The sequence below is a fragment of the Calliphora vicina genome, chromosome 4, assembly GCF_958450345.1.
Source record: "Calliphora vicina chromosome 4, idCalVici1.1, whole genome shotgun sequence".
NCBI classification, from domain to species: Eukaryota; Metazoa; Arthropoda; class Insecta; order Diptera; family Calliphoridae; genus Calliphora; species Calliphora vicina.
In genome coordinates this window covers 33,166,745-33,305,434 of record NC_088783.1, presented here as the reverse complement: position 1 = coordinate 33,305,434, position 138,690 = coordinate 33,166,745, and the positions used below count along the sequence as shown (strand labels likewise).

Here is a 138,690-nt window from a genome sequence, read left to right as displayed (position 1 = left end):
CAGTAACCATTTACATGATTGTGGTAACCATAATATGGTTAACTTACGATTCACATGATTGTCTCAACCATATATATGGTTACAGTAAACAAATATATGTTTGTGGCAACCATATTTATGATGAATAATTTTATCATAATATGTTGTTCTCAGATTATGATAAGCCTTAAGCCGAGAGCACCATAATATGATAAGTCCTTCATCATATAAATGGTTGTCACAAACATATATATGTTTACTGTAACCATATATATGGTTGAGACAATCATGTGAATCATAAAGTAACCATATTATGTTTACCACAATCATGTAAATGGTTACTGTGACTATAATATAGTTAAAAAACTTGTAACAATATTGAAATGGTTACAGTAACCATGCCCAACTATATTTTTCCTCTGCGTGTAGACAGCATTTAATTTCCTAAGTAATGATACTTCGTTACAATATATTACTAGAAAATATCAGTGGTAAATTTCAGAATACATATAGTGGGAAGATCATACAAAGTTGTTCACATATTTTGATCAAAAAGTTTTTACGGATTCAAACGTTATCATCAATACCTATAAGTGCAAAAATTAGGACTGTAAAAAAAAACAAATATGGGGATTTCATATCATGATTTTTGGTTTAATAGTGGGATGCGAGTGGGATATATATTAAAATAATGTGCTGTTTTTCTATAGCGAGTGAGCGCTTTGAGTGGACGTTTTACATGTATTTTATTTTTGTTACAATAACAAAACACATGTTAAATTTCCACTCAAAGTTCTCGTTCGCTATAGAAAAACAGCACAAAAATGTTATCTAAATCAAGACGTCATTTTTTTTACTTAAAACATTTAGTTTGATATATGTATGTCTATTCCACTCGCATCCCACAACGAGACCAAAAAGTTCTTAAATGAATAGAAAAATTTAAAAAAACTGCTAATTTTTTAAAAAAAATCAAAAGTACATATATCTTGAGTTACAAAACATTTATTTTGAGCAAAAAAAAAACTTTTAAAAAGGGCATATTTATTTTGATAGATATCCCACTCGCATCCCTCTAAGCGACCAAAAAGGTCTTCAAGTGAAAGACCTAAGCTTTTTGTTGAGGAAAGAATTAAAAAGGGTCCATTTTGGAAAAAAGTTAGATTTTGAAAAAAAAGTCAAAAATTTTATGTATTGAGTTAAAAATATTAATTTTGTTAGAAATCCCACTGGCATTTCACTAAGCGACCAAAAAGGTTTTCAAGGCAAAGACCTAAGATTTCTTTTGAGCCAAAATAAAAATTTAAATTTGAAAAAAGTTTTTGATTTTTCATAAAAAGTCAAAAATTTTTTGTTTTGAGTTACATAACATTTATTTTGATAGATATCCCTTTTAAGAAAAAAGAGCCCATTTTGAAAAAAAGTCAAAAATGTAAGATTTCGGAAAAAAAATTTCAAAAATTTATAATTTGTTTTTTATTTTTTTTTTTTTGAATAAATAGTTATCTAAAGTATTTGGGACACATTTTGCTAGTTACGTGGATGAGAAAAAACACATATTTGACCAACTCTCTATCTCAGAGAGTTTTTGACCGATCTTGTTGAAAAATTATGTCTGACTATCCAATAGGTCTAACCTTGGTGCAAATTTCTCCCGATCGGAATACTTCGATTTTAAAAGTTGGTTCACTTGACATGAAATTATATTTCAATTATATCAAAATTAAGGTAAACAAGAACTATGTATATGTTTATTAATTAATTACTCAAAAGGTATAAATTAATTTTTTTTGTCGTAATCAATAAAAAAAATCAGTTTCGAATTAATTGATGATACGTTGTTTTGCATTTTCGATGACGATATACTTCTATGGGTCTAAGACCAATATTTCGATGTGTTACATACAATTCAGGACTGTAGTGAATATCGCACGATTTAAAAATGATAGATTTTAAAAGGTGTGATGAATTTCGATAGATTTCTACAAAACTTGTTGAACCCATGACTTATTTGGTCAATTCACAAGATCTCTTATCATGTCATATTGTCATCATAATATTTCACAATGATTTTTATTGCTTTTCAAGTAAAAAATGTCCTAAAATAATACTACTCTGTATACTATGTTTATTGTGTTATCGTAACCAACCAACAGAGACCTGAGCCGAATGCCTAGGAGTCAGTTAAGCCGAGCCGCCGAGTCATAATATATTAGGACATTATGACAATATGACTGATAAGAGACCTTGTGAATTGACCAATTATGTTCTAGAATCATGCCCATATAACAAATATTAAATAATTTAATAGAATTTAGGCAAGTTCAAAAACATCAAAATAAAGTTTAAACAGCTTACAAAATGTAATTAATTAATACATCGTTTCGTTTCTGAAAATCGATTTCCATCAAATAACTTATTCAGGCCTGTCACAGATCAAAAGAGGAATTAATTCCGTATTTTGCTTCTTCAGAATAGGAAAAGGAAAATTTCTTTCGGAATAAAACCACTTTCAGTTTTCAAAGTGAAATTGACACTTATGTTTTTGTAATTATTTGTTTTTCTAAAATTTTTAATCAAATCGTGTTTTAATATAAAAAACGATATCAAATTTAAATCAGAAATATAGAATTATTAAATATTTTTGGAATTAATAAATTGCACGGAATCTGAATAACCTAAAACGAAATCGATCGGAATAAAACTACGGAATTGAAACCATTCCGAATAAAATGTGTGGCAGGCCTGATTATTACAATTTATTCAGTGCTTAAAATTTAATTTTTATAATCTTTTACATTTTTTGCTATTATTCAGCTTGGCTTAATTTTTCTGTTTATTAAAATTCATTCATCGATTTTATACCAGTATATTCTAGTACATGTCAAGCTAAATGGTTTCAATGTAGACCATTTTCAGTTAAAACAATTTAAAAGTCGACCAAATTTAACTCTCCTTTAAATTTTCAACAAAAATTTATTTTTTATTTTAAAACAAAAATCCATATAACAATTTATTTCATCAAACTTAAATTTGCATGCACTAAAATAATTTGCTCCAATTTTAATACACAAAATTAAGTGCACAATACAGCAATAAACTAAAATTTATTTAATACATTAAATAGAACACATTCATATACACGAGCGCGCACACAATCACATTTAACCATTTTAAATAAATCTAGTATTTTTTGCAGTTGATCCAGTATCAAGAACATGTCATCAATCCTTGTGCAATGCCAACCAATTTTTAGCATCAATTGTTGAGTTACCAAACGTGCGACCAAATGAAAAAAGTTCACCGGGTACATGACCCGCATATGACGGCACCATACCATTCGTTCGATGATAGATGACAAATTGTCCGGCATTAGGACTGGAGGAGGCGACACCACTCATCTCCATGGGACACCATTCGTCACTTTTGCGATGATGGTAATTGTTGGTAAATTCACACAGAGCACTGTTTGTCAGCTGTTTATTACTTTGACCGAAACGTGTCATGGTCATGGGTATGTGACCAGCGTAACCTTAATTGATAGGAGAGGACAAACAAATAAACCAAATACGAGTTCGTGGAAAGTTAATTAGAATAATTAGTTTTGAAACAATTAATTGATAAATTGGTGAAAAATTTTGTGTAAATATGGCAGCAGAAAAAAGTTTGTATTTATTTATTTGACAGACATTTATTATATTGAAATAAAATTGTAGACATTTAAAGCACGAGTTTAATTTCTGTGATATATGTACGTAAATGTGCTACTGTAAACTTTTAGTAATTCATGAAGTATGTACTTACTTACCATTTACAATATATTTCTCCTTATTTTCATTCTCCATAAAATGTGGCACTGTGAATTTAGTATAAGGCTCTTTTTCCTTTTCATCTTTATTCTTTTCCAATTCTATAGCTTGACCTCTGGATTTAACAGCAATCAAAGGTGAGCGGTAAACAGTGCTTGGAATCTTAAAAATAATTCTGATAGTATTCTACAATTCATGTAAAACTTCTTGCAAACCCACCATTCTTTCTTTTAATTTAGCATCAAAACGCCCTTTACCACTTTCCAATATATCACGATGTTCTAATAACTGTCTCTCACATCTTAACAATTCCACCAAAGCCTCATGCTCTGCTATTCCAGCTGTAGCGGCAGCCATAAAACGTTTGCCCGTTTTACTAACCACATTTGGTATAAAACCATCGTAGCCTGGTATAATAGGATGTTGATAGACTGGATCCACGAAATAAATACGTTCCCGTAAGGTATTGATTTCCTTTTCGGTGGGATAGTCCACAAGAGTCGGCTGGGTGGGTGGTGTAACAATGAGCTCGGGAGCATGTTTGGTGCAGGGATCAATGAGTAGTTTATGTGATAGTTTGCCATAAGTCTTGCCTTCACGAAAACGAAATTGAGGACAATGACCGGTGTAGCTAGAGAGAAAATGACGAACAGAAATAGTGGTTTTTTGATGTCAGTATATAATTACCCTGGTATTAAATGAGGTTCAGGTGTTATGACCAACTCCATGTGAATAATTATTTAATTAACAACAAATTTTGATACTAAACGAATTAATTTAATTAATTCTTTAAATTAAATAGTTTAAGAAATTGAATTATTTTTTTTAAATTGTCATATTAATATAAAAGGGTGCTTCAAATAAATTACTGTATTAAATTACAAACAAAAATATTTTTAAATTTCACATTATGGTTCATCTAAACGTATGATTAATTTTTATTTCTTAGATATAATTAAATATTAATCATACGTTTTACTATGCTATTTTTTTATCAGTTATGTACAGTGTTGCCAATTCATGGTGAACAAAAAGGGCTAAATACTTAGAAAAAAGGCTAAAAAGGGCTAAACAAATTCTAAAAAAGGGCTAAAATTTTTAATTAAAAAAATACATACATTTGACACAAAAAACAACTTAGAATGTTACATTTGGCTATGCCGAATAGACAAACAAAAATGTATGAATATAACACACGTTCAAATGCAAGAAAATAAGAATATTTATTCCTGTATGTTGATCCTTAACTTTAAAATAATTTAATATGTGGCCACACGTATATCATATGCCGATGTTTTTAAAGCCTCGTATTTATCACCTGGCCTGCAAAATGCTCCTATGCAAATTTATTAATATGACAAATTATGTATAAAGTAATCCTTTGTGATAACTTCGATGGAGAATATTTTTATAAGTGAATATATGGCAAATATGCCTCTCATGTAATGCAGAAAAAAATATTCTAAAAATTATACACGTCGCCGGACAGAATTGATTTTCATTGGCAAAAACATAAATTTTGCCATTAGTTAGTAAACATATCAAAACTAAGGTAGCCAAAATATGTAAACATAAATATTTAATTTAAATTTGGAAAAAGTTAATTTTCTATATTTGATCAGATAAAAATTATCATACCTAAATTATTATCGATAATGAACTGAATTTTTCTTTCTAAATTGGTTGGATTGTAGTCTTTGAAAACGGTATACTACATGTCATGTGTTATAAAATATTTGTTAAAGTACTATATTTACGTCAATACATCGCCCAGATAAAGATAAAAGTATTCTCTTTAACACTATATATGATTTTATAAACGCCCGGACTCGCGCGTAAAACATTAACATAATTATTAACAATTTTTATTTAAATAACGTACATTTTCTCTATATTAGTTATGGCATGTTTTTAATGTATGGAAGGTCCAACCATTTGTATGTGCTTAAATTGTTTACTGGTTCAACATTTTTAGTTAATTTTTGACATAATATCCCTGCCAATTTTTTTGAACTGATTTTACTAATTTTCAACAGCAAAAATTTCATATCATTAGAGTAAATATATAATTTTCATTAGAGTAAATATATATGGCTAAATGAAAATAAAAAAGGCTAGAAAAAAGGCTAAAGGCTAAATTAATTTTTTTGTGGCTAAACAAGATTGAAAAGGGCTAAATTTAGCCCCAAAAGGGCTAAATTGGCAACACTGGTTATGTATAAGAAAATGAAATTGATAGTAAATTTAATTTTCAAATTATACCAAACGGGTGTTTCAAATAAATTACTGTATTAAATTACAAACAAAAATACTTTGAAATTTCACATAAAGTTTCATCAAAACGTATGATTAATTTTTAATTCTTTGTTACAATTAAATATTACTCATACTTTCCACTATATTGCTATTTTTAACAGGTATAAGAAAATCAAACTGATAGTAAATGAAATTTTCAACTTTAATTTTCTTTGTTACAATTAAATATTACTCATACCTTCCACTATATTGCTGTTTTTAACAGTTATAAGAAAATCAAACTGAAAGTAAATGAAATTTTCAACTTATGGCTGTAATTTCAACAATCAGTTATCTACTGAGCACTATAGTTCAAAGTATCACTTTTTCCTTGCGATATTCAAATTTCGAAGTTGTCATTATTCTTAATTTTTTGTTGTCAACTTGTTACAAAAACTCCAATGCAATCAAATTCGCAATTGGTTTTTGTAAAATAAAAAATACGGCTTGACAGCGGCCTTCAAAGTCTAAGTTTCGATACTTTTTTAAAAATGTTTGAATAGTATCAATATTATATTGTAACTTTTAACCGTTAATTGTGGAAAGTGTGTGAATAATTCGAATAATGTTTAAAATGGAAAACAACGAGACTTGCAAGTACTCAATTTTTATTTCCTAAATATTTGGAAACTATTTCCTCCTATACTAAAAATTTAATTAAAACATAACCTTAAAGTAATTTCTTTTGATTACAAAACTTTAACTTTATAGAAGGTTTTAAAAAAATGTTAACGTTTGTTAAACTTGAAATAAAAAAAATATATATTTAAATGTTGTGAATTCATTTCACTTAATTTCATACTGCGCATTTTTGCACTTTCTGCGTAATTTTATTTTTTTTTAGGTTACTGTACTATAAAAAAAATTATCTTTTAGAAACTTGGCTAAAAGATTGTCCTGAAGACATAAAGTTTGATGCTATTATTAAATATATTGTGAAGAAAATTATTGCTCCTGTTGTAAGAAAAAAGGCGCCTGCCTTTTTGTCTACAATTTCTTAAAAGTAAAATGTCAAAAATGCGGAAGAAAGGCAGATAATTTTCGAAATGAAAACACTATATGGCTTAATGGTGATATATGCTTTCAGATTTGTATATTTGGCTATCAATGACATCCACAGTACACAAGGTATTAATACATTCGAAGTAGATGATAGAAAACACAGACGAAGAAATAGGATCGTTTTAAAAATTGAACATACCCGAGGTGTTCTATTATGGGGACCGTAAACGCACCCCTATTGAGCCAATGCGGTCAAAATCGAAATCAATCATTCAAATCGGACTAAGGATTTAGAAATTACAGATCGATTCCCCTCTTTTTTTGTGTATACCACTGTGCGAAGTTTTATCTGATACTTCAATTAAGATTTTGAATCAAATGTGTTAACAAAACGAATTACAGATTCAACTAATTTGACTGAAAACTAATATGAAATAAATTTTTTCTAATCAAAAGCAATGAATTTACTTTATTTTACTCCTGATGGGTTAATGGTCGACAAAGGGTTAATTTTTTCTTAAATTTATTGAAAATATAAGTAGTTCTACCTATGGTCCAATTTTGGTATCAAACAGTAGAATACTTTAATAGTTATTAATTTCGCACGGAAAATGTGATACTTTGAACTATAGTGCAGTGTTAAATTTATAATTAAATAATAAAAAACACTATAGAAATCTATACACTGATATTTATCTATTCGTTGAAATTACGGATATTAATCAGTTTCACATATGTAGCTATTAATTAGGGCGAAACTTATATTTGCATATTTTCGAAGACTGGAGATTGTATGCTCTACGGTTTAACAAATATTTTTAAAGAAATAAACGATAATGTTAGAAAAAAAGAAAAAGAAAATAGAAATAATGATCACTATTTATACATTAATATTTAGAAAATCTCATGAACCATTTATTATATTTAATATAAATTTAATTTTTATATAAAACGTCAACCAACATACGTATGAGTAATATTAAATTATTTGCCCGTTTAATTTATTACTCATACGTTGAGTGGCACATCATAACTTGTGTTTTGCTTACTAGCATAATATATTATCCTTCTATTGTTCTAAATATTTTCTTTCTTGCACTTTCTTGTTCAGTAAATATAAGTACTAAGCAATGCCGTACCCTTTTTACTTTAATGCATTTAGTATATTGTAGACTTTATTCTTTAATACGTTAGTGTATTAATATCAAGTTCACTCCATGAGCATTTTATAAAATTTAAGAGACATTATGTCAGTAATAATTAAATTTCATGTCGTGAACATAAATCGTATGAAAAACATCTAAGATAATTAGTTTGTACTCGTACTCATATGCATATACAAAATAGAAACAAAAGAACTACTATTTTTAAGTACAGTGAATGTCACTTAAAATCGTACACCATCGTAGTAAAATTTTATTCATTAGTGTTAGAAAGTTGATGTTTTGGAAATATTTTAAAATGCTAAGTTCATCATTCATCTAAAATTATGATTAATATTTGATTCTTAGCTACAATTAAATATTACTCATACGTTTAATTATACCCATTCTAGGTATGCGAAAATCAAACTGATAGAGAATTTAATTTTTAACTTAATCAATTTCACATAGTTTTATTATTATTATAATATTATAAACCATAGAGAATAGACATAGAGCGGAAACTCTGCTGTCAAAGACCTAACTCAGTTGTCAGAAACCTAAGTGGTGAGAATGTATTAGTAGAAAAAACTATGTGAAAACAAAAACAACACTCGTATGTATAACTTTTTTGAGTAATTTTTTTGTTTGAGTTTTTTTCGAGTTTCCGCTCTATGTTCTCTATGTTATAAGCCCTTAAACTTTAACAAAATAAAGAAACAATTGGTCTGTTCAATAACAAAAACTATTAGGAATTATTTTCACACAAAAATTTTAAATTTGTATTGAAAAACTCGAAAATTTATAAACAATTTGTAAAAACTCGTAATAGTTTTTTTTTATTGAACAGACCAAATAATAAATAAATAAACGAAAGAGTTCGAAATAAAGAAAATGGAAATTATTAATTATGTTAAAATTTATTTATACTTTTGTCATAATATAATTCTTGAATTTGATTTACTTGATTATAAATTAAGTTTTAATTCTCACATTTAGTCATCTATTAATTAGGCAAAAGTTGTATGTCAAACGCTGGGGAAGGAATTTGATGATCCTTATTTCACAAAGAAATTGTTCACGTCACTTGTGAGAACAATTCATAGCTTCAAGTTGTCCAAAATGAAAGTTCTTTTAAGCTCAAATATTTCCTTTCAAATTATGCAAACTTTGATCGGATGAGTAAAATTTGTGTTCAATTCAACAATTTGTATAATTAGGATTAAGAGGAATATTCTGCAGTTATTAAAGAATTTGCATTAACATAGTTGTCGTTTTTTTTTTAAATTTAAATTTAGAACTTATCTAGCCAGCCTGTAAGAAATTCTAATTTCATTGGTGAATTAGGATAAGATTTAACATACCCTAGGTGACCTAATTTGGTCAACTAAAAACTTAATCTCTACAACTCTTCCTCAATAACAATAACAAACAATAACAAAAACAACATTCATATGTGTAACTTTTTTAAGTAATTTTTTTGTTTCTAGTTCCTAAGTATATTTTTTCTATGGCATTCACTTCTTGTTATTTTGTATAGATTTCAGGGTATCAATCAAAATTATATTTAAATCCAAAGAATCCATAGCAATTTTAATTTTAAATGTTAAATATAATTTAAAAAAATTGTAAGATTTGTTTTTACTGGAATTATGGAGTTTTCCTTGCTGCCACAGACAAAAATATTAATAAAATTAATTTGAAATTAACATAAATATTAACTTCGACATTGAAAATTAAGACATTTTTAAATAATTCCAACAAAATGTGATCAATAGATAAAATGCCTTTCTACTATTTATATAAAATTATTGGAAAAAAGAACAAAATTTCAAAATGCCTTAAAGATTAATAAACCTTTAAATAAATTCCTCATTTAAAATTACGAAAATATTTGTGTTTTTTTTTTTGCCCAAGAAAAGTATTTAAAACAAAAATTAAGTTTAAATTGATATACTTCCTGTACATACATTCCTAAATATATACAAATATATACATACATACATATCTATGTATTAGGCATAACTATGTTATGTACAGGAATTTATTTGAATGTATGTAGATATGTGTATATAAACTCACTCACATATGTACATACATATATAGATAGAAATTTACAAATTTGAATATTTGAAGCATGCAGTCGTTTGCATTTCCTTTATGAATTAGTTAATCATAATTTATTGAGTTTATTATAATGTAATTCATAAAGAGTTTATGTTCTAAACTTCTACAACACATATGCAGACATGCTTGTGCATGTATTTTACATATACATACATATCTATGAATGCTTGTATTTGTAAATAATTTGGAATGTCTGAATGCATGTGTGTTTGTAGAAAATTGCATTTTGCATTTGTGTGTGTTAGTCGTACTAAACAATGTATGAATTAGACAGCATGTCATGCCCTTCTGTTCAAATTCCGTAGACGAGTGTGAATTTAATATAGTCTTATGAAATTAAGATAATTTTAATGATACTTAATGTTTATTAGCATTTGAAGACAGCTGCATTGGGCAGCAATAATTTGTCAAATTAATTTCTAGCATTTTGACTGTACAGCAACTAAACAACTAAATTAGATTTAGCAGTTAAATTTGTATATATGGGGGATTTCATGTCAAGTGTACCAACCAACTTTTGAAATCGATGTCTTCCGATGAAATTTACACTACAGTTAGTCCAACAAGATCGGTCAAGAACTCTGTAAGTTATAGGGGATGAGGAGAAACAAGTATTTCTCCTCATCCATGTATCTTATTACCTATTGATCTTAGCGAAATTTTTCCAAAATAGTTTCGTATACATAGCTCATTCTTCAATCTTTCCAAAAACAAATTTAAAAAATAAAATTTGTTTACTTTTTTTTTTGCAAAGTCAAAAACTTTTTTTTTTTTTTTTCAAAATGGTCCTATATCTTCCGAAGAACTTTCTTCAGATAAACGTGGCGCGTATTCGCTCTCGGAGGTACAAACATCTTCTTCATCATCATCGGATATATCCAATATTCTTTAAAATTCATAATCAGATATTCCAGTTGCAGTCATTTTGTAAAGAAAACAAAAATTGCAATAATACCAATGGGTCGTTACGACTACGCTGTTTTTACAAACATATTCATACCACTTAAATGAGTTACACAACAAGTTAGTATTGATCGACAGCAGTCTCACAACTAAATCAGATCTCTCAACGTAAAAAATGAGAACGATACAGAAAGAGAAAAAAAAATTAGGACAGGAAAAATCAATGATGTGAGTCGAAACGACTAACAGTGGGTATGCAGGGTTAAGGGAGTAGATTTAAGCTTTCTTTTGAGGAAAAAAAATTTAAAAAAGTGTCCATTTTGAAAAGAAAGTTTTAGATTTTATGTCTTGCGTTACAAAACATTTATTTTGGTAATTTCGAATTTTGAAAAAACTTAAAAAATAGTTGTTGATTTTACCAAAAAAAAGAAAAGTCAAACTTTATTTTAATTTTTTTCCGAAAGATTGAAGAAGTAGCTAAACTATGTGGGACACATTTTGGTAATAAGTTACATGTATGAGAAAAAACATATGTTTGGCCAAAATGTCCTCCTCAAACTTAGAGAGTTCTTAACCGATATTGTTGAATCAGGAAGACATCGATTTCAAAAGTTGGTTTACTTGACATGAAATCCCCCATATGTATCTAATAAATATTTCTCTATGTTATTTTTGTTTTTATGGACCATTTAGATATAGACAGCCATATTAAATACACTTAGGTTGAGAATATATTATGATTACTCTAAGCCTAAGAATATTTTTATAGTTATTTTTTTTTGGTTATTTATTTTCTTATGATATTGTACAGTATTAATGTACTAAAATGGAATATATTTTCATTTAATCGACTAAAAACTCTAAAGACAATGAATTGAATCTTTTAATCGATTAAATTAAAATATATTCCATTTTAGTACTTTAATATTTATTACCCCTGTTTTTTTTTCTTCCTTCATATCTTCTCAGACAAAACTGTAAATACAACAGTCCACTCTCTTTACTATTTCACATTTATTTTATTTGTTTTTTGCTTCGAGAACAACAGCAGTAAGCAGCAGCAAATTAATGATCCTGCGTTAAGTGTCTGTTACATCGATTATGCTTGTTAAAATCAGTGTACATTAAACTTAAGTGGTGCCTCTCCAGCAAGAAATCCCTACCAACTATCCTGCATCATTCTTTCCTTACACAATGTAAGTACAAGTATATTTATTTGTATGAGTAACTATGTGTATGTGTATGTATATGTATCTATGTGTAATAGATTTTGTTAAGTGCAGTGTTAATAAATGTTGCTGCTTCCGTTAGAGCGCCAAAGAGTAAGAAAAACAACTGCGGGTAGTACAAAAGAACCAGGGCGATGACATTTATTGTTTATCTTGTTAATAGTTTAAGAATTGTGTAAGCAAAATAAAACTTTTATGTACCAAGTCATTTTATTGATAATAATCTTCTTGCTCTTTTAGAATGCATAAGAAAGGGTTAAATAGCGAATAAATTCATTAATATTCATGTTATAAAGCCAAGAAATAATTCAATAATAAACTGTTAGGAAAGGAAAAGCTCTTGCTAAGATATATTTTTTGTAAAAATTTATAATTTTAGTATCTTCGAACATTAATGTAAATGTTATGTTTATTTTGGATCAATTTATAAAAAATTACTTTATTTTATATATAAACTTGTATGGGTGAATGAAATATAAAAAACAATATTTTTAATTTCAACTAAATCTTATCCGAATTTGTTTAACATAAGTGCCATAAGAAAGGTGCTCAATATATCCTTCATCATGAGCGGAACGTAAGATTAGAACAAGTTTGCAAAAAAATGGAAAACTTCAAACTCCCGATTCTCGGGTTAAGTGAATTAAGATACCTGTAAAGTGGTTCAATGTACCTACCATTTTATTTTTTCTGAAGGCAATAGTATCAGACGTCGTGATGTTGGTATCATTTTATCACCTCAATCATGTTGCTGTTTAATAGAATTTTTTGTTTCAAGATTTAATTGTCGGATTCAAAACATATCTGAAAACTGATGAGAATACAGTCAAGGGTGCATTTTACTTCCAGCTTGACACAACCATCTGCTCAGTTCCTGGAGAGGATATACAAATTGTCATAAGCGATTTCAACACAAAAGTCGGAAATGACAATATATTCAATGGGAAATGGGATGAAATGGTTTGAGAAATGTACTAATGGATAATGGAGAAAGACTAGAAGATTTTTGCGCGAGGCATAGCTTGTTTATAGGCGGAACATGTTGTATGCAAAAGGACATACACAAATACACTTGAAAACAAGTAAGAATGTATGGTCGGTCAAGCCCGACCATATAATACCCTACACTAAGTAAAAGAGCAAAAACATTTTTCTTTTAAAATTTCAATAATTTATATTTTTGAGTGATTTTCGGAAGTGGCCCTTATATGGGGGCTATTATGGACCGATCACCATGAAATTAGGTTGTGTGATTTATGTCTATATGAAAGTTTACTATGTTGAATTTTGTGAGTATACCAACATTTTTAAGCGTTTTATGCACGTTAAAGTGATTTTCGGAAGCGGGTCTATATGGGAGCTATGACTAATTATGGACTGATCGTAACAAAATTTGGTGACATGAATTTTGTATATATAAAACTTATTTGGAGATCAATTTGTGGAGATACATTTATAAATTAAACATTTATGACCGATAAAGTCCAGTTTCGGAAGGACATTTGTATGAGGGCTAGGTGAAATAATGGACCGATTTCAGCCAGTTTCAATAGGCTTGGTCCTTGGGAAGAAAAAATAATATGTACCAAATTTGATCGAAATATCTTCAAAATTGCGACCTGTACTCTGCGCACAAGGCCAGCCAGTCAGTCAGCCAGCCAACCCGACGGACGGACGGACAGACATCGCTTAATCGACTCAAAGAGTGATTCTAAGTCGATCGGTGGGTGTTAGACTAATATTTTTGGGCGTTACAAACATCTTCACAAACGCATAATACCCTCCCCACTCTGGTGGTGTAGGGTATAATTACCAGATGGTTATACTCGTAATCAAATATACCATGTTATCATCATCAAACTATTCGTCGGATCTCTTGAAGATGTTAAAGCTCGACACGGTGTAGATCTTGACAGTGAACTCCAGTTGTTAGTTGGCACTTTTCGCCTTTATCCTGCAGCAATAAAACAACACACGCATCCAGCCAAACTGAACAACTCAGGGCCTCAAAACTAAAAACGTTAGATAAAGAGAAATACTACAATAACTAGCTAAAGAAACGGAAAGGGCGGCAAATACTGGGAACATGCACCAATTATATGCACCTATTAAGAAACTTAGAGGCAACAACAACAATCAAGGACCGAAATGGCACGCTGCTCACAGCACCGGCCCAATATCTTAACCGGTGCACAGTGGCGCCATTTGAGTTTTTTCGTTGAAAAAATCATAACTTTTAAACCAAATGCCATAACTAAAAAATTTAAAAAGCCTATGACAGATAATTGACCAGCCTATGAAATGAGTGTTTGAAAGTGGAAAAATCAATTTTATGGGATGTAAAATAAAATATTTTTTAAAATTTTTGATTTTTTATGTTTCTTTTTAAAGGGTTTTATGAATTAAAATTATTACAGTTCTTCTTTTATTATGTCTTTTTTCAATTTTAGCTCTAGCAAAAAATAGGGCAAGAAATTTTTGCATTAGGTAATCAAAGAACTTATTTTAAAAATATGGCTAATTTAGAAATTAATAGTTTTTTTATTTTCCATCAAACTAGCGAAATATTGAAAAAATAGATAGTTGGTAAATAACGTTTGGAACCATGTGTTTTTTCAAAATTTTACCTCTAGCAAAAAAGGGGCAAGAATGGGCAGCTGGAAATTTTTGCATTAGGTAAAGCAATAATCAAAGAACACATTTTGAAAATATTGCAAACATAGAAATTGATATTTTTTTTATTTTCCATCAAAGTTGAGAAATATTGAAAAAATGTATAGTTGGTATATATCGATTTACCTGGACAAATACAAAACAAACAGTACAAATTTTCTTTATTCTTTTCTTAATAAATAGTTCTATCAATAAAATCAAAGAATGATGGTCCGAAATTTTATTTGAAAGCGGACGAAATTACCTAAAGATGGTCTGTTTTTTTTTGAAAACTGAAAATCAGTCAACTTTGAAGGGCTATATCTTCTGAACCAAAAATCTGATTATAATAAGAGTAACATATTTGAAATCGATGGACAGTTTTCTGTAAAATCGGCTTATTAAATATTTTTTAGCGGCACGTAAAATTTTTGATTTTTGCAACACCACTTGTTCTACGGGCGCCACTGAAAATTTTTCAGAAGCAAGCACAACGCAGGAATATGTCCACATCCTCGCCTACAGTCCATGAAATACAATTATGCCTGGAGCCGAACATTGAACAGTCCAAAGAATATAGCACACACCTTTACCTCCTTTTCGTTGACTTTGAAAGAGCCTTTGATATAGTATCTTCCTCTGCTGGCATTAAACAAGGCTGTGTTCTATCACCTACATTACTTCTTCTGCTTCTTGACAGTGTACTTGAGCAAACCAATATCGAAGCCCCAGTTGGCATACCGTGGAACGTATCCGAAAAACTAAATGACGTAGTTTATGCCGAAGACCTATTTACGCAACCTGTTTCTAAAAAAATCTCTGTTCACCACCTCCATCCATGAATTTTATTTTCAATTTCAATGGAAAATATTTTGTAGAAAATTTACGACAAATTTCTACTTAAATTAATTTCACTGTAAATAACAATCTGGCTTATTGTGTAAGTCGGTGGCATTTTAAGACATCGACAGTTTTCTATTAGATTAAAGCAACAGGATGCATGTTATCTTTAAACTTTTTTGATAAACCTTGAATTAAAATCTTAATCAAAATGTTGGCAGTTAACTCTCTGTAATACGTTATACAGAGCCTTTTAAACATTAGAGAGAGATAGATCCACATAAAAGATAGTAATAATTATTTTGTTCAGCTAGATTTGAATATGGAACTACAGAGCGATAATGTGCAGCATCCACTTTATGTTTTCCTAATGATATATTCAGTTATATTCGAAATAGTTGATTATTGAGTAGCGCTTCGGAAGTAGAATATATATTAACATTTATTAAAGTATTTTAATTTGTTTGTGTTAAAATAAATATGTATTTTTTTTTTGTTACGAACCACCCACAAAAACAAAATTATTGCCAACAATTCGTTTAATTTCATTTCCTTTAACAATAATGACACGAAAAACAACAGCAAAATTAATTTAAACAAAGAGAGTTTTTTTTCTAAAGCATTTAATCATGCTGAGCCTTAACGAGAGTATTCTTAAAAAAATAACTTTACTTTTGTATTATTTTCAACTTAGAAATTGTCTTTAATATTGTCAAACTTAATATTAAGACGACGACTAGGATGAAGACTATGACTGCAATGTGCTGCGTGGAGTATAAAGACTTGAGTAGAGAGTCATTATTCTCTTTCATGCCATTAGTTTTCAATGGTTTTTCAATTGAATGCATTATCAAAAGTATTATCGCACACACACACACACACATCCAAAACACTCCCACACACCCGAGGTGTACCAACACAGATACAAATAAAGATGAGAAATTCGTTGTTGATGTAGTTGTTACTGGTACTGGTAGTAGTAGTAGTGTGAAAAGCAAAAGAAATTATTGTCATTATTTAAGCTGTGTTTGTTGGAATTTTGTTCCTTTTTTCGTTTTGTTTTCAACCTCCTACGACATTCTTTATTATTGTCACTTATAATTCTGGCTACAAGTGTATACCGCCAGATATGTAGGATTCTTTATTTGTATGCTTGGCTGTGGTGTGTCGATGTACAACTCTACATTACAAAATCCAAATGTTTGCTTTATATATTTTCCACTTCAGAAATCTACTTCCTCTTTGTGTCTGCTTGGCAAGAGTATGAGCGCATTTGGATGAACATTTCTCTACGTTTTAGCAATGATCATCATTTTTCTTTAACAACGAACATACAACGCTCAGTTTTGCACCTAAAAAGCAGAAATAGAAAGTTTCACTTTATCTTGAAACAACTTATTTGTGTGCTACAGGATTGCCACACGATGTGGATTATATTAGGGGATTTAAGCAGAATTTTCTTTTAACTTTAGAAATCGAAATCTAGTATTTGATATTTAATATGATTACAGAGAACCGTATGATGTTGTGTGAAATGTGCGAAAATTGTCATAAAATTAATCAATGTTTAACTATTTCCTTGCAGGAAATATCTATGACTATTTAGTATTGAATAGACTTATTTAAAATTTTTTCCTATAAAGAGAAAACAAATTTACTTATGATTATTAACTTTTTTGACATTTACTTCGAATGAATTCTGCGACTATTTACTTAGTCAGAATAACACATGCATATCATAAGTATGAGTAATATGCATTATTTACAATAGGTATTTGCTGCAGCAATCTACCATTAATCCCATCAAATCACGTTGGCAACCTTTATAAGCCAAAGCATTCATGCAACTATATGTATTAAGGTGGTCCTTATTTTGTACTTATTGGAGTTTTTATCCTCCTAAGTTCTGTCCTGATCTGATCCTCCGTCCGTCTGTCAGTCAGTATGTTGGAATCAACTCTCCTTAGCCCCCAAATAACTTACATACGTTCATACATCAATATATCGGGAATTCTTCCGGCCCACAAATGGCTGAGATATAGGGAAAGTACCAGGACACTATAGATATTTTACCTATTTTTGATCTAATCTGGATCATTATTATAGGGAGGATCCATGTGAAAGCGGTCAGTAGTCGGATTTACCATCTCCGATTTTAATGAAATTTACCACATGCATAATATATCCAATATGTCCCTCATATCAGTGAATTTTTCAAAGGAAACTCATTCTGATGTAAAAATATCGCTATTTTAAAATTGAAAAATTTGTTAAAAATGTCAAAAATTATATACACATAACTGCCCATAACTTTGAGACTACTCAAAACCAGTATAATATTTGACTCCATTTTAAAGCCAAAGATATTGTCCTTAAAATGGTGTGAATAAAATTGGTTACTTCCAATTCTTAAAGGTCAATTTTCGGAGTACATATTTCAATGTAAAAAATATCAAAGTTCGCAGTGTTAAAAATTAATAAGGATTTCGGTATGAGGACACCCAAACTCTCTACTATATTTGTGTAAAAAAAAATTTCGATGGAGACTCGATTAGTTCAAGAGTTATAAAGAAAAACGTTATTAAAAGTACATTTGTACATATGAATTCATATTCAAATTTAAGCACTTGTGTTTTATAGTTCAAAGTATCATTTTTTAGAAATTACAGATTTATATCCCTCTTTTTTTCTATACCACTATGCGTAATTTTATCTAATTCTTCAATTAATATTTTCAATCAAATGTGTTTACAAAATGAATTACTGATTCAACTAATTTGACTGAAAAATAATATGAAATAAATTTTTTATAATCAAATATAAAATATAAGTATTTCTACCTATGGTCCAATTTTGGTATTAAATACTTTAATAGTTATTAATTTCGCATGGAAAAAGTGATACTTTGAACTATAGTGCAATGGCGTAAAGTAGTCGAACGTAGAATGGGTAAAAATCTGGATAAATATTTTTTACACCGAATTTTTTTTTCACCAAAAAATTTTTTGTTTAACTTTTTTTTACTAATAAATAAAAAAAATTTTAAAAAAATTAAAAAAAATTAAAAAAAAAATTTTGAAAAAAAATAGTTTGCATTAAAATTTCACATACAAATATCTAAAATTTTTATTTTAAAATATAATTTGGTGAAGGTTATATTTGGATTCGGCGCAGCCGAATATAGCTCTCTTTCTTGTTTTTATACCCTACACCACCATAGTGGGGAGGGTATTATGCGTTTGTGCAGATGTTTGTAACGCCCAAAAATATTAGTCTAACACCCACCTTAAAGTATACCGATCGACTTAGAATCACTTTCTGAGTCGATTAAACGATGTCCGTCCGTCCGTCCGTCCGTCCGTCTGGTTGGCTGGCTGGCTGGCTGGCTGTCCATGTAAACCTTGTGCGCAGAGTACAGGTCGCAATTTTGAAGATATTTCGATCAAATTTGGTACATATTACTTTTTCGGCCCAAGGACCAAGCCTATTGAAACTGGCTGAAATCGGTCCATTATTTCACCTAGCCCCCATACAAAGTCCCCTCGAAATTGGACTTTATCGGTCATAAATGTTTAATTTATCTATGTATCTACACAAATTTCGCTCCAAATAAGTTTTATATATACAAAACTCATGTCACCAAATTGTGTTACGATCGGTCCATAATTAGTCATAGCTCCCATATAGACCCGCTTCCGAAAATCACTTTAACGTGCATAAATCGCTTAAAAATGTTGGTATACACACAAAATTCAACATAGTTAAATTTAATATAGACATAAATCACACGACCTAATTTCAAGGTGATCGGTCCATAATTGGTCATAGCTCCCATATAAGGCCCACTTCCGAAAATCACTCATGAATATAAATTATTGATATTTTAAAAGAAAAATATTTTTACTCATTTACTTGGTGTAGGGTATTATATGGTCGGGCTTGACCGACCATACTTTCTTACTTGTTTTTTTTAAATATTGCTACTTTGACTTAAAACTCGAAACATGAAATAAAACGGAAGCAACGAAAATCGAAAAAGTGCAAATAAGTGCAACCCTAGTATGTATGTATGTATGTGTGTTAGTGTTCTGTTCAATGAGTAGTACTTTACTCTACTCCATATCGCTGAAATGCTCATTATTCATAATCCTTTGAAGAAAAAAACACAAATCTATGACTAGTATTCGATTTTATTGGAGGAGGATTCATTTTAAAATGGAATTATCGTCTCATTTTTATCACATTCATTTTTTTTTGTAGTTACACTGTTTGTGTTCGCTCTCCAGAAAACTTTACTTAGAAGTGCATTTGAAGTGCAAAATATTGCATGTTTTATGTACGAACATTTGTAATATGTGAACGAATGCCTTTTTGACTGCTCAAATGTGCAGTTGTTGTGATAGAAAGGAATTACTTTGAGTTGATGTCGTGGCATTGCATGCCTGTAGTAGCAAGTAGATTTTTTTATATTGTTTGGTCTTTGAAATATTTTGTGTAATTTGTGAAATTGTATTTTAGCAGAATTGGAGGGTATTAGTTAAATTTAAATTAAATAATTTATGAGGATATTATTTCTGTTGATTTTACATTTTTATATTGCAAGAAAGCGATTAGTGTTAACCTGAAAACTTTATTTATTGAGGTTTTAGAATAGTAGTATTTTGCGAGGGTTATTAATTATTTATTGGTAACACCAGTGTAGATATAAAGAATGTAATTTCATTATAACTAATTTACAATGCAAAGTAAGCCATGTTATATTCCCATTGTTGTAAGCATATCAGACTCTCTGATGGGAATCGAATATTTACGTTGGCTAAATCCATTAAGTTGACGGACCAACAATTGTCTACACAATTCATAAATGCATAATATCGGAAATTTCGATTATAAGTAAATAGCTTATTAACTTTGCTATCGACATGAAAGTGACCTCTAATAAATTTTAAGGAAACAGAAAGCTACTACGCATCGATAAGATTTGGATAGATTTTTGTATGTTTATTTATCTATTATTTGTACCGTTGTGTGAACAAAAAATTAAATCCAAATACACTGAAAAACACTCGCGATTGGATGGTTTAAATTCCATATACATATTTAGTATATTCATAAACGAAACCTCGTTTTCTTTGTAGTTTTCTTATATGTACATTTGGAAATAACAAAAAGTATTACCACAAACGAAAATAAAAAAGAAAATTTTTAAATCTACTTATATAAGTACATACAAATCACAAATCACTGACACATTCATGTTTATAACTCAGCTGTAATCCAAAAGCCATATAACTTTTTTTTTGTGAAAAGATGTGCAATGTCACTCACATTCAAGCTGATGAACAGAGAAGAACGTACAAAAAATGAACCATGTTAAATTCTAGTTTCATTTTGAGGCCAATTTAATCACATTCACATATGCGGACACACACAAACACACATTCAAAGGCAACAATATAATCATTCAGTCAAATATCAACCGCATCTACTTCTACACACATATACAAAAGGTAAAATGGAATACAATACACTGACACTCACACGCATATTCAAATAATAGAAACCTTATAAAAGGACCAACAATTCTGCAAAACAAATGAAACACGTGCCAACAAAAAAAATATTAAACTAGAAGGAAAAAAGAATTAAACATCTCCGAAAGATAAAAGACAATGACTATATGAGTTTAACTGCATCATGCACTACTAAAGAGATGGGTAGTGACGTTTTGGCAACGATTTTAAGAAATTAGATCCTAAATTGAATAGTACTTTTTTGATAAAAGAATTAAAGCAGTTCGGTAAGTTTTCAGCAGATGTTTAGAACATTATTGTACTGGAAAATGACATATGAATATAATCTCATGTTCCAATTCGTAAGGTTTTGGTTACGTTTCATCAGCTTTCTAAAGAACATTCTTCTACAAAAACCTCACATGCCTGAGGCTCAACTTGCATTATTTTTAAAAACACAAAACATATGTAAGCAGTATTTATTTGTCACATCTAAAAGTTTACAAGAAATATTGTAAAAATTTACTTTTGCTCTTTTTGGATTTTTGACGCTACCAAGGTTTAAAATTGTTTTCGTCATCAAAGTCAATTGCTGAAAATTTAAGCTAAATTGTATAACATATTATTTGAAATTAGAATCATAGATAAATACACATAGATCGGAAACTGTCCTGTCAAAGACCTAACTCAATTGTCAAAAACATAAATGGTGAGAATGTATTAGGAAAAAAAACTATGTGAAAACAAAAAAAAACATGTGATATTATTTTAACTAAATTTTTTGTTTGGTTTATAATACAATATTTGCTTCAAACATAGAAAAATCGAAAACTGTTCTTTCAAACACCTAGCTCAGTTGCCGAAAACCTATGTTGTAAGAATGTATTAGTACGATTTGAGTAATTTTTTTTCTAGTTTCCGCTCTATGTATATTTTCTATGGTTTCAAATATAGAGAAATAGATATAGAGCGGAAACTAAAAAAAACTCTATCAAAAAAATTACTTAAAATAATTACACAGACGATTGTTGTTTTTGTTTTCACGTAGTTTTGTTTACTAATACATTACCATTACTTAGATTTTTGACAACTGAGTTAGGTCTTTGCCAGGAAAAATTTTTCGAATTTGGGACTATACTTATCCACAAGAGATCCAGAGTGTCCAATGCATGTCGAACAAGTTACAGTTTGTGTGGATTTTGGGTTAGCGGCGTCATCGGTCATAACCAAATTCTTTTGGCCTGAATTGGATGATATGGACAACAACGAAATGTGGTTTCAACATGATTACACAACTCATGATCATGCGATTTGAGATCATCATCATCTCATGTGAACTGGCAACCGAGATTGTGCAATTTGAACCATTACCTTTACTTTTGCGTTTTCTTAAGTTGCTGCTCAATGCGAATTAGACACAAACCAAGGCGGCCATCAAAGCCAATATAACCCATGCCATCGGTCAAATTCAGCCTGATTTATATCTGAAGTCCCCTTTATTTTTAAAAAATAAAATTAAAAAAATTGTGACTAAAATCTAATTGCCTTAGTTTTTTAAAACGATGTTAGAAATACTTCACTCCATCTGATCTCCTTACTATTTACATCACTTATATCCGACCTAAAATGGACTACAACTCTAATGTGTGGGCGGCTGCTTCGAAGTCTATTTTGGAGTTACTCGACAGGAGAGGGCGAAGGTGCTTATCGGTGACAGTAGGGTATCCATCTCTATTGACTCACTAGAACATCGTCGCAATGTGGGTTGTATTTCACTGTTCTATCTACTACAATGGTATGTGCTCTGCTGAAATTAGGGAACTTTTTCCCGAAACCCGTAGTTTTTTATGCAACACACGTTCTTCGGCAATAGCTCATCAATCTTATTTGGAATAAGCTTCCTCCTGAAATCTTTTCTGTCACTTTCAATATAGGAAAATTCAAATCAAATGTCCACTAACACTACTCCCTCTATCCACCCTCAAAGAGCCTATTTTCCTAGTTCCTGAGTGCGGGTCCAAGAAAAACCAATTGGGTTTTAAATCCTTATTTAGTGTTTATTAGAATCAAAGGTAATTTATTTAATTATGTTAAAAACAAATATTAATATAAACAAAAAATGCATGAAGTCGACTTTAAAAACATTTAGAATCATCGATATAAATACATGTATGTATGTATTAATTTGCGTACCTTTTTCGTTTCGATTTGTTCGATTGTAACGACTATTTCATCCCTACTCTTACTTAAACTCTCATATCGTACCACCACAAGCCCAAAAATTTAAGAGCTGAACAAAACCTACACGATGTTTGATGAGATGACGACTGCTGTTGAGGCAGTAGTTGACATAAAATTGCTTGACACTTTTCAGGCGCAACAATTGTAGGTCTTTCTGTTGATATGTGGTACAACTTGCTCGTAGTGTTGTACTAATAGTAAATACATGAATGAATGAGGAATGTATGTATGAATTCGTATAAATGTCAGTCAGTTGTAAATTTTTGAATAAAGACTGAATTTATGTATGAATGCAATAGTACCATATACATATATATTAACAAACATACATATTTACTCATGTATCAGCAACAGTACATCGTCAACTAAAATGCAAAAAGCACTAACTAACATTTAAATAATTCTACAGAAACAACTGAAAAACTGTTTAAATAAAAACATGTATAGGTTATGTGGACAAATTTGGCAATGTTCCCATTAATTTGTGTATCCCAAAAACTGTACCAAAGTTTAATAACTGAATCATTGGTTAGAACTTTTTGGATTATAGCTGGCGCTATATACCTAAGAGTACATGTTTCACATGTATGTTTGTTTCATATGAATTCATTTCATTTTATGCATAGAAAAGAATATTCTCTCAGTCTGTCTGCCTTTTTCTATTTGTTCATTTTAAATTTACTAAACAATACCAGAAAGCAAAACTTCTCTTATTATTATTGTTCTTGTTGTTGACTTTTGTGCGTTTCTAGATTTGTTTTTTTGGAAATTAACTCCTGTGGCCCAAAGCATAACGTTGGTATTGTGGTGTTGAACAGAAAACACATTTGACTACAAAATAGAACGAAGAAAACTAAATACAGGATTTCTAGGTGGTTCTATGGTTGGTTGGCTGGCATTAGACCCAATGTTTATAAATTAAGAAAACGATTTGTGGTAGATGGATTAAAGCTACTGAAATGCCCTATGGATAAGTTGAATATTCCCGGCATTGTACAGAGACCCTTTATATACTTCAGGCCAGCCTGTATATCTATTTATATATAAACCTTAATGACGAAATATCAGCCTACAAAAAAGACTATATTGATCAGGAAGCCCTGAAATAATTACATTATTATTTGATAGCCAATATTTGGAGAATTAAAATTGGCCATGTTTTTTGTTAAAGTTAAATGAAAGATGGACATTATTTAGTGAATATTTAAAATGGGCTATAATTTTGTTAGTGTGCCTTCGGATTGAGTTGTATGAACTGAGTAATTTGACTTCATCTTGACATCTTAGTTAAATATACTACACCACTGTATTCTTTGTAGGGTATTCAAATGTACATGTTTTTTTTTTCTCTCTAAATATTTGCACATGTGGCATTTCAAGAAAGAATCATGAAATTTGTTCCCCATAATATGGACGATGTCTTGCATAAAAATTTCCATAAATATGGAAATAATTTACAATTGTTATAATAAGAATTCATACAGAGAAATACAAAAACACGTACATATCTACACATGTTAGTATAAAGAAAAAGGAAATGCACTAATTTTAAATACTTTTACATATTGTTTACATACATTCATATGTACATTTACAAAATGTATACAAATTTGTACAATTGAAATAATATAGGGAAAAGAGCCACGTACATTTAGGAATAATTCATGTTTCATACAAATGTAAGTGATTTTTGTGTGTGTATAAACTATAAATACCCAGTGAGAAAAAATAAGGGAAGAGTCCTTTCAAATGATGTCTTAGTATCCTTGAAAACTTATGTATTTTTACATAGCTCTGTTTTGTGAGTAGGCTGTTGGCCTTTCTCTTTTAGTAAGCTTCTAGAAGCCGTACATATCTTAGTTAAATATACTACTTAATTCTTAAAGATACTTCTTAAATATACTACTTAAACAAATCTTTTTGAAAGTGACAGCCTCAAAATTTAAGAACACTCTAATTTTTCCCAATGGGTATGCTTTGTTGTATATTTGTGTATGAGTGTTACTATGTATTTGGTAACATAATGAAATTTTAACAAAGCAATCTGCAGTGTGTATTGAAATAATGTGTTGTGGTCTTGCATTTAAACAAAACTCAGTTTAAATCAATTAAATTTCAACAAAACTTCATATTGTGATTTTTTTTTTGGTAGTGTGTATAATCTTTGTACATATGTACATATATTTTAGAACCAATAAAAAAGGCTACATTGCTTTTCATATGCTAGACTATAGATGTGCAAAACATCAAAATGTTAAAGATTTCATGTAGTATACGAATCTTTAGACTATTCATATTTTGATAAATCATTAAAATTGAAGTTTTGCTATTTTTGTTTTTACTTTATTGGTATGTTGCAGTTGTATGAGTAGAACAGACAAAAGTTGCAGTAGCATTATTTTTATGCTCAATGTATACATATGCGCAAAACACAATTTTGTTAAATTTGGAATAAATTTTTTCTTAGTACATATATACTATGCTCGTCCGCCTGTTAAAAATACGACAGGGCCTAAACTAAATGAGCTAGCTATCTGAAATTGTCCGCAATATCGGTCCACGATTTCACTTAGCTCCCAAACAAATGTCCCCTCGGAATACTGTTTGAGCAGTCATAAATATGTTGATTATGCGGAAATCCTGAAAAAATTTTGCACGAATTAGTACTCTGTAATTATACTGTAAAGTATGGCAAAAATCTGCCAATATTTGTCCCTTGTCCTTATACAAAGGCAACCTCAGAATATGATTGAACATTCATAATTTTCTTATAATAACACTGTCCAGAAGCTTTTTTTGAACAGAATAGCGACCCTATTATTCTGAAAGGGCATGATGAGTAGATAATTTTTCTAGATTAAACATAAAGTCCAGCTGGTCTGAATTATTTTTACAGTTGGTCAAAGTTTTCATTTTTTGATCTGAAAATAACAATTCTCTCAGACATTAACTTTCAAAATTTTTTTCAGTTTATATAATGCTCCCTTCAATCAAAAAATGAAAACTGTGACCCACTGTAAAAAAAAAATTCAGACCAGCTGGACTATAAGTTTATTCTACTCAATTCTACCCTTTCTGAATTATAGGGTTGCTATTCTGTTCCAATCAAAAAGTCTCAATTTGTTGGACAGTAATGAAATTGGACAAAAACAAGTTTTATATGAACTTTGTGAGGATCGGTCCATAACACACTGGTTGACAAAGCAATGGAAACTTTTCCAAATATTCCATATGTAGCTCAAAATTTAAAATATTTTTTTAAAGTAAAATTAATTTTTTTTAGTATTTTACTTGTATAGTTTTATTTATGTAAATTGAATGAAAAACAAACAACATACTTAATTATATTCTGAAAAAAGGGGAAAAAATTAAAAATATTCACTATTTCGCTACTGACAAAACAATGGATACTTTTAAACTTCTGCAAGAAAGAAGTGTAAAACGAAAATAATATTTAAAATAACGATGTAAAAAGCATCCTTTTTACAGTTATTTTATTTTATTTTTAAATTCTGGTAATTTTTCACAATTTCTTTTTCTAAGTTTTTCGCAAAATGGCTAAAGTTAATATTTTGTGAAGACTTAAAAAATAAAATAATTAAATTAAAACAAAAAAGTATCTGTGACAAATATTCAATAAATAAATCAGCAGTTTCAAAAATTATAAAGAATTTTCGTGAGACCGGTTTTGTAAAAACTCAACATTTAGGTGGAAGACCTCGTAAGACTACTCCTAGACAAGATAATTTAGTAGCGAGATAGTTCAAGAAATTCCCAAAAATAACTCCTCGAGAGGTTGTTAATAGCCTAAAATTAGAAATAAGTACCCGAACAGTTAGTCGCAGGGCAAATGAGGCTGGTCTTGGTTGCTATCGTCCTGTGCACAAACCACTCATTTCCAAAAAGAACTCGTCTACACTTTGCCAGGGATCATTTAAACTGGTCGATACAGAAATGGAATACTGTCCTCTTTTCCAACGAATCCAAATACAATTTAAGAGGCAGTGATGGGAGAACATTTGTAAGACGACCAAAGGGAAAAAGATTAGATCCAAAGTACTTAAATAAGACTGTAAAGTTTGGCGGTGGCAATATTATGGTATGGGGATGTTTTTCAGGGCAAGGTATGGGCCCAATTCATATTATAAAAGATACCATGACAGGTATAGGATACAGAACCATATTAAACGATGTTATGTATCCATACGCTGAGGAAAATATGCCCCTTGTTTGGAGATTCCAACACGACAACTACCCGAAACTCACATCTATTGTTGTAACCGAGTGGTTACAATCCAAAGAGGTACGTGTGTTGAAGTGTCCTGCAAAATCGCCAGATCTCAATCCCATAGAAAATCTATGGGAAATTATAGATCGTAAAATAAGGACCCAAAATTATACCAGGAAGAAAGATTTATAGGAGGCGGTTATAAGGGAATGGCAAAATACTTCAAAGGAGACCATTGACTCTTTAATTGGTGCAATGCATCGTCGATGTGTAGCTCTTATAAAAAAGTGCTACACATGAGTTATTGCAAAGTTTAGACCATATTTGTTAAAATAATACCTAAGTTTCCATGGTTTTGTCAATGCCGTAATAAAGAAATCTTTTAATTTTGTTTTCTCATTTTTAGAATTTAATTAATTATGTCCTTTGTTTTTTGTTAAATTAAGTTAATAAAAGTATACAAATAAAATACTACAAAAATGTTAAAATTTTTTAAAAAATTATTTCAGATTTTAATCCACTCATGAAATATTTGGAAAAGTTTCCATGGTTTTGTCAACTAATGTGTATTATTATAAGCATTCTAAATATTTTAGAAGAGGTAAAAGTATTTTTGAATTTAGCTCAATAACCATAAGCTAAAACCTATTGGTTAACTAATCCATTTAAGTTTTAAAAGAAATTATACTGAGATGTGATTAAATCTACATATTTAGAATTTTATGAAGAGCCTGCTTAGATTTTATGATAAAGTTTGTCAAAAACAAGCTGTTGTGTTTAGTTTTGAAAACTTTCATGAAGGATCTTGTATGTGCCGCAGCAAAATATTTTGGAATAAAAGTATCTAGTTTTCCGCTTACAAACGTTTATTCAAATAGTTTTTAAAATCTATCACTTCAGTAAATTGCAATAATTCCTCCACAAATGCTAATAAAAATTAGTAAACAAAAGTTGGAATTTTAGCATTTCAATTCTCACGCAATATTCTATATAGACCTGTGGATGTGCCTTGTAAAAAACTGTATTTTTAAAAAAAATCACGCTAATTCTATCATATTTGAAAGCAATCATACTTTGTTTTTAATGAGAGCACATAGTTATATATGTATTAAACGAAGCACAATTCTATTAGGTTTTTTAAGGAGCCCATTACCAAAATGTTGGCTTTAATATTTACCACATTATCTACTGGACTGAGCAATGAATCATATAACAAGATTGCTTCTCCATACTTGCTGACCAGTTCGTTTATACTACTCCAAAAGTTGAAATTTGTGGAAAAGAAAATTAAAAAGACGAAAACAATATTATTCGTTATATTAATTGTTGGGTCATTGACACGAAATTATTTATTACTTTTTCATGAAATATTGAAAAATTTAGGTCGGTTTCATAGATTCGAAAGCAAAGCAAAGCAAAAGTGATTTTGCCCATATGTATGTACTTATTGCCTCATATTTTGTTATATTGAAATCATACATACATTCACAAGTACTTTGCTGTAAATGCGAGGGTTGTGTTTTAGTGATGTATATCATCAACAAAACCCTAATAGCAGTAAAATCTGCAGACATGAATAAATAATTGGATTCTCACAACATCTTGATTTTAATTCATGAATTTCATATAATAATTATTTATTGATAGACTTTATCACACAACCCTTCCAAACGCACATACAATACAATGCAGAATATTTGCAACCTTTAGGCATTGTAAAAATATCAATTAAATATCAATAATTTCCAAAACCAGTACATCAACTCGAATGTTATACGATTGTAATCGAATAAAATAGAAAAAGAGTAGACAAAGTAGGAGAATCAAAACTGAATAAAAAAAAACTAATGAAAAAAAAACTTCATTCATTCAGTTTGTGGCAAACACTTTATAGCATGAACATGAAATTTCAATTAAGCTTTGCGACCAATTTTATTTGGTCAAATGTTACTTACTAAGAGGCTTCGGATATATGCACAACAACAACAATAACCATAATAAAATTGAAAAACATTTAATGTTTTTATGCACTATAGAAACTATTTAATTGATTGATGAACAACTTCATTTTTGGTTTTTATAATTCATTTTTGCTTTTGTTTTGCTATTTGGTAGTTTTGTAAGGGGTGATTTAATTTGAACAGAAAACCTAAACTTTTATTGTAGATTTCTTTCAGTATCTGTTTTAAATGCAATTATTTTTGGTAAATTGCAAAGTAATGTAAGATTTTGATGGATTATAATGTAAGGATCATGAAGCAAGATGAAAGTAAGCTGTATTGTAGAAAATTGTATTGTGTAAGATGAATTTTAAAGTTAATTGATTTTAATTGAGTGGCTGTATATAGTTATTTACAATATTTTCTATGCAAATATAGAGAATAAATGCAAATAAATATTACTGTCATAGAATAAAATATACATAGAGTTGTTACGGAGCAATAACTAACTAAGTTCAAGTAAATTAATGTATCTTGTTGGTGTTTCAACCATGAAATTTTGGGAGATATTAACAGCCTAACTCCAAAAGCCTTAATGTCGATTTTAAGTCGATAACGTTGACTATTATTTTAAATTTAGTACCTTAAATTAAATTTCAAATTTAATTTAAAATGTTTTATTATTTTAAAATAAGCTTTTTTTGAACTTTTATGTACATTTTGTTTCTTTTTTTAATTTGTTGAAATTTCTTATTTTTTATTTATATTTATTTTAACATAATGTTGAATTTAACAAAAAATAACTTAAAATTTTTTTTAATGGTTATGGTGTAAATATTATTAATATATTTCACTCTTTTTCTACCATATGATTACTGTTTTTATATCTACCATCAAGAAAGATGAGGGATAATTGATTTTGTCATTCCGTTTGTAACACAACGAAATATTGATTGCAGACCCACAAAAGGATATTTGATCTAGCTATATCTGTCCGTTTGTCTGTATGTTGAAAACACGAAACGAAAGTAGCTATCTAGCTAAAAGCTTCCACATAGGTCTCTGGTGATCGGTCCATGATTTCACCTAGCCCCCTTACAAATGTCCCATCGGAATACTGTTTGAGCATATATGTTGATTATGCGGTAATCCTGATGGCGAAAATCGTCCGTAGTCCAAATACAAGGTGCCCTTTAGTAAATGACTTTATCGTAATTGCCTTATAATAATTAATTCGTAATGGAATTGGACATAAACAAGTTCTATATGAACCAAAATCTTTCTACCAAAAATTTACACTCCAAGTACATAAGTAAAATTTTCTGAAAATGAGTGAATTCACTTAATTGTGAATAAACTCAAAAATAATCCATCGATTTTTATGGCCGATATCTCATTTTATTTCTATTACATGTGGCTTTGCGATAAAGCAATAATTCTGATCAATTTCTGCCATTTTTGATTTTTAATTATTTTTTTAAAACAAAAAATTTTTCTATTTTCACGTAAAAAATTTTTAGCTTCAATTTGTTATTATAACTCCGAAACTACTGAGCCGATTGAAATCCAATATATGTGTGAAAATTTTTACATACACGCAGAGAAAAAATATAATTGGGCATGGTTACTGTAACCATTTATATAGTGTTACAAGTTTTTTAACTATATTATAGTCACAGTAACCATTTACATGATTGTGGTAACCATAATATGGTTAACTTACGATTCACATGATTGTCTCAACCATATATATGGTTACAGTAAACATATATATGTTTGTGGCAACCATATATATGATGAATAATTTTATCATAATATGTTGTTCTCAGATTATGATAAGCCTTAAGCCGAGAGCACCATAATATGATAAGTCCTTCATCATATAAATGGTTGTCACAAACATATATATGTTTACTGTAACCATATATATGGTTGAGACAATCATGTGAATCGTAAGTTAACCATATTATGGTTACCACAATCATGTAAATGGTTACTGTAACTATAATATAGTTAAAAAACTTGTAACGATATTGACATGGTTACAGTAACCATGCCCAACTATATTTTTTCTCTGCGTGTAGAATGTGGAAAATGTTTTCAAAATTCAATCAATCAAAAGAAGAACATTAACAAACAAAAAAATTAAATTTTGTGAAAATGTGCGAATTTACTTAACCTTCGCTTTACCAAAAGTTTTTTTTTATGTATATGGTTTATCAATACCCACCAGCACTCGTACAGCACTTCTATAAATATATGCGATAAACGAAATTTTAAAAAATCGAATAAAAACCTTATAAAAAGTTTAAAATGTTTCTATTAAATTCTATAGAACTCTAAAATTTGTTCATTTTAATCGAACCAAAATTAAAAAAATATTAAACCAATAAAAACTAAGTGGTCACCCGGTTGGGTATTGTTAAAGCGAAGGTTAATTGTGTATAAATTCGAAAAAGATCGATAGATTTTTAGCTTTCATATCTTATTTTGTTGCTATTATATGCGGCTTTACGACAAAATAATAAAACTAAACAAGTTCTTCAGTTTTCGATTTTTCATGAGTTTTTTAAAACACAAAAATTAACTATTTTCACGTAAAAAATATCTTTTTTGCTTCAATTTGTTATTATAGCTCCGAAACAACTGAGCGGATTAAAACTCAATATCAAAAAAGATTAAAGGTTTTGTAAATTTGAACTTTTCTAAGTTTACTTCAATAATATCAAACTTAACCATTTTGAGTTATCATAAATTATGTGGAGAAACATATAAAAAATGCACAATTTTAGAAAAAAAATTTAAAAAAACTTCTCCATAGAATTATAAATTTGTACCATATTTGTACTACTGGAACCATAATACATCAAAATTGTGTAGTGGTTACATTTTTTTCGATTTTGTTGCCCTGTAATTATTTCATTTGGTTCAAAAGTTATGATTTTTGAAACGAAAAAACTCAAATGGCGACACTGTGCATCGCGACGTTACTGAGTCTGAATGGTAACTAGGAAGAAAATATCCCCTCACCACATTTATGGAATTTAGTTTCGAATTCAGTGTTGAACTTCAGTCCATCTGTACAAATTAAAAGGTAGTGGTAAATAACTTGATTATGATTACACCATTGGCTATAGACACCCACCAAAAATCACTCACGAAAATGTAGGGTATTATATGGTGAGGCTTGATCGAAAATACTTCCTTACTTGTTATATTTATAAATTTTGTTTATTATTGTGTATTTCACAAATCAAATGGAGAAAAATATGAAATTTTATGAAATAAACTTTAAATTTAAAACGGTAGAACCTGTTGATTTTCAACTTAAAGTTTGTGTTTATTTGGCTATATTTTTTAAGGCATTTAAAAAATGTTTTAACAACTCACATAAGCAATACCATACATACACGTTAAAGATAAAACTTATTAAAATAAAATTTGTTATTCCCAAAAATAAATTTTAATTATATTATGATTTCATTGGATCATAATATGTTTAATTCAGAACATATTATGATCATGTATGACAATGATATTACAACTATATTTCATCATAATATGATATTTTATGATACTAATAATGATCATAATATTTGTGGCCTACAATCATAAATCATGTCATAATATGTTGCTCTTAGAGTATGTTTACCACAACCATGTTCTTTCTCTGCCTGTACATGTGTGTCTTTATATACATAAGTATATGGGCAACTAAAAGAAAACACGTACAAAATCCACATCCGCATGATTTGCAAATAATAACTTCTATATGAACATTCACGTACACATACAAACCCACAAACATATACACAGTCACATGTATCCAAAACTTATTTTTAGTCTAGTGATCATCAGCATAAGACATCATAAAAAAATCATGTATTCATTGTATCTCAACCATACATAAACACAAACACGTACATACTTATGTATGCATTTGTGTACTTGTGTATGCATTTAAAAACTCATATATGTGTGTAGGTACATTTAATTTTAGTACGAATGTTCCATCTTCAGTTTTTTTTCGATTAGATTTTGTTGTCAATGCCATCAATATTGATGTGGTAGTGAATTGAACTTTTTCGTATTTTTACTATGTAAATCTAAAGAACTGCATTCATCAACAATGCCAGGCCATGATTTCAAGTAGCTGTACATGCACACCTACAAACTACACACACTCAAATTCAAATCCAAAAAAACTAATATTTTCTTTTTTTTATAATGTGAAAGAAGACCAACCTGTGCATGTGAAAAAAATGAAGCTGATGACTATGATGATTTGTGTAGAAGTAAAAGCAACAGTTCGTTTCAATTTTTTAATAAAAACATATTGGAAATCAGTTGGTAGATTGTGCGAGGGTCAGCTAATAATTTCGTGTGTATGATTAGAAAAACACATTTTTGGGACTAAATTAATGTTTCGATCGACAAAATCGATTCTATATATTAGGGTATTCAATTAATCGGGTTTCTGGTTTAATCGGTTAATCGAGCAAATAATTAATCGAGGTTTAGATTTATTCGGTTAATAATCGGTTAATTTAAAATTTGATAAGTAAAAATTTGGGTTAAATACAGATTAGAAAGGTATTAACATCTACTATTTATATTTCTGAAATCGCATGATATGTTGAAAATTTATTTAAGAAATAGTAAAATGTCATAAAATATTCAAAGACGTTTTTCTCGAAACGACTTTTTTTGAATTATGACGTTGTTGCAGCAAATTAGCGATGTGTGAGTTTTTTTAGGGTTTTAGTGAGATTTTCTGAAATAATCTTTTATAAAAAGAATATAATTTAAACGATTTTTTTCTTTAGATTTAATACAACTTTTCTTGGAAAAAAACTCTCAAAAGCATGATAAAGAATATTCCTTTTTGGATTGTTTTAGATTTTGATTAATTTAACAGCTTCATTTATTTATGATAAAAGACTCATTTCAAAAAAAGTTTCGTCTATACATGTAAATATAAACAAAGTTTCAAATACATGTAAATTAAATGTCAGTTGTTATACAACTCACTAATCATGTTTATAGGATGTTCAAAAAATATCTAATTTTAATTTGAAATTTGTATTTGAATTGAAACGGGTAAATAAATACAAAAGCATTTTTTTAAGTGCAAAAAAAGGATTTTCGGTTAATCGGTTAATCGCCACAAATTAATCGGTTTATTTGTTATTTGAAAATCGGCAATTTTAAATTATTCGAACAGTTAACCGTCTAAAATTAATCGGTTAACCGATTAACGGTTAATCGATTGAATACCCTACTATATATACAAAATAAGAAAAGTACTCATTCAATATATACAAGATGGCATGACTTATTAAATTTACCTTGTAAAAAAACACGTTTATATGCTTTTTAATAGATTTGCTTAAAATATAGATTTGGGTTGGCTGAATACGTGCGTGGAATCGATTTAAAGTTGTAAGATTGGGTAAACAATGATAATTTTTTTGATTTCTTAAACATTTTTGCTATTCTTTCTATCAAGGTATATAACGTGAATATCATGTGGAAAATAACATATATGCAGAAAAACCTCATATTCTGCATTGTTTACCATCACAGTTTATACTTTGTTAAACAGCAACATTTGTCCGTAGTCCCCATACAGGGTCCCCCTGAGAAAATTACTTGAAAATCATATTCTTTATATACAGTTGCGAGCAAAAAAGTGCAATGCACAGTGGTAACTTCTAAACGGTTAGTCCGATTTAAATTAAATTTGACATAGAATCTCATAGGCATTTTTAATAATTTTTTTTTAAAAAAATTTACAAATCTAATCAATTTTCTTAGAGTTGAATTTTTATGCTCGCACAAATTTACCACAAATTTACTTACATATAAAAATATTGGACAAAATGTCATACAATAATTGACTATGACCACAAAGAATTTATAAATAGCAGGTGGGGAGAATTGGATTCCGTTATAAGCAAAATTATACCAGTTGAAGATCACATACCTATGTCCGTTATAGACTCAGAAACCATCCAACCGTTAAGCTCCAAAACTGGTTTCATTAGAAACGAAATTTGGTGAATATGATTTTAGACATCTAACACACTACTACTACGTCCATTTTCGAATTTTCACATACAAATATTTTCACCAATTTTGAACTTATGAAAATTTGTGTGGCACCACTCCCGCTGTATTGATCCTCTAGGGATTTTTTGGAAATTCTAATTTTAAGGGGGGAAATGGGTAAAAACGGGTAAAATCAGCATCTCTACATCTCCGGAACTAATAAAGCTAGCACCAAAAATCATACTTAATCTGATCACCAAATTATACTTAAAAATAATTTTTTTTTAAATATTTTTAGGTAAACAAAATTTAAATTTTTTTTAAAAAAGTATTTTTTAAATTTTTTTTTCGAAATTGTTTTTTATGTTTTTTTAAAATTTTTTTTTCCAAATTTTTTTTTAATTTTTAAAAAAATATTTTTTTGAAAAAATAATTTATGACAAAAATAAAGTTTTTGATGAAAAAAAAAATTCGGGTTAATAAATATTTTTCCCGATTTTGACCCATTGTAAGTCCAACTTACTATAGGTTTATATACATCGTCGCTGTAGACTTTAAAATATTTATCATTAGATATCCATATTGTCTATATTGACTTAGTAATCCAGATATAATAGGCCCAAAATCTAGGTTTTCCCGGTTTTTTCCTTATATCTCAGCCATTTGTGGGCCGATTTTGTCGATTTTAAATAGCAACCGAGCCGGAAGAATTCCCGACATATTGAAGTATTAACCATGTAAGTAAATTATTTAGGGGCTACGGAAAGTTGATTTCAACATACAGACGGACAAACGGATATGGCTATATCGACTTCGCTATCTATAACGATCAAGAATATATATACTTTGTGGGGTCGCAAATGAAAAATGTAGAAATTACAAACGGAATGACAAACTCATATATACCCTTGCCGCTGCTCATGGCGAAGGGTATATATAATAATTGGACAGGTGTGTGGTACTTTTTGATGGTTATACTTTTAAGGGGATAGAACGACCGAAAATCCAGTTTTTGTACTTTTTTGTATTTCATATCTCAGAAATTAAATTTAAATTGAATTGTTGTCCTTCTAAAAAAAAATGTCGAATGGATTTTGGCACTTTATTGAAATTTGATCCTTGTTTACAAAAATATTTTTAATGAAAAAAAAAATAGTTTATTATAAAAATAAAGAATTAAAAAAGAAATATATTTTGGTTTTCTACAGAGGGACAAAAAATGTACCAAATCTGGTAAATACTAGGGTATTCGAATTATTCGATTTTTCTCTTGTTCGAATAAAACCTTTTATTTTCATTGGTTATTATAGAAGGAGCTATCGGAACACTCATCTACAGTGATCGGAAGTCCCTTTGTCTTTAGTTATTTGTCGAAAATCAGAAACAATACAATTTTTGTGAGTCATTATTACTTATTTAAATTTGAAGTTATGAAAATTTTTTTAACAATTTAATAAATTTATATATATATGAACATTTATTCGTTTTATTCGATTATTCTACATAAAATTTTTCGAATTATTCGTTATTCGAAAAAGGCCCTTTTTAAATTGTTCGAATAATTATTCGTAAGAAATTATTCGATTAATTGAACGATCGTTAGTCGAATGAATACCCTAGTAAATACCTTCGAATTCGAAGTCCAGACAAATTAATTACAGTTTTCGGTTTCATCTTAGACAAGCATATTTCTACTTTAGTAAAAACTGAGAGGTTAATAATAAAAATACGGCGAAAGTGTTAAATATATTTTTATTAGAAAATTATTCACCCCTATCGGCAATAACATGTGAAATTTTGTTCCCATGAAATATCCATTTCCCTCGAAGGGAAAGTTGCTATCGTGATATTCCCATGAACTTTTCATTCACAATAGTTGATGAACGAAAAAAGTAAAAGGGAACATATTTCATGTGAAATATTGATTCGCGATGGGGGTGATTATCAATACGCGATTATTGACATGGTACAACATTTCAAATTGCATGGGCATAGCCACCCGTGATCGCTGATTGGTAAAAAGCAGCTGAATTCTTTATGATCTTTTGCTTACGTATTTCCCAGCTGTTAATTAAATTGTCAAACAAAATTTCAATTTAAAGGAAAGTGATTTTCATGGAAGACGTTTAATAAAATGTTAAAAAAAAATCCTTTTTTTTTTCACATAAACAAAATGTGTCTATTTTTTAGCGTAGTAACACACGCCGGGGTTTCGCTTGTTCTCTTATAATAATTAATATCGTGATGAAATTGGACATAAACAAGTTTTATATGATCCTAAATATTTCTTCTAAATGATTTCAAACAATTTAAATAGGCTTCGGCTAGGGTGGGGCTAAAAAAATAAATGTTTATCCAAATATCTTCAAAATTGCGGCCTATACGGAACGACTGACATTGTTAAATCGACTCAGAGAGTGCTTCTTAGTCGGTCGGTATACTTTGATGGTGGTGATAGACTAATATTTTTCGGCATTACAAACATCACTAAAAACGCTTAATAAACACCCCACTATGGTGGTGGTAAGGTATACAGATTGAACTAAACTCTTTAGACAGAATTTTAAAAAATACTTATTTAAAATAGAAAATAGCCAGCTCTTAGATGACATTCCCTCGTACAAACACTTTTGTATGCATATGTATGTGAATGTGTTCAGATATGTATCTATGTGTATGTGGTTTATTGAAAGACGTGAGTAAATCTGAAAATTAAAATTGTACCTTCCTTTCATTACATTCAGTTTTCTATTTTCTTTTTTGTTGAATGTATTTTTCTGTTTATAAGAAGAAAAATATTTTATATTGCACAGGTTTATTACTGCTAGTACGACAACATACAGAAATACATGTGTGAATGTACAATAAGATTCACCTAGTGTATGGGTGAAACATACGAATGCCAGTTGATTATCCTTTGCTAAGGATATTATTTACATAGGCTTCTTATTGTAAGAAATACATTCACGTTTTCTTATTCACATATTTAATTTATAATGATCTATAATGGCAAAAAAATAATAGAAAATTTTCAAAAAAAAAAAAATCGAAAATGAAATTGCAATCTCCGAGCTGGGTAATGTAAACTGAAATGATAGTCAATGTTCAATTATAAAATACGTGTATGAGAGAGAGAATTGGAAAAGAAATTGCAGTCTATTTCAGCATAATAAGAAATTAAGATAAAAATGTATTAAGTTTTGTTGTTGGTAATGTGAGTAACATTTGCAAATAAGAGCATAAATTTAAAGCGTGTTTAAAAAACAGGATCACATATAAATTTCCTCTACATTTGCAAATTAGTAATTTTAATTTTTAGAAGAATCAAAGCTTTATAAAATAAAATTCCCTAGAAATTTTAGTATTTAATAATTCATTAAAATTTCAATTCAGAAATATTAAATTTTTTATAATAATAAGTGGAAAAATGTGTAATTATTGAATTAGATTTACTAAATTAATTTATACTATAAATTTTTATTGTTTAATCAGCTTTTGATTGTGCTGTAAATAGTTGTTATTTCTATTATATCCAACCAACCATAGACTAATTTCAAATTTAAAAATTTATTTAATTTATTACGATTTTGCATTTTTTTTCTTTTTTTTTGTGTTGAAACCACAAAAATTAAACCAAAAATAATTACCATGTACTCCCTGACAAACCAACAAAATCATATTATAAATTTAACCCCCAATAACCAATTGGATATAAAATTTAAAATTTAATATAAAATTTTGCCAACACACGCGGTAAAATGGTGTGTGTTAAAAAATTACAAAAAAACGGCATAGAAAATATTAAATACATGTGGGGGAAAATGAATTTGCCTGTAGTTGCAGTTTATACATATATCTACAGTAAGGTGGACCCCAAATAAATGTGGATGTTCTCTACTACTATAAAAGGTGAATTTATTCCAAGATACTATCTCTCAAAATGTTTTTCCGGGGCAGTGTTTGATGAGCTGGATGAATGGATAAAAAGTTTAAGGTTTTTACGAGTTTCTATGAATGTCACTTTCAATGTTGTATCTGAAATTATCAATTCTTACTAAATACTGCCGCCAGGACACACATTTTGACTAATGGTCTTCTCAATCTATCTAAACTTTAATTATAGTTGGGAACATCGATAGCTTAGTTTTACTCCATACAAACGGGGCCACCCTAATATAAAGACAGTAGTATATATGTATATATGTATTAATGTGTAAGGCACGAAATGCAATGATGCATAAGTGTGTATCCAACATGGCTTGGGTCATATTCCATAGACCACAGACAACAGTTACTGCATGCAACATGCAAACGGAAATACTAAAGTATACATCTATATACGCTTGCAAGTTTGTGTGAGTACTTTTATATTTATGTTAGTAAGGAGTGAGATCGAAAAATTCTTAACACACGTTTTTCATTACATTTTTTAACCCAAGTATTATTTGAATTTTTTTTTGATCAAGTTACCTTTGAAAAACATGTCAGTTATTATGTGTAATGTCAATTATATTAATTTTTTTGTTAATCTGATTAAAATGAGTGACCAGAAAAAAGTGCGTACTGAAATTATTAAATATTTTCAACAAAACCCAACTTGGTCTTACAAAAAGTTGGCCAAGCATACAAAGGTCTGCCGTCAAACTGTTTCCAATGTTATTAAACAGTACCGGGAGAACTTGTCAGTTGATAGAAAACCTGGTTCAGGTAGAAGGAATGGTCCACATGATGTTTCTAAAGCCAAAAAAATAGAACGCATTTTCAAAAGAGCTCCCAACACATCCGGTAGGAAAGCAGCCCGGTTAGCTCAGTGCTCGGACTATTTGGTACGAAAAGTTAAAGCTAATGCAGGTTTAAAAACATACAAGGCTCAAAAAGTTCCTGACAGGAACGCTACTAAAAATTTAGAGTCCAAAAACAGAGCACGGAAATTGAAGTCAAGTTTTATAAAAAAATATTCTTGCTGCATAATGGATGACGAAACGTATGTTCTGGCAGATTTTTCGCAACTTCCAGGTCAAAAATTTTATGTTGCTGATGCTCGAGGGAATGTTGAAGAAAAGTTTAGGACCCAAAAGCAGACAAAATTTCCCAGAAAGTTCTTGGTATGGCAAGCAATATGCAGTTGCGGCAAAAGAAGCCACTCATTTGTTACAACGGGCTCTATAAATACCGAAATTTACATCAAGGAATGTTTACAAAAAAGGCTGCTTCCATTCATAAGACTTCATAATGTGTCCACTTATTTTTGGCCTGACTTGGCATCCTGTCACTATGGCAAACAAGCCCTTGAGTGGTACAAGAACAATAATGTGGTATTTGTACCAAGAGAGGCAAATCCTCCAAACTGCCCGGAGCTAAGGCCAGTGGAGAGATATTGGGCTCTTGTTAAAAGAGAATTGAAGAGTACAAAAAAGGTGTCCAAAAGTGTGGTAGATTTTAAACGGAGATGGACTACATGTTCGAGCAAAGTGACAGAAAGCACTATAAAAACGTTAATGGAAGGGTTTCCGAAAAAGGTTCAAAATTTCATCACTAGTGATTAAAACTATAAAAATAATTTTTTTTGTAAATTGTAATAATAATTTCAATCAAATAAAAAAAAAATTAAAGCTGTAAGTTTAGTGGTTTCTTTTTTATAAACATATATGTATGTTAAGAATTTTTCGATCTCACTCCTTATATACTTGTAATAAATGGAAAACTAATTAAAATGTATTCCAAGAGGTGTTAATCGTTGTAATATGATATAAAAATGTACATACACATGCTTTTAGACAGAATTGTTTGGATTTTTTTCATCGCATTATTATTTATGTATGTTAATTTATTAATAAAATATTTGATAAGTGGGCGTTAATATTATTTTTTTTTGTTAAATTTAAATTAATATTATATATTTCAGTTATTGGGTGTATGACTGGAAAATACGGGAGTTACAATTTATGGCGTATCTCTAGAATGCGGGTTTTCTTTTGAAGGGTATATACCTGTCATTTATTATCACTTAGTTATTGAACATTATAGTGGAAACAATAGTTATTTTTGCTACGAAAATGTCGAATTTTGTGTCAAAAAAGCGTCATATGCGGGAAGTTTTGCTTTACTTATCTGCCGCTGAAGCAAACCTATTGCTCAGCAAAGCTTATGGTGAACGTGTTCCATTGGTTTCAATGAGCTAGAGATGGCTTGTTCAGTTCAGAAATGGTGAAAGTTTAAAGATCCAGAATTGGAGACATTACTCCATGAAGATTGTTGTCAGACTTAACAAGATCTTGAAAATGCCATACGAATTGAAACCGAGAGACCTCGAAAGACGATTTTGGATGTCTGAAATGTTGCTTGAAAAAAATGGATCCATTACAATAACCCGAAGTGTAAGAGATCTTATGTGAAGCCCAGCCAAGCAGCCGAATCGACACCAAAGCCAAATATCCATGCCAAACAATCTGTACCGAACACAACTGATTCATTTGAAGCGAGCATAGGCCAAAAATCAAACGGAATATGCGGCTAGATATGAAACCGTAATATTCCATGATGACAAAGCTCGGCCACATGTTGCCATACCTGTTAAAAACTATTTAGAAAGAAGAGATTGGAAAGTTTTGCATCACCGCTCGATCGCTTCAGAACGATCACCTTAAAACAGAGTATTCGAAATTAACTTGATTCGTTCCTGACCTCAAAAGGTGAGCAGTTCTTTTGGCTCGGAATCCATATGTTGCCAGAAAGATGGGAAAAGGTCATAGCTAACAATGGCCAATAATTTGAGCAAATTAATATTGTACAAATGTTTCAAAATAAAAGCTTAACATTTGAAAAAATTTCTCATTTTTAAGTCATATATCCAGTTTAAACAAGATGTTATATATGAGGAGCCGCAGAACAAATGGTACTTTTTCGCATTTTTTGACAAATTGGTTTTATGGTATTTTTATAATATTGGGTTGAAATCTTATAGAAACAATCAAGTTAGCAAATCTTTTTTTACTTTTGTTACTAAGTAAATGGGTTCTAAAAGAATTGGTTCTTAACAAAACGTACAACACTGGTTAAAATAGAGAAAAACAAGTAAGAGTGCTATATTCGGCTGTGCCGAATCTTATATACCCTTCACCAAATTATACTTCAAAATAAAAATTTTAAATATTTTTAGGTAAACAAAATTTATTTTTTTTCCAAAGTTGTTTTTTTTAATTTTTTGGAAGAAAAAAAAAATTTTTAATTGTTATTTTAATTTTTTTTTTTTTTTAAATTTAAAATTTTTTTTTAAATTTAAAATTTTTTTTTTGTTTTTTAAATTTTTTTTTGGTGAAAAAAAAATTCGGGTTCAAAATTTTTTTTCCGATTTTGACCCACTGTAGGTCCAACTGACTATGGTCTTATTTACGTCGTTGCAAATGTCTTCGAAATATCTATCATTAGATATCCATATTGTCTATATTAATGTCTTAGTAATCCAGATATAGGTAAAAAATAGGTCAAAAATCGAGGTTGTCCTGGTTTTTTCCTCATATCTCAGCCATTTGTGGACCGATTTTGCTGATTTTAAATAGCAAACTTCTCGAAAGCATGAATGACAGAATTATTGAAGATTTGGATCCCGAAGATATCAGGGGTCTTCAGAAAATTTCAACAGACAGGCAGACGGACATGGCTTAATCGACTCCGCTATCTATAAGGATCCTGAATATATATACTTTATAGGGTCGGAAATGAAAAATGTAGAAATTACAAACGGAATGACAAACTTATAAATACCCTCCTCACGAAGGTGAAGGGTATAATAAAATAAGGTTGTTCACGGTTGCCTGGTTATCGGGTTATATGCTTATTTAGTTATTTCAACAACAACAAAATTCATTGAAAAATATAAGCAACTTTGCTTATTTCTAGTGTTGGAAAATAATAAAAATTTATTTCAAGAAATTTTTTGAAATTTGATTTATTTGTTTGTATTTATTTATTTATGTATGTATGTATATTTTATGATTATTCCATTTTTAGTTTTGGAATTAAAATCTAAAACAAAAATAAGATTAGAATGCTACAATCCATTCTTCTCCACTAAATAAATACATTGGAATCGTGATAGATTCCTGGGCTACCCACAACATGAAACTTATTGGAATAAATTCTTTGGCGGAACTCTCCAAATATCTGAGCAAAATCGAAGACGCACTGCCAATTCCTTTTGTCCTGTGAATACATTTGAAATTTGCGTCTAAAGGAGAGCAAATCACAAAATCAACTAAATATCAATATTTAAAAATAACCAACTTAAATGGGTGTTCACGGTACACAGATGTTATTTTTAATATTATAACAAGATAACCTGATAACCAGACAACCGTATACAACCTTAATATGAAAAAACATTTAAAGTAATATCTCATACAAGTCCATAAATAATCGATTTTGAAAAACTTCTATTACTCTTTGCTTCCGACATAAAAAATTTCTTATGGAACTAATAAATCTTTAATATTTTTCTGAAAGGTATCTCAATTGGAAATATACCTTGACCCTTCCGAATTGAACCATTTTTTGTCGAAGTTTTGAATTAAGGCTAAGTGTTCTAAAATCCCTAAACTGAGACACCAAAATAGCGGATAGCTTTATATACTATGATGCATTCCAAATCATTTATATTATTTACACTGAATATTATAAGGTCATACACATTTCGTTCTTTTTATCCACAAAAATACAAATAGTATTGATTGGTAATATTGGGTAAAATGCTTGTTGTTCCAATGCTGTTCAAATAAAATCGAAATATTATTTTTGGAATTATAAGTTCTGAAATATATTTAACACCAAAATTACTTAAAAGCTTTTGTAAATACATATGTAAGATATTTTACTTCGTTATATTTCGTTTTCACCAAATTTAATTTTAATCTTTATTTAAAAATGATTGGATTTAGACAACAATTATTTTCTTCCACATAAATTTACATTTACTGCAGTTGTGTTTATTTAGAATATTTCAACTTTGTTTTCAACATGTTTTCTTTTTGTCTTTCAAGAAAAGTTAATGTTTTTTAATTATTGCCTTAACTCCCACAAAATATATTGCATTTTTGTTTGTTTGTCCTTTTTTTTTTGTCGTACTTTATGGCCATAACATCGACTTTTCTGCTACTTCAACTATGGCTGTAAAACTATTCACTCGTATTCGCATGCACGTTCACTTACTTACATTAAAGTTGTTGTATGAATTTTACTTTTACTCTGTTTTGTTTATTTCGTTAAAGAGAAAATTGTACTTGTAATGACTCTATTTAAATTACGTGACCGAAAAAATACACTTGACTTTTGCGAGAAGATCGCAAAAGAAAAAAAAATCGAATGAAATGAAATACTACGGCTACGAATACAAATACAATTACAAAACCAAATTAAACTACAACAAGTTTTTAGGCTTCATAAAGCAACAAACACGTTTTAAACATTTATACGAAGTCTGTGTATAAATGATTGTTTTTATGCATACTTACAGTGTCGGTCATAAATATAAAACAAAATCATATATGTTTTAGCTGCAGTGTTAAATTCTTTTTCTTGAAATACATTTTTTTAATGATATTTATCTTTAAAAAGATTTATATCTCTTTCTAATATTGAAAACACTTGTCATAATATTAGTAATTATTCTTACGTTTTTACTTTTTAAGAACAGTGGTGTAATAACCGACATCGAAAAACCGGTTAAACCGGTTAACCGTCATACATATTTATTTTGCATGTAAGCAGTGTTGCCATATATTTTTTGAAGAAAACTTTTTATTTAAAAAAAAAACTTTTTTGCAACAAAAAAACTTTTTTGAAGTACATACAAAAATTACAAAACCCAATTCGTACATATGTATGTGTAATCAGACTGAGATAATTTATGTGAATTTAGTGCTGGAGACATTTTAAATATTTTCAAATCAATCTCCCCATTTAGTAAATGAATTTGGGGACTATCATTTTGAAATTAACGGTTAAACTTATTGATATCATAAATTTACAATTTTCCAAAAAACTTTTTTTTCTCAAAAACCTTGCAAAAAAAGGGAAAACTTGACATATGGTAACACTGCATGTAAGTATGATTTATTTATTTTATTATGTATTCTTCATACGTTACCAGATTCAATTTCAAATTCCTCAAACTAAATAACCATTGCATACTTTTTGGGTTGCACCTATTTATGTTTAAAACGTATGATAAGTATTTAGTTCTGATAATAAGTATACGTCACCGGGTAAGCACATTCTTTTGAGTAGTAATTATGTAGCATAATTTTGGGATAAATTTAAAAAACACTAGGCGTATGATTGATAAATAACGTACATATGTACAGTGGTGAGCTCAAATGAGTACATGTATCTATTTTGTGCACTTCTTATGGAATAAAAATAAAACTAATAGAGCAAATCCAAAAATTTTTTCTGTCATTTATTTTATGTTTAATATGTAACAAAATGAATTACAATTCAAAACAAAAAACATCCAGTTCTAAATAAAAAAACAGACAAAACTAAAATAACTCGCATATACTCAATTTTGCACCCCACAATAACTTTAGGGAAGAATTGCATTTTTTTAAAAAAATTTCAAAATCCTTTATTACGTAAATAAAATTTGATTTTATTCAGGACATTGAGCTGATAACTGCATTAATAAGAAATTTTTCTAGGAACACCTTTCTTTACGATTTTTGACGTGTGTATTGGGTCACCATCCTATTGAAAAAGAGAATTTTTAGTTTTTACCAATTTGGACGAGCTTTAACAGCGGATTGAGCACGAGAGAGAGAGTATTCCAAAAAAAGTTAATGAAAAATTTATAGAAAATATGCCAATGCGTGTAAAATTTTATTTACGTAATAAAGGATTTTGAAAATTTTTTTAAAAAATGCAATTCTTCCCTAAAGTTATTGTGGGGTGCAAAATTGAGTATATGCGAGTTATTTTAGTTTTGTCTGTTTTTTTATTTAGAACTGGATGTTTTTGTTTTGAATTGTAATTCATTTTGTTACATATTAAACATAAAATAAATGACAGAAAAAATGTATGGATTTGCTCTATTAGTTTTATTTTTATTCCATAAGAAGTGCACAAAATAGAAACATGTACTCATTTGAGCTCCCCACTGTATATGTGTAGAAAATATAAAATGTCCTATAGTGCACTGCTACACGTTCAATAGAAAATCAAAGTTATGGATAACTTTTCTATAGAAAATCAAAGTTATCGATAACTTTTCTATAGAAAATCAAAGTTATCGATAACTTTTCTATAGAAAATCAAAGTTATCGATAACTTTTATATAGAAAATCAAAGTTATCGATAACTTTTTTAGAGAAAATCAAAGTTATCGATAACTTTTTTATAGAAAATCAAAGTTATCGATAACTTTTTTATAGAAAATCAAAGTTATCGATAACTTTTCTATAGAAAATCAAAGTTATCGATAACTTTTCTATAGAAAATCAAAGTTATCGATAACTTTTCTATAGAAAATCAAAGTTATCGATAACTTTTCTATAGAAAATCAAAGTTATCGATAACTTTTCTATAGAAAATCAAAGTTATCGATAACTTTTCTATAGAAAATCAAAGTTATCGATAACTTTTCTATAGAAAATCAAAGTTATCGATAACTTTTCTATAGAAAATCAAAGTTATCGATAACTTTTCTATAGAAAATCAAAGTTATCGATAACTTTTCTATAGAAAATCAAAGTTATCGATAACTTTTCTATAGAAAATCAAAGTTATCGATAACTTTTCTATAGAAAATCAAAGTTATCGATAACTTTTCTATAGAAAAGTTATCGATAACTTTTCTATAGAAAATCAAAGTTATCGATAACTTTTCTATAGAAAATCAAAGTTATCGATAACTTTTCTATAGAAAATCAAAGTTATCGATAACTTTTCTATAGAAAATCAAAGTTATCGATAACTTTTCTATAGAAAATCAAAGTTATCGATAACTTTTCTATAGAAAATCAAAGTTATCGATAACTTTTCTATAGAAAATCAAAGTTATCGATAACTTTTCTATAGAAAATCAAAGTTATCGATAACTTTTCTATAGAAAATCAAAGTTATCGATAACTTTTCTATAGAAAATCAAAGTTATCGATAACTTTTCTATAGAAAATCAAAGTTATCGATAACTTTTCTATAGAAAATCAAAGTTATCGATAACTTTTTTATAGAAAATCAAAGTTATCGATAACTTTTCTATAGAAGATCAAAGTTATCGATAACTTTTCTATAGAAAATCAAAGTTATCGATAACTTTTCTATAGAAAATCAAAGTTATCGATAACTTTTCTATAGAAAATCAAAGTTATCGATAACTTTTCTATAGAAAATCAAAGTTATCGATAACTTTTCTATAGAAAATCAAAGTTATCGATAACTTTTCTATAGAAAATCAAAGTTATCGATAACTTTTCTATAGAAAATCAAAGTTATCGATAACTTTTCTATAGAAAATCAAAGTTATCGATAACTTTTCTATAGAAAATCAAAGTTGTCGATAACTTTTCTATAGAAAATCAAAGTTATCGATAACTTTTCTATAGAAAATCAAAGTGATCGATAACTTTTCTATAGAAAATCAAAGTTATCGATAACTTTTCTATAGAAAATCAAAGTTATCGATAACTTTTTTATAGAAAATCAAAGTTATCGATAACTTTTCTATAGAAGATCAAAGTTATCGATAACTTACAGTATTGCGATATTTATTGAACGTGTAGCATGTATATTGATGGATCGCGATCTAAATCGCAGAATAACCTAATTTTGCATGATCCATTACAATGGATCGCGATCCAAATATCACAATATAGATTGAACGTGTAGCAGTACCCATAAAGTATACACAACTTTAAAATTTGTAGTTTTTATTAGTCAGTAATGATTAATATTAAATAACTATAAATATACAAAAGTGGTAAGTCTATTTTATATTGTAAAAATTTCAAAATTAATATCTCATTATATACTTGTTTTAATTATTGGTTTATTCATCAAATTTCAACCAAAATATGTAAATCAATTTTTTAATCAAATATTTGATAATTTTGAAATTTAGAACATATTGTTCAGATTACGAAGATTTTCGTCAATTTACACGTACACAACCTGAATATAAACAAAACACACAATAGAGCGTAAAAATACAAATATTTCATTATTTGCTTGATGTGATCGATTAACCGAAAATCGACATTTTAAAATAACCGGTTCGCAAAAAACCGAGATTTCGAAGAAAAACCGGTTTGTTGGTTAACCGGTTTACAAACGCTATCAACATGCATGCTATCAACATTGTTAAATTCGAATCTTCTACTGATGAATATGTTTATAAACATGATGAATGTTGTAGGCAGTCGTCACAGACAGTCGTTAAATTCGAATCGCTAATGCAAATTCGTAACAATATAAATTAGTATAAAATATAATTTCATTCCCATATTCGAATGCCCGACTATGTAATTATGTACTGTTTTCTCTTGAGTGTGTATACGTTCATATTTTGTTCAAATAATAAAATCCTGCTGCCCTTTTAACTGTATGTTTCATTTATGCCTTTTTCATTTTATATATTTTTTTATTTTTACTGTTTTTTTTGGGGGGTAAAATGTGGTTTAACTGTTGCCAAATTGTACAAAAATAAGCATAAATTGTACATTTAGTACAACATAAATAAACTATGACCAACTAAAATTGTTTCTTGTTGTTGCTGCATTTACAACAACAACAACACCAACAAATGCATTTACAACAAGTTGTATGTATGTTCGTTAAGGTGGCCCCAAATTTTTTTTGTCATACATTTGTTTTACTAATAAATTAAAAAAAACTTTTGAAAAAAATGAAAAAACCATTTCCAAAAAAAAAAATTGTTTGAAAACATGTCTAATTTATTTTTTTTAATTTTGTTAACCTAAAAATTTTTCAAATTTGTATTTTGAAGTGTAATTTGGTGAAGGGTATATAAGATTTGGCACAGCCGAATATAGCACTCTTTATTGTTTAGCCTGGTTTCATCCTTCTATTGGAGAGCTGGATAGAAGGATGAAAATCCCTTTTCAGGAGATTCAAAATACAGTTTTTTCGCGTATTACTTGAGTTATTAAAATTCGGTATTCTATAATGTTTTTTAAAGTAACGACTTAATCTCATATATTGGTTTTTAAAATTTTGCATTATTGGGGACATTGTGATAGATGGAGGATTTTGCTTCTCAAAAATATTCAATGTGTAAATATGATGATGATCAGATAGAGGGTTTCGCATTTACAAAAAAATATTTTCATTTCATTTATGCCATCTGTCAGTTTTTAGCGTGATTTATTTAAGACTACAACTAATAATACAACATAAGATGAACAAAATTAACAATAAACAATGTTAAACAAACATGGGTTCTATCGCACTCCATTTTCATATGACCTTTTTCTAAGAACTTCTGTTCAACAATTTTATTATTTCCCTCAGCAAAATTGGATAAAGCTATTTTAATAAACGATTAAAAAATATCAAATTTATGTATTGCAAGAAGAAAGTATTGAAAAAAAATTTTTAAAATCAAGTATTGTGTAAGATAGAGAAATAACAAAAATTAAAATAAAACAGCAAAAAATAATAGGGTTTTTATGAAATTCACACCATAGATAAGTGCTGTTTTACTGAACATTTTATATTCAAAATGTAATTTTCGTGAAAATCAAAGATTGAGGGTTTTGAATATAGGCCATCGTTTTGAAATATTACTATCATGAGAAATGTCTTTGGAAGGCGCTTTCAAAACCATTTCTGAATTACTGTTGCGAAAAATTTATTTATTTTTTTAATTTTAATTAGTTTAAACAAATATGTTATCATATAAATTCAACGAAATGTTTTTTTCCGTTTTTCAAAATTCAATCTATTTCCAATTTTATTTGAATTTTTACAAACCGAATATCTAACCTAATATCTCAATACAATTACATTATAAATATCCAAAAAGGGTAATTTCATATGCTTTCCATTGGTATATAACACTTTATAATAGCAATAGGTTATAAAACAAATATTTTATTGGATGTATGACTTAAAAATGCGGAATTTTTTAAAATATTTAGCTTTTATTTTTAAACATTTTTACATATAAAATTATGCAAAGACCCTTTCCCATCTTTTTGGCAACATATGGATTCGGCGCCAAAAGAACTGCTCATTTTTTGAGACCAAAAACTAATCAAGCCAATTTTGGATACTCTGTTCTGAAGTGAAGCGTATCGTAGAGAGAGCGGCATGCATCGATCGCAACAAATATTAGTCGGAAAGGGCATTTTTACAGCTCACCAAATAATAAACCGGGAATAATCATTTTGTGGAAAAATATCTTAGAATGCATTAAAATTTGAGTTTAGGTGGGAACTCTCCACTAATTTTTGGTACCACCCTAATGTACGTATGTACTTGTTTGTATTCATTTATTTTTGCAATATTCAGAGCATAGACAGAAAATATATACACATACATATATTTTTGGGTTTTTCACATTTTTAATTCATTTTTTTGGGGGTTACAACAATTTTAAGGCGTTTACAACATGAAAAGAGGATTTTCTGTATATTGGTTTGATTTTGCAGTTTTTTTGTAGCAGGCTTTTGGTTTTTTCTTTTACGGAGTAGAGGTCAGAAAGTAATAAACCGAAAAAAGAATTTTGTATGAGTTTATGTATGCAGCTGTATTTTGGTAGGTGTTAGTTGTTATAAATAAGTTAAATATAAATGTTTTTCAACAAGTTTTTATTTCTTTAGGTGTTTTTTTTAGGTTAACAAGTCATTGAATTTAAAAAAATTGGGCGTATGAAAATTAGGCGTATATGATTCTTTTTATTTAGTTTTCATCTAGTAAATGTAAAGTGTTAATTTATGTAAGACAAAATGAATAAGATAGCATAGTGTTAAGTATATGGAGTCTTATTTATTGCAAATAAAATAACAGAAATTCTTATAAAACATGTGATAATTCGAAATACATTTTTTTTTTTGTTTTGAGATGAATTCTCTCTATTCAAAAGCTCGTTAAATGACGATTATTGATAATTGTATTTAATTCTTAAAACTCGTTTTACGGTATTTTTATTATCTTTAAGAATGTGTTTAGTTTTTGGCAGACATTTAATCTTTTATATTGCCCATGTATGCGTATGATTAATATTTGACCATTATAATAAGTATACTCTTGTGTAGTAATATAGAGTAACTTCGGGTATTGTGGACTATGCGTCTAATGTGGACCAGTGTCTTTTTTCAGAAACTATTGAAGGTATGATAAAACTGATTTGTCGTACATTTTACAATTTGTTTGAAACGACAATTGCACATTTGCTTTCATGAGTTATTGATATGTTGACTTTTTATTCTTGTATTGAAATTAATGCGCCTGCTCAACATTTTTTTCGACTCAAGTAAGAAACAAAATTTGGTACAGTTACTTGGTAGAATTTAATGTTTGGTTGTTTTATATAGTTAAAGTGGACACATAGTTTTGCATATATTTGGTAAGAATTTAAGCACATTTAGATTATTAGGTAAAAATAACTTTTTACCACTGTAACCCAAGTTCGTGTAATGTGGACCACTTAAATTACTTGATTATGTACTACTGGTCCATATTACCCGACAATAACTATGTACTTTGTAAGCAATCTATCTAAGCCAAGAACGCGACTTTTTAGTTTGTATTAATAAAAATATATTGAAATTAAATTTTTTAATCATTCATGATTAGCTGGTTCATGAATTTTATGTATTAAATACTAGTCCACATTACCCTCATATAGTGGTCCATATTACCCTCAATTTTTTTTAATGCTGATTTTTGGGTTCCTTAAAATATTTTCACATAAATTTTTTATCCTTTAACGGAAAAAATTTTCAACTGCAAAAACCATTAGAGAATACATTAGCTAATTTATTGCTTCACAACTCTTTTAATATCCATATATATTGTGGCCAAAATTTAGAAAAAACAAAACGGTAGTCCACATTACCCGAAGTTACTCTACATATCTCATACTGAGAAATAGAAGTTTTTGTGTTAATGTTTCAAAATTAACAAAATCCAGAATTTCATTACAAAGAATGTGTTTGCCATATAATTAAAAAAAAACAATTCCGAGGAGGAAAGAAACTGATACAAAACTTGTCATGTGATTAGTTCAAAGTGATAAGGATCGTTATGATACTTTAACCTGGCGATATTCTAGATTAAAGTTAAAAGACGAATAAATAAAAGTGTGCACTAGATCGTACCTCAAAATAAAAAAATAATCCCCGTACATATAATTTTTTTTTTTGCCGAACTTAGAGGTCGTCTTTTTACAATTTTTCGTTAAATCTTTGGCAAAAATGAATTTTGTGTTTTTATTTTGTCTATGACTGCAAAAATTTATTGTGAATACAAGTTTGACATTGTAATCTCCACATTTTACATTTGCGACACCATGAGGTACATATCTATATTCGGGATCGTTATACTTAGATAGTTTAGTCGATATGATCACATTCGTTTGTCCGTCTATTAGTTGAAATCTACTTTCCGAATACCTAAATATCTTACACACATGAAATAGTCCTGGTTCGGTTGCTATTTAAAATCGCCCCACAAATGAGTGAGATATAAGTTACAACTATCTCGAATTTTTATCTGTTTTTACCAAATTTTGTTTTCAAATTTTTGCAACAATAATTTTTTCTTACCAAATTCATGTCAATTTGTCGGTTGAAATCGGCTTTCCGAAGTCCGAATATGACTCATAAACAAGATTAAATTATTAACATACCTGGTATAGTTCTGGTTCGGTTGCTATTTAAAATCGGCTCATATTTGGCTGAGGCATAAGTAAAAACCTCGATTTTTGACCTATTTTTCACCAAAATCTTTTTTCATTAAAAATTTTTTTCTCACCAATTATTTTTTTTAAAAAATAAACAGCGAAACGATGGATGAAAAATGTAGTAATTTCTTTTATTTACATTTGAATACAATGAGGACCTTAAAAATCCACATTAGTGAAAATCTAATTAAAATAAAACAAACAGTTTTAATTTCTTCTAATTATTTTCAAATATTTATCATGGTGAAGGCTATATAAGATTCGCAATCTTACTTGTTAAAGTTTGTGTTACTATTGGTTAGTCTGTTGGTGCGCATTAAATTTTTGTTTTCTATTTGTGAATAATTATGAACTATTCAATACTATACAGAGTTTATATGGTTATTTTTTCATCAAACAAAAAAATAAAAAAAAAATTTTTTTTTACATCTTTTATAATCTAAAAACTATGTATTACAGATTTTCTAATAATTTAAATTAAACTATAAAATGATTTTATACTAAAATATAATATTTATTTATACAAACCGTATCTCTATGTATTTATTATTACAGCCTATTTCATTTTACGTTTATTTAAATATTTTGTGTAAAAACAATAGCATTTCTGTATTTATTTATGCTTTTATTTTCTTTGAAATAAATATTCTAAGCTTAAATTCAAACTTTTTAAAAATTATAAATTTAAAATCTCACAAATATAAATACATCTACATCTATATACTAGTACAGATATACAATACAGTCTGTGCAATAATATATGTTGCAAAGAAAGCAAATCGTGTAATTTTGTCATAAATTTTAATGTTTAATTTATTTTCTCTTTTTTAATACTGTAATGTAATATTTCTAGATATAAAACTTCAACTAATTTGTAATTGTCTATATAGTTTATTAATTATAATTTTATATCTATATGTTTTAGGTTTTACATCTATATGTTTTAGGTTCATCCAAAAACCAGTACCATAAACTTATATTGAATGGTATATTGAGAAAAAAACATACGTATTTGCAGATTTCGAATAAACCAACAGATAAATAAACTTATTCATACATAATTTCATACACATACTTTTATTCATTTGTATGTATGGGCTAGTATTTATATATACAAACATACATGTATATGAGGGTGGCCCTTATATTGGAATTTTTCGATTTTTGGTGCTCCCAAGTTTTAAAACGATAAAATAGATTCTGTCATCTAAAAACAAAATGTTGAAAATGTTTGTAAAATTATATAAATATTGCACATTTTGTTGGAAATTTCATTTGGGACAAAGTAGTAATATTTAAAAAATCAAGTCCCGGGATTTGTGAAAACAAATTTTAAAAATTTTTCAGGATTAAAAAATTTCTGAAATTTTTGAAACACAGCGCTAACTTCTAGCTAATTCCAGTATTAACCAGTATATTTCTACAGTGATCAGTTAATGTCGTCATACCTGTAAACAATGCTAATAAAAATTTGTCAATATTTTTAATAAGTAGAAGTTTATACCGATGCATAACATAATGAAAGTTGCAAGCAGTTGTTACAGATCGATAAATTCAAATTAATAATGTAATTTCGTAATGTGAAGCCTGGCCAATCAGCCGAATCAAACCAAAGCCAAATATCAATGGCGCTAAGGTAATGCTCTGTATTTGCTGGGACCAAAAGTGTCCCATCTATTCCATCATGCCACATGTTGCAAGTTCTTTTGACACGGTAACCATATGTTGCCAGATAGGTGGGAAAAGACCAATAACATAGTTATACTCAATTCCATTTGACTGAGATGATAATTTTGCAGTACTGACAAAAAAAGGATAAAGGGACGTAGCCCTTTTGCACTCTACTTTAAAAAAACGAGATAAAAACTAAATAATAGTAAATTTTTTTTAAGCAAATAGCGTATTTTTACTTACTCTAAGATTTTATATTAAAATCTCAATCATCGTAAAAAGTCCACTTTTTACGAAGATTGAGCATGTTTGCAGTATTAACTTAAGCATTGTTTGCAATTTTTTATAATTCAATGAATTATTTTTAATTTTGTTACATTTTTTGAAATTTAGTAATACCAAACAAACCAGCTCGCTCCTTTCGTTTTGGTCCTATTGTATTTTCAACAGACACACATACGGACGGGCACTACTATGAGCCCAGAATATACTAAAGTGGGTAAAATATATTTTAAAAAGAGTTCAATTAATTTTAATCATTATGAAATATTTTTCTGGTTGAAAATGCTTTCAAGTTATGTCTGAATATTTGCACATTTAGTTATCAATTCCCTTGAAGCTTGGCATAAGTGTGGAGAAGGAAACTGTGTTTTCATTGGTAAAGTCTAAAACTAGACATTCTTCATCGGTACTGAAATATATAAACTTTTATCCAAAACTTAGAAATTTTACTAAGTGGGCGTGGCTGTGGGCGGGGAAAATATGGTCACAATGCAGCTGGAATTCTATTATAGCATATGCATTTAATTTTATTGCGACATATTGTCTAGTTTAGGAGTTAGACGGCTTAAAAGAAAAACGTTATTTGGCAATCACGTTCTTCTAAATTATGTTCACCTATTACCTGACAAGAAAGTTCAATTTTGATTTTTGTCGATTTTATGGTTTCTAAATTATTTTAGTTTTCATTGTATATTTCCACCAAATGGAAAGAAATTGCTAAGATATTTTGCAGGAATATATATAATAAATTGGAGAATTCATTGCCACACCTAATTTTTCCACTTTTAAACTTAATTAGCCAATGAAATCTAGTGGGCGTGGCAATGGTCTGTGAAAAATACATTCGCAAAATAGCAAAACTTGCAAATTTAACCAAGTAGGTGTGGTAGTGGGCGTAGACAAATATGTCTACAATTTATCTGGAATTCTATTCTATCTTATGCTTTAATTTTTTTTCGATATGTCTTCTAGTTTAGGAGTTATACGGTTTAAAATAAAAATGATAGTTGACAATCACCTTCTACTAAATTCTGTCCACCTATTACCTGACAAAAGGTTCAATTGTGATTTTATGGCTACAAAATTATTTTAGTTTTCATCGTATTTACCACCAAATGAAATGCAATTGCTACGTTATTTCACAGGAATATAAATAATAAAATGGACAATTTACATCTGGAATTTAAAAATAGCAATTTAATAATCAGCAACTAGTATATAGTGAGCGTGGCAATGGGCTGTACAAAATAAAAAATATTTTTAATTGCAATTTTTTTCAACATTTAATTTTTCTTTCATTCAAAATTCGAAATTTCAAATAAAATGTTCAGCCTATAAAAGTTATTAGATTTTTCTAAAATATTCAAAATTTGGTTTTTAGATGAAGGAGAGGCCAAAAACTGCTAAATAAGGTCCTCTCTAATATTCATACTTATGTACATATATGAATATTTACACGTTACATGTTTGTTTATGTAAATGCACGTGTGGTTGAGTGTATGTGAGTCTTGTATATTTAGTATTGTTGATGCTGATGGTCATAAAGTTTAGAGAATTTATTTAGCTGTTATTTTTACACATGATGGTGTTGAAAATTCATTAAAATGTTTTTAAATTTTGCAGACCAACGACTGACTGGCTACATCACTGCTTCATAAAGTAAATTGTATGGAGTCAGTGCGAAATTGAAAACAATTGAATGTTTTGTGTTTGTTTGTATTTCATAGCGAACAAAAAAAAAATTGAAGCCTTAGAAAGTACATACATACACTAATGTAAATAAATGATTTGTAGTTGTTGTTGCAGTTGTTATTCTATACACCGATTGCACGCAAGTGTTTTCTATTGATTTGTTATGGGACCAACTACTTAGTTTGGATTTTATATTAAATCTGTTCATTCTCTAGGGTCTAGACTAAAGGCCTGTCTAATTCATCTTTAGCCAAACTTTCCGTTAGCACCATCATTTCATTTATGGGAACTGTGTTTCCTATCTTGGTTCATTTTCATACTAAAAATCCGAAACTTTTAACATTAATTTTTGGAGAATTTTGTACATATAGTTGATACATGTACTATTATTAGCTGGTCATAGTTAGTCCATCCACATATGTATTTCATTTCAATATTTTTTCCAATTTTCATGTTGTAACAATAGAAATTTATTCAATGGGAAAATTGATTGGTTAACTGAAATTTTAAAGCTGTAGTGGAATATGTCTAACATGAGTATACGCTGCAGTTCTACGAGTGTATACTTTACTCTCACTTAGCACACAAACATATAATCACACCTAAGGTGCCCCTTAAAATTATAAGGTCACATTCTATTGGGTATACTTAATACTTGTTACTCAAATGTTGCCCTGATAAGAATCCATTCCAGAGTACAGGTCGCAATTTTGAAGATATTTCGATGAAATTTGCGACATATTATTTTTTCGACTCAAGGAGCAAGCCTATTGAAACTGGCTGAAATCGGTCCATTATTTCATCTAGCCCCCATACAAATGTCCTCCCGAAATTAGACTTTATCGGTCATAAATGTTTAATTTATATACGTATCTCCACAAATTCAGCTCCAAATAAGTTTTATGTATACAAAATTCATGTCACCAAATTTTGTTACGATCGGTCCATAATTAGTCATAGCTCCCATATATGCCCGCTTCCGAAAATCACTTTAACGTGCATAAATCGCTTAAAAATGTTGGTATCAATATAGTTAACTTTAATATAGACACAAATCACACGACCTAATTTCATGGTGATCGGTCCATAATTGGTCATAGCCGCCATATAAGGCCCACTTCCGAAAATCACTCAAAAATATAAATTATTGAAATTTTATGGCCGGGCTTGACCGATCATACTTTCTTACTTGTTTTTCAATAAAAGAACGTATCTAGGGTTTTTTAATCGATCATTAAGCATTTTTATTTACTGTTTTATAAGCATAAAATTTGTGATGCTCTTCAGAATAAACAGTTCCCAAAGCAACATGTTGGCAATTAGTAGACCTGGAAACATGGATTGTACGGTTGTATTACAGATAATCATACCATTTACCATGAGCGGCAAGGGTATATAAGTTTGTCATTCAGTTTGTAATTTTATTTGCATACATATTCTGGATCGTTGTAGATAACGGAGTCGATATAGCCATGTCCGTCTATATGTATGTTGAAATCATCAAATAACTTACATTCATGATTCATACATCAATATGTCCGCTATAGACCCGGTTCGGTAGCTATTTGAAATCCAGAAAATCGGAGGAAAATACTAGGACAACCTCGATTTCTGACTTATTTTTGATCCATATCTGGATTATACCCTTCACCTTCGTGAGAAGGGTATATATAAGTTTGTCATTCCGTTTGTAATTTCCACAATATAATTTTCCGATAAAGTGTATATATTTTGGATCCTTATAGATAGCGGAGTCGATTAAGCCATATCCGTGTCTGTCTGCCTGTCTGCCTGTCTGTCTGCCTGCCTGTCTGTCTGTCTGTCTGTCTGTCTGTCTGTCTGTCTGTCTGTCTGTCTGTCTGTCTGTCTGTCTGTCTGTCTGTCTGTCTGTCTGTCTGTCTGTCTGTCTGTCTGTCTGTCTGTCTGTCTGTCTGTCTGTCTGTCTGTCTGTCTGTCTGTCTGTCTGTCTGTCTGTCTGTCTGTCTGTCTGTCTGTCTGTCTGTCTGTCTGTCTGTCTGTCTGTCTGTCTGTCTGTCTGTCTGTCTGTCTGTCTGTCTGTCTGTCTGTCTGTCTGTCTGTCTGTCTGTCTGTCTGTCTGTCTGTCTGTCTGTCTGTCTGTCTGTCTGTCTGTCTGTCTGTCTGTCTGTCTGTCTGTCTGTCTGTCTGTCTGTCTGTCTGTCTGTCTGTCTGTCTGTCTGTCTGTCTGTCTGTCTGTCTGTCTGTCTGTCTGTCTGTCTGTCTGTCTGTCTGTCTGTCTGTCTGTCTGTCTGTCTGTCTGTCTGTCTGTCTGTCTGTCTGTCTGTCTGTCTGTCTGTCTGTCTGTCTGTCTGTCTGTCTGTCTGTCTGTCTGTCTGTCTGTCTGTCTGTCTGTCTGTCTGTCTGTCTGTCTGTCTGTCTGTCTGTCTGTCTGTCTGTCTGTCCGTCTGTGTGTGTGTTGAAATCAATTTTCTGAAGACCCCAGATAGCTTTGGGATCCAAATCTTCAATAATTCTGTCGGACATGCTTTCGAGAAGTTTCCTATTTAAAATCAGCAAAATCGGTCACAAATGGTTGAGATATGAGGAAAAAATAAGGACAACATCGATTTTTGACCTATATCTGGATTACTAAGTCATTAATATAGACAATATGGATATCTAATGATATATATTTCAAAGACCTTTACAACGACGTATATAAGACCATAGAAAGTTGGACCTACAATGGTTCAAAATCGAAAAAAATATTTTTTAACCCGATTTTTTTTTCTCCAAAAAAAGTTTATAAAACAAAAAAATTTTTTTTAATTTTAAAATTTAAAAAATTTTAAATACAAAATTGGAAAAAAAAATTTTCCAAAAAATGAAAAGAAAATAAATTTGGTTTTCCTAAAAATATTTAAAATTTGTATTTTGAAGTATAATTTGGTGAAGGGTATATAAGATTCGGCACAGCCGAATATAGCTCTTTTACTTGTTGTTTTTTAATAATATATAATTTTGATGCAGTCAAACATAATCCCATCTTAATCATATTTTTTTATTTTTACCGTAATTTTTGTGATGTTTTAAGCAATTTTTCTCCACACAAAACGAACGAGATTTGTCCCAGAAACTGCATGAAAATTAATTATTAATTAAAAATCTAGGACAAATCTTCCAGTTTAACCCCTTTCAACTTCAGACAAATATTTTCCCTGTCACATTGTGTCTCAAGTTGAAGAAAATATTCGTTTCCAATGAAAATTCTATAAACAGTAATCAAATGAGAGGAAAGGATTCTTATCTGAACAGCATTTGAGCAACAAGTATTTTACCAAATAGCACCCATAAATACTGTTTGTATTTGTGTGACTTTATAATTTTGACAGGTACCTTACATTCGAACACTCACATGCATTTAGTGCACACGTACATGCGAAAATACGAATTTATTTCGATAAATATTGTCTGATGTGGTTTTGAAACGTTTAGTAGTAATTAGTTATTTTAGCCACATTGGTCTTGTATAAAGGTTTAAAATTTAATTACTATGCATTTGAGGTTTAAATGAAAATCATTAACAAAAGATTATTCCTGCAAACAAATCCATTAAAAAATATATTTGAAGCGGAGAGAGACACGGAAAACATAACAACTAAAATTAGAGTTTGTAAATTTTTTTCCTCGAAAATTCACTCAAAACTCTAAATCTAAAAACGGTTGCAGTATTAGCTCTAACTGAGTGTTTGTGTATGAAATTTGGCAGTGTTTTGTTTGTTTCAAAAAGCTAAAAACAATAATGCCATTGTAATTTGTTTAAGGCTTAATTAAATTTAAATTAGTTTTATTTGGTATTTACCAAATATTAGCATAAATATAGTTTCAATTCATTCTCTCTCCATTTGTTTGCGGGAATTTAAGGTATTTATTTGTTTGAAATTTACATATAAAATTTGTTTTTAATCGTTTTATATTTATTTTCAAAAAACGGAAATTAAAATCGCATATTTAAATACTTACGCAGACACACAAACACAAATACATCATTATTTACTAGCAAATTATGAACTGTTTGTTTATCAGGGGTCTGGTTGGCTGGTTAAAGGAAAAAGTAATTTTTATTAATTAAAAATGCGTTTTTAACGGAAATGAAAATAATTAGTGTTTGAGTACTTTGTTATTTTGAAATATGTAGTTGAAATCATTTTACAAAAATGTGTTAAATAGAAAAATATAACATTTTCTTTTAATTACAGGTGCAATAGTTTGCAGAGAGATGATACTTAATCTGACACAAATAATAAAGGAATAAAAAAAGCTTTGGAAACCGAAATATTTTTCAAAAATAATTGGTAATGTGGAAATATAATAACAAATTATAGCTATTTGTGTATATCCAATATACATAAGCACTTAAGTATGTTAATAAAATAATTTTTGGAATCAAAATCCTATTTATGTCAAACTTTATTTCTATATAACCAAGGTTTAGAGGAGAGGAAAATTCGTAAGCATTAAAAAAGACTTTCAATCATGAATTATTTCATGAAATGTCTAATGACACATTATATAATGAAAAGGCTGCAATTTATTGTTATTATGTATTTGTTATTAATTTTTTATTATTCTTCACAATTTATTAGCACTTTTTTGGTTTTAAATATACTTTCAAGCAAGTGCACCACAGGGAAGGGTTCTGTGGCATACCCACCATTTGATTTACACTTCAGACTTACCACGAACGATATATTAAATATTTCTACATTTGATGATGACACCGCTATTACTAGCTAAGACGAGTAGATGAGTAAATGAGTTAAAAAGCAAGCATGTTACGTTCACATTAAGGAGGGGATGCTGTCCACCTGTCACACTCAACAATTAATATAACTCAGTTGGATTATTTTACATACCTTGGTATTTACATATGTAGAAGACCAATCAAAGGTAAGCCTCGACTACACGCAGAGAAAAAATATAATTGGGCATGGTTACTGTAATCATTTGAATAGTGTTACAAGATTTTTAACTATATTGTAGTTACAATGGTTACTGTAACCATATTTATGATGAATAATTTTATCATAATATGTTGTTCTCAGATTATGATAAGCCTTAAGCCAAGAGCACCATAATATGATAAGTCCTTCATCATATGAATGGTTGTCACAAACATATATTTGTTTACTGTAACCTTATATATGGTTGATACAATCATGTGAATCGTAAATTAACCATATTATGGTTACCACAATCATGTAAATGGTTACTGTAACTATAATATAGTTAAAAAACTTGTAACAATATTGAAATGGTTACAGTAAACATGCCCAACTAAATTTTTTCTCTGCGTTTATGAAGTCATCCAGTATAAAACCATTTTAAAACCAATTTTGACATATTTAATCCAATTGTGGGGAACTGCTAGTAATACCAGTACTGATCTTATGCAGAGGGCCCAATCAAAAATTCTTAGGACCATAACGGGCGTACCATGATACAAAAAAAAAATAAGAACATCCACGGAGATCTAGGAGTACCATTCGTAAATGATGAGTTCAGGAATGTCCGAGAGAAATACATTAAAAAGTTACAAAGCCACCCGAATTCGCTTGCTAGACTTCTATAGCACAGAGCCAGAGCAATATTTTTCACGAAATTAATAATCAGAATGTGGAAAAAAATATAATTAAAAATTGATTTATTATTTAATTTATGCATTTCATGCATATTCAAAACTCATAACATTTTCAAAATTATTCATTTATTACTAAATAAGAATTAAAATTCTAACAGATATCTTAGGGTAGCCCTTAACTAACAAAAGTTGGATATTGACCAGTCTCACCCCCAGTTTGGTGAACATTGGTAAAAAACTCATCCTGAAAAAATTTTAGGTAAATCGGTTGGGGTTAAGACGTGCTGCAGCCCTCTGAAATTTTGAGATGCATTTACAAGGGAAAAATGCTATTTTTCAGTTTTTTTTTTAATTTTTTTGCCATTCAAAAATTATTTTTGCAATATAATTTAAAAGAAGAGAAATTTGTACGTAATTATAGTTCCAATTATGCATAAAAAACATAAATTGGTTAAAAAATGTTAAATGTTAAAAGAAATGTATGAACAAAATTTACATATTTTGAGAAATATTAAAATAAAAGCACAGTTTTACTTAAAATACATCCATATTTACTTGTGTGTGAGATTTTCGTTTCGTAGGAAAGCGTTAACTTATTCGCAGGTATGACCAAAAAAATTTATTTTTTTAACGGCAGTTTCAAAACTTATTATGAAAATATCTCCTATAGTATTTCCATGCCTGCGATTTAAATTTTCGAGAAAAACTAATTATTTTTCCATATATCGGCGATTGAGCTCAATTTCCATACTGTTATGAATTTTAAGTAGAACCTATTCAGAATAATATAATTCACATAAGTTTTAATATACTCTGAAAGTTTTACTAAAATTGGTGAACGTTAAACATTAAATCGTGAAGGCCAAAAGTCAAATTTTTAAATATTTGGAATTTCTAATGGAAAAATAGCGAAATTTTATACGTTTTTCGGCCGATTTGGATGAAACTTAAGACAAATATAACAAGAAGTCTAGTATTTACAATAACAGCAAAAAAAAATGGAAATTAACCCTTAATGGCAGTTGGGGTTAAAATGATCCCAAACATTTAGAATCACGAACAAAGTTTAATTGTTCGAACTTCCAAAAAGTAAAAAGTATCTATACAGTATCTGTATTTTTTAATAAGTAAAGAATACAATTTGGAGTTTAGTTCTTTAGTTATTGGTTTAAAAAATACATGGGGTAGCAAAAAAAAAAAAAAGATTCGAATTTCTAAAAAGTACACCTACCGGGTTTTTAAGTAGATAAAGATGCGTTTTAAATTTTGTTTGTATCTATAGATTATATATGAGTTTTCAGAACTAATCCGTCCGGATAAAACTTTTGAATTTCCCAAATTGCGATTGGTAACATTACTATTTTATATGGTACCGTGAAATAGCTCCCAAATTAAATAACTCCCAATGAAATAACTCCCATTAAAAACTTAATAATTCCCAAACTTGAAAAATGAAATAACTACCAAATGGTAAAATGAAATTACTCCCAATAATCGACGGTTTCATAATTTTATAAATATTAGTCCCAAAAAAGCGAAATAACTCCCAATGAAATAAATCTCAATAGAAATGAAATAATTCCCATTCCGAAGCAATATATTTATGTATGTAATCTAACTCCCAATGAAATAAAGAACTACAAAAGTGAAATTACTCTTCGCTTACCAAACATTTTTAGGATTGCGGGCCTATGGCGTAGCGCAAAGTTTTCCTCCTCTGGGCCTGACAAAGGCCGACAACGTAAAAATAATATTTTCTGAGCGAAGCCGCTTTTTGATACACCCCAGAGGAGAAAACCTTTGCGCCCCAGAGGGGACTAACCTTGGTGCAAATTTCATCCTGATCCGAAGACGTCGATTTCAAAAGTTGGTTCACTTAACACGAAATTTCCTATATATAGACAACCAAGTTTAAGGAAAAATTATTACAACGTCTGGTTAATTCTAAACTTAAAGTTATACTCTCTGTTAAAATAATTTTTATATGAAAACAGTCAATATATAGCTTTATGTTAAATATTAACTAGACATTATGAAAATGAGGGTAAACAAATCCGCGGCGTATGTATTATATATTTAAGTAAAGCACTTAAAGATAGTTGACTTCCAAACATTTTCTAAGATGATCAATATCATGGACATGGGAATATCTTTTAAGCGCCCAGCAGTTTGAAAAGTGCCAATTGGATATTACTACTTCTACAACTAAATAGTTCGATGTGGCTGCTAAAGTGGTAATTAAATGGTTATCACTTGCACTACATTTCACCAGCATATTCAGTAATAAGCAATAGTCAGCTATTTGTCCTAAGTTTTTGAAAATAAATTCAAGAAAAATAAAATCTTCTAAAATATACTACTTCGGTGGCCACATGTAATGCTGAATGTGGCCGTTTGTGTTTTCATTCTCAGTGATGATGTAGAAAATGCAAAAATAGAGAGTAGACTCACATGTTATTCTTAATAATAATTAGAGAGCAGTACAAATAAGAGCTCTGTTGTTTAGTGGTTAGAGCATTTGACTAGAAAACGAGAGGTTATCTGTTCCACCCCGCTCTCAGAAACATTTATTTTTTCTTTTTTTCTCAAATGCTGGAGTATTTTCATTATTGAATTTAATAGTGAAGTGTTATGCAGAGTGTGCAAATCGGCCACTTGCAATGACATCCCCGTGTTAAATTCACCAGTCAATAACGTTGCGAGTGGGTTGAAAATTCACTAGTAGTAATTCTTAGTGGCCAACGAATTCGAAGTAGCGGAACTAGTGCAATGAATTGCAGGGCGTTTAGTGAAATTCTATAAACTCGTTTCTAATTATAACAAGAGAGCTATATTCGGCTGTGCCGAATTTTATATACCCTTCACCAAAATATACTTTAAAATAAAAATTTTAAATATTTTTAGGTAAACAAAATTTAATTTTTTTTCCAGTTGTTTTTTCGAAATTGTTTTTTTAATTTTTTTTTTAAATTTTATAATTTTTTTTTAAATTTAATAATTTTTTTTTAATTTTAAAAATTTTATTTTTTTAGTTTTAAAACTTTTTTTAATATTTAGTGAAACAAAATTTTGGTCAAAAAAAAAAATTCGGGTTAAAAAATATTTTTTCCGATTTTGACCCGATTTTGGTCCAACTTACTATGGTCTTATATACGTCGTTGCACAGGTCTTTGAAATATCTATCATTAGATATCCATATTGTCTATATTAATGATGTAGTAATCCAGATATGGGTCTAAAATAGGTCAAAAATCGAGGTTGTCCTGGTTTTTTCCTTATATCTCAGCCAGCAACCGAGCCGGAAGAATTTCAGAGATATTGATGTATCATTCGTGAATGTAAGTTATTTGGGGGCTTCAGAAAGTTGATTTCAACACACAGACGGACAGATGGACATGGCTATATCGACTCCGCTATCTATAACGATTCAGATAATATATACTTTGTATGGTCGCAAATGAAAAATGTAGAAATTACAAACGGAATGACAAACTTATATATACCCTTGCCACTCATGGTGAAGGGTATAAAAATATAAAATATATTCAGATCAGGCATAGCTTCGGAGATAGCTAACTTCCTTACTATTTCAATGAGCAAATCATGAACATCCGTTAAAATACTGTCGATCTGTTGTTTTATTGTAACTACTTACTCCCTACTTGCGATTACAATTTTAAATTCAGCATAGTAAGTTTTTGTAGCCGATTTGTATAAGAGTTACCCTGCTCAAATCTGACTGAATTATTATTGTTATTGTTGCTATATAGTATAAAACTTTAACGATTCTTACCAATTAAATTTATTTGGCTCTTCATCATTACATGGATCATAATAAAACACAATTTTGTATTTTTGTATATATTTTAAGTTTTTATTTTTATATATTTTTTTCTTTTTTTATGCATTTTTATTTATTTTCAGCGTCTGTTTTATTTGTTAGTAATTTTAACATTTTCTTGTCTCATATACAACATATAATTTATTTACCTTTAAATTGTTTATAATACTTTCAGTTATCAATTATTTTATATATAGTAATTTATTTATTCATTTATTTATAATTTTAGTAACTTAATATTAAATAACTATAACTCCTATTTAAATTGCGTTTATATACAGGTGTCTACATATTTCTAAAGTTGTTTTAATTTTTTTTCTGTCCTTAAGCAATTTTGACTTAAATTTAAACATAAATTTACTGCACCTAATTTATTTAATGATTTCATATAAAATTATAATTGCACAAATAACTAGTTTAACTAACATTTTTTTTCTTTTCTTTTCGTTTTGTATTTTAATTCACTTCTCATTAGTTTAGTGTGGCATTTTATTTTATTTTAATATATTTTTTTTTTTCAATTTATACTACGGAATACTTATGATTATTATATTTAATATTTAATAACTTAAAGTCAACTAAGTGGTAGGTGTACAAGAGTTTGGTTTGGTAAGTAAGATTTTGTTGCTTTTTCTACTATTTTCGTTTTTATTAATAGGAATATTGGAAAATAATTTGTTTATTACAATAGTTGATTGGTAGTTATGGAGAGGAATTATTTACTTAGATGTTTGTTTGTCTGCAATAGAATTGGTAATAAGTTATAATTCGTATGTCTTCTGTCAACAAGTAGTAATTTACAATAGAAATAGTTTTAGTTGGACATTTTAATGTCAAATAATTGTGGTGTGTTGTAATGAGTGTGTACAATTAAATGCAAATAGACAATTTTTGTAAAATGTTTATATTAAAGGAATATTTTTTGGTTATTTGGTTATAGAATATGAAGTAAAATTATTTTCAATGTCATGGAATGTATTTTATAACAATAAATAAATTAGCTTGACATGGTTTCGTGTGTCTTTAAACTGCTCTCGCTTACCCAACAAAACAGGATTAATAAATCAGTAAGGATTTAACACTGTTTTTTTAACTAAATTCGAACTTCATTCATACTATATGTATTAAATAATTTTGAATTTACGAATTTCAATATCTAATTGATTTATTAAACCGTAAAACAAAATCGTAAATTTCGTCGCCTTCTGTTACGTATGATTAATATTTATTTTCTTGTTTCAATTAATATTGCTACTTATGTCATTATGTGCTTTATGTTAATTTTTGCTGATAATTAAAGGTTTCACAAGCAACACGCTATTTAAACCGGACATTGTTAATATGTTATAGAATTTTATTTAGGAGTACCGCAGTATTCACTTCTACACAATGAAAACAGTTTCGTGGTAGCGACCGAAATTTGTCTGTTCTATCAACAGAAAGTCAGTTGATAAAGAAGAATTTGGGTTAAAGGAACCAAATTTGTGTTACCCCTTCCAAAACTGACATAATCATTCGATTGGATACAAATTCGGTTGCTACCACGAATCTGTTTTCTCTGTGTATATATTGCGAGAAACTAACTATATGCTCTAATAAGTATTTAATAAAGACACATTAATTTGTACAATAAAAACTTATATTATTGGGCAGGAGATGGATTACATCGATACATCACACCCGCTAAATTCTGTTAATTTTATTTCAGGTTATCCCGACAACAGCAGAGTATCAGCAGCGAGTACCAAACATAGAAAAGTCAATAACTGAGTTTCAACAGAGAGAAGTCTACAGGGCGATGTTAGCTGATCAATGAGTCAGTTGAGGAATCTGCAGGAAACAGCTGTATACATGCAGGTGCTTAAAGCGATCAAAAGGCTGCACATATCAAACATTGGATATTTTTAACTATAAAACCGCTATCGATTCAAACATTTTGTGAAAAGGAGGAAAGTGTAGTATAACACAGAGATAACAGATTCGTGATAGCAACCAAATGTGTTGCCAATCGAATGATTCTAGTTTAGTGACCGAATTTTACAATTTTGGCTACAACATTTTGGAAAGTTTAACAAAAGTTTGGTTGCTTCAACTGAAATTCTTCTCTATCAACTGACACTCTGTTGATAGAACTGAAAAATTCTATTTGTGCAGCCGAATCATTCGATTGGCAACAAATTCGGTTGCTACTACGAATCAGTTTTCTCTGTTTAGACATTGCATCCAAGCAATCAGCATCTGCTTCATGCGCTATGTAATTGAAGAAATATGTTAGCAAGGACAGGTCACTGCTTCGTATTCAGTATATAGGAGGATTTACATCCTATCTAACCTCATGCTGGAATCAATAGAGCACTTGATCAGGGCATGAGTGAGCATATTGTTTTCATTAAACATTGAGGGTCAAAGAGAAGATTCCAGGATTTGCATGCAGAAATATTAAAAAGGAAGGAACTAAAGTGCAGAATGATAGGGTAACTGCACTTGACACCAGAAAGCTTAAGAGAACAATACAAACTTTTCTCAATAAATAAGAACTGTGTCTCAAAAATTAGTATCTAAGGCGAGAACAAATAAAGTGTGAATTATAAACTGAACGAATAGAAGAGTTTTCTTATTTTATTCAAAAGTACACTGGGCCCCGCTCAAAAACGTGGAAAGGATTTTGTTTTTAAATTCACTGATTTCTGAAACAAATTGTAATGCAAAATGAAACATTTTTTAAAATTCTAATTTTGTTGAAATTTAGCAATTTTTCTCTTATTTTACAATTTTGATTTTCTATTTTAGCGACAAAAATTGAAACCAATAGTGGATTTTGAAAGTCCGTTTTTTTCTAAAGAGTCTGACAATTTCCCCACCAATTTAATGTACACATACAACTTTAGTGTCTTTGCTGAAATTTTCCGTAAAAAATGTTCGTATTATATTTTAATCCTTAATGTAGTTTTTGAAAAGACGTTTTTTGATTTTCTCGAAAAATTGAGCCATAAAGGGAGGAGCTAAATTCCACAATATAAGTCTGACAATAAGAATTCTCTCAGGCAGTAACTAACAACATTTATTTCATGTAGTATAATGCTCTCTGCGACTAATTAAATTTAAAAATTTGACCCACTATATAAAAAAAGTCACACCAGCTGGACTTTAAGTTTATTCTACAAAATTTATCTTCTTAACATGCCCTATAAGAATTATAGGGTCGCTATTCTGTTCCAATCAAAAGTTCATGATTTGTTGGACCGTGTAATTATTTTGAATAAAATGGTAAATTTACATAGTTAAAGATGACAAATACAAATTCGTTATGGTGGGTTTTTAGTTTATATATGTGGTTTGTTAGTGCAATAGAAATTCAAGTATTGGAACCTATCAATCTAGCAAAAAAAAAATATTTTTTCACAAAAAACTTTAATAAAATAGTCCAGAAAAACCACTGCGTATACTTAATATTTAATACCTAGCAAACAAAAAATATTAATCATACGCCAGGGGAGATTTAATAAATATTAATTTAAATTCATTCATATTTGCTATAAACACAAACATAATACCATAAAAATATTCCTTTCAATTGTCTATTTTGCCCATACACACACATACAAAAACATTTAATGATTGTTTTAAAGCTAAAAAACCAGTACAAAAGAGTTAATTGTTCAATATTTAATAAATTAACAATTATTCATATACACACATAAATTTTTCATAAATATAAAAAGTATATAGTTAAAAGATATACATATATATAAAAATTGTTTAATAAATACACAGATATGTATATAAAAAAATATAAATACAAATTTATCAAATGCATTTGATTAGTTAAATTAGGAATCAAATAAATCAATTAAAACATGCAGAAAAAAACTAAGTAATTAAATAAATAGTTTTGTTCCATAATCCTTTTTTAATCTTTTGATTAAGTACATGTGTTTTGTTTTATTTTTTTTCTTTTTTTGCTTTTGATAATTTTTATTATTATTAAATACTATCCCCAGTGTATAGACTATTAACACATACATTTATGTATATAAGTAGTATGTAGGTATTTATTAATTTATGTATATAGTTGTTTTTTTGTTTGTTTGTTTAATTTATATATAATAACACTATATTTTGTTTTTTTTTTTGCTTTATTTTACTTTACTTTATAAATTTATTTATAGCAATTTATATTCATTTATTTTATTATTTTTTTTGTTTGTTATATTTTTGTTTATTATTATATAAATCATGTGTATGCGTATTTTTTAAATAGTTATTTTTAAAGTTATTGTCCACCCATCCAGTTTTTTGTTTTGTTAATTTCTTTTTGTTTGTATGTTTTATTTTTATTAATTAATAAATATTGTATGTATGCTTATAAAATAAAAAAAGGAACGAACTTGTTTTATTATAAAAATTATAGAAATTAATTTTGAAATTGATAAGGGAGGTTTCATATGAAAATTAATCACATGAGATTGAAAACATAAGTACTATATTTGTATGTGATTTTTTAAAAAATTTACAGAAAATTTATTAAATTAGATACAAAACCTATTCATTGTGGCTACAAAAATAAGTTTCTGAATGAAATAATCATCATCAGCCATATTTGCATCCACTTTATTGTACTTGAAATAGTATTTTTATAGTAATTAGATCCAGTCATTGCTACCTTTTGTTTGTTAAATTTTTCATATCGTTAGGTTAGTGTGCAAACTTGCTAAGTTGCTTTTCGCAAAAGTTACAGGAGATATAATAGGCGCTCTAAACGTTTTTTTTCTACTTCGTGTACAATAATAAATAAATACAATTTAGATTTTTTAGACTTGGCTCATTATCTCTTACTTATTTTGTATTTTTTAGTGTACAGATTTGATTATAAATTTGTTTCATCATTTAAATTGTTTAAACTGTGTTATTTGATTGAATTTCTCTATTGTCAGTTAAGTTGCTTCCAAAATTCTATGGAGATAATCAACTCAAAAATAAGCCGATTTTGGCTTAAACAAATTTATGATTTCCCTTTTTTTTGGTTACAATTTAGTGAATAAACTAACAAATTGTATTTGACAGATATAATAAATTTTAAATTTTGCAATTAAAATGGACTTAGCACTTATTCCTTACAACTTTTGCATACTATATTAAACAACGAAAAATATCTAAATAATTGTAAATGTTTTTAGAAAGATAGTGTATATTTACTTATTCTAACGTTTTTTATTCAAATCTCAATTTTCATTAAAAGTACACTTGGCAAATTTGTTCGCTAAGCTAACGATATTTTTTTTTTAACAAACACAAACTGCGAAGCGTTTTGCTTGTCTGCAGATACACTCATAGTCTCTGACGGGAATCGAACGTCAGATTAATATTCCAGCACACTATCGACTGGTCTATCGGGGCACCCAATATGAATTTGTAGGAAAAACTCTTTCAGTGTCCACTAGGGTGGCACAAAGATAATACAAAGAAGTAAGTTTTAATCAAATAAATGCTTTTATTCGAAAGATCAATACATGGCATTAACATTCGAAAATTATTTTGGGAATATGGCCAACACTGCTGTTCTTGACGACGCGGATTCTGAACGTTTAATTTTCCAGAATCCGCTGACCTCTATGGCGTCAGTTATTACTGGTTTATCAGCATAAACCAATGACTTCAAGTGGATCACAGAAAATAATCGAGAGATATTAAATCGAATGACCTTGGAGGCCAATTACAGGTCCATTTCTCAAAATCAACTTATCGACAAATATTGATTTCAATAAATCGATGGTTGTGGTCGACGTATGGATCTATGTCATCAATATTTTATTTATTTTATATTTCAAAACACAAATTCATTGATCATGCTGCGGTAACGATCTCTATTGAGCATAACGAGTGCTCCAGCATCATATTTGAAGAAATAAGGTCTGCTGATGCCTCCAGCGTCTAAACCGCACCAAACGGTGCATTTTTCTGCTTGTAATGCAGACAGTAGGGTTACTTGTCGTTTGGTCTCACTCTATATGCGGCAATTTAGTTTATTAACAAACCTGTTAAGCCCAAAATAAGCCTCATCGCTGAACATGCTTTTGCGATAAAACAGTCATCTATAACATGCACAAATCGATGACTGAATTTCAAAGAAAATTTAGATAATTTGGTGGCGTTGCTCAAGCGTCCATCTATTCATGATGATTTGTCATACATGTCAAAAAGTGATCGCAGTATGACAGTTCGTTCTATCGGGCTTAAAAAGTACGCTTTATATTAATCTTATATTTGGAATTGGAAATTTGTGTCGGAAGAACTTTTTAACTCGGCTGTTTAGAATTCAAGTTCATCCAAATGATGTGTATGGCAATTAATATAAATAAAAAAGTCCAGCAAACATGACATTTATTTATTTGAATGCCAAATTTTAACAACCTGTTAACCAAGTGATGAGAACTGGTTAAGACGGTTAAACAAAAAATCAACAGGAAACCTGAATATGGGAAATATACGGGTTTTCAGTTAACCGGTTTATACATACTGAGAATATTATTAGAGAAGACTATTAAGGTCACTAACATCGTACATGATTTAACATTTAAAAGCTAATTTGAAACTTTCTAGTTTTTACTTTATTTTCTTAAATACCTCGGTTTCATTTGCCTAGCACATAACAATTATAATGACTTAATAAAGTTAATTTTAATTTTTAAACATATTAAACATGAATTATTAATGAGGCACAGTTTTGATTTATTTAGTTGCGTTTAAATGAAACCTCCCACAAGTAAATCAAAAAAAAATTTATATAAATTCAATTTAAAGAAATTATTAATAAATAAATAAAATAAAACTCAATATTTGTTCTGTTCTGCCTTTCAAAACTTATATAAAAGACCTGAGTCTATGGTAGTATAATGATTATAATTATTATTAAATTTAATACCATTATCAACATCATGGTCAACCTTTTCATACTTACTGTCATCAGCAACATGAACATGAACAACATCATCATCATCAGCCATGATTACATTATCATCAGCATCACCATCATCATCAACATCATCGTCACCATCCGCGTCCTCATCATAATGATTGTTGACATAATTATTTTTGTTGTTTTTAACCGGAAAATATAATGGTAAATTAAATTTAAATTTAACATCCGTTGTTGTCGTTGTTATTGTTGCTGCTGTTGTTTTAGTTGTTGTTAATGCTGCTGCAGCTACTATCATAAGACTACCGTTTCCCGATCCAATATCTTCATTATCATTGTACTGTTTTGTAATTGTAGCCAATTTTAATTTTGTATTTTTTATATTGTTTTTTGTTTCTGTTGTTGTCGTCACATCACCATCATCATCATTATCATAATTGTTTTTGCCATTTATATGTCGGCTTTTATCCATAATGGGTCAACGAATCAATAGTCCTGTATCAGGTGACCAACGATTCGCTCTATAATACATATCCTTGTACATGGAAGGACAAGCATTTTGATTCTGGAATTAAAAAAAAATAAAATAAACAAATATTGAAGCAAGTGACAAACAAAAGACAAACATTTAATGCATTATAATGAATATTAAATATCAAATGTTTGGTGGATGTTAATGCAAATATGTATTTAATGATCTTTTTGAGTTTTCATGTTAAAATTATAAAGATTAATAGCAGGAGATAACACTTTCCTTTGTATGACAAAAGAAAGAGAAATTTTTATTAAAAACTTTTAATTAACTTGCTATGTTAGTTAAGGTCAATATTTTTAACTGAATTTTGAACCAGTTCTCGTAGCCCTAGTGGGCTCAAATTTATCACTCACTGTATTCGAAAATTCAAAATAAAATTCGAATTTATGTAATTTAAATCTAAGTTCGAAAATTCGAATTTATGTTCTAAATTCTTTTAAAATTATTCGGTTATTGAAATAACTGTGAACATTTTGAGATCAATAAAATTGTAAGCTATAATTTATAAACTTTGAAACTCACCTTATTTTTCTTAAAATCTATATTAGTTCTAACAGTTCTATGATGTAAATTTTGCACAGGTCGTGCATTATTGCCTAAAGGAGCTTTCGGAGTATTTTCTGAGCCCTGCATCAGCCGTCTCAGTTGGTACAACTGTAAATAAATACAAAATTCCAAAAGAATTATTACCGATTATTGATTATTTAAGCCATAAATCATTAAAAAAACAAATAATAAAAATTAATAAAATATTTATGAAAAAAATCCACAGTTTATATGTAGGTATGTATTTAAGCGATCATAAATCATTATATGTAATTGGTTTTTTTTTATTATTATTTTTGCAACAATTAAAAATAACAAATTATCCATACTTAACACGTAATCATGTTAAATTACGTAAAAAAATCCATTTCACAATCAAATAATAATTATAGGAAATATCGGAATGAAAAAAACAATAACAACATTAATAAAAAAAATAATAAAAATAATAACAACCATTAACATTATTTCAGACAGATACAAATACTCATGCAGTCGTACAAGCACTTTGGTTAACAAGGATTTAATTTTAATTGTAACCACATTTTCACGCCACTCTATCGACATATATTTTATTTTTATTTGCAAATTAAAAAAATAAGATACTTTTATATCTTTATGAGGTATTGCAATGGAACTTTCATATTTTCTGCATAATTTTGAGTTTATTTTATAAACTCAACAAAATAAAAATTAACGGGGTCAAATCACATGACCATGCCCTCGAATCACTTGTGCAGACTGTCCAATGTGGCATGAATTTTGCGTCACGTAGCGCAGTCCTATTGAAACCACATGTCGTTTCTGTCCATATCATCCAATTCAGGCCAAAAAAAGTTGTCAAAGGAGAGCGCCATATGTCGGTGATGGTCTGATTTACATTGTTCTCAAAGAAAAATTAACCTAAAATCCACACGACACAGTGACTTTTTCGGGATGCATTAGTCGCTCATGGATCTCATGTGGGTATATAAATTCGAGAATTTTGTTTGTTGATGTCCATTTTTTGAACCCACACATAGTCTCATTCTGAATTTTATATATGTATGTATGTGTTTTTAACATATCGAAATATTGTTCGTAGAATCAAAAATTGTATATATTTTGGGTCCTCATACGATTCTAAGACGTACTAGCAATGTCCGTCCGTCTGTCGTTTGAAAACATAGCTGAAATTTTCCACAAATAATATCTGTTGATAAGCTTTGCGCAATATCGGTTCATGATTTCACCAAGCACCCACATAAATGTCCCCCCGGAATACTGTTTGATCAGTCATAATATGTTGATTATGCGGCAATCCTGATAAAATTTTGAACAAATTAGTTGTAAAAATCGGGCAACATTTGTTCCAAGTCCTTCCTCTATGGACTGAGATCGAAAAATGTTTAACACATATATGGACAATTCCACGAGAATCGCTACCACGACTGAAAACACAAATAACCCTTGAAACTTTTTTTCAAGATGATATGAATAGAAGAAAATAATAAAATGTTACTATGTGAAAGTATTTACATCATATTACAACATTTTAAAGACAAAAATAATAGTTTAAACTTATTATATTTAATTTTTGAATGTTTTAGATATGTTTTAGGCTAAATTTGCTGCGAAAACTAGGCTCCCAATTAGCTTGAAGTATGACATGAATTTGACTCTGATTATTTTTGCTATTGTCAAATTGTTTATTGCAACCGAATGTATATTTTCTATTCACTTTTTTAGTTTTTGTATACATATATTTACAGAATATATATTGTTTTATTATAAGAGAAAAATCCGTCACGTACGGTATGTCACGTACGATATTAAATTTTATTTATTATAAAATCATCCAAAGATTGTTTTTATTTAAATATGACGGATTGTTAAGGAAAAATATTTCGTTTAGTGTAAGAAATTAAAAGTAAACGTAACGCCTCTCACGATTCGAATATTTTCAAATATTTCTACATGTACCTCAAAATGAGTTCCGTTTTATGTCACGTACGATATACCGTTATTTCGCTCAATATTTTGGAAAATAAAAATGAAACCACTAAACTTACAGTTTTGAGCCTTGTATGGGTTTAAACCTGCATTGGCTTTAACTTTTCGTACCAAATAGTCCGTGTACTGATCTAACCGGGCTGCTTTCTTACCGGAGGTATTGGGAGCTCTTTTGAAAATGCTTTCTATTTTTTTGGCTTTAGAAACATCATGTGGACCATTCCTTCTACCTGAACCAGGTTCTCTATCAACGGACAAGTTCTCCCGGTACTATTTGATAACATTGGAAACAGTTTGATAGCAGAACTTTGATTGTTTGGCCAATTTTTGTATGACCAAGTTGGGTTTTGTTGCAAATATTTAATAATTTCAGTAGGCACTTTTTAATCAGATTAACAATAAATGAACATAATTGACATTAAACATAATAGCTGACATGCTTTACAAAGGTAACTTAATAAAAAAAAAAAATCAAATAATACTTTGGTTAAAAGATTTAATAAAAAACATGTGTTAAGAATTTTACGATATCAGTCCTTAGATCCAGAAAATAATGATTATCATGTTGAAATGGACATGAACAAGTTTAATAGAAACCTAAATCTTTATACCAACTGTTATACGGATCGGTTCACAATTGATCCATACATATAACAAATATTGTTAGAAAAATATTTTATTGTCAATAAATAATGTATATCGATGGCTTAATATAAAAAAGGCGTAACTAAATTTTTTTAAAAATGTCGTTTTTTGTTTATTCCGGTAAACAAATGTCAGATGCACCTTGCCTCAAAATTTCAGGAGGATATTATTGCAAATAACAGATTTATAACGATTTCAAAAAAAGCCCTAAGTCAAGTCAAAGAATTTTTGAAAGAAAAAGCCCTAACTCATTTTTTTTGTTTTGTTTGATTGGTTATCATTTTTTATAAGTATCAAATTCGATTCTGAATCGGATTTTTGGAAATTTAACAGCTTTAAGTCGCTGAATAAGATTCATGAAGAAAATGGAAACATAAAATTGTCCTATCCATTTTTTGCGCAATTATTAAAGGGATCAAACTATTCCATATTTAAACCTAGGAAAAAATTAATTCCTCAACTAAAGACGAGTGCTGCATTTTATAAAACGAATTGGAGAATTATGTTTGGGATGAAAGAAATGGATGTCTAGGATCTTCCGTTTTTTCGAAGTGTGTTATTAAACACTTGTGGAAGATCCAAAATCTACCAAAACCGCAATTTAATATTCTCTAATGCATTGTTGGATTTTAGTATGGAAACTCAAATAACGATTCAACAAAAATGTTTAATAAGTGGACATACTCAACTGGAATGTTACTCAAGCCATTCCCTTATAGAATGAAAAAATAAAAATAAGCAAATAAATTTGCCTAAACGATACTCTTCGATTCGTCCTGGTAAAAATATTCTTTACTATAAAAGTTCATGCAAATGTATTGGTGATCTTACTTTAAATATTCTACGAGCCTTGGCGTATGACTCATCAGGATCAATATATTTAAAACAGACTTAACTGAAAGTTACGAATCTCTCCCACATAGATCAAAGTCGGCGATTAAAGATATCCCCCTGATTCACTTTATATGCATTAAATAGCAATCCCAAAAAAAAACCAAATACAGGATTTGAAAAGTTTTTACTTGCATATTGCCTTTTTTATGATAACTGGTTTAATAAGAAATAATTTTTCACAGTTCACTTCTGATTTAATCCTCTTAATTTCATAAATTATTGCGTTTTATTATTTAAACCTGAATTATTATAATAATATTATTTTTTAAAATTATATTTTCAACTCTAATTTTCAGGTTTAAAAAAGCCCTAACTTAAAATAAATATCAATGAAAAAAGGGCCTATATCAGATAACTTAAATTAAAATAAAAAAAAAAAGTTTTAATTGAGAAATAAAATGTGTTGCCTCTGTTTATAAAAAATTGCATTAAAACTTTTTTTGTATCCAAAATTTTATGGATTTTATTAAGTTTTTTCCTTCTCCTGTAAAGTAACAAAAAATCGAGTTATGCATTTTTCATATTAAGCCATCGATATAATGATATTCCCAGCTGTTCTTTAAATAGAATTCGAGTAACGATTTTGTTTTTAAACTATTTAGCTGTTTTTGACTAAGTATTCGTTTTTGTGTGAGTTTAGAAAGAAGAAACTGAAACCTTTCTCATGGTGTATATCCTATTTACGTAACATTGAGAAAGGTGCATTCTAGTATTTATCCACCAGATGTATATTCCTAGCACCGGCATTTACCGTCGGATCTATAAATATGATGTGTCGAAATCGTGTCTTTTTGTCCACAAATTGATAATTTCAAAAACTTCGATGATGACTCATGCGGTGATATGATCAATTGAAACAAATTTGAATTGACTGAACCGCTTGCAGTTCTATACGCAAGACCAACTGGAAGCATTTCAGTGTTTAAACTTTTAACTCAAGATTGTGGAGGTATTTGGCAAATTTTAAAAACCCATTCTTGTTATACTCGATTAAATAAAATAGTATCAGAAAACTAGAATCACTTCCACAGTTACTTGTTTGTTGAAATGTGTGCCATATACTGTTTTGATGAGAAACGGATTTCTATAACAAAATTTTTAAATCTAAAATTCATTAATTTTAATATAAGATACAAAATTATAAAATCAAACTAATGTAATAATAGTTTTACTTTTCCCCCCATATTAATAAAAAAAAATTTTAATTTAAACAAGCCAATATGCTTGAAGCCCCAAAGCACTTGAACATTTTGTTGGAATTTGACTTGAATGCAAATGTAATTATGTTTTAAACTTTAAAAATATTTGAAAAAAACATATGGTTTGAATTTATGTTTCCCTTTTACTGGATAATGTTACTGAAATAAAGTGTACTACTATTGCTTGATTATACTTCAAGGCTTGAGTTACACTTGCTTTCAACATGCATTCCAAAACTTCCATACAAAATTTGATTTTAAAAAAGTTGTTTAAATTTAGAAGTTGTTTGTGAATAAGAACTTTGGTATTTTGCACGCATTTATAAAAAAAAATATGAAATTTGAACCAATATAAAAATCAAGCTAAAGCTATTATCGAAATTTTGGAGAATTTAAATTATGTATGGTCATGAAAGACATGTATAGAAAATATTACCAAATTCAGAAAATGATATGCTTGATTCAGAAACACTAAAAGAAACAAATTTTTTGTATGAAAATCCCTCAGTTTTTAAATAATTTTTTAGTATTTTTCATACAAAAATTTTAAAATTGTTTGCCTTTCGCGTTTCTGAATCCCCTAATGGTTCAAAAATGATTTTTTTTTATCGAAACTTTTCATTTCGTCTCTATTTAAATTTAATAATTTATTTGGGAAAACCATAAAAACAATTTGTTTTATTTTATCATATAAAATTATTTTACTTTGTTAACTGATTTTCACATGGGAATTGAAATTCTATACATTTAACATTTGTACACATTTATTTTTGTTTAATTTTCTATTATAATTATAACATTTAAATGCAATAAATATTAATTATAATGCATTTTTAAATTGTTCTATATTTGTATAATGAATTTGTTGTTATTTTTTCATTATATCCATATACAAGCGTACACACAGACAGATACTAAAATTGAAACAAAGATAAAATGTAAAAATATATGCAACCAGAATCCATCAGATTGGGTTTTAAAACCATAAAGGTTTTATAAAGTATTTATCATTTAACCATAAATACCGCATTTATTCATGGATACATACGTATTCGCACATATTCATAGCTAAAATATAATATATTATTTTTATTTTACACACTAATTGATTTTTATTTTTTTTTTACAATTTAATTAATTGGCCATCAAAAATATTTTTTGTTTGCTTTCCTTTTTGTTTAATAAATGTACTATTGAATTTGTTTATTTCGAGACAGAAAAAATATTGTTTATATTATAGAGAATATTTGTTTAAGTTTCATTGCATTTATTTAATATTGTTGATGAATGAATATTTGCTTACCTCTTGTTTTGTTATATAAATTGGTTTATTAACTATAATCCAGACAGTACTTTCCCAGCAGCCGGGATGTGTGGTGGATCCTTCGTAGGTAATATAATGATCTGTATTTGGCAGCAGAGCACGTACAGACAAATGTCTGATTGGTGTTGAAAAACCTGAAATTAAAAACAAAAGAAATACTTTAATTCGGAAACTAAAAAACAATTAAATATTAACTCCAATATTCGGTGAACTTTTCATATACATTCTTTACATCTGGCGAAATTTTTTTAAATTAAAGTGTTCTACAGCATTGCCTTATAAATTTGAATGCTCCGATTTTACGACATTTATGATTATTCCAAATAACATAATTATCTAATAGTCAACTTCCATGTATATTTTATCTTGATACATACATACATATATATTATTTAAATATTCATAAACTAATATTGAAATATTTCCTCTACCTTTATATTTATTTATTATGGCCTACTACTTCCTACAATTCTTCCGAAAACATTGAAAGCAATAAAACCATCTACAGCGAAAAAAAAAACTTTAAGTGTTGGTTTAAAATTTCGCGCTATTTCCGTTGCTGACTGAATGAAAGTTTTCTCAACAATTTTTTCCCACACTTTTTAATTTTGTTGTCTGCATTCACAAAATCTATAGAAATGGCAGCAACACACTTTATGAGGCAATTGTTAGACGTCTGATAGGCTGTTGCATGAAATAATTTTAAATTTTCAACTACCGTAAACAACAGCTACAAACTTTAAGGAAGAACTGAAACAGGACAGAACGTGCATAAACATGAAGTGCTGTGTGCAATGAAGAGAAAATATTGAAAATATTTCGTAAAGGAGAATGGTAAGAACGAATGTGATGGAGAACTACTTGTTTGTTTCCTGCAACAAAAGTTTTTTATTTACAATAAATTCTTCAGATCATTGAAAGGGTTATGATACTTAAATGAAATTTGCATTAAATTGGCCAATGTCATCAATATTGTTTTAATCATTCCTGATATAATTATTTAATATGTATTTTCATATATTTGTGTCTATTTTCTCTATATAGTTTTTTCATAATTTTAATAAAAATATATTGTAGGACTGAACTTTTTTTTACAAATTTGAGATTTTCAATCTCTATATTCAAAAAAACTTAAATAGATTAGCTGTATTAAAAATTTATTAACTGGAAAATACGAATTTAGCAAGGAATTGTATAATCCATCAAACAGCCTTAAATATTAAGCTAAAAAGTTAAGCTCAACTCTCGTAGATTTTAATGCCATAAACAGTTTTTAATTTTTACAATTAAATTCCAGATTCCTGGGAAAACATAAATGTGGAAACATCTCGAAAGCTGCAGGTACAATTTTAAAAGGTTTGCCATATTTAATAAAAACAAGTAAGAAAGTATGGTCGGTCAAGCCCGTCCATATAATACCCTACACTAAGTAAATAAGAAAAAACATTTTTAATTTTTCTTTTGAAATTTCAATAATTTGTATTCGTGAGTGATTTTTGGAAGTGGGCCTTATATGGGAGCTATGATCAATTATGGACCGATCATCATGATATTATGTCGAGTGATTTATGTTTATATGGAAGTTATTTATGTTGAATTTTATGTGTATACCAACATTTATAAGAGATTTATGCACGTTAAAGTGATTTTCGGAAACGGGTCTATATGGGAGCTGTGTCTAATTATGGACCGATCATAACAAAATTTGGTGACATGAATTTCGTATATATAAAACATATTTGGAGCGAAATTTATGAAGATACTTATATAAATTAAACATTTATGACCGATAAAGTCCAATTTCGGGAGGACATTTATATGGGGGCTAGGTGAAATAATGGACCCATTTCAACCAGTTTCAATGGTCTTGGTCTTTTATCAAAATATCTTCAAAATTGCGACCTGTACTTTGCACACAAAGTTTACATGTACAGACAACCAGCCAGCCAGATGGACATCGTTTAATCGACACAGAAAGTGATTATAAGTCGATCGGTATACTTTAAGGTGGGTTTCAGACTAATATTTTTGGGCATTACAAACATATGCACAAACGCATTATATCCTCCCCACTATGGTGGTGTAGGATATAATTTTTTTTCACGAAGGGCCTTGTTGGCAATTTACAAAAGTGGTTTTTAATATTTAAAATTTTGTGGACACTAATCTCAATTTCACACTGCTATAAAATAACTCTTTTTGTCAGAACTTGAAAAGCGACATGATGGGGTTTGTTGGCCTTGATGAGGACATATAAAACCCGTTTTCAAAGATTTCGAAACACCCTCAAAATTTTTGTTAATTTTAAAAAACTCTTTTAGGGTAGGTCGTAGAACTTTACTACCTCTAACTCACACATTTTTGGACAAAAATTTCAAACAATTATGGAAAGACAAAGAATTAGGATTTCATAAATTTTTTTTTCATTTTTTTTCTCGTAGTTTTTTAAATTCTATGAAAACTTACTTTTTTGCACAATGACAGTTAGAAAAAAAACATTAGTTGTTAAAATTGGTCTATATTTGCAAAAGTTATTAAACTTTTTTGAAAAAAAGTTGTAAAAAATATATTGTTTGGTGTTTTTTTGGCTGGGGTGAAAATATTAAAAAAAATTAGAAAAAATTTTTAATATACTCAGCAAGACCTGTAACCATCGCTAGGTGTTTTCCAATTATTTTTTTTTTCACTATAATTAGATAACTCCATTTCTTGAGAAAACGTTGTTTTCGAAAACTAAGAGAGAAATATCGAAATAGAACAAATTCGGGTCACAAGCTCTTTGGGGCCAAATTCTGAACCTAAAAAAATAAAAAACTCGGCTTATTTTTGATATGTATGCTGAATAAAAGGAACAAATATTTTTGGAAAAATCTGGGTAACTCCATTTTTTTCGGAAAAAAGGGGTAAATAAATGTGCTGAGTCAAATAACTAGTTAATGGTTTTCCACAAATGATTACTAAAGTTACCTTAATTCCGTAAAATATAAAAATTAATAATTTGGAAAAAGTAGGTAACTCCATTTTTCGAAAAAGCAATGTACTGACATCGATTTAGGGTTTTAATGCCCAAAGGTAGGTCAAATGGAATCAGAAATCTTTAACATTATTTAAAATTATGTTTTATTTAATGCGCATGCATAATAATATAAATTCATATTAAATAATTAGTGAAAAAAAGTCCATTATATGTTTTCAAAAAGCTAGATCAACCTTTATGTGAATAGCTATTTCTATGCCGACTTACTCATGTCTGTCCGTCTATAGAAAATAGGCTCATATCCAGAATATGAGGGTGGGTCAATATGTCCGTCACTTTTATAATTTCCCGCCTCTTAACTGAAATTGCAGCACTGTTCCTTTGTGTTTGATAGCCATTGATAGCAGACTACCTTGTGACTTGAGGAGAAAATCGAAAAAGTGAGTTTCGTGTGCATATTAAGCATTATTATTTGCGTAAAAAGCCATCACTCAAACCAAGGCTAAACTTTATAAATGGGAACTCTGCTCTATAATGGTAAAACAGTGGTTCACTGAAAGATAGGTGCCACGATTGCTCACAATCTACCACAAACACAATCATGTGACAACTTCGAAGGTGGACGAGTTTTTGCGTCGTTTCGTAACCATTGACGAAACTTGAATCCAACACAACACTCCAGAGACCAAGCAGCATTCAAAAAAGAGTGGTTTTATCGGGGCTCCAAAGAAGACCAAGGTGGGTTTGTCAGTCAATATAGTCATGACAACTGGTTTTTGGGATGCAGTATAATTCAGATTAGCTACTTTCGTAAGGGTAAAGCAATCAATGGCGAATATTATGCTAACTTGTTGGGAAGATTTAATGAGGATTTAAAAACAACGACCACATTTGGCCAAGAAAAAAGTTTTTTTTCACCAGGACAATGCAAGAATAATCCATGAATTTGTGACTATTTGTTGTTTCCAAACGTGAAGAAATGGCTCGGCGGTAAGAAATTTGACTCAAACGTTGAAATCATCTCATAAGCTAATTCCTATTTTGATGACATCGACAAATCTTATTTATTAGAAGGGTTTAAAAAATTTGAGAAATTTTGGACAAAGTATGTGGTGCTCAAAGGAGACTAAATTGAAAAATACAAAGAGTTTTTATCCAAAAACCTGTGTTTAATTCGAAAAGTCACGGACTTATTGACCCGCCCTCATACGATACGAAAAAGTTTCACCCGGAATATTTATTATTGTCGTTCAAAACACTTGGGCTTTTGAAATATTACAGTAGAAACGAATTCTAACTTTTCTAACCACATTCAACTACTAAGGCTTGTCTTATAAAAAAATCGATTGGGAAAAAATAAATTTCTAAGTTTTTGTATAACCTGACAAAATTTCATAAAAGAATGTATTTTTGAAAGGTACGTAAGTTGTCTAGGAGAATTTAATGCAGATTTTTATAAAAAAATAATGTTGGTAACACATGGCTCTTGATTACTTAACTTCATGGTATCTAAGAAAAATATATCCAGGTGTTATTTATAAATATTTCAGTCCCAGTTCTATTGCAACAAGTTTTTCGGTGCATGTAGTATGTAAATAAAATTCAAAATTTATTAAATTATTTAAATGCTGTTTAATGTACTCTCATACATTAACAAATCTAATGTTCCACTAAATATGCCAGCCTGGCACAAGTGGAAGTAAAGTTAAGGCAAGAAATGAATGAAAATAATAGTTAGAAGGAAAAAACCAGAAAAAAAACTAAAAAAATAAACTTGTTTAATAATATAATGGGGGAAACCCGACATTACGTGTTAGTTATGTTGTATATTATAAAATATTTTTATTGGCTTTAATGGGTGGAAAAAAGAAAGTATGCATAATTTTATGCCATTTACTAGTTTCGCTTCGTAGTTTTTTCCGCTGATATTTTTCAGTCGGTGGGTTTGAAAGTTGGGTGCAATTTTTATTTAAATGTAATGTAAACGTGCACGAGTGCATGTTTGTGTTGTTGTTTGTGCAACTACAACGGTATGAAAGGAAAAGGAAATTCACGTAACTGTAAATGTTTTGTAGGCAAAGACGTCAACAACAGAAGCATTTTTATGATGATGATGTTGCCGTCGTCATTTTTGTTTTTGTTGTTGTTGTCGTTCTTCATCTACTTTCAATTCATATTGTGGTAGAGCGCCATTTAGAAAAATATATATTTAAAAAAAAAAACAGAACAGAACTTGTAACATTATAAACTTTACCTAATTTAGAAGAAGCAGAAAAAAATTGTGAATGTTAAAATGAGTTCATTTTTATTTTTCTTGTTTAGTGGCCTAAAAAAATAAGGTCATGATATTTTAAACTATATATAGTTACGAGTATATGCAATTACGTATGGAAGTGTACGAGTATATATGATTTGAAATGACCGGAAATATAAAGACTTGTTAATGCCACAATATTTGACACCTGCTTGTACATGCCAGTCATCAACATGCAGCTAATCACTGTTGTCGGTCGCCCTCCCGCAGTCAACAGAACCACATCATGTTGACCTAAATAATCAATACATGTTTGCAAAATAAAATGTGTAAAGTCATCGTAAACGCACTCACCTCTATATAGCACCTTGTTAAATGTACTTGTTATGATGCGCAATTCAGGATTTGGTGTTTCACCAATTTGTACCATTAGCGAAAGACCAACAATGCCCTGGGATTTATGTTGAGCTTCGGACATATTGTGATACAATTCTTTATTGAAGCCATAGATTTGTATCTAAAAATATGAATAAGTTACATGAAAATAAAAATTTAATGTTATTCTAACTACTTACCTCTCCTGGAAAACTATAACCCTGTATGTAGTGTTCTGATCCACGTGTATTTTCTGTGCCATAGTGTATGTATATCTCCTCAAATTGATACTTGTATGCCAAAGGGCCACCGGATATGTTTACATGTTGCTTTGTATCTTTGTCAACGCGAAAGACAAGCGATTGACCTGTATTGTGTAGTGTACCGGAAACCTAATGATAACAGAGCACAGACACACATTCAAACAGCCATACAGTTATACACAGAGTGACAGAGACATTGTGGTGGCAGGAATAGAGAGAAACCAAAAAAAAAAAACAGAAAATAGAATTTCAAACTTTTGTATTACTTGTTAATTTGTTTAGCAGTTTGTTTCTGTTTAGTTTGTCTGTTTTTCTGCATTTGTGTGCAAAAATTATTTGTTTTCATTCTTGTTATCTTTTTCTTTTGAGCGCTTACCTTGTGCTTATCTATGTGCAGTGGCCGTAGAAAAGGATCAAACAGTAATTTATCTGGCACTACATCGATGGGCGACTGTCGTCTACCTTTGTTGCACATGTTCCATTGTGGATTTATAAGGCCCCAAAAACTTGGTCCTAAAAAAGTAACAAAAACATTAAATTGAAATTCATTAATGCTAAAATTTACTAAGAGCAATTAAGGTTGTGGTACTTTTATAAAAATTAAAATTATATAATATACTGCATTTTAGGTAGTTTTAATAAAGCAGTATGAGTTCCTCATAGTGTTGTCATTCTAGGAAAAAATATTTTTCATTTTCGAATTAATAACATTTTTCATTTAAGAATAAAAAAATTATCCTAACAATAACAGTGCCCAACAGCATTTTTGGATCAGAATAGCGACTCTATAATTCTGAAGTTTAAATTTTTTGATCGAAGGGAGCACTATACTAAAAGAAAAAAAAGTTTTAAGTAAATGTCTGAGAGAATTCTTATTGTCAGAGTTATATTGTAGCATTTAATGGACATACTTTTTGTGGAATATCTTAACCTCTAGATTCTCTCTTTAGGGGTCATATAAAGGGGTCAATAAAAGTCATTTAAAAAACGACATTTAAGGATTAAAATATTCTACGAACATTTTTGCCGAACAGTTGTAAATAAAGCTCTTTACGCTTACATAGAAAAATTACACGCCAAATTGGGTCTCACATTTTTGCATTATGTTCTCCTTCCGGTTCATATAAAAAATGCATATAAATGAAATTTTGGATGAGTGTAGCTTTTTATAGGGACGAAGTAACTGTTAGCAAGTTGTTTCTATTTCATTCGTAATTTTAATCACAAACAAAAATTTTAATCCTCCGTAGAAGATTTTGTAGATCTTCTCAAGGACTATTTATGTTTTAAATATCTGCACTTTCGGTATCTGACTGAAAGTTTTCGGCCTTAAATGTCCGTTTTGAAAGGACTTTTTTGATTTTTCTCAATTCTTGAAATTGACCCCTAAAGAGGTTTAAGATCTTCCACAAAAATTATCCCCATAAAATTCCACAATATAACTCTTACAATAAGAATTCTCACATACATTAACTTACAACATTGTGTTCATTTAGTATAATGATCATTTCGATCAATAAATTAAAACTTTGACCCACTATAAAATAAAAACTCAGATCAGCTGGACTATAAGTTTGTTCTACAAAAGCGGCCTTTACAAGGTCGCTATTCTCTTCCAATGAAAAAGTCTCAATTTGTTGGACAGTGTAATTAAGCCAAGTTATTTATTTTCAATTAAAAATTTAAATAATGGTTTATGAAAACAAAAATGTTGACTGACCTATCTCAACGAAACCAGACCTAAAGTTTATAATTTTTTTTTTCTTGGACCAGCACTCAGCGGATGACCCCTACTCATGCAAAGCATTGTGTTGGAACTAGGAAAATAGGTTATGGGAGGGAGGATAGAGGGAGTAGTGTTTGTGGACATTAGAATTGAATTTTCCTATATTGAAAGTGACAGGAAAGACTTCAGGAGGAAGATTATTCCACATACGGACAGTACTGCTAAAAAACGAATTTTCTCTGTAATGTGTTGTGCGATCCACTGTCCAGTCGACAACGAATTGGTGAGCCCTTGCCGAAGAACGTGTGTTGCGTAAAAAACTACAGGTTTCGGGAACAAGTTCCCTAATTTCTGCAGAGCACATACCATTGTAGTATCGGTAGAACAGTGAAACACAACCCACATTGCGACGATGTTTCAGTGAGTCAATAGAGCTGGATACCCTACTGTCACCGATAACCACCTTCGCCCTCTCCTGTACGCGGTCGAGTAACTCCAAAATAGACTTCGAAGCACCGGCCCACACATGAGAGTTGTATTCCATTTTAGGTCGGATATAAGTGGTGTAAATAGTAAGGAAATCAGATGGAGTGAAGTAATTCTTGCACCGTTTAAGAAACCAAGGCACTTGAATGCTTGAAAAATGTGTTTTGTCCAGCGGACATCGCACTGAATACTCATGCCTAGAACATCAAGAGCTTCTGATTCCTTAATATTTACACCATCCATGAAAACAGATGGAGCAACATGATCTGTTCTGCGTTTGTGTGTTAACATACAACATTTAGTCTTACGTGCGTTGAAATCGACTCTATTCGCACAACCCCATTCAGAGATTGTCACAAGATCTTGGTTAAGCGTATCATTCATGTTTTGCCTCATTGCCCCAATCTCCGACAAGCTTAGTCTATAATTGAATGCATATGAATGGCAAATGTTGCTGTCATCTGCAAAAGAGTAGATAGGATTGGAAGTTTGACGTAGAAGGTCGTTTATAAAGATAAGAAATAGAGTAGGAGAAAGAACGGAGCCTTGAATTGATCTTTAACTCGTTTGATGAGATTCCATCTATAACAACTCGTATAGTGCGATCTCTGAGAAAACTCGATATAAATCGAGAGAAGCTATTACCGACACCAAAAGCAATAAGTTTAAGTCTGTCAGATCGAAATTTTGATATAGTTTCTCATTTAGAAGCTATTTTTATGTAAAAACTTGCTAACTCCATGCTTTTTTTTTAAAAAAACAAGGTAACTCCATAGTTTCTTAAAAAATTACAGGTTTAAAATGATGTTATTTCGAAAACTAAGAGAGAAATAGAGAAATAGAACAAATTCGAATCACGAGTTCTTTGGGTCAAAAAAATTAAAAAAATTACGAATAAAATGAGTCAAATAGTCTATGTTTTACCACAAATGATTACTAAAGTTACCTTAATTCCGTAAAATATAAAAATAAATTTAAAAAATGTTTTTTTTTGGAAAAACTTGGTAACATCAGTTACAAGGTAACTGACATCGATTTACGAGTTTAACGTCAAAAAATGAGTTCAATGGAACCAGAAATCTTATTTAAAACAAGTAAGAAAGAAAACAAGTCTAGAAACCTTGATAATTATCTCAGGCACGTGGAGACGTAATTAAAAAAAATTGGAGAATACAAGTGAACGAAATTAAAAGCAAGCACGTAACGTTTTCACTTAGGAGAGGAAATTGTCCACCAGTGACACTAAACAGCGTGAACATCCCACAGTCTGACCACGTTACATACCTTGGCATTCACTTAGATAGACGTCTTACTTGGCGTCGGCACATAGAAGCCAAGCGGCTCCACATGAAACCAAAAGCTTCTAATTTACACTGGCTAATCCACAACCAATCGAAATTAAGCCTTAACTGCAAAGTCATCCTGTATAAGACAGTCTTAAAACCAATTTGGACATACGGAATCCAATTATGGGGAACAGCAAGCAATACCAGTATAGATCTTATACAGAGGGCACAATCCAAAATTCTTAGAACCATGACGGGAGCTCCGTGGTACATAAGAAACGAGAACATCCACAGAGACTTAGATGTACCCTTGGTCAAGGATGAATTCAGAAAAACTCGTGAAGCTTATTTATCAAAATTATATCATCATCCGAACCCGCTCTCAATGCTACTTACAGTAACTCAAGACAGCTCAAGGCTGCGTAGAGCTGATTTACCACTCATCTAATTTTCCAAATATGATTCTCAATTGACAGAACAATAATTGTCTAGTTTTAAGATTTAATTACATATTATAAGGCCTAGAAATTGAAGGCAGGAATAATATTATAATAAACGTATAAAAAACAAGTAAGAAAGTATGGTCGGTCAAGCCCGACCATATAATACCCTACACTAAGTAAAAGAGAAAAAACATTTTTCTTTTAAAATTTCAATAATTTATATTTTTGAGTGACTTTCGGAAGTGAGCCTTATATGGGGTCTATGACCAATTATGGACCGATCACCATGAAATTAGGTCGTGTGATTTATGTCTATATTAAAGTTAACTATGTTGAATTTTGTGTGTATACCAACATTTTTAAGCGATTTATGCACGTTAAAGTGATTTTCGGAAGCGGGTCTATATGGGAGCTATGACTAATTATGGACCGATCGTAACAAAATTTGGTGACATGAATTTTGTTTACATAGAACTTATTTGGAGCGGAATTTGTGGAGATACATGTATAAATTAAACATTTATGACCGATAAAGTCCAATTTCGGGAGGACATTTGTATGGGTGCTAGGTTAAATAATGGACCGATTTCAGCCAGTTTCAATAGGCTTAATATGTACCAAATTTCATCGAAATATCTTCAAAATTGCGACCTGTACTCTGCGCACAAGGTTTATATGGACAGCCAGCCAGCCGACCAGACGGACGGACATCGTTTAATCGACTCAGAAAGCGATTCTAAGTCGATCGGTATGCTTTAAGGTGGGTGTTAGACTAATATTTTTGGGCGTTACAAACATCTGCACAAACGCATTATACTCTCCCCACTATGGTGGTGTAGGGTATAATTATGTTTTAAGCGCATGCATAATAACATAAATTCATATTAAATAATTAGTGAAATATATTTAAAACTTTAAATGTTTTCCAAATGACCGCAGAATATTATCTGTAAATTATTCTCACTTAGTTCTTGAACAGTTTGTTTTTGATGCGAAATTGTCAACTTTTTAGCCTTTTGGTGTGACCAAATTAGATAATGAAATCTGGACAGATATATTTTAGGATTTGAAAATTATTGCACACCACTGTATATTTTTTCCAGGAATATGTAAATACATAATAAATATATAGTTCATATAACAACATGCATTGAATTCTACATGCAATATGATGCCCAGGGATATTACTAAAAAATTAAAAAGATCTGTTAACTTTTCCTTTTCATCTTTAACGATTTTCAATTCATATGCGGGTGCGAATGTAACTCAATATCCATGATACAAAATCATTCAAATTAAATTTACTGCTTTTTAATTGATATTGTGTGAAAATTTGTATGTAGTTGTTCCGTTTTTTTGCTATTTTTTTTTTCTTACGAAAAAGTGTTCAGGAAATTGATTTTTACCTCTTTTTGTTAAAAAGTTAAAACAGGAAAAAATATAAATAAAAAAAAACATCAGCAAAAAACACAACAATTGTAGATGTATGGATTTATACAAGTTTATGTTTATGTAAGTGTACTACGAGTAGAGTAAAGATGTATGTACGTGGATATGTACGTCCATAACCAAAGGATATTAATACATGTTACCAATTTACAATGTGGTTTCATGTTTTTCATATAGTTTTTTGTCTGTGTTTTATTTTCAATGTTATTGTTACTTTTCAATTCATTCATTCCCATTTAAAATACATATTTTTTTTTATTTTTGAATTTTATGTATTCATAACAACAACAACTTTATTTTTATTTCAACAACAAAGTTTTGTTGTTGATTATTATTGGTCGAATTGTAGTACATTGCAGCGATGCTAAATAAAAAATACAAATTGTACCAACAGGATTGAAAATTTGTACAGTTTTTAGTCCTTAGTCTTTTAGTTAAATGTTCTAAAAAACAATTTTTGTTAAAAATTTTAGCAATTATATATATGATTGTAGTAATTATGTATATGTTTGTAGCAATCATTTTTATGATGTAATACTTTACTTATTGTGTTGTTTTCGAATTATGATTATCATACTCTGAGAACAACATATTATTCATCATGAAGATGATTTCAATAAACATATATTTTTTAATGAAATCATATATGATTGCTACAATTAAGTGAATGGTTACTTAAACATATTATGATTACCGCAATCATATAAATAAATACAGTGACTATAATACTGTTAAAAAATTGTATGGTAAACATGTAGAGTAGCGTGTCCCAAAAAAAATGTTTGTTGGGGCTCAAGCATAATTTGAAAGCTTTAGTGTAAAGTATTTTTGAAATTTTTTTTAGATTTTTCGGAAGAGGTTTAGAGTTCGCTCAAGTCGAGTTTTTGCCAAACATCGGGTTTGTCGGCCTTTTTTTGAATTTTATTTCAAACTGCATTTTTAGTTTTTTTCATTTTCATAAAAATTTTAAAAGTTATAAAGCCTTATTTACAAAATTTATGGAAAAATTTCGAAAAATTGTAATGTGGGCACCTTAATGAGCCAATTCATTACAAAAACTAAACATTTTTGCACACAAAAATAAAGCTCGGACATTTTGCTTTTAAACTGTGTCCTCAAAAGTAATAAAAATCGTGGATCTTGACAAATTAATGAATAAAACTCAAAAAAGGCCGACAAAAACTCGATTTGAGCGACCTCTAAACCACTTCCGAAAAATCTGAAAAAAATATCAAAAATACTTTACCCTATAAGCTTTCAAATTATGCTTGAGCACCCATAAAAATAAGAAAAAAAATGTTGGGACACACTAATGTACAGCTTCACTCAAGAGGGGATGAGATTGTAATTTTCCTCCCCAAAATCGAAAAGTTTTCATATAACGAACAAGAAAAATGTAGAACAACTTTAGATCTGCCCCGCCAAATGGTTGACTTGGATCATCGCTTGGGCAAGAGTATATATAATAGAGTGGGTTAATTTGCATGCATTAAAAAAAATGGATAAAGCGGTAGTCAAAATCGTAATCTACGACGAATTCTAAACAGGTTTTCCGAAGAAACCATGGGTATAAAATCAAAATCGAGCTTCCTGTTTTTAACTCCAAACTTCTCAATTCGTATTTTATATGTTTACTGAAATATGCTGACATTTTATTGAGCATTTTAAAAAACTCGACAATAAATTGCTAATCTTGAATTGTTATTGAAAAATCCAACAATTCCCAAAAAACTTTTCAAAAATCCCAAAATTAAGTAAAATATAGTTTTAGAAATATTTTTTGTAGCTCTCTTTAAATTCTACATATATAAAATTCTTTCAAATCGGATCGAGAAAAAAAATTTCGTATAATTTTTAATATACCTGAGATACCCCTATTTGGGGCCTTGAACTCCGCCCCACCTTAGTTTTGAATGTTCAAATTCAAAACTTAAGGTAAAGTACACCTCCTCTATAGTCGTATTGTATTATCGGTTTTGAAGTTGCAGATTTGTTTGCACTTTTTTTTTCATTTCTCCCATTGCTCGGTTTTATGTTCTCGCACAACCACGATATGAAATTTATTAACCAACCTCGGGTGAAGTTTATTATTAATCTTCTCCTTTTGCAAAGATTCATCTTTTCTGCCTTTCGAACAAGCCCAACCATACTCAGGTTTCTTAAAAGGCTCAATAAAATATATAAGTAATAACAATATAAAATACGAATCACGTTGAAAACGGGAAGCTCGATTTTGATTTTAGACCGAAAAAATTTACCCACTCCAATATACATATATATAAGTTTGTAATTCCGTTTGAAATTTCAACAATTTTCATTCGCGATTCCACAAAGTATATATTCAGGATCGTTATAGATAGTGGAGTCGATATGGCAATACTCGTCTGTCCATCTGACCGTCAGTATTTTGAAATCAACTTTCCGTACCCTTCAAATTACTTAACATACATGATTAATACATCAATATGTGCGCTACCGGTTCGGTTGCTATTTAAAATCGAGAAAATCTGCGAACAAGTGGCTGAGTTCTAAGGAAAGAACCAGGACAACATTGATTTTTTTATCTCTTATTGATCTATATCTGGAATATAAAGTCATATAGACAATATGGATATCTAATGATCGAAACTTCAAAGACATTTGCAATGGTGAGTATAAGGCCATAGTAGATCGGACCTACAATGGGTCAAAATCGGAAGAAATATTTTTTTCATCAAAAATATTTTTTTGTCATAAAAAATTAAAAAAAAAAATCGGAAATTTCGGAAAAAGTTAAAACAATTTTTTTGCCATAAAATTTTTTTCACCAATAAATTAAAAAAAAACAATTTTTTAAAACTAATTTTTAAAAAATATTTAAAATTTTTATTTTCGAGTAGGTATAATTTAGTGAAGGGCATATAAGATTCAGACGAATAACATACGAATATAGCTCTCTTACTTATTTCTATTGGTTTAATTTTAATATGAGATCAAAATTTGTAATTATCTCATTGATAGTTATTAACATTTTTAAATTAGGTATTTTGCACGCATCTTTTAAGAAATATGTTTTTTGAAACTGTAAACTAAAGCTAATTTCTAACTAAAGAAATTTATACATTTTGAAAACATGTATACCAAAAATTAACTAATTCGGAAGAGTAAAGATTAAAAAGATTATTTTTTGGTTTGAAATTTTTCGTTTTAATTGTACTGAAAAAAGTATAATGGTGTCAATTGCTTTTATCCCCGATTCTCACCAGATAGATAAACAAACATACTGACTAAGTAACAGTTTGTATGCTCACATATTTTGCAATTTACAAATGTATATGTATCTACTATGTTATTATTATTTCGTCTTTCTCCGTCTCTGTTGCCTCACTGTATCACTGCATTTGTAAATGAATTTTCATTAAATATTTAACATTTTGTTGTTAAGTTACCTTAACTTAACACTCAGTTTTTCATTTATTATTTTTTTTTATAATTTTTTGCTTTATTTTCTTTGTGTGTCTACGTCTGTGTGCACAGTGTTGTTATTGTATATATGAATAATATAGATTTTTTATTATTTATTTACTGTTTTTTGCTGTTATAAATTTGTATCTGTTAAGTTGCAATGTTCGTGTCAAACTAAATGATGGCTCTGTGACATTATGGATGACAGTGGCCGAGTTATAATTTAACTTTTTTTTATTTTTTATTTTTGCATTTTATTTTGTTGGTTGTTTATTGCACTTTCGTATAACGACAATAAATGTTTTGTTGATAAAACCATTACGGGTTTTTATTGCCGAGTTCTTTGTTTGTTGTCGAATTGTTTTGCTTCCGGTGGTAGTTTTAAATTGAAAATATAAATGAAAGTTATTTGTTGTGATTTTTTTATTTTTCTGTATTACATATACATAGATTTGCATACATGTATCTACACTGTTTCCAACTGAATGGAGAAAAACTAATTCATAAGATAAGGTCTCACATACAACAAATATTTTTTTAAAAAAGCAACTATTTTAAGCACAATACAAATGTGCTTACAAATGTAAATCACTAAGTTAAATAAAACTAAAAACTTAATGTAATTTATTCGAAGTAAAATATAAACCTCAAAAATTCAAGCATTTTGTTGGAATTTGACTTGATTGCAAATATAATTATGTTTTAAACTTGAATAATATTTAAAAATTTAATGTTCTTGGTTCACATTGGGAAATTGTGCAAATAAGTTCATATACATACAATAATAGTAGCACTTGCAGTAAATGTATAACAAAATTTGAATGCATGTCTATAGACTATATTTCTACATACTGCATATTAATATATAAATGTATGTATATATTTAATTGGTTTAATTCTATAAATGTTTTTCATGTTATTTATTTTCATGTTTGCTTCTTTTTAATAGTGATGGCTAGAGAATGATTTTTTATTTTTTATATTTTGACAACAAAAATTAAAATTTTAATTGACTATTTATTATACAAGTATATACGTGTATAATAGTCTTTTAAAACATTTAAAAACACATCTTTATTGACATTTTCATTAAAAACTTACCGGATATACCGTCATATGTCCACCATTCTTCCCAACTGGCTTTTATACCTGCAAAGAAACAAAAGAATACAAACAAAATGTTAAAAATTGTAATATGGAAAAATTGTTATTGCATTATTCGTTATATAGCACATATTTTGGCAGACATTGCACAAATTGCGCACATATTTTTACACATTAGGGTGGCCATTATTTTTCTGTTATTAAATTTTCGATGCTCCCAAGATCTAAAATTTTTCTTAGCCAACTTAAAACCAAATGATGTAAATTTGAGGTTGGACATTTTAATTCAAGTTTCAAGTTTTGGGTCAAATGTAAAAAAATTTAATTAAAAATAGTTTTTATATTTCGTTTACCCATTAAAAACTATTTTGTAGAAAAAAATTTTGATAAAAAAAATTTTGATGCAAAAAAAAATTCCATAATTTATATTACTAAAAAATGTGTTTTAAATAAATTTGGCCATAATCACATAGTTACAGTCTAATTTATATATATTGTTACGAAATTGCACATCAAATTTGAATTTAACGGTTTTAACGTTTGGTTTCAACATCCAACATCTTTTGTATATATAAGTGGATACTTCTACTTATCAGCACTGCCAACATTAACTGTTAAAGCTGCTAAGATTAACATTATGGCTGCTGAATGCTCTAGAAATAGAACAGTCTAGTTTTGTCCCTTAGAAAATTCATGAAACTACTAGAAGATGGCACTGTATATATGACTAGTAACAGCGAGTTGCAGAGTTAGTTATAATAGTATATAATAGACGTGGTCTACTATATACTATAACTTGCCGGTTTATTCGTGTAAATTATAATGTATGTGTATTAAATGAAAGTGATTATTTAAAATGTTGTTAAATAAATAAAGAATTGTTACAATTGATCACTTTTATTAGAAACTAGTTGACCGCGCCGCCTTCGCCCGGTAGCTTTTACTAATGTTAGTTCTTCAAGTCTCTCCAACCCATATACACCTGCCTACAAATTTATTTACAAATAAAATATCTAAATTTATTCTGCATACTTTAGGGAGCTTTTTTATTACGGTTGACTGGAATCAAAAAAAAAAAAATTCCGAAATTTACCCCGAAATTTCTGAATTTTTTTCTTTACAAACCATCTCTTGAAAATTTCGAATGGTTTTTATATTTTATGAAACAGTTACATATGTCGGCAATAATTCCTCATGTTTATTATTTTAATTTTATTTCTTTTACTATTTTTAAAAATTAGTTTAATTTTAGACACTTTTTTTAACTTAAGGTAATTGTAGAAATTTGCCCCTAGCAACGAGGGGGTTGATCACGTCGGGATATAGTTTTTTATTAGCTAAAAGATGAGACTTAACATTCGTACCAACATTTTTCAGAAATTCCACCTTTTTCACATATAAAAATTTTTTTGAAGAATTTAATTTTTACTGTTCGAAAAATCAGCGGAGCGAAATGGGTTAAGAAATAAATTTAACAAATTTGCTACCAAAAACTTAATTTCGTCAAAATGCTTTAATTTCCAGTCAGTCCCCACACTAACCTATTATATACACAGAGAACATTTGTACAAGTTTTTTAACAATATTATAGTCGCTTCAACTATTTATTTGATCACGGTAATATTGTAAGGTTAAGATTCACATGATTATCGCAATAATATATATGATTGTAGTAAATAAATATATGTTTTTTGGCAATCCTGTTCATAATTAATCATTATATCATAATATATCGAGCCCTTAGCGCCAAATTATAGTAAGCGACATTTTTAAAATTTTTGTTTTATTGCAGAAATTAAAATTTTATGGGCCGACTGATGTTTTAGCTTTCTCAGAATATCAAAATTGTTAATAACATCAAAAATATAAGGGGGTAAGATTTTATCGTAAGTCAATTTTACAGTAAACAAATTTAACATAAGCGAAACACAGTGGGCGAAAAAGAGGGAAATAAATCTGTAACTTCTAAATAGTTATATTACTTTGAATGAAATTTCACGTGCGTAAAGAAGAAGTGTTGTCGAGTTTATGTTTTGAACGTGGACCTCATGGGCCCACCAGGGGCGCGACCAAGGTCCCTCAAAGTAGGACACATCGGGTATGTTACATTTTTAAAACGATATTATTTCTTGGTTTGAGTTCCGATTTCAAAAATATTACACATGTAGAATCTTCTCATCGAGCACTACAAAAAATCTCGTCGTAGCTATCAATTATCTATTATAGCTTAGGAGATATTCGCATTTGAAAATTACTTTTCAACATTTTTACCCACCCTACTCCAGTTTTTTGATAACAGCGTATCCAAATATTTCCCGATTCTCTCCAGTTTTCCTTTATTGGACTAACAATGTATGTGTCAAATGGAGAAAGAATTGTTTAAAAATAATGACTAAGTCCAAAGTTATATGCCTTGAATTTAAAAAATTTTTAAAAAGCAATTTTTCGGTATTTTTTTGGGTAAAAAGAACTTTTTTTCTTTTTAAGTTATCGCAAAAATTTGTAAGACGATGTATAAGGAATTTTTACTTTCTGAAAGCTTAGTCTTCATAAAATATTTCAAAAGTTTTATGTAAAATAAAACTTTAGGCCAAAAATTCTCAAATCACGTATCGGATATCAAAATATAGTAAACGATTATAGGTGGCTCAATATGTTTCTAATTATTTTGTAAAGGGTCCCGATAACCCCGACCCTGGTATAGATATTATAGCCAAAAAACTAAAAATTACCATTTTTGGAATTTTTCAACACTTTTTTGGGAATAATAAATTTCAAAATTCGTTTTTAGTTTTCCATTTTAAATAGAACAAGTAAGAGTACTATATTCGGCCGTGCCGAATCTTAAATACCCTCCACCTAAATATGATGGTATAAAAGCTGAAATAATATAACAATTGTTAGAAAGACTAGTTTACGCAGAACATATTTTATTTCAAATGTACAACAAATTGTATATAATTCAGCAATTTATAACTGAAATTCCTATTAGAACGTTTGACACAGTTAATTATTGTCTTTTAATTGAGAAATTGTCGTCTAAATTTAATTTTTCTAAATCTTCGTGTAAATTCCATTGTTGGAACTGGGTTAAACGATCTACAATATCTGAGTGTCAAAGTGGCGCACAGTGGTATGAGAAAAAAAAAGAGGGAAACAAATCTGTAACTTCTAAACCCTTAGTCCGATTTTAATGAAATTTCACATGCGCAAAGGGGAAGTGTTGTCGAGTTTAAGTCTGGACCTCAACATTTTTCCCTTTTAACCTCAAGTGAAGAAACAGAGTATAAAAAAGGGTATACAAATATATTTAGACAAATTTCAAAATATTTGGTTGTGGGACTTATGTGTTAGCTATGACCTATTATCGTTCGATTATTATAAAATATTTTAACGTGATTTTTATGTATTTATATGAGAGCTGGTGCCAATTATGGGCCAATATTCACAAAATTCAGTATTATGATTTTTGAATACAAATTACTGATCTGTATACTATTTTTATTTAATATATGGATGCTATGACCTATTATGGTCCTAAGTATTTAAGGGCTATTTTTGTAGAATTTCATATAAACAACGCTATTAACAAGAATGGATCTTATGTGGAAGCTATGCCGAATTATGCACCAATATTTAAAAAATCTTGTAGTACGATTATTGGATACAAATTACTCATCGGTGTAAAATTTTGGTTGAGTGTAGATTTTTATGGATGTTTGTGCAGGGTAATGTGTTTTCCTGAAGTAGTTCTTATATGGAGGTTATGACCAATTATGGGCCTATCATCATAAAATTTTATACATCGATTTTTGTATATATTGAATAAATTTGTTTTGAATTTCAACCTGATAACTATATTTGTAAGAAATTTATGAGGATATTAGTGATTTTCGGGAGTAGACCTTATATGGGAGCTATGGTTAAATATGGACCGATATTCACAAAATCCAGAAGTATGATTACTGGATTCAAATTACTGGATCTGTGCGTAATTTCATTTTGATATCGATATGTTTTTAATACTTTTTAAGGTTAATATCTTTTTTCGGAAATGGGCCTTATAGGGGAGCTATGACCAATTATCGGCCAATCTGCATAAAATTTGGTACAGTGATATCTATATATATGAGTATAAATTTTGTCGAATTTTAGCATGATAAATTTATAAGAGATTTATGAGTACTTAACTGATTTTTGGAAGTGGACCTTATATGGGAGCTATGGTCAAATATGGACCGATATTCACAAAATCCAGTAGTATGATTTCTACATATAAACTATGGATGTGTGTGAAATTTTGTTTTGATATTGATATTTTTTAGATATTTATGTAGGTTATTGTGTTTTTCGGAAGTGGTCCTTATATGGGAGCTATAACCAATTATCGGCCGATTTTCATAGAATTATGTACAGCGATTTTGGTATATATGGGGATTATTCGTGTCGAATTTCAACTTGATAGCGATATTTATAAGACATTTATGCTTATTTAAGAGATTTTCGGAAGTGTACTTTATATGGGGGCTATGGTCAAATATGGGCCGATCCACGAAAAATTTTGTAATATAATTTCTTTTACCACGAAACTTATTTTCGCTGAATTTCATGTGGATATTCATATTCTGTAGGCATTTATAGACCATATAACCATATTTCGGGAAGAAATTTGTATGGGAGCTAGGAGAAATCTTGGACCGATTCTTATAATTTTAACCAGAGTTACTCCTTTTATCATAAAAGTAACGAGTGCAAAATTTTATGATATTAGCTGCAATATATTTACAAAAAATGTCCAAAAATATATGAAAATTATCAATTTTTTTTTTAGGTTGTCCCACATTTTCATTCATAACTTTGGTTCCACTGTACCGATTTCGCTGATTTTCAATACCAAACTGCTTAGGAGAACAATAAACATTCTTTTTGCAAGTTTAACCATTTTGTTTGTCTATTTTGGACGTGAGCGTGTTTTACACAGACAGACAGACAGACAGACGGACAGACAGACGGACATGGCTCAATCGACTTAAAATTTCATAAGGATCAATAATATATATACTTTGTTGGGTCTCAGATGAATATTTCTCAATGTTACACACGGAATGACAAACTTATATATACCCTCATTCACCACTTATGGTGGTGGAGGGTATAAAAATTTACATAACTGTGAAATTTCATTAAAAACTATTCATAAATAAAAATTTAATTTCAATTCGAAAAATTTTTATTTATGCAAAAATTCAATAAAAAAGGTTTTTTTTGTCATATTTTTCTATAAAGTATTCCATGAATTTTTAGTTGTCAAAAGTTATAAATATTTTTGAAAAATAGACAAATAGCTTAAACGAAATTATATTATCTATAGCATCATAACATTTTTAATTCTATGTATAAATTTCAAAATAATCAAAAAAAACCTTCTCCTGTAAAATTTGTGTTTTGTCGCTTACGATAATTTGGCGCTAAGGGCTCGATATGGTTGTCAGAATATGATATCCATATGCAAAGAACTACATAATCCTTCATCATAAAAATGGTTGTCACAAACATATAGTTATTTACTGCCATCATATATATGATTGATATAATCATGTGAATCGTAACTTTACCAAAAAATTTTTAAATGGTTAGAGTAAACAAGTAAAACTATAGTTTTTTTTCTTTGTGTGGATGCTAATCAGTAAAAATTGTATTTAAAGATGTTTGGGTTTTTAGATGACAGACCTATCGAAATGGCCACCCTAATGTACATATATACGTAAATAGATGCGAAGATAGTTGTATCTGTGCTTGTATAAGTGTTTTCTATTTATAGAGCTTTTTGCTAAGAAATCAATACCATGGCACCATAAAGTCTGTTTAACTTTGGTAAATAATGTCTGGCATTGTGACGCCAAAGTAAACCAGAAAATATGGTTTATTTAAGGGATTTAAGCAAGTATATACTTAATAACATAACTGAAGATAGGGATGCTTTATTTGTGTACTTAATATTTATAAGTAGTATAGTTCATAAACATCCAAAAACTACAGAAGTATGTCAATAAATATAACGATTTAATATTTAAGAATTATTTATTGATAGTGCTTTTCTTCAGAGAAATTCTGTAAAGAGCTATAAAATTCTAAAATATTTTAATCTTAGTTTAGTAAGATGCAATAAACAAAAATTCAATACGTTTGTCAAAATTTACTTGATATCTTTTGATAAATTTATACATACAGCATATTTTTGTCATACTTATATCAAAATATTTTAAACTTTGAATGGTACATAAATAACACCGTGCTACGATGGAAAACAAATTTGGAAAACGACCTAGCGTAGGTTATTGTGTCAAAACATTTCCAAAACACCCTCAAATTCAGAAGTTATTCTGAAAAAACCGTTTTCATTTATGTCCGTGAACTTATCGATTTTCAACTCAGTCAGTCTCTGTCCGACTTTAAATTTTTTAACGGGCTTAAAAAGAAAACTGATTTTTTTATACATTTGTTAGTTATAAGTATTGTTTTTGTTAGGAATATCTAAAACAAAAACAAAATTTATCAACATTTTTGATTTTAATCGCTTTTCATTGCTTATTTTGATATGGAAGCTTATACAAATTTATACCAATGTATTAAGTAAATTTAGTTCTTATTACCTTTTTTGACTGATAATGAAAAAACAAAAAACTATAAAAAAAAATGTTTTCAAATTTTAATTTACAAGGTAAATTTTGTGGAACTTTTTTTCGAAAAAGTTTAATAACTTTTGCAAGTATAAACCGATTTTAACAACTAATATCTCGTTTTTGTCTACATAAAATTGGCTATAAATTACTGTGCAAAAAATAGGGTTTCATAGACAAAATTTAAAATAACTATTGTTGAATTTGAAAAATTAGGAAAAAATAAAAAAGAAAGCCAAACTATTTATAAAAACTTAAACAATTTCTAGGAATATAGATCTTATACATACATTTTATGAAAGATTAATTCTTTATCTAACTATAATTGTTTAAAGTTTTGAAATCGGTCTAAAAATGTGTGAGTTAGAGGTTCTAAAGTACTACGACCTACCCTAAAACAGTTTTTTCAAAAATAACTAAATATTTTGAGGGTGTTTCAAAATCTTTGAAAATGGTTTTAGTATGTCCTCACCTAGGCCTACAAACTCCACTAGGTGGCTTTTCAAGTTCTGATAAAAAGTGTCATTTTGAAGCAGAGTGTAATATTCAATAAGATTGATAATGATATCTACTTGATAATTTTTCTATAAATTTTAATGAAAAACATGTTTATGTCACATTGTTGTCTATATCAAAATATCGAGCCCTTAGCGCCAAATTATCGTAAGCGACATTTTTAAAATTTTTTTTTTATTGCAAAAATTAAAATTTTATGGACCGACTGATGTTTTAGCGTTCTCAGAATATCAAAATTGTTAATAACTTCAAAATTATAGGGGGTAAGATTTTATCGTAAGTCAATGTTTACATTTTACAGTAAACGAATTTTATCGTAAGCGACACATAGTGGTGTAGAAAAAAAAGAAGGAAATAAATCTGTAACTTCTAAATGGTTAGATTGGTTTGAATGAAATTTCACATGCGCAAAGAAGAAGTGTTCTCGAGTTTAAGTTCTGAACGCTCACCTTATGGGCCCACCAAGGCCGCGAACAAGGGTCCTCAAAGTAGGACACCTCGGGTATATTACATTTTTAAAATGATCATATTTCTTCGTTTGTGTACCGATTTCAAAAAAATTACACACATAAAATCTTTTCATCGAGTGCTACAAAAGACCTAGTAGTAGGTATCAATTGTCTCTTATAGCTTAGGAGATATTCGCATTTCAAAAATTAAATTTTCAAATTTTTTACCCATCCCACTCCAGTTTTTTGATAACAGCGTATCCAAATATTTTCCGATATTCTCCAGTTTTCCTTCATTGGAATAACAATATACGTATGTGCCAAATAAGAAAATAACTGTTTAAAAATAATGACTAAGTCCAAAGTTATATGCATTTGAATTTAAAAAATTTTTAAAAGCCGATTTTTCGCAAATTTTTTGGGAAAAAAGAACTTTTTTTCTTTTTAAGTTATCGCAAAAAATTTCTAAGAGGATGTATAAGGATTTTATACTTTCTGAAAAATAGATTTTCATAAAATATTTTAAATGAAAAACAAATTAAAAATTTTTGTTACCAAGGGGACCAGGTCCATTCAAAAAACACCTATTTTTTATGTCAAATTAAACTTTAGGGCAACAATTCTCAAATCGCGTATTCGATATCAAAATATAATAACCGATTTTAGATGGCCCAATATGCTTTTAGTTATCTTGTAAAGGATTCCGATAACTCCGACCCAGGTATGGATATTATAGCCAAAAAACTAAAAATTTACATTTTTGGGATTTTTCAAGACTTTTTTGGGAATTGCGGGATTGCTGATAATAAATTTCAAAATTCGTTTTTATTTTTCCATTTTAAATAGAAAATTTTACATAATTGTGAAATTTCATTAAAAACAATTCATAAATAAATATTTTATTTCAATTCGAAAAATTTGTATCTATGCAAAAATTCAATAAAAAATATTTTTTGTCATATTTTTCAATAAAGTATTCAATGAATTTTTAACTGTCAAAAGTTATAAATATTTTTGACAAATAGACAAATAGCTTGAACGAAATTATAATATATCGCATCATAACATTTTTAATTCTATGTATAAATTTCAAAATAATCGAAAAAACCTTCTCCTGTAAAATTTGTGTTTTGTCGCCTACGATAATTTGGCGCTAAGGGCTCGATATGTATATTAAACTTTGAATTGAATTAGATGATATTTTATTTTGATTATTTTTGAATTGATTATCACATACACATATAATTAGCATTGTAATACAGTAATTATGAATGGCGAATCAAATATAATGTAATTCTGGAGAAGATATTATTGATATAAAGTGATGAATTGGAGAATCTTAGATCAGCAACATTGTCGTAAAATTATATCTAAAGATAACTTTTTTGGTCTGCTTTCTCAATGTTTAACAATACCCTTAATAAAATCGCAATACAATTTCATCTGACATATCAAATGTTATAAATAGTTTAAAACCTTTGATCTATTTAAAGATTATAATTTAATTTTCAATCTAAATAAAAAATTGCTTGCAGCATTATTTCATAAATTTAATTTGATGAATATAATATTAAGTAATTTGATTTATGTTTTTCATTTATCAAAATTAATTTTAATTTATTATGAAATTGAAATTGAGCAGGTGTCATGGAGATTATAATCAATGCATGCTTAAAATGTATATTTATTAAAAGAACAAAAATACCAGTAGGCATGTAATCAAAAACTAAAATATACATTGTTATATGTAGCTCTACTGAATAATCTCGTATCTCGTAAAATCAAATATTTCAAATTAATAAATTCGTATGTAGACAACTTTACAAAATGTATAACAAGTTTACTAAAAAAATGGCAAGAGGACAAGCTCTTGGAAGAGGAAGAAAAAGTGTTATAAAAATAGAAAGTGAACAGATTTGCCTCCTCACAATTATATCTATGTGCGAAAACTAATATTTTCAGATACAGCAATTATTTGGGTATAAACTGTTTACATATTTGTTGATAAAAGCTTTATAATTAAATACTGTAGTTATAATCAAATAGTTCGAAAATAAGCTTTTTTAGGAAGGAATAACAAAAGTTTGGTTGCTTTGACCGAAATTCTTCTGTCCGGAAAGATTCTATGTGTGCAACCGAATCATTCGATTGGCAAGAAATTCGGTTATTACTACGAATGTGTTTTCTCTGTGTAATTTTCACACAATTTTTTTCTAGGTAAATAATAAAATAAATAAATAATTTGGCATCAAAATCTTAATAAATCGAGATACTCTGTTGTTTATGAAAACCACAGATATATGTACGTTTATAAATCGATATTATAGTTTATTAAGCAAATTCGAAATAAGCATATAATTAGAAACACCAGCTAAAAACTGCATAAACATATCGTCGATGCGCATACAAAAAGAGTTATTTGTTTTATAAGAACTTTTCAGGAAAGCAATAATTTAATTTTTATAAAATATGCATATATCTCGCGGCAAAATTTTATTTTCGCAGAAATATATTTGTACTACCCATTATTGGTGGACGTAGACTAACCAATTATAACACCATCTTTCTAAAATATCATTCTGGTACATGTTAGAACTATTTAATCGCTATTCATTTTTTAATCTTATTTAAAAATTTACAAAGACAAAAATAAAGATTTGACTATTACATGAAAAAACATTATTATTTGACATTAATAGTACAAACGTTTTAATTGTTCTTTGATAAATTGTTTTTACTTGAAAATTAATTTTCCAAATATGAGTAGCTCTTTTTGCTAACTCCTATACCAATAGATATATTCGAGAAATGATTGGTGTGTAAATGCTCGATAAGATGGCCTTCTGGAACATTTGAAAAAATTTGATGGCCTTCTGGAACATTTAAAATTTTTAATGTCCAGCGACGATATGTATGTGCAGAGAAATAAGTAAGGCCAATTTAAAAAAAAAAAAAAATAGTAAAAAAACTAAAAATGCAAATCAGCGATCCTCGGAAATGCCGCCTACTAAGCTGAACAACTGTGAATCAAATCGAAAGTACCTCAGTTCCAACCTTGTTACGATTTATCCCATATTTCCCGAGATACCGAATTATTTCCATAAAAAAACATTTCTGAACCACTGTGCGCTCCCGGGTTCCCATGTTCAAAATATTACAATAACAACTTTGTCCCAATACAAGTCAGTTTTTTATTTTTTTTTTTAAATTTGTTATATCATGTAAAGCATAATATATAATTGTTAGTAGAATCTAAATATAAATGTTCCCATGTTCCTGTTTAACATTTAATTAATTCGGTCTCAATTAAATATTTGTAAAATTTTTCATTTTCCGAAGTTTGGTAAAAACGTGCGTTTAACCCTTTAACATGAGTGTTAATTATTTACGTAACTCTATGAAGTTTCCACAATATGGATTTGCATATATAGTTCCGAGAAGACGATAGAGGTATGTATGTCAGTATGTCTGTTAAAATTAACATTCCAAAAACAACACCTACCTAACCATTTTCACATGTTTTTGTGAATAAATTAATATTAAAACTTGTGTTCTGTGTATTTTCAATTTCAGGATTCTCTTCAAAAAATTCCGGGTAGTGAAAAATTGGTAAAATTCTCGGGAAATTTGTTTTGAATAAAATCCTTTCTCACATGATTAAACGCCCAAAACTCTAAAATTAATTAAATTGTATAGATAATTTATTTCGTTTGGGATTTTTGATATAATTTACACTTTTGTACATTGTTAATAATGAAAAATTATTTAATTATTTATAAGTGTGCTTGCTATCTGGTTTGATTGGCTTCAGTCCTCACATATACCACAAATTCAATAAATAAAAGATTTGTGAAAAACAATAACTATTTATTTATTAATGTAAATATGTGTGAATTGAAGTAAGGGAATAACTTGACATACAAAAAATAAACAACAATAATATTCGCACCTTTATTAAACGCTAATACGGGCTCACGTACACACAAATGTATATGTAAACTTTCGAAAAATAATAACACACCTTATATCAACTAATAACCGTGCTAAAACAAGACCCTACAAAACTAATAAGTAGGTATTTATATACATTTGTAGGTCTACATATTTATTTAGGATTACATACTCATATGAAGATATACACACATGTAAATTTATATTTACACAAATATTAAGAAACTATTGACTTTATCTGTAGCTGTCTGTCTGCCTAAATTTCTGTCTATAGATATTTATAGATATCTACAATACAACACAATACATATAATCATTTCATCAAAAATAAAACCACACATATCAACATTCCCTAAGAATTCAATATCATCATCACACAAATATATTTACATCCATCTATCATTATATGATTTGTATTATTGTCATTTCCCATTCACAATCGTCTACTATAAGCACACATTTATACGTTTGAGAAATTAATAGGCTTCTCATTTCAACGCCTAAAACAAATTTATTGTCATCATTAGTATTATGTCATCGATTTTAATTAAAAATCTATACTCAATTTGATATATTTATAGGCACGAAAACAACCACACATACATAGATACAAATATGTATGTATATACAATATGAATGTTTTTGTAAATGTGTGTTAGAGCAACTCCTTGTGTTTTATGCATGTGTGTCTTGTTAAATTTTATCCTCAATTCAAACGAACATACATATGTACGTATGAGTAGAATCAAAGATATCAAAACTATTTAATGTCTTTTGTGCTTTTTAGTCTTTAATCGCTGATAAACATCTGCCATGCCAAGATTATGATTGGGGGAATGGTTGTTTGTCTTAACGCTTTAATGGCAAATCTTAATTTTGATTTTTCGCCAACCCTTAAGGACTAAGAAATTGTTAAAAATAGAGATAATATTACAATATTACGTCATTTAACATTTGCCGGCAATGAAAGGAAAGGGAAAACAATTAAGAGATTTTCCGTTTATTGTTTACAAGGGAAAAACTATTGCTATTTTATCTTAGATTGAAATGGGGATTTAAAATATAGAGCGTGACAATACTTTTTGAAAATGAATGAAATGAAGATCGATATGTAAGGAAAAATCAAAAAGTTATTGATTGCATATTCTAGAAACTATTGATATTATATTGATGTCTTATATTTAAAACAAACCTAGTTAAATAACGTTCACAATTATTTCGATTTTTCTCGATGTTATAAGTTCACTTTTTTTTTAAATTACAAAATTATTATTGCAGTCAAATGGACATCAGTATAACTATATTATTAAATGTCTTGATATCTATAACGTTGCTCAATTGCTCTTTGCCAGCAACTTTAGTGACATTAAAGACTCTATGTTAAAGAAGAGAGTTAAAACGATAAAATTGAAGAAATAATTGTATAAAAAAAATCGTTCTAATTCGCCTCAAAACACAAATTAAGTAATAAACAATAAAATAATACATAATAATAAACTAAACAAAAAAAAAAATAAGTAATAAACTAATAAAATGAGCAAAAGCATTTATCTTTTAAAATTTCAATAATTTATATTCATAGGTGATTTTGGGTAGTGGGCTTATAAGGGAGCTATGACCAATAATGGATCGATCGATATATGAAAATTATTTTTGTTGAATTGTTTGCATAGGTATACTAATAGCTTTAGGAGAATTATGCACGTTAAAGTGATTTTATGGGAGCTATGACTAGTTATGGATCGATCATTGCAAAATATGACGACGTGTATATTAAACTTATTTGGAGCGAAATTTGTTTAGATATTTATGGGTGCTAGGTGAAATAATGGACCGATTTCAGGCAGCACCAAAATGTCTTCAAAATTGCGACCTGTACTTTTCGCAAAAGGTTTATCCAACACACTTTTTCTAAACTGTGATTATTTACCACCTTTAATTATACCACAGTGGGTTAGAAACTTTTTTTTTGGAAATAATCCGGTATCTCGCGAACTATTAGATACATTGTTAGGAATTTTTACATGGTTGCAGCTGAGGGATTTTCGACTTGATTTACGTTTTTTCAGCTTCCTAGCGATAATGGGGGCCAGTGCATAGCCCCCCAAAGTTGGTTACCACGGGTCTCAAATTTTAAAAAAAAAATCGCCAAAATTCCGTTTATGATCCCAATGAGCTGAAATTTTAAATATAAATAGTCCGAGAAGGTCTACAAAAAATACGCTCACAAGTGTAGGTTATCTCTATTAATTGAAGAAATATTCAGGTTTATTGATTTATTTTTTTGAATTTTGCTCGATGTTTTTATGGTTTTTTATGTTTTTAACAGATTAAATGAAAATTTTGAATTCAAACACATACTGACTTTACAGACATTTTAGTGTAACAGATTTTTGCACGAATATATGAAAAAACGTACAAATTTGTCAAAGCGGGCAAGGTTTGTGGAACTTCTGAGGAGTAAATAAAGGCTTTTTATATAAGTATTTGACTTGAGGATTGACATTTTAGTAAAATTAAATAATTTTAAAAAAATTTGGGACGTCATTTACCTTAAAAACTAAAAAAATTATAATATGGTGATTTTCCACGTATAAAAATACAAAATTTGAATGAATGTAAAATTTTAATAGTTAAAGATATTATAACAAAATTTGGAACCGAAATAGACTCAAATGTCCTTAAATCAATGGCATTAGACTTTTTGACATTTTTTATTTTCAAATACCAAAATTCCTAAAACGGGGAAAATGTGTTCCAAAAACTGATTTTTTTTAGAAAAGTGCCTACTGTGACGTTATTTACCGTGTGATAGTAAACACACTCAGTAAATATTTAAGAAACATAAGGGGTTATACAAATATGGAGCTTTTTCGTGGATGCGTGCTTTGCCTTTTTGGAATTTTTTACTCAAACCGATTTTTTTTTTTTTTAAATTGTCCAAGTTTGGATATGTCCGATTAAGTGAGTCAAATTGTTCTTTATACGTTTTGCATTAAGTTGTCCTTCCGGATCATGTAAAAATTCTATATAGTCCCGAAGAAAATTTTTTTCTACAAAAGAAAAAATATATGGGCTTTTTTGGGAAAAAACGTAAAAAATACGGCCCTTTTTACAAGTTCCAAATTTGGATGCGTTTTTTTTATTTTATTTAGAATTTTATCGCCAATTTATCTGATATTTTAAAGTTAAATTGCGACCCCTTGTAGGCCCACCATATCTAAAAAACCATAAAAAGAAAGAGCAAAATTAAACAAAATATATAAATAAACCTGAATATCTCTTCAACTTATAGAGATAACCTACACGTAGTTTTTCTACACTTTTTTAAGGACTATTTATATTTAAAATTTCAGCTCATTCGGATCATAAATGGATTTTTGGCGATTTTTTTTTTTAAAAAATGGAGACCCGAGGTGACCAACTTTGGGGGGCCCCCATTAACGCTGGGAAGCTGAACAAACGTAAATCGACTCGAAAATACCTCAGCTCAAATCGTGTGAAATTTCGTAACAATGTATCCAATAATTCCCAAGATACCGAATTATTTCCAAAAAAAAAGTTTCTAAACCACTGTGCGATAGAACTTTGAAATAAATAATATTAAATATTTCTGGTTCCATTGAACTCATTTTTGAACATTTAAATCGAAAATCGATTCAGTTACCCTTTTTTTCGAAAAATGGAGTTACCTAGTTTTTCCAAAAAAAACTCCTTTTTTCAATTTATTTTTATATCTTACGAAATTAAAACATCATTAGTAATCATCTGTGGAAAATATTAACTATTTGACACAGCACGTTAATTTATCAAAAAAATGAAATTACACAGTTTTTCCAAAAACAAACCGAAATCAAGTCGGAAAAGCTTTTATTCAGGAATTCTACAAAAGGCTAAATATGTCTCCGGTTGATGAACATTTGGAATTGAATATCGTATTCCGTTAAACATCGAATATGTTTAATTTCTAAGTTATATTTAAAAATAAATTTTGTTTGCTTGTGACCGAATTGGTTCAATTTTTTCTCTTTCTCTCTTAATGTCTGTTTCACGATGAAGAAAAATGATTCAAACAAATTTGTATGAAAACTATTCGATAGAATTTTAAAAACTGTGTGATTTTCAAACAAATTTTCACGGCATCGTGAAACAGGCCATTAGAGAGAAAGAGGCGGTTTGTTTTCTAATTATTTTTTAAGAACCTTGTTTTTTCAAAAAATATCTTGTTTTTTCAAATGATATATATTTTTGGTATTATCTTAATTTTTTAAAAAAGTGCAGTTACCCTTTCTTAACAAGACACTGTTCTATACTAATACTGTCTTAACCAAACGCTGTTCTGTAGGACCGCGGTCTTAAGAAGACCAGATGACCTATGTCTTTAAAGAAGCTGACCTTTTGAACTTTGAAAGCATCAATATAATTCGATGATAGTTGATGTATGGTATTTAGAACATAAAGGCGAAGAATATAATTTTCTTCAAAATTTTCATTTGCTTGCTAAAAATCTAAGAATTCCTGCCAAATAAAGAATATGGTTTGCAAATATTTACCAAACCACATTTCATAAGTTAAATACCCATGCAAACATTAATTATATGGTAAGTGTACAATACAACCTTGTGTTAAATTATTTTAAGCCAAAAATGTAAAAATATATCAATTGCAAGCTAAAGGAAATTCAACACAAACAAAACAACTGTCTAGAGGATGTTGGTGCCAGTTTGTCTGGCGCCATTTAAAAAACTTTACAGTCTTTCAAAATAAACTGAGACGACAATTCTGCAAAAAAAAAACGAAGGAAAAGAAAAAAAAGACTAGAATCCGTTTATAGAACAAGAAGAAGAAAAAACAAATTTAAAGGAAACCCCAAAATTTATGCGTTGTAAGACCAACAAATGGAAGAGTAGAAAATTATTTTGAAAGGAAAACGGAAGTAGAAAAAACCAACAACGACAGGGTAAAACAGTGTTGATGCCAGCATTACAAAACAAAATGAGTTCAATTCATACATTTATTGTAGCCAAAGGAGGACATATACTCACACAGATATGTAACACAACTATATACAGAAGCTGTTTTCTTGATTTTTATATTTTTATACAAGCAAATATTTCTTATTGTCTACTTAAAGTCATCACAATAACTATTCAAGATACTCCACTATGAGAGCATTAACTTGGCGACTAACTGACTGTAAAGACAGACAGACAAGCAAAGAAACAAACAAACAAACGGAAATAAATAGTATGAGTATCTATCAGCATATAATATTGTATCTTTAAAACTCCAACCAGTCTGTTGTTGTCTTTTTATCGGGGAGCAAGGGATTGAATTTGTTTACAATAAAAACAAAAATATTTGGTGCGTACAAACTGCAATCAAAATATCAGCAAAATAAAGATGAAAAACAAAACAAATTGATTGTCGAAAAAAAATCTTAAAAGCTGATTTCTCTAGTTTTTTTGCTGCTGTTATTTCTTTAGTGCATTTATAATGTCAAGTATATGGAAAATTATGTTGTTGGTAGATACAACTGTTTTAATTTTTTTTTTTATGCCAACAAGGGTGAATTGCTTTTCTTTTTCATCTGTTTATACTCTCATGCTGTTAATGTCAATATAAAAAAGTGACAAAGAACATTTTCTTGGTGTTTTTTTTCTGGTAAAGATTATATTATGATTTTTTGAATTTTTAAATAGAAAACTGACTTTAATCTGTAGTGAATAGCCAATGATTCAGAAGCTTTTATTTGGAGTTGGAATGGAAATATTTAGATTGTATATTTTATTTGATTTTCTTATGTATTTTGACTGCTTTTAGTTAAAATTAACAATAATATAGTTTCAAAATTTATCAGTTTTTCATTTACAAAAATTATCACATTAAATGTATTTAAAATTGTGTTTAAAATTTACACATGATTTGAATTTGCCGCCATTTGTTCATTAAAGTGTTACAACCATAACAAATAAGCATTTTGAAAGCTGACAGTTTAAGTTAAAATGCTGCATTACACGAAATTGCAACGCATTTTCATTAGCATATGTTTAAAAAATAATGAAAAATAATGACAATTAATGTTGGCGGTAACAGTTCTTAAATCTCGTACAAAATATGGTCAGAGTGTTGATTTATCTTTGTCAAATATGAATAACGGTAATTTTGTGTTTTAACACCATTTCTATTTATAGAATTAGCTGAAGTCATAGGTCAATGGCAACAAACCCACAACCAGTTCATTGAAATAGAAAATTCAATTATGTGAACTGTTCTTTATTTCTTTATTTTACAGGTCACTTTTACGATTTTAAATGGTGCCAAGGTCATCTAAAAATTATATGCTGAATAATAATTTGAGCAAATTCGGAATTAAATGTGCAACCTCTAAATTTTTAGATGACTTTTGAATTGAAAATCTGAAAAGTGCAAAATAAGGACCACCCTTCTGGTCATGGATGTTCCAGCAAAGCACACACGCTGAGGAAAGCATTTGTTCGATAATATATAAAGTTAGCTATGACCTTTTTTCATCTTCCTGGCAACATATGGATTTCGAGCTAAAAGAACAGCTCATCTTATTAGGCCAAGAATGAATAAAGCCAATATCACATACTATATTCCAAAGTGAAGCGTATCCCAGAGAGAGCACTCGAAGCTAATATTAGTCGGACTGCGCACTGCCTGGACTATAAAGCGGATGAGGCAACCACTTCATTGTAAATACTTTTTAACAGGTTTTGCAACATGTGTCCGAACGATGTCATGATGTAAAATTACTGTTTCATATTCTGGTTCCTTGTGATAGTCTGGTCAGAGTTCAGCACCTCATAATACTAAGATAGGACCCTAATGCTCCCACCAAATACAGATGATTAACAAATATTTTGCTATTGTGCTGGTTGGCCGGCGTTCACATACGAACTCTTACTCTTCGGGTTATTATAATGGATCTATTCGTATGGTACCGAATTTCCCTGCTTTTGGATGTATCCTGCAGCTTGAACTCGTTTGAGTAACTCTCAATAATTTTGCCAGCTATTGTTGAGTTTCTTGCTCTTCACAGACCTGGGCGATCAGTGTCTTCCGTGTGAAAATCACCACTTCTGAACCGAACAAACCATCTCCAGCAGGTGTGCTTCAAAAAACATCCCGCACAAACTTGTTTACACTATAGTCCATATTTCCATATCTAAGTGAGAATAAATGACATATGTATAAAAATTTAAAAACAAAAACACCGTTCAAAATATACACCTACTATTGTAAATCCGTCATATGTAAGTTATACACCCAACAGCTCAATTGGCTTCTGAATTATAATAAAATTGATTTACTAAGTAAACAATTTGATGTAAATTATTATTTTTATTTGAAAAAAAACTCGAAGTAACTTAATGTTTATGGGCCGGATGCAGACACATAATTTTAAAATTTTTGTATGACAAACACTACGTAACTGTAAAAATTTAGTGATTTCTATACAAAAATTTTAAAATAGTTTTTCGATCGTGATTCTGAATCAGGCTCAAAATTTTAGATTTCTATTTGTAGCTTTGGAATTAATAATATTTGTGTCAAAATCTTTAAAGAGCAAATAATATCCGTCCGTATATCTGTCATAAAAATTCAACGTTTGATCTTAATGACGGTCACTTTAACATTGTTCAAATTGGATAAAATAAAGAAGTCTTGAAATGACTGCCACCCTAATCTATACAATAACTATTTACGAACAGACAAATATGATTTTTTTAATACAGTTTAAAAATAATTTCAACTTCTCCATCTATTAAGCACTTAAATCTCCAATTTTCGACAAGATAGTCTTACCTAAAAAATATGATTTCCCGTAAACAACTAAATATTTTAAATTATTTTATTATTCTTTAAATAACTTTAAAAAATGTCATGTGTGGATTTTAAACTTTTTTGTTAAATTATCTAAAAGATATAATTCAAATGAATATTTTGCTGCACTCAATTTAAAAATCTCTAATTTTAAGTTATGACCCTCTTATCGCACAGCAGACACATTTATATTTAAATCATTTAGAAACTGCCCAACACTAAAAACTTGTTTGTTCCAGCTAAAAATACCGTATTTATTTGAAAATTTATTTTTAAAACTATGAAAACTACAAAATTTACAAAATCAACATTTAAAATACATATTTGTTTTTCATTATAACTTATGGTGGAAAAAAATTCTATAAATTGAATATAAAAACTAGTTAATCTCTTCACAATAGACCAAATGAACATGTAAATAGAACAAAATGAAAAACGCAGTAGTAGCTAAATTTTTAATACAAATATTTGAAAAAAGTTAGAGCAACAGAAAAAATAAACATACACACACACATTGATTATGGTTTTCATATTCAATTTATTTGTTAAACATTCAATATAAAAGCGCAACTTTTCAATTGCTTTTATATGAAAATAAATGAATCTGATTTTGATAATAAATAAAAAAGTTTAAATGAAATATTTGTTTAAATTTAAGTTTTATATGGAAATGCATAAGAAAAAAAGGTCATAAATAATATTTGTAGTGAAAATATTGATATTTTTTGGGGGAAAAAAAAAATATTAAAGTTTTTTAAATAAGTTATTACAAACTTAATATAAAAACGCTAAATATAAGGTTTATAGTGCAATATTATTTTTGAAATCAGTTATAAAATTTTAACTTATTAAAAAATTGCTACTTAGATTATTTTCAAAATTATCACAATTGTTTCGGCATATAGAGCAGTTAGTAAAACAAATTTAAAGATTATTGACAAATTTTGAACATTATTTAACATTGTTCTATAGGCTTTTATTCACGTTATATTGTCATTTTGTATTAAAGTGGATTTTAAAAACAATTATAGACCATAGACTACTTTTCTACATAAGTGCAATTTAATTTAATGTTTAAAGCCGTTTTTTTTATAAACTCTATTACATGATAGCATGTACGTATGTAATTGATGGATTTTTTGTTTGACTTTCACTAATTTAACCCTTTTTAGGTTTTTGCTTTATACATTTGTTTCAAGGATATTTGGTAAGGAATTGAATATTGAGTTGAAAGTTTGAATGAAATGATAGAAACGAAATTAAGTGTAATATCTAGTATACTTTTGTAGTATCAAGTCTTTCTTTTATATACTACTCGTATCGAGAAAAAACTTTGGTAGAATATATTGTTAAATGCAATAAGTAAGTAGGCTAAAAGTGAACAAATTTATTCATTTTTACATCATTTACTTTCCATTCATATAAATTGTTGTTTGTTTTTATATCCTTCGCCCAGAGTAATAAAATTATATTTAAGTTTGTATTTTCCACATTTTCCATATTCTGGTTTGCTATATATAGCCGATTCAATATAGCCATATTTGTCTGTCTATTGAAATCAACTTTCTGAAGCCCCCAAATAACTTACGAATATGAATGATACATCAATGATACATCGGGTACAGTCCTAGTTCGGTTGCTATTTTAATCGTAAATATTGGCTTACAAAAGGCTGAGATATAACTATATCCTTTTCACTATAATTTCATTTATTATATATAATAGTCATATATATCGAACCCTTAGCGCCAAATTATCGTAAGCGACATTTTAAATTTAAATTTTATAGACCGTTCTCAGAATATCAAAATTGTTAATAACATCAAAAATATAGGGGGTAAGATTTTATCGTAAGTCAATGTTTACATTTGACAGTAAACAAATTTTATCGTAAGCGACACATAGTGGTATAGAAAAAAAAAGAGGGAAATAAACTGTAACTTCTATATGGTTAGATTGGTTTGAATGAAATTTCACATGCGCAAAGAAGAAGTGTTTTCGAGTTTAAGTTTTGACCGTGGACCTCATGGACCCACCAGGGGCGCGAACAAGGGTCCTCGAAGTAGGACACTTCGGGTATGTTACATTTTTAAAACGATATTATTTCTTGGTTTGAGTTCCGATTTCAAAAAAATTACACATATAAAAATGAATATCAATTATCTCTTATAGCTTACGAGATATAGCTACCTCGTCGTAGCTATCAATTATATCTTATAGCTTACGAGATATTCGCATTTAAAAATTAAATTTTCAACATTTTTACCCACCCTACTCCTGTTTTTTGATAACAGCGTATCGAAATATTTCCCGATTGTCTCTAGTTTTATTAGACTAAAAACACATGCATGTGTTAAATAGAAAAAGAATTGTTTAAAAATAATTACTAAGTTCAAAGTTATATACATTTGAATTTAAAAAATTTTAAAAAGGCGATTTTTCGCTAATTTTTTGGGAAATAAGAACTTTTGTTCTTTTTAAGTTATCGCAAAAAATTTCTATGAGGATGTATAAGAATTTCTACTTTCTGAAAGCTAAGTTTTCATAAAATATTTTAAAGGAAAACAAATTTCAAAATTGTTGTTACCGAGGGGACCAAGTCCTTTCAAAAACACCTATTTTTTATGTAAAATAAAACTTTAGGACAAAAATTCTCAAATCGCATATTCGATAGCAAAATATAGTAACCGATTTTAGGTGGCTGAATATGTTTCTAATTAGTTTGTAAGAGGTCCCGATAACCCCGACTCCGGTATGGATATTATAGCCAAAAAACTAAAAATTCCCATTTTTGGAATTTTGCAACATTTTTTTGGGAATTGCGAGATTGCTGATAATAAATTTTAAAATTCGTTTTTATTTTTCCATTTTAAATAGCAAAATCTACATAACTGTAAAATTTCATTAAAAACCATTCATAAATAAAAATTTAATTTCAATTCGAAAAAGTTGTTAGTCGTCAACTTAAAGAGGTAGTTTCTGTGATCCAATTTAATACACAAACAACGAAAAGCAGATACAAATGAGACAAAGTTTGTGTTCCACCTGAAGCAATATTTATAAGCTTTATATAAAAGTATTTCACATCAGTTAAAGCATTAAACCTTGATCATTAAAGAGTATGGTAACGAATGTTCCAATTTATTCAAGATTTCAAATAAATAGAAAACACAGTTTTTTTATTAGATTGTTATTTTCTTGTTGAATATTCCATGGTAATTTTACATTAATATCGATGATATATCTTAGAAATTCCACCATCAATGATTTGATGATTGGGGGCGTATTGGCATAGACCTTTGGCTTTAAATAACTCCATTAAATGGTGATAAATAACACGATATAAAGCGACAATTCAGATCAAAACGAGAGAGTACATGAACAGGAAATGTCTTATGCTGTATTTGACTTGTATCACGGGATTTACTGAATGCGGCTCAAATCTGGCATTTCTAAACGGCTGGTCTGATCGGGATTTGACGTGGGAGTAGCTAAGGAGTATTGGTGATAAATAAGGAACACAATAAGGTTTCCAAAGCAGCTTTCCGTTTTCTGCTCCCAGCTTTAAGATTTTAGAACATGTGGCACAAAGTTGAAATTTTGATAAAAAAAAATAGGTGAAATTCTGAAGGGCATAGGGGTGACATATTCGAAAAATAGGACATGTTAATTTTACCAAAAACTTCTCCTTAAAGATGACTTATAGAAAAACATAAGCAATTTTTTTTGTTAATAAAAAAGAGTTAAGTCACCTTTCCGCCCAAAAACAGCAAAAATCTACTTTTTTGTAATTTTTATATTGAAAATCGTTTATTTTTGGATATATAATTGACATTGCTCTGAAATCTATGTTTAATGTTTATTTAACAAAATTTTCAAATGCCTATAACTCGGAAATTATAAAGAGATAAATAGGACATTTTTTATTCCAATGGTTTGTTTATAACGTACTAGAATGCAGTTGATGTTAACTCTAACAGCGCCTGCGATAAACTCATTCACTACTGCAACTGCAGCCACTATTTATACACAGTGCCATCTTCATTCGAGAGCCTCTATTGTTCTTAACGGACAAATCTAGAATATTTCAATTCTAGAGCTTTCAATGTTAATGCTAGCAGCTTAAATATTTAGTGTTGCCACACTTACAAACAATGCTAATAACTGCATGCTATCAACATGGTGGATAAGTAGAACAGTAATGCGCAGCCCATACCACAATTGTGGAAAATAAAATCACACGTATTCTTATGCTCTTACATTTTAGTAGTCGTTGTCCACTCAACGAGACAACTAGGAATACGCATGAGCAGTGGTGTATGACTTTTTCTTTATTTTTTCAGTTTTTGTATTTGTGTGTTTGTAGGTGCACTGAATAAAATAAAGAATTGAATGTGTTGGTGAGAGTAAGTGTATTGGTGAGAGGATTTATTTTTGCGAACCTCTGAAGTAGAAGCTTCTACTGATGGACATGTTTATAAACATACCGTTACATACCATTAAATTCAAATTGCTAATGCAAATTCGTAACAATATTAATAAATATTATCGTAAGTCACATGTTGACAGCTACTAACTAACAATTTTTATCCATGATAAGAAAATGATGCTAAATAACATACTTATATTGCAGTAATAATTTGGCGTGATCTGATTTTTAGCTCAAGCTGTCAACAAGTGACTATGAAGCTGTTTATAAATAATAATATTTTCAAAATAACTAAAGCATTGTTATGACGCAGCTTAACAATTTAGGGTTAAATAAAACATTATAAAAAACGCTTAACTGTAATTTAGCCATTAGCTACAAAATAATATAAATATTATAACATTTTTTAGTTTAATTTTTTTTGTTTCACATTTTTTTATTTCTGTTTATTTTTACTGTGTGTTTTTAGTTAAACACAAATAAAACTGGGGTTAACAAAATAAAAAAAAAATACTCATATACACTTCCCTAAGAGTGCAAACAAAAAAAAAAATTATAAATGTAATGTTGCTTTTTTGTGTAAATAAACTTTATCTTTTACTATATTCAGAATTTTTATTTTTTTTTTTGTAAATTTTATTTGTTTTTACAAGAATGTTTTTCAACACTACGAGTTGGCGTATGAGTACGAGTATATGTGAATACTTGTTACATTATTTTGTTATAACTTTTATATGGAGTGTAGTTGGTTTTATAATTTTTTTTTAAGTTAAATAGTTCCTGCTGCTGGCTGGTATGCAAGTATTTATGTATGTGTGTAAGGATATGTATGTAAAATATAAAATAACTATGCAATAGTATTAGTATTACTATGTGTGTATGTGTTGGCAGTAGTTGTGCGGTATGTTCATGTCTTGTCTGCATTTAAGCAATGGTCACTTAGCGGTCATTGGTTTTTGCTGTCCATGTAACAATTTGATTCTCAAGTGTGTTGTAGCATAAAGTATATTCAGTTCAGTTTGTTCTTGATAAAAAATATTATTATTCTTTTTTTATATTTCTGCTTTTTTTGTTTTCTTTTGTTTGTATAATTGCACTCTAAATGAAATATATTTTTATAACTTAAATAAAGAGTTGCCTTTTTATTTGGTTTTGTGAAGAGTTTTTAAAAAATAATTATATAAAATTATACATGTGTTTTTTTTTAACATCAGTATATGTGTAAATGTTATTTAAAAAAATGTATTTAATATTTATATGATAAGTTGATTTTTTTGCATTGATAAAGCAAAAAAAATATTTTATTTCAATTAAGTTAAGTTTATTTTAGCAATGTTTATTAGTTTTTATTTAGCGACCATTTATGTAAATGTTTTAAAACGATTTGAATATTTCCCAAAGTTGGCTACTGTTAGCGCAAAGCTACCTTTACCCCTAAACTAGCCGTCACTAATAGAAAGCCGCTATCGATATAATTGAAAATACTGTTACCGTATTTATTCAATAAATAATAGGGTATTTATCGTTCTACTAATCGAAAAATTTCTTACGAATAATTATTCGAATAATTTTAAAATTACCATTTTCGAATAACGAGTAATTCGAACAAAACGAATAAATGTACAGTAGAGTTCTTTTGTAACCAGGTCACTTCATTTGTTTTCCATATGTCATCATTTTTCTTAATGTATTTGCGTAAATAAAAATAATTGCGTTCTTTTATGGTAAAATTTCAGCCGCGGATTTTCAGCACATTTTTCTGTAGGGCAAAAACGGTTGAATATATATCAAATCTGATTTCACAAGTTTTTAAAAATCATATTATATCATTCCAGTGGAAAAGCCTTGAAAAGCTCCGAAATAATATAGAACTAAATATAAAACTAACTCTTGAATTTTCTCCAACTTTTAATTATATAATTTTCCTAGTTATTTGGATAGCTCCAGGAACATAAAATGCTTATGATTACTATTTATTTAAAAGTATTATATAATAATCATACGTAGCCAAGTCATCATCACTATTCACGTATGATTATTATATAATACATTCAAATAAATAGTACTCATACGCATTTTATGTTAAATAAATCATACAACAGATGTTTTTTGAATCCTTAAAAATGGTTCCAAAAACCCACAACAGAGGCGCAAATCTCATAAAAAAAAGGACTTTAGTTTTTTTAAACATGAAAGATGGAAAGACATTTTAAGCTTATCAAAACGTTACCAATATTTGCTTTCTATTATAAAACGTTAAAAAGTTACAAACAAGAATTGTATGTCTTGAGTTAGAAAACATTTATTTTTATATATATCCCACTCGCATCTCACTACCAGAGCAAAAAGTTCTTAATGTAATTGACCTAAGCTCTCTTTTGAGAAAAAAAAAAAATTAAAAAAAGGAAAAAAGTCAAAAATTGTATGTCTTGAGTTACAAAACATTTATTTTGATATATGTATGCCCCACTCGCATCCCACTACCAGAGCAAAAACCTCTTAAAGAAATTGACATAAGCTTTCTTTTGAGCAAAAAAAAAATAAAAAGGGCCCATTTGAGAAAAAAAGTTCAAAAATTGTATGTCTTGAGCTACAAAATATTTTATTTGGTAGATATCCCTCTCGCGTCCTACTAAGCGACCAAAAAGGTCTTTAAGAAAAATATATAAGCTTTCTTTTAAGCAGAAAAAAGGGTCCATTTTGAAAAAATAGTCAACAAAATTTTTGATTTTGCTAAAAAAAGGAAAATATTGTATGTTTTGAGTTAGAAAACATTTATTATGATAAATATCGAACTCGCAGCCCACTAAGTAACCAAATAGGTCTTCAGGGAAAATATCTAAGCTTTTAAGGAAAAAAGGTCCCATTTTGAAAAAAAACTCAAAAAATATTCAAATTTTTTTATTTTTTTCGAAAGATTGAAGAAATAGCTATTTGAACTATTTGGGGCACATTTTGCTAATAACAATAGGTAAAAAGTTACATGGATGAGAAAAAACACATGTTTGGCCAAAATGTCAATTTTGACCCCCTCTAACTTTGAGAGTTATTAACCGATCTTGTTGAAAAATTTTATCTGAATTACTATTCAATACGTCTAACATTCGTGCATTTCGTCCCGATCGGAAGACATCGATTTTAAAAATTGGTTCACTTGACATGATTTATTTAACATAAAATGCGTATGAGTACTACTTATTTTAATGTATTATATAATAATCATACGTAAATAGTGATGATGACTTGGCTACGTATGATTATTATATAATACTTTTAAATAAATAGTAATCATACGCATTTTATGTTCCTGGAGCTATCCAAATAACGTTTAAAATTATATAATATAAAAGTTGGAGAAAATTCAAGAGTTAGTTTTATATTAAGTTTTATATTATTTCTGAACTTTTCTAGGCTTGTCCACTTAAATGATACAATATGATTTTTAACAAGTAAGAGAGCTATATTCGGCTGTGCCGAATCTTATATACCCTTCACCAAATTATACTTAAAAATATTTTTTTTTAAATATTTTTATTTAAACAAAATCAAAATGTTTTAAATTTTTTTTAAATATTTTTTTTTCCAAATTGTTTTTTAATTTTTTTTAAAAAAAGTTTTTTCAAAATTTTTTTTTTTAAATTTCTTTAATTAATTTTTTTGAAAAAAGAATTTATGACAAAAAAAATTGTTGATGAAAAAAAAATTCGGGTTAAAAAATATTTTTTTCCGATTTTGGCCCATTGTATGTCCAACTTACTATGGTCTTATATACGTCGTTGCAAAGGTCTTTGAAATATCTATCATTAGATATCCATATTGTCTATATTAATGACTTAGTAATCCAGATATAGGTCAAAAATCGAGGTTGTCCTAGTTTTTTCCTTTTTTCCAAAATCAGACCGATTTTCTCGATTTTAAATAGCGACCGAGCCGGATGAATTTCGGAGATATTGATGTATGAATCATGTATGTAAGTTATTTGGGGGCTTCGGAAAGTTGATTTCAACACACGGACATGGCTATATCGATTCCGCTATCTATAACGATCCAGAATATATATACTTTATGGGGTCGCAAATGAAAAATGTGGAAATTACAAACGGAATGATAAACTTATATATACCCTTGCCACTCATTGTGAAGGGTATAAAAACTTCGTATGAAAATTACATTCAAACTATGTTTCTAATGTTATCATTTGTGTAATTGAAATTTATCTGCAGTAAGCTAGTATTTTTAAATCCATTAACTTACATTTATCTAATTTAAATGTTCTATTATTTAGTAAAAATAATAATTTTGTAAGTAAAACTGCTTTTAAAAGGAAATAAAACTAGATATAAATTATGTATACAGGTTTGTATTTTTTTTTTCTCCAACTCACTTCACTCAGCCAAAACGCAATTATATGCAACACAAAACAATTTCTATAATGTTTGCATGTTAAATACGAAAATATAAAACTTTCGCTATAAATTTTATTTATACAAAATATAATTGTTAGTAAGTCTAGACATGATTACCATAATTTCTATAATATTTATGCAGGAAATAATATCGTAATTTAACATAATTTAAATTACTATATGTATACAATGATATTATGATTTGTTTGTTGTTAAGAGGGGATTTAAAATATTTTGCATTTACTTTGTAAAATTAAACTGAAAATGTAAATTTTTAAAAAGCTTAAAATGCTCAATTTAAATATAAATTGTGTTTTCCCCGAATTGACATTAGTTTAAATTTGGTTTTCCTGAAAATTGTAGTATATGTATATGTAATGTAAATACCCAGCGAAATTTTGGGTTTTTAATAAAGATAGATATAACGTATGCGGAAAATAATTGCAACCAAATATAAAATGTTAATTGTTTTTTTTTAAGAAAAGCCAATTATTATATCAATACTTTTATATTTAGTGGATTCACAAGATGTCCTATCGTGTCATAATGTTTTAATAATTCACAATGTTTCAAAAATCTTGGTTTTGCCTTTTAAGCAAAAATTACCTAAAATAATACTTCGCTGTATGCGATTTTTATTGTGCTGTCGAAACCAACCAGCAGAGACGTGAAGCGGACGGCTAAGAGCCGGATAAGCGAAATATTAGAACAATATGACATGATAGGATGCCTTGTGAATCTAAATATAACTTCTTAAATGGGGTTTGCGTGCACACTATAACGACATTAAAACTCAATTCTTTTAATAAGAGTTTGAACGGTGAAATACCGTTATTCAATGGCAAACGTTTTTCAAATAAATGATGTATGCAAAACACTGAAAAAGTCATAGTAAATAAAGTTAAATTAATTGTCACTTCATATTAAATATTTGAAAATGTTTGTCCATTTCACAACAACAATCTATATATAAAAAATTAAAACAGATTTTTAGTTACTTCTTCATTGACCCACATACATACATGAACTTCAATGTTGTGTGACCAATGGCTTCTATAAACCACATTAAACTGTAGTGTTGTGGCAGTGCAAGTGGCGTTAAAAGCAATAAAATAACTGTAGCGAAAGTATTCAAACATACAGACCAGTGTTGCTAAATGATTTTCTATTCTAATACACAAGACCTACAACTTTATAAGGGAAAGTTGCTTAGAATTCTCCATAGAATCAATTCCTCCTTCAAATTGTTTTATTATACCCTTCATCATGAGTGGCAAGGTTGTATATAAGTCTGTCATTCCGTTTGAAATTTCTACATTTTTCATTTGTGATCCCACAATGTCGATATAGCCATGTCCGTCTGTCCGTCTGTTGAAATCAACTTTCTGTAGCCCCCAAATAACTTACATACATGATTCCTACAGCAATATATTGAGAATTCTTCCGGCTCATTTGCTATTTAAAATCGACAAAATCGGTCCACAAATGGCTGAGATATAAAAAATCCGGGACAACCTCGATTTTTGGCCTATTTTTGATCTATACCTGGATTACTAAGTCATTAATATATACAATATGGATATATAATGATTGATATTTCAAAATCCATTGCAACGATGCATATAAGGCTGTAGTAATTTGGACCTACAATAAGTCAAAATCGGGAAAAATATTTTTTAACCCGAATTTTTTTTAACAAAAAAATATTTTTGTCATAAATTTTTTTCAGTAATGAATTATTAAAAATTTAAATTTTTTTTTAAAAACTTTTGAAAAAAAAAATTTTAAATTTTGTTTACCTAAAAATATTTAAAATTTGTATTTTATAGTATAATTTGGTGAAGGGTATATAAGATTCGCTACATCCGAATATAGCTCTCTTACTTGTTTTTTTTTTAATTTAGATTTTTAATTTAATTTTGTTGTAATAAAGCATATGGTTACATGAGCAATCATGTATTTTCCAAGTTTTCATTTTGAAACCTGGTCAGTGTGTTCCAACAATATGACACACTTGAAAGTGTCATAAAATCCATGGACATTATATCAGTTTCAATTAACTATAATATTGAAATATTTTAGAAGTTTTCTAGGAGAATTTTGTCATTTTTAAAACCTCCAAATTGACAACACTGTTAGTTCCATTTGAACTGACGACAACTAAAATGTAAATGTTTTGAACTTTTTCAGTTTTTTACCAAAACATAATTTTACTTTTAAATTAAAATAAAATGAAAACCAAACTAAACTTCTATTCATGAATTGTAAACGCAAAAACGATTGTGTAAAACTAATCCATAACAAATGATTGTAATATAATAAAAGTATGGATAAGTGCATACAAGCATTTCAATTTAAAACAAATATTTATTATTTAAAAAAAAAAAATTCTTTTAAAAAAACTGAGATTACATGTTGCCAAACATACGAAAACAAAAATTAAATAAACATTGAAATACTCTAAAAAATTTCAATTTTATTGTTACTACTTTCATTTTTTTTCTATAACATGAAAATTGTATATAAAAAATAATGCTCTATGTATTCATTCATTACTTTTATTTTTCCTTAATACTTGTTCGACTTCTTTTATTTGCTTTTATTGTACCTAAATAATGTTTATTAAAATAAAAATGAAAGAAATTCTGTAACATTTACTAAATATAGAAAAAAAATACATGCAGTTTGCATATGGAAATTGAAATGTTCTTAAATTTCATTTAGAATTGATGCTAAAAGTATTGCACTTGAAATACTCAAATATACTACAAATTCATGTACAATACACATATCTATATTTGTTTATGTGCGTATATGTAGTATCTACAATAGGGTGGCTCTTAGTTGTCACTTTTATGACTTACGTTGCTTCCAAGGTCTAAAATTGTTCTCGGTCTTCTAAAAATCGAAAGTTGAAAATTTTAGCCAAATCGTTTAAAGTTTCGTGTTTTGAATCAAATCAGCAAAAAAATTTCAAAATTTATTTTTATAAAAAAATCCAACTAGATATGAAATGTAAACATTTTCTTACATCGATAACCGATTACCAATAAAAACCCTAAAATCCCATCTTTTACATTTAAATTTTTGTTAAACAAATTTAAAAAAAATAAGAAAACTGCTTTTGATTCTAAGAATTTCAGAACTTGGGTGCATCGATAATCGCAAAAGTTCACAATAAGGCCTATCCTTATGTGCAATTGGCTATGTACTATTAAATGCAAATACATACAAGAATGTGTACACTATGATAAGCAAAAGTTATACAAATAAATTTTATTTTAGCAAATGAAATTTAAATTGATTTTGGCCCTAAACGTTCAAACGCTTTAAGAAATTGACATTTTCTTTGCCATACATATGAATGGGACACGAAATTCAAACAAGACATAAATTTGTGCAAAATGTTAAATAAACAATAATAGAAATACATTTTTTTATAATTATTATACAGTTGGAAAAAAACGGTATTCAAAGTCTGACGATTTTTATAAAATCTGTCTCACTGACCACGTTAAAAATGGCGGAGTAATTCCAATAAATATGTTTATTATAATTTGCTTTTTCTAATTTAATGATAATCTTAGAATTTTGTTAAAAAATCACTATTTTCGATCATTGAAGAAGGGTACAAGTTTATATCGAAAATGTATTATTACCCAGCAAAAAAAGCAAGGAAAAAGATATGAAAAACACCATACTTGAAGTAGTTAACATTTTGGTGAAAAACCGATATAGTTTCATTGAAGGCATGTTGTTCATTTTCGTCATCTTTGTACTTCATATAATCCACTTATCTGATATTAAAATTCGAGAATTTTGATTTGCTCAATAATATTTTTATTTTTATTGCAATAATATATTGTCCTCAGATTATGATATCCACAATACGACTACAACTTAATATGGTAAACTCTTTATCAAATAAATGGTTGTCACAAATATATACTTATTTATTGCAACCATATATATGATTGATTTTATTTGTTTGTACGTCATTTTGCAATCGGAGCAGTAGTTTAGAAGAGACTGTGCTACATTTGAACGGAATTATCAATGTTTTTGGAACCAGCATATGCAGGAGAATATTGTTGGATTTTCGTTCATTTTTATTTTTTGTTCCAATTGTAAAGGTTTTTTTTAGTATTTTCTTTCTTAATAAATATCTCAAAAGTTTGACGTTATGAATTTTTTTTCAATATTTTTCCCAAAGTTACACAGCCCCATATATGTTTTATATCATGACCAAAAACCTTGTAAAATAGTGTTATTAAAGATTTGCAATAACAATGATCAGGTTTTAGAGTGTAAATTTATTTTTCTAATAATATTTACAGTAATTAATTAAACGCTTTTACTATATCCATAATTTATGATTCTTATAGATAAAACCCAATCACAATAATAGGAAGGAAACAGATAATTTGGCAAGGCATCAGAAAGCCGCTCCAAATTGTTTTGACTGGTACACAGGTTTTGGTTATAAAAAATTTGAAGTTGATAAGCAATTTTAAATTCGCTTTGTAAAATCGTTCAATTTCAACTTTTACAAACATTGTTCTCATAGTAATAAATATCTGTGGAGTTTGGACAAAACATCTTAAGTCGAGATATGAAAATGTCTTAGTTTTTTTTTATAATAAATCTAATTTTTCAAAACTCTCCGTTTACACTAATCTGCTTCTTCTTACGAATATTAGTTTCTGAGATATCATAAAAAAACAAATCATCTTATTTGGAGTTGTTTTTGATTTGTTTTTGACAAAACAACTTAATTCGCAAAAACTGTTGAATTTATCGATAATTATTTTATTATTTATCCTTTGTATAATTCTTTGAGACAAATAATAAAGTTCTTCAAGGACAAAAACAGTTTTTGCGCTCTCATGAAAAATTTGAAAATTTCACTTAAGTTGTTTTGTGAAATGTTCAAATGTTTCAACATGTTTTCTTAAAACCCTGTTTTTTCAACAGGATATTCAACCATCTTCAATTTTCTAAAATTTTCCTCAATTTTAAGTGTGATATTTTATATATATTTTAGAGAAAGTTATACAAAATGATATTGAATGCTACGAATAATATTTAAATTTTATTAGTTATAAGCATCTGCATTATACTAGATCAAAACATTGAAATATGTATATTTTATTGGGTGTATGACTTAAAAATGCGGGATTAACAATATATGGCATATCTTTTGAACACTTGTCCGGAATGATGCTTAAACGCTATAAAAGAAAATCGTTTTTGGAACGAAGCATTACTTGCTATGAAAAAAAACCAACCCGAATTTCAGAATTCTGTCGAATACAGAAGAGTAAAGGTTAACAATTAAATTTTTTTAATTAAAATTAAATATATAAATTTATAAATTTCTTAAGATAATTCCTTGCTTTACAGCTAGTACTTATGTGGAGAACGAAATTGTAATTAAATGAAATATATTTTGTTAATTTTTCTTTTATTGTTGTTTCCTTAAAGCAGGAAACTGTATGTGTATATGTATAGTAGAGTGTTGTTGCTTGTTGCATTAATACAGTATACATTTCAAGTTTATTGAATAACATTGAAATGCAATTCAGTTCAATGAAATGCAATGCAATGCAATCTTTAAAATACAACATTTATATTCAGACACACGTACACACACACAGCTACTTATACAATTCCACAACGAAATTCAAATAACCATACTCAGGACTACATTACTACACATAAATACATACAAAAGTATAAATACACAAAATACGAAATACAAATGTACAAAGAGACGTTTTCACTTACCGGAAGTACAAAGTAAAACGATTGCTGAATAAGCGATTAATCCTGAAGGGCACGATGACATTATGCTGCTGCTGTTGCCGTTTCTGTTGCTGTATTTTGTTGCTCTACTGTGAGTCAACGACAACAACGATGATGATGTTGGTTAAAGTTGTTTTTTTTTTGTTATTTTCTGTTGCTTGTTCTGCTTTTGTTGTTACCAACACACACATACATTCACACACTCACTGTTGTCGTAGGTAGAAAGTAAAAATAATGTTATAAACTTTGGCAATACGAAAAATAAAGGAAGAGTAAATAAACTGGAATGGAATTGAAAGGATGCAACACAAATTTATAAAAGACAGTTGTGTGTTTTTGTTGCAACAGCGTGGTTTGGTGTGAGTTGAATAAAAAATTCACGTCGTGCTCAAAAAGAAAATTTCAATGTTGTTGTTCTTGTTTTTACTGCAGTTTTATAAAATTTTCCGTGTTTTTCGTCGATTCTTTTTTTTTTTTGATTTTTCCCTTTCTTTAACTGGCTCTCTGTGTGTCTATTATTTAAACTCCTTCTTTTGTTTCGGTTCGGTTGTAGTCCTAATGATGTTGGGTGGGTTCAGTTGCGTTTTGTATAGTTGGTTTTGAATTTAAGGTTGGCTTCATTTTGTTGTGTTTTTACAATTTTCTTGTTGTTTTATTTAGTTTGGATTCTTTTTTTTTTAAAAAAAAGCAGCCTTTAGGCTTTCTAAGGCAACAGGACTTGATTGTTTATGCTGTACATACTACGCTCATTTTAACATTGTGACATCCATGTTCTATGTGGAGTAACAAACGAAACGAAAATCACCATCAGCACTATTAAGTATTGTTATCATTCTCATACTCTAACCACATACATGCATCCATACATATATACCTACTGATATACATACAAACATATTTAAACTGCCCAGCAGTTTTAGGAGACTGTCTCTAACTAGTGATTTTACATATCATTAAGTGTATGTCCTAAGCAATGGGTCAGTTGACTCTTTATAGTTAACGCATTGGATTCAGACAAATTTTATTTGAGTCAGTTACCTTACTAGCATCCTAACTGGTTACTTGATCTGCTACATAAACAAAACTTCCTCCAACAACTTTCCAATATATTAAAAAACTACTTTCTTAAGTGCAGTACAAAATATGTGTTCAAAGTGACTACACTCTAGGTTACTTAGAGACACTATGTGACATGGAATGTCAGTTTACTTAAACATTATATCAACACAATTTGTATAAAATCATTTTATAAGAATTACTAGCAAAAAAGCACAATACGAAAGAGACGTTTAAAGTGACTACACTCTAGATTATTTAGAGACACATACCAGACAATTGACCAAAAGTGACCCAAAATATATAAATTGGAGTCATCCAACTGATTAGACATTAGGGGCAATTACTGTTTATAAGCGATACAATGACTTCTTGCTTAACTGCTGGTGATTTGCAAATGATTTTGTTTTAATATGTGTACATTAGGTTGTCCCATGAAAGTGAATTTTAAAATAACTTGAAATAATGTTTTGATTCGAAAAAGATTTTGTTACTAACAAATATTCGCGTAAATATGTATTAAATATTATGTAATCAATATGAACAACTAATTCAATCTAATTAGAGAATGTATCTGAAGAGTTGCAGACCCAGGTTTACCGGGAATTTTGAACTTTATTAAGCAAAAGATTTTTCAAGCAAGTAGACCTATAATAGTTATTTTTATATTTTCTTGAATTATGACACTTAATACAATTTGTGCTTACAATTTATTTTAAATTAGCACTATATCAAGAATAAGAAAAAGATGGAATATTCTAGAAAAAAAAATTTATCATTGAATTTTTAATTTTTTATAAATTAATTTTAAAAAATAGTTCAAAATAACCCAAATGAGTATAAAACAAGTATATTCGACTAAGCCGACCATATATATCCACCATATTCCGGGAAGATATTTTATATGGGAGCTGAGAAAAATCGTGAACCAATTCTTCCCAATTTCAACGGAGGTTATATAATTCTATCATAGAAACTACATGAACAAGAATATTTTCCTCCAGGGCCTATCTTGCCTTCAAAAGACTGCCGGACATACATCGATAAATCGTTTTAGAATGTTCAAAAGACCCTGAATATATCTGTGGAGTTTGGACAAAACATCTTAAGTCGAGATAAGAAAATATCTTAGTGTTTTTATAATAAAACGCTCTGTTACACTAATCTGTTTCTTCTTACGAATATTAGTTTCTGAGATATCATAAAAGAACAAATCAACTTATTTGGAGTTGTTGTTGATTTGTTTTTGACAAAACAACTTAATGATCAAAAACTGTTGAATTTATCGATACTTATTTTATTATATATCCTTTATATAATTCTTTTAGACAAATAATATAGTTATTCAAGGTCAAATAATAAAATATTGATCGATAAATTCAACAGTTAATGCGATCTCCTGAAAAATTTTAAAATTCCACTTAATTTGTTTTGTCAAAAGGTCACAGATATGTATGTACATTTTGGTTATTGTCTGATTTTTCCGCAATACAATTTTGTATTAAGAAAATTCGAAATAAAAATTTAATACTGCACATTCAAGGCTTACAGTCAACATAATTTGTAATTAAAATGAGAAATTAGTTAAAAATGAAATATGAAGTATTGAGATAATAACCCGAAATTTTACATCCAAAAAAAACAATTTTTTATAAAACATATAAAACGAAAAATATGCTCTTAAAATATAAAAAATATGCACTTAAAAATAGTTGGTTATTGTTTGATTTCAATGTTTTATTAAAAATAATATAAGAAGTAAATAAAAATTTGTTTAGTAGTTAGTTGCATAATATTGTAGGGAGATGATATTAAGAATTTCTCGAAATGTTTCTATTCTGCTTTTTTATCATTTGAATTATGTTTCCAAATCGCTATAGAGAGCGTTTGTAATTGTTTTGTAAAAAATTGCAGTGGATTTTGGAGCACTTATCATATATGAAGATTAACATCTAAATATGACTTCCAAAATTTAAACAGAATTATCAAAAAGCCTTACAATAGTGAAATGATTTGTTTTCTTTAAAACTGCGGAAAAATAAAAAAAACTTTTTTGCATTTTTATTATTGGAACTCAAAATACCGTGACATTTCCTATGTTTCTTCCTTTCTCATCAATTGATTGTTTTTTAATGATTTCCTTATATATTTGTTACAATTTGTAACAAACGTGATATTTTTGATATTTTCGAACATGATATTTTCCATGGATCTTAATATTCGGAACATTTGCTGAAAAGTTGTTTAATTTTACATTAGTGGTAAACTATTAATGCCCAACCATAACTGTCTCAAGCAATCTTAAGTTTTTTTTTTTAAATGTATCCAACATTTTGTTAAGAAGTTGCCCATTTTCTTTTCTTTTAATTTTTTATGTATTTTTTACTATTTGTTAAATTTTGATATTTGTGTGTGAATATTTTTAATTCAATTCAAATATATGGAAACTGAGATCCCTTAAGTCAATGAAAATTTAATGAAAATAAGTCGATTATGGGTACTCTATTTTTTTCTTTCAGTAGCTTAGGCAAATTATCATTGGACCTTAACAAAATTGTAAAATATAGAAATGAAAAATTACTATACAAGCAATAAAATTATATTTAGAAAACAAAATAATGGAAATAAAGAAAATATGCAGTTATGAGTTAAATATGCAAAAATATGCTAAATATGCAGTAAAGAGCAAAATATGCAAAAATATGCACTAACAAATCGATGCCAAAATTCTTATAATTGTCTGAAACGGATAAATAACTAACTCATATGTTTATACGACGCACAGCAAAAAATATGATATTGCATATTTTTGGTTGCCCTGGTTATCACAATGGGATCAGATTTGAATGGACCCAAGTGAGCTGCTTGAGGAGCGGTGCCCATGGAACATAACATATCCTATAGAAAATAATAAATTTTTACACACATATAGATTTATTTCTACATTATATGTATATCCAGGAATTTTCAAAGTTGCGATTTTGAAGACCAAAGTAAGGCAATAACAATTGAATAACAGTGTATGGAATTGATTTTCGCAAATAAAACAAATCATATTAGGATCTTTAATACAGCTCTCATCTTACTAGCCATAATTAAATAATATAATAAAAGAAATTATATTTAAAAAAAAGCGTTCGCTGTCAATTATAGAAAAATCAGATCCTTACCTAACGGAATATTGATGGTTTAAGTAGTTTTTTTATAACTTAAAAAATAAAAAAGATATTTTATGATCACGATATCTACGAAAATAAATCTTTAACTTATGTGTAATCATGCTGGTGTTAAACATACAAGTTACAAAGATTTGTATAATTTTTTTAATACGAAAAACATATGAAAAAAGTGAAACCACGAGTTATTTGCAAATAGTTTAGTATATTTCCAGCCAATTTTATTTTTTTTACAATTATTTTATTGATATGTTTTTACTGTATATCGTGAAAAAATGTTGAACCCTTTTACCATATATGGATAAAACTGGAAAAAATATATCACCAATGTATCCAGGAATAACTATAGATCAACAAAATTGATGTCAAAAAAAAGCTAATTTCTTATAGAATTCCAGTACAAGCAAATGGTTTTTATTTAATTTTAGTCTCCATTTATGAAATATTAAAATATGTGTAATTATCGTTTGGGTGGCATTAATACAAAAGGTTTAACTATGTAATAGTCTACTTTGGATCTAGAAATTTTGATATTTTAAAGATCCATAAAAAATCAATTGTTCTGTATTTCTTATATTATTGTAATCACATACTTATTTCAAAATTATTATCTTTATACTGCATTAAAAGCTCTCTTATTTTAGCTTTTTGGAGCACCCTAATTGATGCAATTTTTTAAGCAATTGTTTTTACCCAAGAAACATTTTTGATTAAAAAATATATATAGAACTTATCCTTAAACTAAAACAATATAAATTCCGAAATTTCTAGAGAAGTTGTCTATCAGTACATAGCTACCTATGGTGTATAAATGATTGGTAATTTGATATTGATTTGAAAATAATGTAAATTTACCTCTTAGATAAATATATATTTTAGGTACATATTTTACAGATTATATAGAGTAACTTCGGGTAATGTGGACTACCGTTTTGTTTTTTCTAAATTTTGGCCACAATATATATGGATATTAAAAGAGTTGTGAAGCAATAAATTAGCTAATGTATTCTCTAATGGTTTTTGCAGTTGAATATTTTTTCCGTTAAAGGATAAAAAATTTATGTGAAAATATTGTAAGGAACCCAAAAATCAGCATTGAAAAAATTGGAGGGTAATATGGACCACAATATGAGGGTAATGTGGACTAGTATTTAATACATAAAATTCATGAACCAGCTAATCATGAATGATTAAAAAATTTAATTTCAATATATTTTTATTAATACAAACTAAAAAGTCGCGTTCGTGGCTTAGATAGATTGCTTACAAAGTACATAGTTATTGTCGGGTAATATGGACCAGTAGTAGATAATCAAGTAATTTAAGTGGTCCACATTACACGAACTTGGGTTACAGTGGTAAAAAGTTATTTTTACCTAATAATCTAAATGTGCTTAAATTCTTACCAAATATATGCAAAACTACGTGTCCACTTTAACTATATAAAACAACCAAACATTAAATTCTACCAAGTAACTGTACCAAACTTTGTTTCTTACTTGAGCCGAAAAAAATGTTGAGCTGTCGCATTAATTTCAATACAAGAATAAAAAGTCAACATATCAATAACTCATGAAAGCAAATGTGTAATTGTTGTTTCAAACAAATTGTAAAATGTACGACAAATCAGTTTTATCATACCTTCAATAGTTTCTGAAAAAAGACACTGGTCCACATTAGAAACAAATATTTTCAATTCACCGCCTTATTTCGAAACATCCTAATGTACACAAACTAAAATATTTAAAAAAAAGTTTCTGAAAAATATTTATCAACTTCGAAAATGTTTGTTTGCAAGGGAAACAATACACTGCAAATACAAGCTTACACAAACTAACTACTATTTAAAGGATATAATGCATGTATAAATGTAAGTGAAATGCTAAAGAGATTTATACACACATGCACCTAAAAGCTGCATGTAAACACTAACACGAATTGACACAATGTGCATTAAAAGTGGTTTTGTATGCAACAGCAAAAGTTGTAGTGGCAATGGTTGTTGTACTTGCAGCAGTAATATTAGTAGCAGTGAGTGATAGTAGAGTTAGCAATAGTAAAAGTATCACTGCTACTATAAAAGTCTCTAAGGAGTTTAAAAGTTAAATAACTTTGAAATGCCGCTATAGTCAAAACGGAATTTCTAAAAAAAAACACTTTTTAATCCTCCTATGGTTTATTATTTTTATTTATACATAAATAAAAGAATAACTTTAGATGTTAACAACATTATATCACATACACATCAGTATGATATTAATTTTAGTTATTTGTTGCTTTTCTTTATATTACATGCAAATGCAGTGGGAATGCAAAACAGATAATAGTTTATAAATTAATTATATTTGTTTGAAAACTATTTTATTACTATTTTATTTAAAACTAGAATTTATTTACACTATTTTTTTTTTAATTTTGTTTTATGCATTTTCAAACTAAATTAAAACTTTTTTGTATATTTTTTAATATCATTATTTTTTGTTTAAAATATTAGTGGTTTAACACTCGCGTCAAAGAGGGATGTTTATGTTTTGTATACAATTTCCGTTTCGTCCGTTTATCTGTAAATCCAACATTTAACTGAATTGTCATTGCCTTCGTCGCTTAAGGATACGCTGCTTCGGCACATTTACTGGCTTCAATTGTTTTTATTTTTTTTGTTCTATTTCTTATTTGTCTTCCTTTGTCAGACTTTTGTTCGTGTGCGGTTTCGTTTGTAACATCGTTTTTTTGTAGTACCATCAGTATTATTGTATGAAAAGAGCATTCAGGAAGTTAAATTAATAGGAAATGAAGAGCGCAAGAGAGCTTCATAGTATGTTTCTAAATTAATTTACTCTTTTGATTTTGCTATTATGTGCAAGGATAAATTCTCTTTAAAAGAGGGATATTTTTTTTATTAGGTTATATTGTGCTAGTGATTGCATTAGTTTTGAAAATTTCTTTCCATTTCATTCTTAAATGAAATGTAAATATGTAAGGCTTGCTTATTGCTGCATGTGTACTTATAATAATCATGAAATTAAATGATAGTTTTCGTATTAAGAATTAAGTTAAACTTAATTAACTTTGTTAATAGAATAGTATAAAGCATTTTCCTTTTTTTTAAATTTCGAAATGGGAACTCTGAGGAATTAAAATTTGGTATGGTTTGATAGTCTGTTCCAAAATGAAGCGTATCCCAGAGAGAGCGTTCTGCATCGATCGAAACAAATAGTAATCAGACGGGTCATGGTCTAGACTATAGCGGGTGGGGCAAAACTTCTCAACCACTTCATTCTAAATACTTTTTAAAAGGTATTGCAACATGTAGCCGAGCATTGTTATGATGGAATATTAAAATGCTCTTGCACCAACAAATTTTCTCAAAAACTTGTCCATATTGATCAGCCATAATATGATTTTTCTATAGCAATAACATGGTTGTCTCAGCTATCACATTCTTACATTACTATGATTAAGCTTGAATGATATTATTGCTGAACATTATCATATTATGGTTAAACCGGTTTTTTTTCCCATTTTCCGGTTTTTTTAAACCGGTTTTTACAGAGGGACGG

The 138,690-nt window shown here is 28.8% G+C and overlaps 2 protein-coding genes across 2 annotated transcripts; both read right to left on the bottom strand.

Moving 5' to 3' along the window:
- Positions 1-2,942: 2,942 nt before the first annotated feature.
- On the bottom strand, positions 2,943-4,610 carry LOC135958909 (CIMIP2 protein CG18335). The gene is made up of 4 exons (XM_065509853.1): positions 4,476-4,610; positions 4,008-4,419; positions 3,788-3,950; positions 2,943-3,511 (listed from the first exon to the last, which is right to left on the bottom strand). Exons 1-4 carry the CDS (start codon positions 4,514-4,516, stop codon positions 3,204-3,206), a joined length of 924 nt encoding a protein of 307 aa, XP_065365925.1. The 5' UTR covers positions 4,517-4,610; the 3' UTR covers positions 2,943-3,203.
- A 69,715-nt stretch (positions 4,611-74,325) lies between these two features.
- On the bottom strand, positions 74,326-131,038 carry CARPA (Carbonic anhydrase-related protein A). The gene is made up of 8 exons (XM_065509166.1): positions 130,881-131,038; positions 96,809-96,856; positions 87,250-87,386; positions 86,811-87,002; positions 86,590-86,752; positions 80,984-81,138; positions 74,927-75,058; positions 74,326-74,434 (listed from the first exon to the last, which is right to left on the bottom strand). Exons 1-8 carry the CDS (start codon positions 130,939-130,941, stop codon positions 74,348-74,350), a joined length of 975 nt encoding a protein of 324 aa, XP_065365238.1. The 5' UTR covers positions 130,942-131,038; the 3' UTR covers positions 74,326-74,347.
- Positions 131,039-138,690: the final 7,652 nt, after the last annotated feature.

Excerpts from the sequence above, each read along its gene's own strand:
- LOC135958909 (XM_065509853.1), bottom strand. The coding sequence starts at position 4,516 with ATGGAGTTGGTCATAACACCTGAACCTCATTTAATACCAGG. Across the intron at positions 4,420-4,475 it reads GAACCTCATTTAATACCAGG|CTACACCGGTCATTGTCCTC; the intron begins GTAATTATATAC and ends TTTTCTCTCTAG. Across the intron at positions 3,512-3,787 it reads GGAGAAATATATTGTAAATG|GTTACGCTGGTCACATACCC; the intron begins GTAAGTAAGTAC and ends CTATCAATTAAG.
- CARPA (XM_065509166.1), bottom strand. The coding sequence starts at position 130,941 with ATGTCATCGTGCCCTTCAGGATTAATCGCTTATTCAGCAATCGTTTTA. Across the intron at positions 86,753-86,810 it reads GTTATAGTTTTCCAGGAGAG|ATACAAATCTATGGCTTCAA; the intron begins GTAAGTAGTTAG and ends TCATATTTTTAG. Across the intron at positions 75,059-80,983 it reads TTTATATAACAAAACAAGAG|TTGTACCAACTGAGACGGCT; the intron begins GTAAGCAAATAT and ends ATTTATTTACAG.